This window comes from Bombina bombina, chromosome 1 (assembly GCF_027579735.1).
Source record: "Bombina bombina isolate aBomBom1 chromosome 1, aBomBom1.pri, whole genome shotgun sequence".
NCBI lineage: Eukaryota > Metazoa > Chordata > Amphibia > Anura > Bombinatoridae > Bombina > Bombina bombina.
In genome coordinates this window covers 275,258,587-275,402,765 of record NC_069499.1, presented here as the reverse complement: position 1 = coordinate 275,402,765, position 144,179 = coordinate 275,258,587, and positions in this window count along the sequence as shown.

Sequence of the window (144,179 nt, the reverse complement as noted above, 5' to 3'; positions counted from 1 at the left end):
AATTTTATTCTAACAAAATAAATTAACTCTTATTAAATAAATTATTCCTATTTAAATCTAAATACTTACCTGTAAAATAAACCCTAATATAGCTACAATATAAATTATAAGTATATTGTAGCTATTTTAGGATTAATATTTATTTTACAGGCAACTTTGTATTTATTTTAACCAGGTACAATAGCTATTAAATAGTTAATAACTATTTAATAGTTCCCTAGTTAAAATAATTACAAATTACCTGTAAAATAAATCCTAACCTAAGTTACAATTAAACCTAACACTACACTATCAATAAATAAATTAAATAAACTACCTACAATTATCTACAATTAAACCTAACACTACACTATCAATAAATTAATTAAATACAATACCTACAAATAAATACATTTAAATAAACTAACTAAAGTACAAAAAATAAAAAAGAACTAAGTTACAAAAAATAAAAAAATATTTACAAACATTAGAAAAATATTGCAACAATTTTAAACTAATTACACCTACTCTAAGCCCCCTAATAAAATAACAAAGACCCCCAAAATAAAAAAATGCCCTACCCTATTCTAAATTAAAAAAGTTCAAAGCTCTTTTACCTTACCAGCCCTGAAAAGGGCCATTTGCGGGGCATGCCCCAAATAATTCAGCTCTTTTGCCTGTAAAAAAAAACATACATTACCCACCCCCAACATTACAACCCACCACCCACATACACCTAATCTAACCCAAACCCTTCTTAAATAAACCTAACACTAAGCCCCTGAAGATCTTCCTACCTTATCTTCACCATGCCAGGTTCACCGATCGATCCAGAAGAGCCTCCGATGTCTTGATTCAAGCCCAAGCGGGGGGCTGAAGAGTGACGTCCATCCTCCGGATTGAACTTGAATCTGATTGGCTGATTCCATCAGCCAATCAGAATTTTCCTACCTTAATTCCGATTGGCTGATAGAATCCTATCAGCCAATCGGAATTCGAGGGACGCCATCTTGGATGACATCCCTTAAAGGAACCGTCATTCGTCGGGAAGTCGTCGGTGAAGATGAATGGATCCGCGCTGGAGGTCTTGAAGATCAGCCGGTCGTCATCGGATTGAAGAACATAGAAGATGCGGCTTGGATGAAGATGTTTGCCGGTCCGGATGTCCTCTTCTGCCCACTTGGATCAAGACTTCAGCCGGAGGATGGACGTCACTCTTCAGCCCCCCGCTTGGGCTTGGATCAAGACATCGGAGGCTCTTCTGGATCGATCGGTGAACCTGGCATGGTGAAGATAAGGTAGGAAGATCTTCAGGGGCTTAGTGTTAGGTTTATTTAAGGGGGGGTTTGGGTTAGATTAGGGGTATGTGGGTGGTGGGTTGTAATGTTGGGGGGGTATTGTATGTTTTTTTTACAGGCAAAAGAGCTGAATTATTTGGGACATGCCCCGCAAATGGCCCTTTTCAGGGCTGGTAAGGTAAAAGAGCTTTGAACTTTTTTAATTTAGAATAGGGTAGGGCATTTTTTTATTTTGGGGGTCTTTGTTATTTTATTAGGGGGCTTAGAGTATGTGTAATTAGTTTAAAATTGTTGTAATATTTTTTTCAGACATCACACCCAGTAGCTATCAGAGGTTTAACTATATTAGCCTGGCCTGTACTGGCTAAGTCACCATTATGTTAGGATGCTGTAGCTCTGCGGATCTGGTCTATATATTGTTCACTTAGTTCTCTCTTGCATGAAATGTAAGCGACTTGATTGGTTGATCCACCCTTCTGTTACCTATCTTTAGAACCTAGGGTCTGTGAATCATTGGGCACACTCTTGATACTATAATGAACAACACACGTCTATAGTGGGGCCTGCCCTATTGGTCCTATCACATTCATCTACTGGGGCGGAGCGCACTCACCACTTACATAGCCACCCATTTAGGTCATTTGTATCTGACGTATATATGATTTGTCTGGCGGTTAGTGTCACAGACTTGCACCTTATCTGTGCGTCCTAGAGTATGATCGCGGCTTCTATATACATTGCATTTGTGTTTATTCAGGTGGGTGTACAAGTTTCTGGCCCATCATATAAGGCTCACTTTCTCTGCTACGGTACTAAGTTCATTCTGAATTGCCGGTCTCATATCATTAGCCTGTTTTTTTCCCACTCCTCTAGATGCCTTTGTACTAGCTTAGTTTATGGACACAGGGTCCCTGCCTTGTCCAGCAGCCTGTCTCTCATTATACGCAGAGTATAGCCCAGTTTGTATAACTTTTTGACACGGCTTTAGTTAAATCACTGACACTTCCATAGGAGCTTGCCTCTTACAGCCTATTAGAATCCTTGCTGTTTAGCAATGGGTGCGGATCGCTCCAGGCTGATATGCATGCGCACAGTCCATGATATCACTCTCAGGATACTGCAAGCTGTAAGCGCTACTGCTGTCCGGGGCCTGATATTAGTACACGGTAGGATACTTCTCTGGGAGGTTTGCAGATTAGATTGACCAACACTATTCAGTTACTTACAGTTACTGCTTGTGGGATATTTCTAACTTAGCCTTTTGTGTACATTTATGTTGCGGATCGCTGCATTAGGAAACTAGGTCCTCAGATGTTCATTAGGACTTTAACATAAGGCATGCAATGGTGACCTTACAGTATATGATTTTGATAGTTGATCTATCTATATTTTGTGTGTATAACACATCACAATAAGGTATTTAGACAATATGCTCTGAAAGGCACTTGCATATGTTACATTACTAAATACAACCTCTAAATTTTAGTTGTAGATTTTATTTTTATTTTATGTTCTGTATATTAAATGTTGCAACTATGTATTTAGACTGGATGCTCTGAAATATACTATATGAATTGCAGTTGTGGTTCTGTATTTATCTGCTAATTGATCTTGGTTATATACCTAATTGGGTTCTCTTGATGTGATTGTTGCTTTATTCACATTGGCCTAGATTTACAGTTGGGCGGTAGCCGTCAAAACCAGCTTTAGAGGCTCCTAACGCTGGTTTTTACCGCCCACTGGTATTTGGAGTCAGTCAGGAAAGGGTCTAACGCTCACTTTGCAGCCGCAACTTTTCCATACCACAGATCCCCCTACGCCATTTGCGTATCCTATCTTTTCAATGGGATCTTTCTAACGCCGGTATTTAGAGTCGTGGCTGAAGTGAGCCGCAGAAAAAAGTCAGTAGTTAAGAGCTTTCTGGGCTAACGCCAGTTTATAAAGCTCTTAACTACTGTGCTCTAAAGTACACTAACACCCATAAACTACTTATGTACCCCTAAACCGAGGTCCCCCCACATCGCCGCCACTCTATTAATTTTTTTTAACCCCTAATCTGCCGACCGCACACCGCTGCCACCTACGTTATCCCTATGAACCCCTAATCTGCTGCCCCTAACACCGCCGACCCCTATATTATATTTATTAACCCCTAAACTGCCGCCCCAACGTCGCCGCCACCTACCTACAATTATTAACCCCTAATCTGCCGACCGGAGCTCACCGCTACTATAATAAAGTTATTAACCCCTAATCCGCCTCACTCCCGCCTCAATAACCCTATAATAAATAGTATTAACCCCTAATCTGCCCTCCCTAACATCGCCGACACCTAACTTCAAGTATTAACCCCTAATCTGCCGACCGGAGCTCACCGCTACTATAATACATTTTTTAACCCCTAAAGCTAATTCTAACCCTAACACCCCCCTAAGTTAAATATAATTTTATTCTAACAAAATAAATTAACTCTTATTAAATAAATTATTCCTATTTAAATCTAAATACTTACCTCTAAAATAAACCCTAATATAGCTACAATATAAATTATAAGTATATTGTAGCTATTTTAGGATTAATATTTATTTTACAGGCAACTTTGTATTTATTTTAACCAGGTACAATAGCTATTAAATAGTTAATAACTATTTAATAGTTCCCTAGTTAAAATAATTACAAATTACCTGTAAAATAAATCCTAACCTAAGTTACAATTAAACCTAACACTAAACTATCAATAAATAAATTAAATAAACTACCTACAATTATCTACAATTAAACCTAACACTACACTATCAATAAATTAATTAAATACAATACCTACAAATAAATACATTTAAATAAACTAACTAAAGTACAAAAAATAAAAAAGAACTAAGTTACAAAAAATAAAAAAATATTTACAAACATTAGAAAAATATTACAACAATTTTAAACTAATTACACCTACTCTAAGCCCCCTAATAAAATAACAAAGACCCCCAAAATAAAAAAATGCCCTACCCTATTCTAAATTAAAAAAGTTCAAAGCTCTTTTACCTTACCAGCCCTGAAAAGGGCCATTTGCGGGGCATGCCCCAAATAATTCAGCTCTTTTGCCTGTAAAAAAAAACATACATTACCCACCCCCAACATTACAACCCACCACCCACATACACCTAATCTAACCCAAACCCTTCTTAAATAAACCTAACACTAAGCCCCTGAAGATCTTCCTACCTTATCTTCACCATGCCAGGTTCACCGATCGATCCAGAAGAGCCTCCGATGTCTTGATTCAAGCCCAAGCGGGGGGCTGAAGAGTGACGTCCATCCTCCGGATTGAACTTGAATCTGATTGGCTGATTCCATCAGCCAATCAGAATTTTCCTACCTTAATTCCGATTGGCTGATAGAATCCTATCAGCCAATCGGAATTCGAGGGACGCCATCTTGGATGACATCCCTTAAAGGAACCGTCATTCGTCGGGAAGTCGTCGGTGAAGATGAATGGATCCGCTCTGGAGGTCTTGAAGATCAGCCGGTCGTCATCGGATTGAAGAACATAGAAGATGCGGCTTGGATGAAGATGTTTGCCGGTCCGGATGTCCTCTTCTGCCCGCTTGGATCAAGACTTCAGCCGGAGGATGGACGTCACTCTTCAGCCCCCCGCTTGGGCTTGGATCAAGACATCGGAGGCTCTTCTGGATCGATCGGTGAACCTGGCATGGTGAAGATAAGGTAGGAAGATCTTCAGGGGCTTAGTGTTAGGTTTATTTAAGGGGGGGTTTGGGTTAGATTAGGGGTATGTGGGTGGTGGGTTGTAATGTTGGGGGGGTATTGTATGTTTTTTTTACAGGCAAAAGAGCTGAATTATTTGGGACATGCCCCGCAAATGGCCCTTTTCAGGGCTGGTAAGGTAAAAGAGCTTTGAACTTTTTTAATTTAGAATAGGGTAGGGCATTTTTTTATTTTGGGGGTCTTTGTTATTTTATTAGGGGGCTTAGAGTATGTGTAATTAGTTTAAAATTGTTGTAATATTTTTCTAATGTTTGTAAATATTTTTTTATTTTTTGTAACTTAGTTCTTTTTTATTTTTTGTACTTTAGTTAGTTTATTTAATTGTAGTTATTTGTAGGTATTGTATTTAATTAATTTATTGATAGTGTAGTGTTAGGTTTAATTGTAGATAATTGTAGGTAGTTTATTTAATTTATTTATTGATAGTGTAGTGTTAGGTTTAATTGTAACTTAGGTTAGGATTTATTTTACAGATAATTTTGTAATTATTTTAACTAGGTAGCTATTAAATAGTTATTAACTATTTAATAGCTATTGTACCTGGTTAAAATAATTACAAAGTTGCCTGTAAAATAAATATAAATCCTAAAATAGCTACAATATAATTATAATTTATATTGTAGCTATGTTAGAATTTATTTTACAGGTAAGTATTTAGCTTTAAATAGGATTAATTTATTTAATAAGAGTTAATTTATTTCGTTAGATTTAAATTATATTTAACTTAGGGGGGTGTTAGTGTTAGGGTTAGACTTAGCTTTAGGGGTTAATACATTTAATATAGTAGCGAGCTCCGGTCGGCAGATTAGGGGTTAATTATTGTAGGTAGCTGGCGGCGACGTTGTGGGGGGCAGATTAGGGGTTAATAAATATAATATAGGAGCCAGCGGTGTTAGAGGCAGCAGATTAGGGGTACATAACTATAATGTATGTTGCGGCGGTGTACGGAGCGGCAGATTAGGGGTTAATTATTGTAGGTAGCTGGCGGCGACGTTGTGGGGGGCAGATTAGGGTTTAATAAATATAATATAGGAGTCGGCGGTGTTAGGGGCAGCAGATTAGGGGTACATAACTATAATGTATGTTGCGGCGGTGTACGGAACGGCAGATTAGGGGTTAATTATTGTAGGTAGCTGGCGGCGACGTTGTGGGGGGCAGATTAGGGTTTAATAAATATAATATAGGGGTCGGCGGTGTTAGGGGCAGCAGATTAGGGGTACATAACTATAATGTATGTTGCGGCGGTGTACGGAGCGGCAGATTAGGGGTTAATTATTGTAGGTAGCTGGCGGCGACGTTGTGGGGGGCAGATTAGGGTTTAATAAATATAATATAGGGGTCGGCGGTGTTAGGGGCAGCAGATTAGGGGTACATAACTATAATGTATGTTGCGGCGGTGTACGGAGCGGCAGATTAGGGGTTAATTATTGTAGGTAGCTGGCGGCGACGTTGTGGGGGGAAGATTAGGGGTTAATAAATATAATATAGGAGTCGGCGGTGTTAGGGGCAGCAGATTAGGGGTACATAACTATAATGTATGTTGCGGCGGTGTACGGAGCGGCAGATTAGGGGTTAATTATTGTAGGTAGCTGGCGGCGACATTGTGGGGGGCAGATTAGGGTTTAATAAATATAATATAGGGGTCGGCGGTGTTAGGGGCAGCAGATTAGGGGTACATAACTATAATGTATGTTGCGGCGGTGTACGGAGCGGCAGATTAGGGGTTAATTATTGTAGGTAGCTGGCAGTGACGTTGTGGGGGGCAGATTAGGGGTTAATAAATATAATATAGGGGTCTGCGGTGTTAGGGGCAGCAGATTAGGGGTACATAACTATAATGTATGTTGCAGCGGTGTACGGAGCGGCAGATTAGGGGTTAATAATAATATGCAGGTGTCAGCAATAGCGGGGGTGGCAGATTAGGGGTTAATAAATATAACATAGTGGTCGGCGATGTTAGGGGCAGCAGATTAGGGGTACATAGGAATAACGTAGCTGGCGGCGGTGTACGGAGCAGCAGATTAGGGGTTAAAAATAATATGCAGGGGTCAGCGATAGCGGGGTCGGCAGATTAGGGGTTAATAAGTGTAAGGTTAGGGGTGTTTAGACTCGGGGTACATGTTAGAGTGTTGGGTGCAGACTTAGGAAGTGTTTCCCCATAGGAAACAATGTAGCTGCGTTAGGAGCTGAACGCTGCTTTTTTGCAGGTGTTAGGTTTTTTTTCAGCTCAAACAGCCCCATTCTTTCCTATGGGGGAATCGTGCACAAGCACGTTTTTGAAGCTGGCCGCGTCCGTAAGCACCGCTGGTATCGAGAGTTGCAGTAGCGGTAAATATGCTCTACGCTCCCTTTTTGGAGCTTAACGCAGCCCTTCTGTGAACTCTAAATACCAGCGGTATTTAAAAGGTGCGGGAGAAAAAAAGCATGCGTAGCTAACGCACCCCTTTGGCCGCAGAACTCTAAATCTAGCCGATTGTTTAGTTTGTATTGTATGTTTGTTGCCATGGCAACTGATTTTTGGCGGTTTTTGCACAAAGGGGAGGGGTTTATGTATGTTTAAATGTTTGACTCACTTGTATGTTGTTGGTCTGATGAAGGGGAGCATTCCCCGAAACGTTACCAAATAAATTATGTCCAGAGAGTGCTGTTTCCTGCTTTCTACATTTTACCTACTCTAGCACCCTGGCCCTTGGAGAACTGTTTGTGAGAGTGCACCTGCCTCTTTTTGCTTATATATATATATATATATATATATATACACACTCACTAGCCACTTTATTAGGTACACCTGTTCCATTGCTTGTTAACACAAATTGCTAATCAGCCAATCACATGGCAACAACTCAATGCATTTAAACATCTAGACGTGGTGATGACGACTTGCTAAAGTTCAAATCGAGAATCATAAAGGGGAAGAAAAGGGATTTAAGTGACTTTGAATGTGGCATGGTTGTTGCTGCCAAACGGCTGGTTTTTAAAAATTTAAAAACTGCTGATCTACTGGGATTTTCACGCACAACCATCTCTAGGGTTTACAGAGAATGGTCCAAAAAAGTGAAAATATCCAGTGAACGGCAATTGTGTGGACGGAAAAGCCTTGTTGATATCCGTGGTCAGAGGAGAATGGCCAGAGTGGTTTGAGATGATAGAAAGGCAACAGTAACTCAAATAACCACTCGTTACAACCAAGGCATGCAGAATGCCATCTCTGAATGCACAACACGTCGAACCTTGAAGCAGATAGGCTACAACAGCAGAAGACCACACCAGGTGCCACTCCTGTCAACTAAGAACAGGAAACTGGGGCTTCAATTCGCACAGGCTCAACAAAAATTGGACAATAGAAGATTGGAAAAACGTTGCCTGTTCTGATGAGTCTCGATTTTAGCTGTGACATTTAGATGGTAGGGTCAGAATTTGGAGTAAACAACATGAAAGGATGGATCCATGCTGCCTTGTATCAACGGTTCATTCTAGTGATGGTGGTGTAATGGTGTGGGTAATATTTTCTTGGGCAAACAGCAGCAAGTGAGCTTCTCAGCACTACCTGTAACTGAAAGGTAATCAAGAAAACCCCTGTGAGGCGATATAATACCAAGTAGAATAATCCTGACACAGTTATTCATAAAAACTGGAATATAGAAAAATCCACATATCCGTGTAGATTCAATAGCTCTGATTGGATCACCTCCGTGAGGTTACAAGCACCATAGTGCTTACGGTACTTCAGCTGCATTCCTCCTGTGTATTCCACAGCCACATCCGGGTTAGGGTTCACTGTCTCGGTTGGTGGTATGAGAGCCCAATGGAATAGTCCAACAAATGTAGAGCAAAAAGAAAGAACTCCAGGACAGCTCAATCAATACCACTTTATTAAGTTAAAAGATTTCCCAACGTGGCCAAACAGCATACAGAAAAATTTAAAACAAGGAGATGATAGTACAGCACACATCCCAGCCAAGATCGTGTTTCGGGATTGCCCCGTACTCACACTTAATAAAGTGGTATTGATTGAGCCGCCCTGTGGATATTTTCTTGGGCCCATAGTACCAATTGAGCATAGTTTAAACGCCACGGCCTACCTGAGTATTGTTGCTGACCATGTCCATCCCTTTATGACTACAGTGTACCCATCTTCTGATGGCTACTTCCAGCAGGATAATGCACCATGTCACAAAGCTCAAAACATCTCAAACTAGTTTCTTGAACATGACAATGAGTTCACTGTACTCCAATGGCCTTTACAGTCACCAGATCTCAATCCAATAGAGCACCTTTGGGATGTGGTGGAATGGGAGATTCGCATCATGGATGTGCTGCCGACAAATCTGCAGCTACTGCGTGATGCTATCATGTCAATATGGACCAACATGTCTGAGGAATGTTTCCAACACTTTGTTGAATCTACGCCATGAAAAATTAAGGCAGTTCTGAAGGCAAAAGGGGGTCCAAACCGGTAATAGCAAGGTGTACCTAATAAAGTTGCCAGTAAGTGTATATATAATATATATAGATACATATTTTACCCCCCAAAAAAATCAGATTTAAATAGAAATATGTATTTATGAATAAATAGAGCATATTATATTAGAAATAATGTATCTGCATTTCAATGCTTAACCTCACCTAGGAACAGAATATTACAGTAAAACTTCTGCTAATAGATATGAACAATGTTAATAACCTCAATAACAAAGACATAAAAAAACATTTCTCATAATAAATTATGACTTTCAGTTACCTTAGATAAAGCTAGTAGTAACTACTGAAAAAGGATATCTGGAGCTCAGGCGATATTCTTCAAGGTCATTTCAGATGAGTCTTAGAAATTTCAAGTGAGTCACGCATTAGGAGAGAGACTACTAAGTTGTGGGCCCCAATCTTTTTGTCAGATGATGCATGCTAGGGTAAGGGACACCACTCTTGTACTGAAGGCCTAAGTGAACTCAGGGCTTCAGAGGAAGAGCCAAATTGAGCAGATGTGGCAATCCCGCAGAGACTGCTTAGAACACTAAATTGTGATTGATTGATGAGCTTAGTTGGTTAAACCCAATGATATTTAAGGACTTGGGATCTGAAGCACTAAGTTACAGACAGAAAAGTCCTCCACTTTTGGAGGGTGAATTGGGAGAGGTCCGGACTTAGACTTATCAGCAATGTTTGGACAGTTAATCACCACTCCAAAATGTTTTCTGTATGAATGAAGTAGTGTATCCTCGCTATCACATCCCTAGGCTTATCACTGGGAACATTCCTTGCTCCAGGAATGCAATGTACTCTCTATAAGAAACTCATGTGAGCTGGGAGAAGAAAGGAACAACAGACATAATTCAGTGACAAACCATTCAAGGTAGGTTGTGGTAACTTCCTCTGTCACCCCCTTAATCTCAAATTGTTGCGGCGGGGTCTCTACTTCATATCGGCCAGCTTTTGTTCCAATTCTGATATTTGCTTAGCTAAGTTTTGAGAAAATTTTAACAGGTTTGTATGGTCTAATACCAAATATTCATGTTTCCTTTCTAAAGCTTCAGAGATATCCCTGCATAGCTCAGTTGAAGAACCTTTAATGGCTTTGGTCAGATTATCCCTGCATAGCATTCATATTTTGGGTTAAAGTTTTCTACTATAGTTCCTTTCTTTAATCTCTGTGAAGACTGTTCCATTTGAGGTGGAGAATCTAGGAATGCTAGAACTGGAGAAAATCTTTGGATAATGATAGGGACTCATTGAAGATGGTAGTTCTTTAAAGTGAACAACTACTGTTTTCTTCACAGTTGGTATTGTCTTAGATTTCTTTTTAATAGACTGTGACATAGTAATAAAGCAGGAGCAGTCTAGAAGTTAATTTCAATAAATAGTCATATGCAGACAATAGCAGACATATCAGTTACATAGCAGCTTGGGATGTTCTGAAGATTAATTGCCACACAGGTCCCTAAGTGTGGGAACTGCAGGACTCCAGGACTGCTTAACTGCCCGCACAGTATACAGAAAGCAGAGATTTTTCTCCCTGGCATCAAAAGGAAGATACACACTATAGGTGACAAAAGGGCAGGGAACAGAGGATATTACCTATAAAGGGCATGTAAACAGGGTAGGGGTAACGTCAAGGAGGTATCAGATGAGCAGTCACACCAGCAGATTAAATAAATATAGAGGGTCTTGATACAAAATCAATTCAAGAGCAGGGAGCGATAGGAAACAGCCTAAACTATATTAATTGTGTCACAGTCACTCAGTTTAGGGCCACAATAAAGAGTTAAGGGCCCAGCGTTTGTCTATCACAGCCAATATAAATCATATATAGGGGAGCACCCTTCAAACAACATTAGGCTGATAAGAAAAAAATATTGAGCAGGTGCTTTCGGTACCGGTAGAGAGGACTGAGAGTGCAAAAGGATCAAGATGGCGGTTTCCCACTTCCACACTCACCAACTAGCTGTTGTTATGTTGAGCCAATCACTAGGCACTCCTCTCCACACTGTCAGCTCCCATATCTGTTTGCTTGTATTACCAAGTATTCAAATTCACTTTCTATTTATTGGTGTGTATTTCCCTTTAGGTGTCTTATTTTATTAATTTTATATGTACCTGGCTATTTTGTAGCTGCTGTGTTGCCTATATCATAATTATAACTATAGTGGGGTTTTTTGTATTCATCAAATATTTTTAGACTTTAGAACCATTACTAATTCATACTATTATCATTATTATTGTTATTAATAATAATATTATTATAAGAAATTGTTTTACCCCTTAAACCAAACCTAAAGCAACACACAGTTGAGACCTCATATCACAAGGAGCAGATAATCTTTTAACAAATGATGGATTACATGACCTTTAGATATCATATAGTTTATGTAAAAATGTCAGTTTTTTTATCTAGATAGCTTCTTGATTTAGTTTAAATGGGTTTAGGTGTTAAAACTGTAATTATACATTGCATTATCCCCCCCAACAATTTCTGCCAGAGCCATGCCTGCATGGACAAATGCATGAACATTAATGGCACATTAAAGGGATATAAAACAGTGCTCCTTTAATTAAAAAAATGTGTTGAAGTGAACATGCATACAGAAAGAAAAACGCTCTACCAGGAATTAGCAACAGCTCAGTGGCTTGTTCTATGGTGAGTTAGCACCTAGGAGCAAGCTCTCTTAGCCCAATTGTGCTTTTCCCAGAAGAGAACTTTCCTGAAGTATATCAGTCTAATCCCGCCTAGTAAGGTCAGTCCAGTCCCAAAATACCAGGCAGTCCTCCTTTGAAAAAGGAACATGACAACATCAGACGATTGTTTTGGCCTTCTGTGAGACTTGTTAGTGAGGTGCAGCCATATCCCTTTAAGCACATTGGGCAAGGAGTATACGTCTGGTTGGTTTCCCCCATCACCTCCAGGGAAATTTCCCCAGGGTCATATTACAAATACATACAGAAAGAGAAACGCTCTACCAGGAATGAACAACAGCTCAGTAGCTTGTTCTATGACCCAGTTACCACCTAGGAGCAGCCTCTTTTAGCCCAATTGATACGAGAACTGTCCTGAAGTACATCAGTCTGATAGTCGCATAGTAAGGTCAATCTAGCCCTGAAATACCAGGCATACATTGTTGAATGTATTTTTTTATGTAAAGAAATAGCAGACATATATGGCTTTAGCATTGCTTTTTGGTAATCAGAAGTCCGCTAAATGTGCTGCGCACCACACTTGTATTATGCCCAGCAGTGAAGGGGTTAATTAGGTAGCTTGTAGGGAGCTTGTAGGGTTAATTTTGGCTTTAGTGTAGAGATCAGCCTCCCAAACAGCTCTCTTCCCACCCCCACCCCACAGTTGTCCCCACCATTTTAAGTACTGGCAGAAAGTCTGCCAGTACTAAAATAAAAGGCTTTTTTAAAATTTAAATTCTGCCTTGTAGGATCCCCCCTTAGCCCCCAACCTCCCTGTTCCCTCCAAACAGCTCTCTAACCCTCCCTGCTCTACCTATTTGCCGCCATCCTGGGTACTGGCAGCTGTCTGCCAGTACCCAGTTTGCCATATAATTATCTTTAAAAAAAAACAGCAAAAAAAAACACAATCTTTCTGTAGTGTAGCTAAGAATGTAGTGTAGCTGCCCCCCCCTCAATAACCTACCCCCCCACCCATCCCAGATCCGTTAGATAAAATGTTCCCCCCTCCTCTCTCCCTCCTTCCCTTTACATAGTGTAGTGCTCCCGCCCCCGTGCCCGCCTCCGCTCATGTGCACGCACCTGCGCCTTCTGCCGGTTATCTTTCAGTGATGGCCATCCATCCGCCTCCCTGCAATGGCTCCCACCCACCAACGATCGGCACGCAGAGTGGCTCTCTCTGCATCGGATGGTTATTAAAGGGTATTGTACGATGCCTCAATATCGAGGCATCGCTGCAATACCCTGAAAGTGGCTAGAAGCAATCAGGATTGCTTCCATCGCTTGAAACCCTTAACGACGTACAGGCAACAACCTTTTTTTGTAGGACATACCTGTACGTCGTTGGTCATTAAGGAGTTAAGGCAGTTCTGAAGGCAAAAGGTGGTCCAACGCGGTACTATCAAGTTGTACCTGATAAAGTGGCCAGTGAGTGTATATATATATACACACACACATATATATATATATATATATATATATATATATAATACATATATATATGCATTGGACCCCTTTGCTGTCAAGTAGATGAAAACATGAAAAATATAATTTATGCTATATTCATATTTAATAAAGTGTTTAACTATGTATTTACTGTAAATATTATACATTAAAATGTTCTTCACATAGGGGAATATGTACTAAGTATTTATAAATAGATATTCCTATATATATATATCTGTATATATCTATACCTATATATAATCATATATATATATATATATATCCTATATAATAAAAGGCCAGGTATGTTTGTCAGATGCAGTCATGTGCAGTAGAGACTGCAGAGGACAAACATACCTGGTCTTGAGCAGCAGAGGAGTGCGCACTACAGAAGTTGCCTGGTGGGGGCATGGCTGGGTGTGCCGTGATGGGGGCATGACTGGGCATGCCATGATGGCAGGCGGGTGTGAGGAGGGGGAGTGGCCTCACGGAGCACGCATGAAGGGGAATGGCTGACGGGAGAAGCCGTGGTGGCAGCGGCATGGTCAAGTGAGAGAGAAAAACAGAGGGGAGAGAGGAGGGGGAGAGGAGGGGGAGAGAGAGAGACCAAAAGAGAGGTGGGAGAGACCAAAAGAGAGGAGGTAAAGAGCAAAAAAGAGTGGGAAAGAGAGAAAGCGAGCAAAAGAGAGGGGGGAAGAGAGAGAGAGACAGAGCAAAAGATAGGGGAGAGAGAGCAAAAGAGGGGAGAGAGAGCAAAAGAGGGAGAGAGAGCAAAAGAGGGAGAGAGAGCAAAAGAGAGGGAGGGAGAGAGAGAGCAAAAGAGAGGAGGGAGAGACAGAGCAAAATTGGGGGGAGAGAGAGAGCAAAAGAGGGGGAGAGAGTGAGCAAAAGAGGGGGGAGAGAGTGAGCAAAAGAGGGGGGAGAGAGAGAGCAAAAGAGGGGGAGAGAGAGAGCAAAAGAGGGGGGAGAGAGAGAGAGCAAAAGAGGGGGAGAGAGCAAAAGAGGGGGGAGAGAGAGAGCAAAAGAGAGCGGAGAGAGAGAGAGCAAAAGAGAGGGGGAGAGAGAGCAAAAGAGAGGGGGAGAGAGCAAAAGAGGAGGGAGAGAGAGAGAGAGCAAAAGAGGGGGGAGAGAGCAAAAGAGGGGGGAGAGAGCAAAAGAGGAGGAGAGAGAGCAAAAGATGGGGAGAGAGAGAGCAAAAGATGGGGAGAGAGAGCGCAAAAGAGGGAGAGAGAAAGCACAAAAGAGGGGGAGAGAGAGAGCAAAAGAGGGGGAGAGAGAGTTTAAAAGAGAGGGGGAGAGAGAGAGTGCAAAAGAGGGGCAGAGAGCTCAAAAGAGAGGGGGGAGAGAGCTCAAAAGAGAGCGGGGAGACAGGGAGCGCAAAAGAGGGGGGAGAGAGCGCAAAAGTGAAGGGGGAGAGAGAGCACAAAAGAGAAGGGGAAGAGAGAGCGCAAAAGAGGGAGAGAGAGAGCACACAAAAGAGAGGAGGAGAGAGTGCAAAAGAGGGGGAGAGAGATCAAAAGAGAGGGGGAGAGAGAGCAAAAGAAAGGGGGAAAGAGCAAAAGAGGGGGGAGAGAGAGAGCGCAAAAGAGAGAGAGAGCACACAAAAGAGAGGGGGAGAGAGTGCAAAAGAGAGGGGGGAGAGAGCTCAAAAGAGAGCGGGGAGACAGGGAGCGCAAAAGAGGGGGGAGAGAAAGCGCAAAAGCAAAGGGGGAGAGAGAGCACAAAAGAGAAGGGGGAGAGAGAGCGCAAAATAGGGAGAGAGAGAGCATACAAAAGAGAGGAGGAGAGAGTGCAAAAGAGGGGGAGAGAGCTCAAAAGAGAGGGGGGAGAGAGCTCAAAAGAGAGCGGGGAGACAGGGAGCGCAAAAGAGGGGGGAGAGAGAGCACAAAAGCAAAGGGGGAGAGAGAGCACAAAAGAGAAGGGGGAGAGAGAGCGCAAAAGAGGGAGAGAGAGAGCACTCAAAAGAGAGGGGGAGAGTGTGCAAAAGAGAGGGAGAGACAGCAAAAGAGAGGGAGGGAGAGCAAAAGAGAGGGGGATAGAGAGCAAAAGAGAGGGAGGAGAGAGAGAGCGCAAAAGAGGGGGGAGACAGAGCAAAATAGGGGAGAGAGAGCAAAAGAGGGGGGAGAGAGAGCAAAATAGGGGAGAGAGAGCAAAAGAGGGGGAGAGAGCAAACGAGGGCAGGAGAACAAAAGAGGGGGGAGAGAGCAAAAGAGGGGGGAGATAGAGAGCGAGCAAAAGAGGGTAGAGAGAGAGTAAAAGAGGGGGAGAGAGCAAAAGAGGGGGAGAGAGCGCAAAAGAGGGGGGAGAGAGCTCAAAAGAGAGGGGGGAGAGAGAGAGAGCGCAAAAGAGAGGGGGGAGAGAGAGGGAGCAAGGGTTGGAACCGCGGTACTAAAAAAATCCGGATACCTTGTCAGCAAGTCCTGTGGCTGTTGTGAGTGCAGGATACCAGGACCCTTGTTCCAGCCTAGATTGTCAGTTCAATACCCTGACGCGTTTCCCCCGGTCAGCGGCCGTGCTTCTTCAAGAGGGATTTAAAGTTGAATATGTTGAAATGAGCGCTCTTCCTTTTTGAGTCCGATTCATCCAATCAGAGCTCAGAGGTGTGTGCAGGAGCTCCCATCATATTTCTCAAAACATCAAGCGGACTTTGTCCAATCAGGGCTCAGAGGTGTGAGCCGGAGCTCCTGTAAAATTGCTCCTTACGTGGAATCAGGCAAATATTGATGCCCGTATGTTTCTAAAATAGCAATACTCCAGGGCTATAACACCGTGGATGCCTTATTTATGCGGTCATATTAATAATGTTTCAACAAGATAAAAACAATAAAAAGACTTACATTTCTATACTATGACAATTAATAGAACATGTGGGATAAATTTCATTTCTATGTTTAACAATAAATAATATTCACGATTTAAAAAACCTTTCAAAGAACATTGCTGAGAAAAGAAAAAGTTCATACGAGTTTTTTCAAACATGATTAGAACCTATCATATGTAATATGAACGTTCAAAGTAACTGAGCATATTGCACCTACATGTCTTTTGCTAAAATCGTTTATTTATTTATAAACGAAGTATTGCTAATCTAGTAAGGAATGTTAATGGTTTATGGGAAAATGTGCTATAGAAGAGTTTTTGGTTTTATTATCGATATTTTTGATATTTATTGTTACAGAAATCGATTAAATAATACTGGTAAGTTGAGATACTGGTGACAACAAGCTCCATACCCAGGTGCAATGAGGACCTATATTAACTAGATAATAAAAGCTATTTGATTTAAAATTTAGAAGTTATGTAAAAATATTAAATATATGTATCCTCTAAAAATTTAAAAAAAACATTATCTAAAATTTAAAATTTAAAATGAATTAATGTATGTTCTAGGAAAAGGATCTAAGAATGGATTATTTGATTGGTACTATTTTAAATTATTGAACTACTAAAAATAATTTAGATAAAAGCAGCTACATCGATATCTATATTCATACCAAGTGGTTGGACACTCCAACCACTTGGTATGAATATAGATATCGATGTAGCTGCTTTAATCTAAATTATTTTTAGTAGTTCAATAATTTAAAATAGTACCAATCAAATAATCCATTCTTAGATCCTTTTCCTAGAACATACATTAATTCATTTTAAATTTTAAATTTTAGATAATGTTTTTTTTTTATTTTTAGAGGATACATATATTTAATATTTTTACATAACTTCTAAATTTTAAATCAAATAGCTTTTATTATCTAGTTAATATAGGTCCTCATTGCACCTGGGTATGGAGCTTGTTGTCACCAGTATCTCAACTTACCAGTATTATTTAATCGATTTCTGTAACAATAAATATAAAAAATATCGATAATAAAACCAAAAACTCTTCTATAGCACATTTTCCCATAAAACCATTAACATTCCTTACTAGATTAGCAATACTTCGTTTATAAATAAATAAACGATTTTAACAAAAGACATGTAGGTGCAATATGCTCAGTTACTTTGAACGTTCATATTACATATGATAGGTTCTAATCGTGTTTGAAAAAACTCGTATGAACTTTTTCTTTTCTCAGCAATGTTCATTGAAAGGTTTTTTAAATCGTGAATATTATTTATTGTTAAACATAGAAATGAAATTTATCCCACATGTTCTATTAATTGTCATAGTATAGAAATGTAAGTCTTTTTATTGTTTTTATCTTGTTGAAACATTATTAATATGACCGCATAAATAAGGCATCCACGGTGTTATAGCCTTGGAGTATTGCTATTTTAGAAACATACGGGCATCAATATTTGCCTGATTCCCCGTAAGGAGCAATTTTACAGGAGCTCCGGCTCACACCTCTGAGCCCTGATTGGACAAAGTCCGCTTGATGTTTTGAGAAATATGATAGGAGCTCCTGCACACACCTCTGAGCTCTGATTGGATGAATCGGACTCAAAAAGGAAGAGCGCTCATTTCAACATATTCAACTTTAAATCCCTCTTGAAGAAGCCCGGCCGCTGACCGGGGGAAACGCGTCAGGGTATTGAACTGACAATCTAGGCTGGAACAAGGGTCCTGGTATCCTGCACTCACAACAGCCACAGGACTTGCTGACAAGGTATCCGGATTCACCTGCCAGTCATATCCAGTGCAGCAGCGCTCGGCAATTACAACAAGCCGGCTGTGGGAAGCAACAAGAACTGTACCACCCATGATCCTCCTAATTGCAGTACATTCATTTTAATCTTGTAAGTGCATATATGTTTGTGTAATATACTGTGTCATTAAACGCTTTCACTTGAGTCCTGCCTTTTGCGCCATTTCTTCTCTTTTCATATATACTTGTTCCTATATACAGTATATGTATATCTATATAGGTATAGATATATATTATACCAAAATACTATCATATATATATATATATATATATATATATATATATATGTGTGTGTGTGTGTGTAATTATGAGTAAATAGAACATATTCTGCTATATGAAGAACATTGGAATGTGAAATATTAATATTTTTTTAATATTTTTCATGTCAGGTTAGCACACTTGAGAAAATGTGATCATGTTAGTGTGCGTGTATGGTGTTTTTTCCCCTTTTCTTGCTTTACTTCTATGGGGGAATACATTAAAGAGACACTGAACCCAAATGTCTTCTTTTATGATTCAGATAGAGCATGCAATTTTAAGCAACTTTCTAATTTACTCCTATTATCAAATGTTCTTCATTCTCTTGGTATTTTTATTTGAAAAGCAAGAATGTAAGTTTAGATGCCGACCCATTTTTGAAGAACAATCTGGGTTGTTCTTGCTGATTGGTGGATAAATTCATCCACCAATAAACAAGTGCTGTCCAGGGTTCTGGGCTTTATTACAGGGTGAGGGTTCTCACCGCTCACATACAGACAGTGCTGGTATTACAGGATTTTAAAAACCAGAAGGAGGGTTGAGCAAAATTTAGCTCATTACCGCACTCCAATACCAGCGCTGCTTACGTTAGCGGTGATCTGGTGTAACCTGCTCATGCACGATTTCCCCATAGGAATCAACGGGGAGAGCAGGCTGAAAAAAAGTCTAACACCTGCAAAAAACCAGCGTAAAGCTCCTTAATGCAGCCCCATTGATTCCTATGGGGAAAACACCCTAACATGAACCCTGAGTCTAAACACTTATTAACCCCTAATCTGCCACCCCAGACATCGCCGCAACCTACATTATATTATTAACCCCTAATCTGCCGCTCCGGACCCTGCCGCCACCTACATTATACTTATGAACCCCTAATCTGATGCCCCCAACATCGCCGACACCTACATTATATTTATTAACCCCTAATCTGCCTTCCCCAATGTCGCCACAACCTACCGACACTTCTTAACCCCTAATCTGACACCCCAACATCGCCGCTACTATAATAAACATATTAACCCCTAAACCACCGCACTACCGCATCACAAACATTAGTTAAAGATTATTAACCCCTATATGCCGTCCATAACATCGCTGCCACCTACCTACATTTATTAACCCCTAATCTGCTGCCCCCAACGTCGCCGCCACTATTCTAAATTTATTAACCCCTAAACCTAAATCTAACCCTAACCCTAACAACCCCTAACTTAAATATAATTTAAATAAATCTAAATAAAATTACTATAATTAACTAAATTATTCCTATTTAAAACTAAATACCTATAAAATAAACCCTAAGCTAGCTACAATATAACTAATAATTACATTGTATCTAGTTTAGGGTTTATTTTTATTTTATAGGCAAGTTTTTATTTATTTTAACTAGGTAGAATAGTTACTAAACAGTTATTAACTATTTAATAAACTACCTAGCTAAAATAAAGACAAATTGACCTGTAAAATAAAACCGAACCTAAGTTACAATAATACCTAACACTACACTATAATTAAATTAATTCCCTAAATTAAATACAATTAAATAAAATTAGATAAAGTACAAAAAAACAAACACTAAATTACAGAAAATAATAAACAAATTACAAGATTTTTAAACTAATTACACCTAATCACCCTAACAAAATAAAAAAGCCCCCCCAAAATAAAAAAGCACTATCCTACATTCTATCAGCCAATCGGAATTAAGGTAGGAAAAATCCTATTGGCTCATGCAATCAGCCAATAGGATTGAACTTCAATCCTATTGGCTGATCCAATCAGCCAATAGGATTGAGCTGGCATTCTATTGGCTGTTCCAATTAGCCAAAAGAATGCCAGCTCAATCCTATTGACTGATTGTATCAGCCAATAGGATTTTTTCTACCTTAATTCCGATTGGCTGATAGAATTCTATCAGCCAATCGGAATCTAAGGGACGCCATCTTGGATGACGTCACTTAAAGAAACCTTCATTCTTCAGTCGCCATGGAAAGAAGAGGATGCTCCACGTCGGATGTCTTGAAGATGGACCCGCTCCGCGCCAGATGGATAAATATAGGAGGTGCCGTCTGTATGAAGACTTCTGCCCGTCTGGAGGACCACTTCTGCCGGATTCATTGAGGACTTAGGCCCGGTTGGATGAAGACCTCTCCCGGTAAGTTGATCTTCAAGGGGTTAGTGTTAGGTGTTTTTAAGGGGGTATTGGGTGGGTTTCAGAGTAGGGTTGGTTGTGTGGGTGGTGGGTTTTAATGTTGGGGGGGATTTGTATTTTTTTTTTACAGGTAAAAGAGCTGATTACTTTGGGGTAATGCCCCGCAAAAGGCCCTTTTAAGGGCTATTTGTAATTTAGTGTAGGGTAGGGCTTTTTTATTTTGGGGGGGCTTTTTATTTTGTTAGGGGGATTAGATTAGGTGTAATTATTTTAAAAATCTTGTTTATTATTTTCTGTAATTTAGTGTTTCCTTTTTTGTACTTTAGCTAATTTTATTTAATTGTATTTAATTGTATTTAGTTTAGGGAATTAATCTAATTATAGTGTAGTGTTAGGTGTTAGTGTAACTTTGGTTAGGTTTTATTTTACAGGTAAATTTGTCATTATTTTAGCTAGGTAGTTTATTAAATAGTTAATAACTATTTAGTAACTATTCTAACTAGTTAAAATAAATACAAACTTGCCTGTAAAATAAAAATAAACCCTAAGGCCTAGATTTGGAGTTTGGCGTCAGCCGTGAAAACCAGCGTTAGAGGCTCCTAACGCTGGTTTTAGGCTAACTCTGGTATTTGGAGTCAGTCAGGAAAGGGTCTAACGCTCACTTTTCATCCGCGACTTTTCCATACCGCAGATCCCCTTACGTAAATTGCGTATCCTATCTTTTCAATGGGATTTTTCTAACTCCGGTATTTAGAGTCGTGACTGAACGACGAATGACGGTTCCTTTAAATGACGTCATCCAAGATGGCGTCCCTCGAATTCCGATTGGCTGATAGGATTCTATCAGCCAATCGGAATTAAGGTAGGAATATTCTGATTGGCTGATCAGTGTTAATTTTGACGGCAAATTTCAATTTAGTCTTAGTTTTAGTCTTTTGACTAAAATGCCATTTTAGTTTTAGTCGTATTTTAGTCATCTGAATTGTTTTAGTTTTAGTCGACTGAATCTCCAGTAGATTTTAGTCAACTAAATCTCCAGTAGATTTTAGTCAACCAAAATCTAAGGGGTTTAGTTAAAGTGTAATGCATTATTTAAGCATTTCTCTATCATTTGCAAACTGATTACATACTCCAGGAGTAAACATAACAACTGTTAATATTTATGGTATTAAGGTTTAAACATGCAATACAGACACAGATTTAGCCGTTGTGATATGTAACATCTTTATTAAACTTAAAATTAAATAAAACCAAGTTTCATAAACAAACAGAAGTGCAACTTTAAAATATAAAAAAACAAAACTGTAAACTGTATTGGCTGTATTGAACATATTACCCAATATAAAAACTTTAACAGTTTTCTGTTAATAATTAAAACAAGTATCAAGTAACTTAACACAACAAAAAGTTTCTGCAGCTAGCACAGGCACAGCATAACTTAAACCCATATTCGTGGGTTATGCTTATTTCAATAGGAAGAATCAATTGATTGTTCACAGATTCGAAAAAGTTTTGGCAACAATATTAGCACTGCTCTAGAACTTCCAAACTCATTATATACTCCTGGAGTAAAGGTTTATTAACCTGTTTTTATTTATGGTATTAAGGTTTGAACATGCAATACAGATTTAACAGATTTAACTGTTGTGGTATATAACATGTCTATTTATCTTAAAATTTAATAAAATTAAGTTTCGTAAATTTTACAAAAGAGCAGTAATTGCATATGGATTGATTATAACAACTTGCATAAAATGTTTTTGTCAGCAAATTTTGATTTAGTTTTAGTCATAGTCTTTTGACTAAAATGTCATTTTGATTTAGTTTTAGTCATAGTCTTTTGACTAAAATGTCATTTTAGTTTTAGTCGTATTTTAGTCATCAGAATTTCTTTAGTTTTATAGTCATTTTAGTCTAGTTTTAGTCGACGAAATTAACACTGTGGCTGATGGAATCAGCCAATCAGATTTAGCTTGCATTCTATTGGCTGATCGGAACAGCCAATAGAATGCGAGCTCAATCTGATTGGCTGATTGGATCAGCCAATCGGATTGAACTTGATTCTGATTGGCTGTTTCCATCAGCCAATCAGAATATTCCTACCTTAATTCCGATTGGCTGATAGAATCCTATCAGCCAATCGGAATTCGAGGGACGCCATCTTGGATGACGTCATTTAAAGGAACGGTCATTCGTCGTTCAGTCGTCGGCCAGGATGGATGTTCCGCGTCGGAGGTCTTCAGGATGCTGCCGCTCCGTTCCAGATGGATGTCGATAGAAGGTGCCGCCTGGATGAAGACTTCAATCGGATGGAAGACCTCTTCTGCCCCGCTTGGATGAAGACTTCAATCGGATGGAAGACCTCTTCTGCCCCGCTTGGATGAAGACTTCTACCGGATCATGGACATCTTCAGCCCCCCGCTTGGGCTTGGATCAGGACATCGGAGGAGCTCTTCAGGACTGATCGGTGAACCTGGTATGGTGAAGACAAGGTAGGAAGATCTTCAGGGGCTTAGTGTTAGGTTTATTTAAGGGGGGTTTGGGTTAGATTAGGGGTATGTGGGTGGTGGGTTGTAATGTGGGGGGGGGGTATTGTATGTTTTTTTTACAAGCAAAAGAGCTGAACTTCTTGGGGCATGCCCCGCAAAGGGCCCTGTTCAGGGCTGGTAAGGTAAAAGAGCTTTTAACTTTAGTAATTTAGAATAGGGTAGGGCAGATTTTATTTCGGGGGGCTTTGCTGTTTTATTAGGGGGCTTAGAGTAGGTGTAATTAGTTTAAAATTGTTGTAATATTTTTCTTATGTTTGTAGATATTTTTTTATTTTTTGTAACTTAGTTCTTTTTTATTTTTTGTACTTTAGTTAGTTTATTTCATTGTAGTTATTTGTAGGTATTGTATTTAATTAATGTATTGATAGTGTAGTGTTAGATTTAATTGTAGGTATTGTATTTAATTAATTTAATGATAGTATAGTGTTAGGTTTAATTGTAACTTAGGTTAGGATTTATTTGACAGGTAATTTTGTAATTATTTTAACTAGGTAACTATTAAATAGTTCTTAACTATTTAATAGCTATTGTACCTGGTTAAAATAATTACAAAGTTGCCTGTAAAATAAATATTAATCCTAAAATAGCTACAATGTAATTATAATTTATATTGTAGCTATATTAGGATTTATTTTACAGGTAAGTATTTAGCTTTAAATAGGAATAATTTATTTAATAAGAGTTAATTAATTTCGTTAGATGTAAATTATATTTAATTTAGGGGGGTGTTAGTGTTAGGGTTAGACTTAGCTTTAGGGGTTAATACATTTATTAGAGTAGCGGTGAGCTCCGGTCGGCAGATTAGGGGTTAATAATTGAAGTTATGTGTCGGCGATGTTAGGGAGGGCAGATTAGGGGTTAATACTATTTATTATAGGGTTAGTGAGGCGCATTAGGGGTTAATAACTTTATTATAGTAGCGCTCAGGTCCGCTCGGCAGATTAGGGGTTAATAAGTGTAGGCAGGTGGAGGCGACGTTGTGTGGGGCAGATTAGGGGTTAATAAATATAATATAAGGGTCGGCGATGTTAGGGCAGCAGATTAGGGGTACATAGGGATAATGTAAGTAGCGACGGTGTCCGGAGCGGTAGATTAGGGGTTAATAATAATATGCAGGGGTCAGCGATAGCGGGGGCGGCAGAATAGGGGTTAATAAGTGTAAGCTTAGGGGTGTTTAGACTCGGGGTACATGTTAGAGTGTTAGGTGCAGACATAGGAAGTGTTTACGCATAGCAAACAATGGGGCTGCGTTAGGAGCTGAACGCGGCTTTTTTGCAGGTGTTTTTTTTCAGCTCAAACAGCCCATTGTTTCCTATGGGGGAATCGTGCACGAGCACGTTTTTGAGGCTGGCCGCTTGCGTAAGCAACTCTGGTATCGAGAGTTGAAGCTGCGTTAAATATGCTCTACGCTCCTTTTTTGGAGCCTAACGCAGCCTTTATGTGGACTCTCAATACCAGAGTTATTTTTATGGTGCGGCCAGAAAAAAGCCGGCGTTAGCTACGCGGATCCTTACCGACAAAACTCTAAATCTAGCCGTAAGCTAGGTACAATGTAACTATTAGTTATATTGTAGCTAGCATAGTTTTTATTTTACAGGAAAGTATTTTGTTTTAAATAGGAATAATTTAGTTAATGATAGTAATTTTATTTAGATTTATTTAAATTATATTTAAGTTAGGGGGGGTTAGGGTTAGACTTAGATTTAGGGGTTAATAACTTTAGTATAGTGGTGGCGACGTTGGGGGCGGCAGATTAGGGGTTAATAAATGTAGGTAGGTGTTGGCGATGTTACGGATAGCAGGTTAATAATATTTAACTAATGTTTGCAAGGTGGGAGTGCGGTGGTTTAGGGGTTAATATGTTTATTATAGTGGCGGCGATGTCCGGTTCGGCAGATTAGGGGTTAAAAAATGTATTTTAGTGTTTGCGATGTGGAAGGGCCTCGGTTTAGGGGTTAATAGGTAGTTTATGGGTGTTAGTGTACTTTTTAGCACTTTAGTTAAGAGTTGTATGCTACAGCGTTGTATTGTAAAACTCTTAACTACTGACTTTAATATGCGGTACCAGTCTTGACAGGAGAGGGTGTACTGCTCACTTTTTGGCAGACTCGTAATACCGGCGCTATGCATGTCCCAATGAAAAAAGAGGATACGCAATTTACGTAAGGGGATTTGCAGTATTTCCAAGTCTGACCAAAAAAGTAAGCGGTACACCTGTACCTGCAAGACTCGTAATACCAGCGGACTTTAAAAAGCAGCGTTGGGACCTATTAACGCTGCTTTTTAAGCCTAACGTACAACTCGCAATCCAGCCGAAAGATTGCAAGAGAATGAAGAAAAATTGATAATAGGAGTAAATTAGAAAGTTGCTTAAAATTGCATGCTCTATCTGAATCACGAAAGAAAAAAATTGGTTCAGTATCCCTTTAATGCGGTCTCAATATTCTAACTCTGCTTTTTGCGAGTCAAGGGTTAGCGCTTGTGAGAAGACATTTTATTTTAAACTTGTAATACGCTTGCTTCCCGAAGCTAATTTCTAGCACAGTTAAATAACGCTCCACTTGTAATCTAGCCCTAAAGGTGTATTGCAAAAATGCTTCCAGTCAAATTTCAAAAGCACTGCAGTGCATTTTAAGTTTGACTTTTATGTCTCTTTAATAAGCATTTCTCAGCAAACAAAATATGTTTCAATATCTCTTCAAAACAACTGAATCTCTAGAAATAATAAATGCCTTGGTAGATTATCAAAGTACGCAGTCAAGTAGTTTACGCTAGAGATATTGCTTGAACACTGCTGCTCTGTATGCAAGCAGGGATACATAACAAAGTTAGCCTCTTGCAGAAAACAGCAAACCATTTGTAACTTAAACATGCACACAGACAGACACAGTCAAACACATACACTTTCATACACAAACAAATACACATTGACATAAGCATACGTAAAAAAAAAATACAATCATATTGTAGACATGATTCTAAGTTATTTGAAATGCATTTCAGTACATTTCCTTTGATGCCCCTTTAAGCACTGGTATCAATTTTAAAGAAGTTGGGAGTAAAAAGAAACATCTTTGATAACTGAAGGCACTAAAATACTTATGTTCACAGACATAAAATTGTATTGAGTTAGTTCATATGAAATATTAAAGGAGCCAGTGAATAACAAGTTCAAAATTGTTAACCATGCAAACCATATACCATCAAATTAGAAAAGTGTATTATTATTATTATTATTATTATTATCATATATTTGTATAGCACCACCAAATCTAGCGAAATAAATCAAGTTTTCTATCTCCATCAACTTTATAAGCAATGTTTGTTCATAAGTCATTTAAATCTCAAATAAATATATACAGTATAATATTTACTTTAGCTTCTCATTTGTAGGGGGAAAATCTCAAAACAAATGCATAAAAAAGCACTGAGCAAATATTAGGTTACAGGTATAACACATGAAATACTGCAGTATCATATTCTAAAGGTAGTGACAGCTCAATGCTTTCACCATGATCAAACTGAGAGTTCTTAGGAGGAAATGACACCATCATTTATTTATAAATTGCTACTGAACTATGAGTTGTTCTGTAAAAATATAAACTAGGTAGTTGCAGAAACAATAATGAGAAAAATTAACATTCATTGTCAAAGTTCTGTTGTTTTAATTTGTGTACAAACATTTGATATACATAAAAAAAACATAAAAATACTGAATATGTTTATTAATCTTACCACAACAACCACAATAGGATGTGATTCTAAAAGTTATTTATGCTGAGGAAGCCCGGTTTGAAAGTACAGGTACAAAATCACCTTTGCAAATTGAGTATCCAATTAATCAAATGGTTATATATACAGTATATTTATATATATTTATTATTATTTTTTTCAATGGCTCTTTGAAGATTCTTTCAGTAAATGAAGAGTTAGATAATATTCAAGTTCAAAAGTAGTTTTATTGTTCTTGAAGAAAACAAACAGCATAGATACCATGACATATATTTCACCAACTCTTTATAAACAAATCTCCATAGTAATGCTGAGTATAGTTAAGCTGGTCTTTATTAGGCCCTGACATTCAAAGATTCTCCAGCTTGGAGAGAAATTGTATTTCAGACTTAACAAAGGCTGAACTCACTGAATTTTAAAAAGAAAAAAGGAGGAACTCACCAGGACGGCAAGATCTCTCTCATTTATTTATTGGAAGCAGAGACAAGCCCAGTGCAATATAGCACTGCATGGTACGAGAGTTTTGTTAAACTTACATTTTGTGCTTTGTATTACTACACATTTCAGATTGGGTCCTTTCAGTATTATTGCATTTAAGTTTTGCACTTTCTCTTTTGTAATTTAATACATTAAAATGTTGATCTAGCAGTGATTTTACACATTCTGATTATGCCTTAAAAGTTTCTGTGTTACTTTAATAACTTAGGATCATACTATATAAAATTACATTGCACTTATTATTTTCTTCTTTATAAACTGACAGTTTCAGAAAGTTGGAGGGAGAGGGCAGTTCCCTGGTTATGTCTGAAGCTCTCTCACAAGTCTTGTGAATTTTTTTAAGCATTTTAAACAAGCTGGTCTCACTGATTTGTCACGCCAGCTATATGCAGGTGAAGCTTGCTCAAAATTCACAATACACTTATTTTAACTAACATAAATATAATATATACTAGGGGTGGAGTTTGGCCGCAGCTTCGATGGCTGCTTAAATCCAGAAGCTCCGATATGTCAGGTACTTACAAAGTATAACTCTCACGCTACAGAGACCCAAAAGTTAAAATCTTTAGAGGGAACAACTGTTTAATACACCGGGAGCAAGGTGGCACCGTCACTTGAAAGCTAACAGCTAATCCGGCAGTGTGTTACGCGGAGGACAAGGTAAAGGGATCATCTAACTTTGGCCTGCATGGTAGGACGTTTTACATGCACTGTGAAGTACACCTACAACACCAGTCATATATCCGCTACACTGACCTGTTCTCTGTCTGCGGACCCGGTCTCCGGTAAGCTCCATGTGACTAAGGCAAGATTGAAGGTCGCAAAATGGCGCTGCCCTTTTACACGCAGCAGCATTACTAATAGAGATGCTGTGAGACGCAACGAAATAAGGAAGCAGGCAATAATCTACTGGCTACTTGTCTTAGCAGTGCAAATTATATGAGCCTTGGAGGTAGATATATAACACACAGAAAGTGAACCCCATAATAAAGGGATACTTACTATTGTTTATGTGCAATACCAGGAATGGAATATTATAATATAAAATAAACAATAACAGGGTACATTGTCATTTAAAGAAAACAAAACTGTGGCACAATGACTGCTAAGAAGGGAATTAAACTACATAAACAATTAAAGACACTGGGGAAAGATCACTCGGTGAGTTCCTTTTTTTCAGCTTCAGACCACAAGAGACCCTCACCATCTAAGAACCTCAGAGAAAATCTGTCTCCCAGCTCCATGATGGAGGATGATAATTCACAAGATCAAGAAGCATCTACACATGTCTTTATTATCTTCCTTGGCGTCCAAACAGGACATAGCAGATATTGTCAGGACTTGTATGAGAGAAGAAATGGCAGAAATCAAACAAGACCTGCACACTTTGGGCTTCAGAGTTGAGGCTATGGAAGATCAGTCAGACCTGGTAAGGGAAGAAGTCACTAACATACAAGACCAAGTAACTCTACAAGCCACTATTATAGAGGAGCTGAGTGACAAGCTTGAAGATCTTGAAAATAGGGGGCGGAGAAAGAATCTTAGAATTAGGGGAATCCCTGAATCGGTACTGCCTAAAGATTTTTTTACTTATTTTGCATCCCTGTTTGCTCACCTAAAGGGATCGCAACAACCAGTCGACATGCCCTGGGACAGGGCACATAGAGCCTTAAGGCCCAAACCCCCTGACACAGCGCCACCCAGAGATGTCATTATGAAATTTAAAAACTTCCTAAATAAAGAGGAAATCCTAACACTGTCTAGAAAACACCAACCTGTACGATTCAGGGGGACGGTTTTACAATTCTACGCTGATTTATCACAGAGGACTCTGCAGAGACGCAGAGAATTGGCACCTTTAACCAAACTATTAAGAGACAAGAAAATTCTATACCGATGGGGATTTCCCTTCCAGCTGTATGTGTTGCATGACACGAGAAGACTGACATGAAGGAAAATAGCGGAAGTCCCGGAATTTTGTAAGGCCTTAGACCTGGATGCACCAGATTTCTCACCTGTAGACAACCAGAAATATCCCTCAACAAGACAAGAAAAACGGCCACAAAGGGAGAAGTGGCAGTCAACACCCTTGAGGGTAAACCGGAAATCTGCCTCACAGGGAGCACCACCAGAAAAGAAAAAGGCGAATAACCTGGTCCTAGAAGATGGGACTTGATTAACTGGCAGGAAGACACAAAGACTTAAAGGAACTTTCTAAAGAAAATGGGTAACTAACCATAGATATCACTTGGGCTATTCCCGATTGAGAAAGTTTTGTTTTTCTAGTTCTGAATGACTGTTCACATTAGATATTTTTCTTTTCAAATGTTTTCTTAATGTAACAATACTTTATGTTCTGCATGACTCGTACCCTGATCCCTTAAAGGGCATTATATTGAGTCCTTCTCCCTTATGTCACTCACTGTAAATAATAACTACGGAGGGAAGAGATGTTTTACCCTCACAGTTTATTGGTACGCCAAAGGTCCACTGTAACCAGTGTTCATTAACCCTGACCCCCTCTAGAGTAAGGTCCCATGGTTAAACATGGTTCCTATGCCTATCTCCAGAGATAGGAGAGGCATTCTCTATTTTTTTTGTTTTTGTTTGGTATATATTTGTTAAGTTTCTGTTTGCATTTTTTTGTTAATTTCCTAATAAGTTTGCATTATTTGCAGAATAAATGCCAAGGTATGGTAGGGGCATTGCATAAGGTGGGAAATTGTACATGGTGTGTTTATTGAAATCTATTGTATTATGAACCAATGGATACTCCAAATAGAGTACTTAAATTCATTACACAAAATATGAAGGGTCTTAATTCCCCCTGTTACAAGATCTGTGGCAATGTCCGATTTTTATAAAAGAAAAGGGGATGTTTTATTCCTACAGGAGACGCATTTTAAGCGCTCTCATGAACCGAAATACATGAGCTCCAACTATAATCGGTATTTCCACAGCTCTGGCACTTCAAAAAGATGCAGAGTAAGTATTCTTATACATAAAGCTATATCTTTTCAACACATTCAAACTTACACGGACACAGAAGGTCGCTTTTTGGCGATTTTTGGATTATTGTATGGTAGACCAGTTACATTAATCAATCTCTATGCGCCCAACACCCAACAACTTCCATTCTATAGGATAGTATTTAGACGCATATTGGATATAGCTAAAGGGTTAATTTTTATAGGGGGAGATCTCAATATACCCATTCACCCGGAGGTTGATAGCTCCAACCTGAACCCCAGCACATCTAAGCATACACTTAAACACTTATGGAAAATGATGAGGGAGTACAATTTTTATGACATTTGGAGGTTTGTTAACCCAGATAAAAGAGAGTACACTTTCTTCTCCTCTCCAAACAACACTTATAGTCGACTGGACGATTTACTTACCAACCAGATAGGTCTTGAATACATTAAAAATGCAAAGATTACTCATACAGTATGGTCAGACCATTCAGCAGTCTTCTTCGACATCGCATGGCCAAACACCCCAGTTACCCGATATGTATGGAAATTAGATGATTCCTTATTGAGGGGAGAGGTACAACTCACTAAGACCCAAAAGGTATTACAGGAATATTTTGCCTTTAACACTAAAGGAAACACCAACCCGATTACAGTTTGGGAAGCACACAAGTGCTTCATGAGAGGGGAATTTATAAAACGGAAAGCACAATTTAAAAGATTAGAAAGGCAAAAATTTACAGACCTTACCACAACATTATCAGACCTAGAGTATAAGCATAGATTGAATCCTGATGATCAGGCTGTGAATCAATCACTCCAAAATACTAGAAAAACCCTTCATGATATGTTATTGCGAGAATATACTGACACCTTATCCAAATTTCTACAGAAATTTTATTATGAGGGTAATAGGGCAGGCAAATTGTTGGCAAGGGCCCTCAAAATTAGAAAACTAAAACTTTTATCAATGTCATAAAAACACCTAAAAATATAAAAGTCCACTCCACTAAAGATAACCTTTCACAATTTGAGGAATATTATACGCAATTATATAATCTCAGTCATAAAAGTGATGACCCAAACACGGCTACGAATGTGCAAAATTATTTACAAGCGCTCCCCATCCCCACACTAGAAAAAGAACAAGTAGCAGACCTGGAAACTCCTATCACCTCAGAAGAGATAAAAATAGCAATACGCTATCTTAATTCCGGCAAAAGTCCAGGCCCAGACGGCTTTTCAACTCAATACTATAGAATCCTAGCCCCAATATTGATTCCTCACTTGCTAGAAATCTTTAATAAAGTAAATGTACATAACCCTTTCCCTCAGACTATGTTAGAAGCCCACATAACAGTACTTCCTAAACCAGGGAAACTTTCCGATACACCTCAAAACTTTAGACCCATTTCACTATTGAATGTGGATGTAAAGTTGTTTGCCAAAATCCTAGCCTTACGACTCAATAAATTCCTCCCAAAATTAATACATATGAATCAAGTTGGCTTCACACCCCACAGAGAGGCGAGGGACAATACCACTAAAATCTTGACCCTGCTTGAATATGCACAAACCCGCAATATTCCATCAGTCTTTCTGGCCATGGACGCCGAAAAGGCCTTTGATAAATTAGATTGGGCCTTTTTGAGAAGTACACTGGAGAGATTTGGAATGGGAGAAGGTTTCATAAATAAAATATTTACACTATATAATACACCCACAGCCAAAATCAAATTAAACGATTCCTTATCTAATAAGGTTTGGATAAATAATGGTACTAGACAGGGCTGTCCCTTATCACCCATTTTGTTTGTATTAACAATTGAAATTTTAGCTGCAGCGATCAGGCATAATCCCAATATAAAAGGCATTCAGATTCAAGACACTCATTACAAACAAGCATTATATGCTGATGATGTTATACTAACTCTTACCACTCAGCATTTGTCTCTGGAGACACTACAAATGGAATTAGATAAATATAGTACGTTCTCTGGTTTTAAAGTAAACCCTGCTAAATCAGAGTTATTAGGGGTCCACATTCCCAAACTGGAGTTGCAAGAGATTGCAAATAAATATCATTATAATGTACAAAACTCCTCTATCAAATATTTGGGGGTCCAAATAACACACAATCAAGAACTTTTATTCAAACTAAATTACCAGACCCTGGTAGACGAAATACAGCAAGAATTACGCAGTTGGGAACATAAAAACATGTCTTGGATAGGAAGAATGGAAGCATTTAAAATGACTAGTTTACCAAAGATCTTATATAAATTCCAAACTGTACCTATCCCAGTCCCGCAGTCATATTTGACCACCCTCCAAAATATTGTTAACACATATATCTGGCAAAATAAAAGACCACCGATAGCCAAAAAAATTATATATAGCAATAGAAAAAATGGAGGTTTGGGAGTTTCTAATCTAGTTTATTATAGACAAGCGGCCATCCTCAATCGTATTATTGACTGGTGTAAACATGGAGAGTGTAAAGAAGGGGTCAGATTGGAGCAACAAATAGCTAGTTGCCCTAATGTGGGGGGGATATGCTGGGTCAACAAAATACATAGAAACATGAGCAAAACGCTCCCCATTATGACACATGAAACATTTAAAATATGGGACTATATCTCTAACAAGACCACGGGTATTTCCTCCAATCCCTCCCCATTGACACCGATTCTGCATAACCCGGAGATCACGCTGAGAAGGCAACTTGCCAGCATAGAATGGTCCAATATTAATACACTAATCCCAGTCCATACACTCATAAGCAATGGAAAATTGAAATCAGAAAAGGAGATGGAAGAGCTGATCCCATTATTTTTAAATGATTGGTTTAAATGCCAACAGCTACTACATTTTATTACCTATAACACACAGAAATCTAAATTACTTAGACCCCTTACACTATTTGAAAACATTTGCTACTCACAAATTCCTACCAAAGGAGGTCTGTCGATGTTATATAAAATGCTAATAGAGCATCACTCCAGATCCTTACCTGCTTATTGTAGGACTTGGGAAACCGAATTACAAAGAGAAATCTTGCAAAAAGAATGGGCCATAATCTTTGTTAATATGGGAAAATCTTCTTCCTCGATAAGTATTACTGAAACTAATATGAAACTTCTATATAGATGGTACCTCAATTTGGTGGAATTGTCCATATATCAGACAATATTGGATAGAAATTAAGGGGGAAATAGAGAAATGTTTATCACATAAGATCCCACTGGATCCTCTGTTATTACTTTTTAATTATCCTCCTAAACTGAAATGTAAACTTAGATTAAAATTGTTATGCATAATGACGAATGGAGCCAAACAATTGCTACCATGTTTATGGAAAAGCTTGAGAGTTCCTACGATCACTGAGTGGCGGGACCATATTACACAAATTTTGACGCTAGAAAAATACCATTATACTCAGACTCAACTATTGGAGTTTTATAACAATCTGAAGTTCATATGGGAGGATTATTTGGCGTCAATGTGAGTAATTGACTTATTGTATTATTTACAACTATGATCTGTATTAAGATGAATGACACACCCATGTACTTATCATTTCAAGATATGTTTTTTATTTATTTTATTTTTTTTATTTTTTTTTTATTTTTTTTTTCAAAAAAGCTTTATTTATAGATTGTAAACATACAGGTTATGCAATAAAAATGAGAAGAATAAAATACAATGGAATTATAAATTTTGTTACAGGAATTACACCAAAACATTAGCAACAAGGAAAATGACTTCCTGCTCCAAGAGAAGTAAGGCACAAATCAAGCATTATAGTGGTTACAGACAATGTTGTGTAGGTGATTTGTTGTGCACCTACGGGCTACAGCTAGAAAGCTTAGCTATCAGTGTGTATCCATTGGTTTAGAGATTAGGGAGAAAAGATGAATTAAAGAAGAGGTAGAAAAGATGGGAGGGAGGGGGAAGGGGAAAAAATAATAATAATAATGAAAAAAAAAAAAAAAAGGGGGTAAAAATAAATAAATAGTATGGGGGGGGGAGAGGGGGGAGAGGGAAGGGAAGTGAGGGGATCAGGAGGGAGATGCCATCCACAATGTTATCACTAACATTCACACAAAGCAAACTTATCTGATCAGGGGTCTCCAAAGCTCTTTCATGTATTCGTGAATTTCAATTTTGTCATCTCTCATGTAACGGTATCTCTCTAGTGATAAATATCTGTCAACTCGGTCTACCCAGTCCGAATGTTGTGGAGTGTGAACGGACTTCCAATTCTTGGGGATGAGGGCTTTGGCGCTATTGAGCATGATATATAGAAGGTGTTTCTTGGGCTTTTCTACTAACTTAGGGATACCATGGAACAGCAAGAGGTTCGGGTTTCTATTTAGTGTGATGTTTAGTTTGGTGTCTATTGTGTCAAACACTGAGCTCCAGAAAGGTTGGATGAGGCTACAGGACCACCAGATGTGGAGAAGAGTGCCAGTCTCACCGCACCCCCTCCAGCATTTGCCGTCAGATCTCCTGTAAAAAGTTTTAATTTTGGTGGGGGTGAGGTACCACCGGGACAAAAATTTATAATTTGACTCTAGGACTCCAGCCGAGACTGACGCTTTGCTATGGTTGTGGAATATAGTATGCCAGTCCGTCTCTGCTAGATCTCCGCCCAACTCTTTGTTCCATTGTTTTACAAATGAGGGATCACCATTCCCTTTGTGGGATATTAGTAGGCTGTACATAGTGGAAATTAGGTGTTTGGGGGGGGCTCGGTAGCAGACAAAGTGTTTCCATCAATGTAGGTGTTCTCTTGAGGTTATCTGCTCCTCCACATGTATTTAGGTAATGTTGTATCTGTCTGTGAAAAAACCAGGAGATGTGTAGCCCTGTTTGGTGGATTTCTTCTAGTGACTTAAGTTTCTTATTTGAAATTAATCTGTTGAACATAATTTGGTCTATTTGAGCAGCGGTGCAGTTTGTTTGTTGTGCCTGTGTGAACATGATGTCGGGGTTATGTATGAATGGGGTCAGCGGGGAGGGGATAGTGGAAATATGTGGGTGCGCTACAAGAGTTTTGTCCCATTGTTTGAAAAATTCATCTATGAATGGAAAGTGAGCAATTATATTGGGCCTATTTCTGCTAGTGATCCAGCCTAGAGTCCCCACATTCCGCGCTCCTGTAATAGAGCGCCCAATTTGAACCCACACCTTATCAAGGGGATTGACACACCACTCCACCTGAGTTTGGAGATTGATAGCCTTCCTATAGGAGAGAAGGTCCGGGATACCCAGTCCACCTCTCTCCTTGTTTAGGTATAACGTGTGTCTGGAGATGCGGGGTTTCCCGCCTCTCCAGATGTAGTCTTCTAGATGTCTCTGTAGTTTATGCAGATACTTGGGCGGAAAGGGTGAATTTTTGTGTTTTTTCTCTAGATCCCTGATCTTAACAATCAGCGAAGAATATTGGGCTCTAAGCTGCTTGGTGTGCAGTGCTTTTTGTTTTATTAACTCACCTCGCATTACGCTTTTATGTGCCTCCCATAAAACCTGTTCCGACACCCTACCTGTGTTATTAAGACAAAAGTATTCTAGCAGTCTCGTCTCAATTTGGGATTTAAGTACTTGGTTGTTCAAAAGAAAATCATCAAATCTCCAAATAAAGGGTCTGTCTGGAATAGATGGCCAACTTATTTTGCACAAAACTGGTGAGTGATCAGACCACGTCATGGGTAGAATTTGTGAGTCCGTGACCCCCACCAATGTAGACTGATCTGTAAAAAAGTAGTCGAGTCTAGTGTACACTTTGTGTGGGTGGGAGTAGAAGGTAAAGTCACGTTTGGTAGGGTTTAATGTACGCCAAACGTCATGTACTGCAAGTTCTTCTAACCTGGAGTTACACTGTCTGGCTACCTTTTTAGGAGTAGATGTTGTCATTTTGGACGAGTCTAAGACAGGGTCCAACGGGAGATTAAAGTCACCGCCCAATATTAACGCCCCTTTACGGAGGTCTAGGATCTTATTGGTGAGGATAGTCATGAACTTATTCTGTCCCTGATTCGGGAAGTATGCGTTTACTAGGGTAGTCATCTTATTATGTAGAAGGCCCACCGTGATCAAAAACCTACCATCTGGATCACGCTCTACGTGAGTAGGGGAAAAAGGTGAAGTGTGTTTAAACAAGATTCCCACCCCATTCTTTTTTGTCGGTCCCGAAGCAAAAAGTGTGGTCGGGAACTTTGGGTTTACCCAAGTTGGCTCACTCCCCCTGCGAAAGTGTGTTTCCTGTACAAAGACTACGTCACAATGGATTCTAGTAGCGTCTCTGAGTAGGTGTGATCTTTTTTCAGGTTTATTCAAACTTTTAGTGTTTATAGTCAGCAGCGTCAATGTGTGTGCGCTTTGTGGACACATTGTGGAGTGGGAAGGGAGAGAGAAAAAAAAAAAAAAAACGGGGGGCGAGGTAGAAGGGGAGGGTAAGATGGGTAGTCAAAGAAAGAAGGGGCAATGAGAGGGAAAGAAAGAAAGTTTGATGTAGTCCAGACACCAAAGCCTGTTGCTAGTAGATATCTAGATAGGATAGAGATGGGGTTAATGCACTTAAGGTGCAATCTGATCTAACACCACTATCAGAGAGAAGAAGATAAGTCAAGTGTTAGAGAATGAGGGAAAGGTATCCCTATGCCTGCTATGGTTATTTTTAGTAAAAGATGATTAGTTAGGAAGGATAAAGCATGGTTAGAGAGAGTTGGGGGAGAGAGAGTGTAACAATAAGATCTTCATAATTGTCAAACACAATGACGAGTAAGTCTAGATAAAGAACTTGAATTCAACTTAGAACATACAATTATAACAAGTATAACATAACATGATGAACTTGATTGATGAATGAGTGACTGAATTTGGGTGATTTTGTGGGGTAAATTGGCTAGATTTAGCTATCAATGAAACAACATTAGTACAGCTAGGGTGACGTCAACTGTAAAGGTAATCTATATTGGTGGTTGGTGTTGTGTGGAAATGAATGGGTAAAGGGACATTTTCCAATTAGACTGATTATTGACGGTTAAGCCAGGTTACTCTTAGAGAGAGGGGCCTGGTATAAGATGGCTATCCCTGTCTCAAGGGCTCCGTTTACAGTTACAGTGGATAAAAGATTCTATTGTGAATGGTCATGGCACAAGGAGTGGGCTTCAACCAAGTAGTTTAAGCCAGTGGGGCTTAATGCCATATGGCTTCTCAGGAGAGCAGAAAGTCTGCTCAAACGTGGGTTAAAGCCTTGTTTCTGCGAGGGACTAGGGCTGTGTGAAGTTATGTAGGCAATTCACAAGGTGTAACAGAAAATACAAACATAACACATTGCAGCAGGATAAATCGGTGCATACCGAGGCAATTGCATATGTAATTACGACTAGCACAATTTTGGGATTCATTCTAATCTAAAACTGTATATAAATCAGGTAGGGTAGACCTCCACTATAAGTGCCGTGAATGGGGGAGCTCGAAATCACCCAAATGTATAAGCAGTGAACAACAGTAACAGTGACAAAAAACAAAGATTGGCATAATGAGTGTATAAAAAAAAAAAAAAAAAAAAAAAAAAAACCATATCAATCAAATTCAGAGAGAGATAAAAATTACGGGTATGATACTCATCTGAGGTCAGTCCAGACATCGTTAGGGGAGATCAAAGGGCAGCACAGGGCCGGATGGTAGGAGCCAAATCATTTAACAATACTTGAGTCCTGTGAATTACGGACGTTTGGGTGGGGAAAATCTTCATCAGGAACGGGGATGTCCACTTCTAGTATTTTGCAAAAGTCCTGTAGATCCGTTGGTGATCTGTATATTGCTTGTTTCCCCCTATGTGTGGCAATAACACAAACAGGGAATCCCCATTTATATTGTATTTTGTTCCGCTGGAGAACACTGGTGATAAACTTGAGGTCCCTCCGTTTCTGCAGGGTAATGTGACTTAGGTCAGAAAAGATCTGGATGGGTATACCCGCGTGGGTGACGTCCTTAATGGCACGGGCTCTTTGTGATATAGTGTCCTTATAGTTCAAAAATTTGATGATGATGTCTCTCGGAGGGGCTTTGGGAGAAGGTTTTGGGCGCAAAGCTCGGTGCGCTCGTTCAATTGGGATATCAGGGGAGTTCGGCGTCCCTTTAACAGTGCGGAACAGATCTTGCAAGTAGCCTTCTATGGCTGTGCTGGACACCGATTCCGGGACTCCCCTGATACGTAGGTTGTTCCGTCTCCCTCTATTGTCCAGATCTTCCACCTTGGACAATAAAAATTGCAAGACCCCATCTTGTTCATGGACTCTCTGTATGTTAGTGTTTACTTGGGCCTGTAAGGTATCCTGTTTTTTTTCCAGGTTGTTAACTTGTTGGCTAATCTGTTGAAAGTCCCTTTTCAGATCACTGAACAGAGACCTCATCTCTGTTAACACATTTTTAATGTCAGCCTTAGAAGATATGACATTTAAATCATCCCTAGTCAGGGGTTCCTGAGGTTGTATGTCATGTAAGGAATCTGGTGTAGGGGGTGACAAAGGGTCTGGTGTCACCGTTTCTGCAGCTAAATGGTCAGGGCCCACAGGTGGTAGTTTTAAAAAGCTTGTCATACTGGTGCTTTTAAGGCCTTTGTCTCCTTTAGTATTTTTCCTACTTGCCATAATTATTGTCTTGTAGGGGATACTGAGTGGTGCAGGCAGTTGGATGCAAAGCTGAAGTGATCCTAAGTGCTTTTGTAGTCTGGTGCACACTATGTTTATTATACAGTTAACGTTTCCTCTGCAGGATTAACTCAGGTTCCTGTTCAGTTCCCAGGGGAGCCAAAAGTAATTAGATGAGGAACCCTCCTCACTACAGAGATTCAGAATAAATTTATGAGCCAAGAACTCTGTTATGCTGTGTCACCTGTTTGCTGTTTATAGAGATACTCAAGGGGTAGTGTGATGCTGTAGGCCCAGTGTAAAGCGCTATTAGGAGTGCCCCACGTGGGGAAAGGCAGTTACCTGAATTGATCTTCCTGGGTCTCCGGTCGCGCAGTGACAGCTATGTTCCAAGCCTTCCTGCGGTTGTTCAGTTCTCCGGTCAATGCAGCACTCAGCTTAGAGTTATGAGCCAGAAAAAGTCCCTACCACTCTTCCAGACGGCTGCAGGGAAGTGGGTTTGTGGCGACTGTCGGCGAACAGGGTAATGCTGTAAATTACGTTTACCGCCAGACACTGGTGATGCCGGTGTGTTGTCCCTGTCGCTTACAGTCCGTTGAGGGGTTCCCTTTTCTGGGTAGGATGATGCGGGTATCTGGGGCTGTGAGGTAAACCGCTATCTACAGGCTTACAGGGTCGATTAGGCCGCAACTTCTCGGAGCTTGTTATCTACGGCAGATATCCTCTGTCTGTGAGGGACACTGTACAGGTGTCAATTGTGAACTCTCTCCCCGGTTTTTAGGTAGAATTAAGCCGGTCCCAACATGTTAAATTGTATATAGCAGGCACAGGGCATAGGAGCTAATTTTCAAGCAGCCATGTCTCAGCGTGGCCAGGCTCCGCCCCCGATATGTTTTATTTTTAATTGTAATGCTTTGCCACCTACTGTAATGTAATTCTTTTCAACAATAAAGGAAATATAAAAATATATATATATATAATATATACTAAAATATAGACAAAGGCAAGTTAAATTGTAGTGAAAACATTTCAGTTTAATTTGGAATTGATGCAAACTGAGGCCTAGATTTGGAGTTTGGCGTTAGCCGTGAAAACCAGCGTTAGAGGCTCCTAACGCTGGTTTTAGGCTACCGCCGGTATTTGGAGTCACTCAAAATAGGGTCTAACGCTCACTTTTCAGCCGCGACTTTTCCATACCGCAGATCCCCTTACGTCAATTGCGTATCCTATCTTTTCAATGGGATCTTTCTAACTCCGGTATTTAGAGTCGTGTCTGAAGTGAGCGTTAGACATCTAACGACAAAACTCCAGCCGCAGGAAAAAGTAGTTAAGAGCTTTCTGGGCTAACGCCGGTTTATAAAGCTCTTAACTACTGTACTCTAAAGTACACTAACACCCATAAACTACCTATGTACCCCTAAACCGAGGTCCCCCCACATCGCCGACACTCGAATAAATTTTTTTAACCCCTAATCTGCCGACCGCCACCTACGTTATCCTTATGTACCCCTAATCTGCTGCCCCTAACACCGCCGACCCCTGTATTATATTTATTAACCCCTAACCTGCCCCCCACAACGTCGCCTCCACCTACCTACACTTATTAACCCCTAATCTGCCGACCGCAAAGCGCCGCCACCTATGTTATCCTTATGTACCCCTAATCTGCTGCCCCTAACACCGCCGACCCCTATATTATATTTATTAACCCCTAATCTGCCCCCCACAACGTCGCAGCCAGCTACCTACAATAATTAACCCCTAATCTGCCGACCACAAAGCGCCGCCACCTACGTTATCCTTATGTACCCCTAATCTGCTGCCCCTAACACCGCCGACCCCTATATTATATTTATTAACCCCTAATCTGCCCCCCTCAACGTCGCCTCCACCTGCCTACACTTATTAACCCCTAATCTGCCGACTGGAGCTCACCGCTATTCTAATAAATGTATTAACCCCTAAAGCTAAGTCTAACCCTAACACTAACACCCCCCTAAGTTAAATATAATTTACATCTAACGAAATTAATTATCTCTTATTAAATAAATTATTCCTATTTAAAGCTAAATACTTACCTGTAAAATAAATCCTAATATAGCTACAATATAAATTATAATTATATTATACCTATTTTAGGATTAATATTTATTTGACAGGCAACTTTGTAATTATTTTAACCAGGTACAATAGCTATTAAATAGTTAAGAACTATTTAATAGCTACCTAGTTAAAATAATTACAAAATTACCTGTAAAATAAATCCTAACCTAAGTTACAATTAAACCTAACACTATACTATCATTAAATTAATTAAATACAATACCTACAATTACCTACAATTAAACCTAACACTACACTATCAATAAATAAATTAAATACTATTCCTACAAATAACTACAATGAAATAAACTAACTAAAGTACAAAAAATAAAAAAGAACTAAGTTACAAAAAATAAAAAAATATTTACAAACATAAGAAAAATATTACAACAATTTTAAACTAATTACACCTACTCTAAGCCCCCTAATAAAACAACAAAGACCCCCAAAATAAAAAATGCCCTACCCTATTCTAAATTACTAAAGTTCAAAGCTCTTTTACCTTACCAGCCCTGAACAGGGCCCTTTGCGGGGCATGCCCCAAGAAGTTCAGCTCTTTTGCCTGTAAAAAAAAAACATACAATACCCCCCCCCAACATTACAACCCACCACCAACATACCCCTAATCTAACCCAAACCCCCCTTAAATAAACCTAACACTAATCCCCTGAAGATCTTCCTACCTTATCTTCACCATACCCGGTTCACCGATCCGTCCTGAAGAGCTCCTCCGATGTCCTGATCCAAGCCCAAGCGGGGGGCTGAAGAGGTCCATGATCCGGCTGAAGTCTTCATCCAAGCGGGAGCTGAAGAGGTCCATGATCCGGATGAAGTCTTCATCCAAGCGGGAGCTGAAGAGGTCCATGATCCGGATGAAGTCTTCTATCAACGGCATCTTCAATCTTCTTTCTTCCGGATCCATCTTGCAGACCTCCGACGCGGAACATCCTCTTCTCCCAACGCCTACTAGCCGAATGACGGTTCCTTTAAGGGACGTCATCCAAGATGGCGTCCCTCGAATTCCGATTGGCTGATAGGATTCTATCAGCCAATCGGAATTAAGGTAGGAATATTCTGATTGGCTGATGGAATCAGCCAATCAGAATCAAGTTCAATCCGATTGGCTGATCCAATCAGCCAATCAGATTGAGCTCGCATTCCATCAGCCAATCAGAATATTCCTACCTTAATTCCGATTGGCTGATAGAATCCTATATAATTGAAGTTAGGTGTCGGCGATGTTAGGGAGGGCAGATTAGGGGTTAATACTATTTATTATAGGGTTAGTGAGGCGGATTAGGGGTTAATAACTTTATTATAGTAGCGCTCAGGTCCGGTCGGCAGATTAGGGGTTAATAAGTGTAGGCAGGTAGAAGCGACGTTGTGGGGGGCAGATTAGGGGTTAATAAATATAATATAGGGGTCGGCGATGTTAGGGCAGCAGATTAGGGGTACATAGGGATAATGTAAGTAGCGGCGGTTTACGGAGCGGCAGATTAGGGGTTAATAAGTGTAAGGTTAGGGGTGTTTAGACTCGGGGTACATGTTAGAGTGTTAGGTGCAGACGTAGGAAGTGTTTCCGCATAACAAACAATGGGGCTGCGTTAGGAGCTGAACGCAGCTTTTTTGCAGGTGTTAGGTTTTTTTTCAGCTCAAACAGCCCCATTGTTTCCTATGGGAGAATCGTGCACGAGCACGTTTTTGAGGTTGGCCGCTTGCGTAAGCAACTCTGGTATCGAGAGTTGAAGCTGCGTTAAAAATGCTCTACGCTCCTTTTTTGGAGCCTAACGCAGCCTTTATGTGGACTCTCAATACCAGAGTTATTTTTATGGTGCGGCCAGAAAAAAGCCGGCGTTAGTTTTTCGGGTCGTTACCGACAAAACTCCAAATCTAGCCGTGAGACTTTATATCAGCCCCAGGGTTTCTCCAGTTACCTTCTCTCTCCCATGTGAAATTTTGTATCCCAGAGAGCTTCATTACTTTCTAAAGAAGGCATCTCTCATCTCTTTGGGATTTCCAGGTTGTATTGCACTGGGCTTGTCTCTGTTTCACATACATAAAGAGAGATTTCGTCATGCTGGAGAGTTCCCCCCTTTTTCTTTTAAAAATTCAGTTAGTTCAGCCTTTGTGAAGTCTGAACTACAATTTCTCTCTAAGAATCTTTGAATATCAGGGCATTAGTCTTAATCTCCCAGAATGTACTCTTATAGTAGAAACAAACTATATTCTTTTAACTCAATACTACAAAATAATACATATCATAATCTAAAGTTTAATAACATAGTATTATAATTATATCATCTTTATAATATGCAGTAGCTAAAAATTTAATAGTTGAAGCTCAGAAATATTGATTGACTAATCATAACTAATATTCCAAATTATATGTATGTCAATTAAATGAGTAATAATTGTCATCTGAATAAACATGCATTGTTTTTATCTTTTATTGGATACATAACATCTAGAAAACATAACTACAAAGTATAATATATTTTAAGGAATAAAGCTTATTAATATGTATTTGTAAAGAGACTACATATTCTGCAGAGCTGTTATAATGGGTGCAATTATTAGCTATTGTCATAGGTAAATGATAAGTAAAATATAGGGATTGTGAAGGTTCTTGGTAGGTAATTATTAAACATCTTCAGTTGCTAGGCTGGAGACAGCTTTAGCCTATTCACTGCTATATAGTCTTAGAAGCAATCAGAACAAGGTCAATTCCATTACTTAAGCATGAATTAATTATAAAAAAGTAAAGGAGTTTACTGGCCAGAAGATAAAAAGAACATTCATTGCACTTAAATTGCTAGACTTGAATTTCAAGATGAAACCTTTCTTTTGAGACATTTCTGTTATTAAAGTATATTTAGAAATTACATAATGGTAATATTGACCATTTTGAATAAATAAATTGTAACTAAAAAAAGTTTTCTTTTAAATGTAATTGACTGGCAGCAATGTATGATGTAGTGGTCATTGCTCATACCTGTGTAATAGGTGAAAGGATTACATTGGCATATCAGTAATCTCACAGGTAAATCTCTCAGCCTTAACTGCCCTTTGGTGTCACAGGGACCCCACCCCTCAGTCTCCACCAAAGGGGTTACAGGTATATCCACTAATACCTGTATCCTCTGCAGTAGCTTTACTTGCACTGGATGGGCTCTCTACTGCATCAGTATTCTGTAAGGGAGAAATACTTCAGTAAGCTGGTAAAATCATTGGAGTGGTTTCTGCAGTCAAGGTAAGTGACTCAGACACCACATATAGCCCAAGTACTATCACTGGTACACTATTCTATAGGTACTATATAGTTTGGGGGCTTCCAGCCCTTTAACTTGATACTTTACCTATATGCTTAACACCTAAAATTTAGGAATTTAGGGTCCAGATTTTCCCATATTATTCTCTAGATTCCCCTTAGCAGCTCTCTTACATTTTCCAATTAAAAAATATATTTGGGGGTGGGGGGGGGGGGTCATATAGTTAGGGACCATCTGGGCAACATTTTTTTAGATTTTATTTAAAAAATCTGTGTTTTATGAGGTTTTTCTTCAGGCTGTAGCCTGTACTTCGTTATGGTGGTTAGCCCCACCCCTCCCCTTTGCACCCTTTCTCCTCATCTCCACCACTCTGGAAGCTTCTGTTTCTTTCTCAGAGGCATCCTACAGATTTTTTCTCCACTGCTAGTCTGGAATTTAACCTGTCCTTGACCAGCAGGTTGTGAGTAGCCTCATAAGAGCTGCTAAGTGGGTGGGAAACATTAACATAATTCTTTCATGTGAATACATTTTTGGGGCGTTGTATACCCTACCCCGTCCTAATGCATTTTAAAGTCAATAGTTAAGAGTTTTATGGTACAATGCCATAACATAAAACAAAACTAGTTTGTAACAGCCAATAGAATGCAAGCTCAATCCTATTGGCTGATTGGATCAGCCAATAGGATTAAACTTCAATCCTATTGGCTGATTGCATCAGCCAATAAGATTTTTTTACCTTAATTCCGATTGGCTGATAGAATTCTATCATCCAATCGGAATCTAACGGATACCATCTTGATACCTTCATTCGTCTTTAGTCGTCGGATGAAGAGGATGCTCTGCGTCGGATGTCTTGAAGATGGACCCACTCCGTGCCGGATGGATGAAGATAGAAGATGTCGTCTGGATGTAGACTTCTGCCCGTCTGGAGGATGACTTCGCCCAGCTTGAATGAAGACATCTCCCGGCTTCGCTGAGGACTTCGGCCCGGCTTGGATGAAGACTTCTTCCGGTAAGTCGATCTTCAGGGGGTTATTGTTAGGTTTTTTTAAGGGTGTATTGGGTGGGTTTTATTTTTAGGTTAGGGTTTGGGCCTGCAAAAGAGCTAACTGCCCTTTTAAGGGCAATGCCCATCCAAATGCCCTTTTCAGGGCAATGGGGAGCTTAGGTTTTTTTAGATAATATTTTATTTGGGGGGCTGGTTGTGTGGGTGGTGGGTTTTACTGTTGGGGGGGTTGTTTGTAATTTTTTTTTCAGGTAAAAGAGCTGATTACTTTGGGGCAATGCCCCACAAAAGGCCCTTTTAAGGGCTATTGGTAGTTTAGTTTAGGCTAGGGTTTTTTTTTATTTGGGGGGGGGCTTTTTTTATTTTGATAGGGCTATTAGATTAGGTGTAATTAGCTTAAATATCTGTAATTAGATTTTTATTTTCTGTAATTTAGTTTGTTTTTTGTACTTTAGCTAATTTAATTTAATTGATTTAATTGTGGTTAATTTAGTTAATTTATTTAATTATAGTGTAGTGTTAGGTGTTAGTGTAACTTAGGTTAGGTTTTATTTTACAGGTACTTTTGTATTTATCTTAGCTAGGTAGTTATTAAATAGTTAATAACTATTTAATAACTATTCTACCTAGTTAAAAAAAAATACAAACTTGCCTGTAAAATAAAATTAAACTCTAAGCTAGCTACAATGTAACTATTAGTTATATTGTAGCTAGCTTAGGGTTTATTTTATAGGTAAGTATTTAGTTTTAAATAGGAATAATTTAGTTAATGATAGTAATTATCTTTAGATTTATTTAAATTATATTTAAGTTAGGGGGTGTTAGGGTTAGGGTTAGACTTAGGTTTAGGGGTTAATACATTTAGTATAGTGGCGGCAACATTGGGGCGGCAGATTAGGTTTTAATAAATGTAGGTAAGTGGCGTCGATGTTAGGGACAGCAGAGTAGGGGTTAATAGTATTTAACTAATGTGAGGCGGGAGTGCGGTGGTTTAGGGGTTAATATGTTTATTATAGTGGCAGCGACGTTAGGGGCAGCAGATTAGGGGTTACTAAGTGTAGGTAGGTGGCAGCGACATTGGGGAAGGCAGATTAGGGGTTAATAAATATAATGTATGTGTCGGCGATGTTGGGGGCAGCAGATTAGGGGTTCATAACTATAATGTAGGTGGCAGTGGTGTCTGGAGCGGCAGATTAGGGGTTAATAAGAACAATGCAGGTGTCGGCGATGTTGGGGCGGCAGATTAGGGGTTAATAAGTGTAAGATTAGGGGTGTTTAGACTTGGGGTTCATGTTAGGGTGTTAGGTGTAGACATAAATTTTATCATCAGTGAGGGACTTAGAGTCCCCTTGCCATGCAAGAATTGTCTCTCATTCAGTCGGCAAAGGAAAACCACTGCACTCTATTGGCTATTCACATCTGAGGAGTAAACAACTGGGAACAAAATTACTTAAGCCATTAGTCAGTACATCCAAGAAAATAGTCTTTTCATCAGGACGTGTTCGATCAGCTAGTCCTGAAATGGGGTCTTCTGATATCCAAGCTGAACAGCAAACTTCTGGTTTAGTGCAAAAGTCTACGGTGGTGACTTTAGCATGATGGCTGAAGCAGACAATACATAAAGATTACTTGGTTGCGGGAAAAGCACCTCAACAACGAGTTACTGCACATTCTACTAGATCTAGATCTACTTCTTGAGTCTTTAAGAATGAGGTTTACTTGGAACAGATTTGCAAGGCGGCAACTTGGTCTTCTCTTCATACCATTTCCAAATTTTACTGTTATGATGTTTATGCTTTTTCAGAAGCTGCTTTTGTCAGGAAAGTCCTTCAGGCCACAATGTCCAGCAAAGAGGAAAGGCCCTTTCTTTATACCACCTGTCCTTAACACCTGTCCTGGTTATTGCATCGCACATGCTATGGACACCTATTGACTCTCCTCATCTTACAAAAGATAACAGAATTTATACCTACAGATAAATATCTTTCTTTCAGGATGAGGAGAGTCCATAGGACCCTGCCTATTTTTTGTTGTATCTAAGGGTGACTGTTCTTTTTTGCACCTTTTAACTCTGCTTTCTGTCTTTCCTTCATTTTTTTCTACCTCTCTCCTGTGCTTGGCTATACATTAACTGGAGAGGGAGTGGAGGTGGGAGGGGTTGAAAGCTCTTGTGAGGGTTCTTAACCTCCACCTGATGGTGGGAAGTATATCCCACATGTTATGGGCACCTATGGACTCTACTCATCCCAAAAGAAAGAAATGTATAATTAAATAAAATTTCATTTTTTTTTTAAATTGCATTCTTTATCTTAATCATGAAAATTTAATTCTGATATTAATGCTCCTTCAATGAATGGCTAATTTGTCACTTATGACATCTTTATACATAATAAATTGTGTTATTCATGCTTTATAGTTGATATTAATATATGACAAAATAAATTATATTGCAATGGTAGTTATCACAAAACCTTTGGTAATTTTACTAGGGGCACTGTATAAATCAATGCATGTAACCAAATCTGAAATTTAAATATGTATGCACTATTATTCCTCTGAACAAAACCATCTCAGCAATATTAATATTCCATATTCAATGTAAATGTTTCATACTGTTAAAAAACACAATTATTTAAAGGGACAGAAAACACTTTGAGATAGTAATATAAAATGTGTAGTAAAAAAATTTGCAATACGTTTTCATTATTTATTTTGCCACCCTTTTCTGTAATTTTACTCTGCAAAATAATAGAGGGTTACTAAAAAAAAGACTGTGGCTAGCTATGTCTATTCCACTAACATGTCCTAAATGGCTCCTCCAAATAAGTGAAGTGGTGGATGAAGTTTGTCTAGGGAAAAAAAAATTGCAGTAAACAAGGATGTAATGCATTCTAGTATTTTCATAATCATCCAGTATGTTATTGCAAGACTGCAGAAAAATATTGTAATTATTAGGTGTTTACTGACCTTTAAAAACAGAGAACCAATGCTCTGAGACAAATGTAATCTTAAACATTTCTTTATCCTTTTTATATTATGTAGGGCTTTTTCATCTGTCACCACTAATAAAGTGTACTGATAGACAAACGCTATGGAAATTTGTTTAAAATAAATTGAAAAGTGCTAAATATTTAACAAATTTAGATTTTCAGGGTGGGGGGGGGGGATAGGGAAATGGATGTTGTTTTCCTCTAGGAATCTCCTTATAAAAAATTTGAAGGACCCCATGAAAACCAAGTGGAAAGCATTTTGTAGTCAAATGTAGGCTGAGTTAGAAGAGAGACTTTGAGTGGGGTAGGGTGCATGGGAAGTAAAACAGTGTTGCTTCCCTTTTTATATTCAAGTCTGATGGTAAAATGTATTTTCTGTGACATCCAGGAGCAGCTTAAAGTGGCCCTCATTAATACAGAGCAGAGGGACAAATTGTATCATCACTAGTGGCTTTGTCTGGTGATTGCGGATGGTAGTAGTTGGGTTTGGTTAAATAAGTAAGGTTCATAAGCTGTTGATGATAACATTGTTAAGGGTAGGACCAGAGGGTTGGCAGTTAGTTGAGCTAAGGATGAGTCAAAAGAAAGGTTGCAGACTTTTTTTTTACAGAGTTTCAGGAGGTTGTGGAAAGAAGCTGCATTCATGATGGGGTTTGTCCTGCTGTTGAGTCATCATGTTGTTAGGAACCTTGCTGTGGTCATCACAAGAAGTCTTTAGATGGCATGAGAGGTAAAGATCACTAATTCCAGGTAGCAGGTCAAATAATAATGGTGTCCCAAAAACATAACACTGCAGCTATGAAAGAGGCTGGTCATGAGTTTCAGGTTGTAGAGCAAATGCTTTAACATCCATGTTTATGTTCTGTTGGTTTCATATAATGGCTGAGGTCAAGGAACAGCTAGAAGAACAGGAGTGTTTGAATATCTTATTAAATCAGACAATATATATGACATCCCAATAGTCTTGATTTTTTTTTTTATTTATGTAACTGATCCACTGAAGCCATACATCTTTTGGAACTGGAAGACAAAGAATAGGTATGGACCAAGTTCTTGCAACTAGATCGTTTAAAAACTTGCTTATTATTTCATATAATTGTCCTCATTTAATTATAGCATATAGAGAACATGTGTAGGGGTACTGTTCTTTTTTTGTGCAACTCTTTCACAATTTGGTTCTCAACTACCTGATGGCAACACTTATGTTTATCATTAAGTGATGTTAGGGTTAATTCATTGAGATTTGCAACATAGTATTAATAGCAATGATGCAAGGAAGTAATCATTAGCTGTATGTAGTCTAATTCATATAGGGTTAATAGCAAAGGGGGCTCCATGCAGTATAAATAGAAAGGGAAGGTCTGGCATGCATATGATAAATAGCAATCGGAGTCTGGGCAGGACAAGGTTAATGTCAATGGGGCAGTAGAGAATTAACATCATAGATTAGGTCAAGTGCATTTAGAGTTTTAAAAGCAGAGACTAATATTAGAAAAAAAAATCCTAAATATTTGCTGTACTTCCACTTGAAAACTACAATTGAAATAGGATGCCAAAAAATGGCTTTTGGCCCCATGGATTTTTACTTCTTGTGAGACGCAATAGACAGTGAAAGGATTTCCATTATTTTGGCTGTCTCTGATCAGGGTTTGATTGGGATCTTAGCCCAATATGTAGTTATCCCTATAGAGAGACTGATGTCAGTTGTTTTCTATAATATTCTTTTTTTGTCTGGGATCTGTTTTCTAACTATCCAGGGTATGTCTGCCCTTGAAACAGAACTGCTGGAAGGGAAGCATTTATCAGAGAGACAACGCTTATGTACTTTCTTTTCTATTTTTTTTTTTAAATCTCAATTTTTAGCTGTCTGTAATTTTTGTAGCAGAACACTCATGAGGAGCATATTAAAGGATCAAGAAAGGCAATTTTATTTCTATCATACATCTGGGAAAACCATTATTTTAAGAATATTTTCTAAGAAGGGTTTTACTAAAAGCTTTTATAAATTTGCATGGGATATTGTGCCCAATGTAAAGCATAAAGCATTCTGTTAATTATGATTAATGACTGAGAGTGATAAAAGTCACAACTGTATTGGTGAACAGTGCCAACCTCTCACAAACCAGAAAGGAAAAAAAATACCCATGAGCCCTATTTAAAGGAACACACAAATACAAAAAGTGAATGCTGTAATGTATTAGTATTTTTTCATTAACAAAGTGACTAAGGATGGGCGAATATTTCTCAACATTTGGAAAAGTAAACAAATTTTAACACATTAGTTCGTTTAGAATGTTTGTACTGCGTCCTAACATTCCAATAATGTAATATTATTTCTAATGCTTTCTTTAAATGTAATATTCGAATTATGCAATATTTGATAAAATAGAAACATTCAAATTGATTTATTTGTATTTATTATGTATCAATTTACTAAATTCCCTACCACATGAACTATTAAACTTCTGAATAGTATTTGTTAAATCAAATGTTACATTCAAAATTTGGACATTTGATCTAATTATGAACATTTGAAATTGAAAGTAGCATTCGAAAACTGTAAATAACATTTGATTATAGAATTTTTACGAATATTCGTTCTTATCAGCATTCGATTATGTAAATCGAATTTCTGCAATAACATTTGTTCTAACATTCGAACTCGAATATAAACACATTATAATTAATTGAGAAAACCTTATTTTCCGTTTTAGTGACATGTTCATCTAAGATCAAAAAGAACACTACTGGAAATTGATTTTAATAAGAAGAATGTTACTACAACTTATCTTCTATAACTGGATTTTAATAGTTCTCATACTGTAAATTGGGAAACTGCTAAATAATGAGGATTATTGGCAGAGGATCTAAGCCTCACTGCACACAACAAAATTTGGCTTTCACAAATTTCTATTAATGTAAGAGGATGGCGACACTAAGTTCTAGATACTGTAAATCACAGTTTTTCAAAACATGATTTTTAGGACCACTGTTTTCTGTAAAAACCTGCACAAAAAATAAATAAGCTGGAACAGTAAATGGTCAAATCACAAATACATAATTGCTAACAGAAATCCTATTAAGGCCTAATATTTAGGCAAATGTGCACTGGTATTACAAGTTAAGTGCAATGCGAATGCAACCTCGCATTTGTATTGCCTGTAAGCATTGTGCTCACGAGAACGCATGTCCGTAGGAGCCTCGTTCTGATGTTGTGAGACATGGTAAAGAACCTAGTGCGGCACAGGGGGTAAATCACACAGCGTTGGGCAGCAAATTTAAAATATATATGTATATGAATATATACATATATATTTATGTGTTTATATAAATATAACCTATTCCCCCATAGAACACCCGACTCCTGCGCTAACCTGATCGAATGTTCTCATATGCAAACTCCCAATCGAGTATTAGCATATGCGCTAACCCGAACTCATATTTTCATATGCTCACACCCGACTGCATATTCTAATGTTTGCTAACCTGAAAGCGTAATCTCAAGTACGCTAACCTGACATGAAAATATGAATATTTCACATTCCAGTGTTCTTCACATAGAAAAACATCTTCTATTTATTCAAAAATACAAATGTATACAGGGAGTGCAGAATTATTAGGCAAGTTGCATTTTTGAGGATTAATTTTATTATTGAACAACAACCATGTTCTCAATGAACCCAAAAAACAAATTAATATCAAAGCTGAATAGTTTTGGAAGTAGTTTTTAGTTTGTTTTTAGTTATAGCTATTTTAGGGGGATATCTGTGTGTGCAGGTGACTATTACTGTGCATAATTATTAGGCAACTTAACAAAAAACAAATATATACCCATTTCAATTATTTATTTTTACCAGTGAAACCAATATAACATCTCAACATTCACAAATATACATTTCTGACATTCAAAAACAAAACAAAAACAAATCAGTGACCAATATAGCCACCTTTCTTTGCAAGGACACTCAAAAGCCTGCCATCCATGGATTCTGTCAGTGTTTTGATCTGTTCACTATCAACATTGCATGCAGCAGCAACCACAGCCTCCCAGACACTGTTCAGAGAGGTGTACTGTTTTCCCTCCTTGTAAATCTCACATTTGATGATGGACCACAGGTTCTCAATGGGGTTCAGATCAGGTGAACAAGGAGGCCATGTCATTAGATTTTCTTCTTTTATACCCTTTCTTGCCAGCCACGCTGTGGAGTACTTGGACGCGTGTGATGGAGCATTGTCCTGCATGAAAATCATGTTTTTCTTGAAGGATGCAGACTTCTTCCTGTACCACTGCTTGAAGAAGGTGTCTTCCAGAAACTGGCAGTAGGACTGGGAGTTGAGCTTGACTCCATCCTCAACCCGAAAAGGCCCCACAAGCTCATCTTTGATGATACCAGCCCAAACCAGTACTCCACCTCCACCTTGCTGGCGTCTGAATCGGACTGGAGCTCTCTGCCCTTTACCAATCCAGCCACGGGCCCATCCATCTGGCCCATCAAGACTCACTCTCATTTCATCAGTCCATAAAACCTTAGAAAAATCAGTCTTGAGATATTTCTTGGCCCAGTCTTGACGTTTCAGCTTGTGTGTCTTGTTCAGTGGTGGTCGTCTTTCAGCCTTTCTTACCTTGGCCATGTCTCTGAGTATTGCACACCTTGTGCTTTTGGGCACTCCAGTGATGTTGCAGCTCTGAAATATGGCCAAACTGGTGGCAAGTGGCATCTTGGCAGCTGCACGCTTGACTTTTCTCAGTTCATGGGCAGTTATTTTGCGCCTTGGTTTTTCCACACGCTTCTTGGGACCCTGTTGACTATTTTGAATGAAACGCTTGATTGTTCGATGATCACGCTTCAGAAGCTTTGCAATTTTAAGAGTGCTGCATCCCTCTGCAAGATATCTCACTATTTTTGACTTTTCTGAGCCTGTCAAGTCCTTCTTTTGACCCATTTTGCCAAAGGAAAGGAAGTTGCCTAATAATTATGCACACCTGATATAGGGTGTTGATGTCATTAGACCACACCCCTTCTCATTACAGAGATGCACATCACCTAATATGCTTAATTGGTAGTAGGCTTTCGAGCCTATACAGCTTGGAGTAAGACAACATGCATAAAGAGGATGATGTGGTCAAAATACTCATTTGCCTAATAATTCTGCACTCCCTGTATGTATATATATATATATATATATATATATATATATATATATATATATATATATATTTGCAGTACAGTCCCTATAGACCGCTATGTAAAGGCACTTTTCAGTGCCGTTTTTTTTTCTGACACCCCATATCCCCTCACTTTAACCCCTTAAAACTGCTTCATTCAGTTTGTTTTACAAAAAATAAAAGAACTGTACACTTTATTAGGGGGGAAATTGGGGGACTTTTTTTTTATTAATCTGAAGTCTGACCTCTGGTTAACAGCACTTAGCGCAAAGTGCTACCGTGAGCTAGCGGTAGCATTAACTAGCCACTTGTAATGGCTGGTTATTTAACGTGCGCTGGTAAAGTGCCAAACTTGCCCTTTTAAGGGTGCACATTAAAATAGCGCTCCACTTGTAATCTAGCCCTTAATAAGAAAAAAATACTGTAATTTACACTACTGAAGGAATGTACAATAGCAATATAGGTTTATTGAATCTAGACTATATATTCATATATACATCTAATATGGTGTCTGTGGCAATTTCAGAGTATGCAATATAATAGAATTATTCTAAATTACCTTAGAACACCCACAAATATGTTGAAAATGCTGGTTGTGCGCTTAATTAAAACCCTATGTATGTTGAATTTATTTGGTGTGTCCATTTTGTTGTTGAAATATAGTGCAAAATTCGGGGAGGGGAACTATGATTGCCTAGGTCCATGCACGATATGGGTGACTCTTCCTCTATCTGCTTGGACCCAATCTGAACTTTTACAAATACAAAAATGGTGTAATCATTTACATTGTGATCACTCAGAATGGGAAAAAACACACATGGGAGACAAAAAAAAGCTAGCTTCCAGTAATGCATTGCTCCTCCTTTTAAGAGAAATCAAGTCCCTTTTAAATCAGATTTAAACAGGACTTGATTTCTCTTAAAAGGATTTTACTAACACTCTGCGCAGAGTAAGGATATAAGAAATCGTCACGGAACTACTTCCCATAGTAGCGTATACAGACAGTGACATCACCAACCCGGAAAACCAACTAAACAGAGCTTCATAGACACCTGTGCCCAGCTAAACGCCCGGAAAGTTCCCAGACTGAATCAAGGTAGGCACACAGAGGTGTAGCAGTCTGTTTTAGTGTGGTACTCCTTTGAGGATAATACAACCTGCTATAAAGCCTTTTATAAAGCAATTTATAAAACTGGACTCTCTTATCCAACTATTTGGCTACAATCTATTAGGATAAATTTGTCCACGTAATTTGTTTATAACATTTGTATCTGTTTGCTATACCTACTATATAGCAAAGGATATGAATATTAAGGACTTTACATATACCGTTAAGTAAAGGATTTTTTCATTATCTAAGCACTACAAATTGCTGAGTTCTTAATGTGCAAGAAATTCGCAAAAAAAAAAAGGTGGATACTGATATCTATGTGCCTGACCGGTCATATATAAGATATTTTTTTACATTGAGTTGTATATTTTTAATATATTTATGCGTGTCATATACCTTTTTATTATTTTAGAATTTTGCATAGCAATAAATACTAACTTCTTTTTTTTATACTCCTTAATTTGTGTTCATTTTCGATATCACCAACTATTCAGGTGGATTTAATATAGACACTAGTCTGATCTAGTATTCATTAACCCCTTAGCTGTCTACCACACATATACATATCCTTTTTTACATATTCTTTGTAACTATCTTATCTGTTTTTTTGGGAGCAGATTAGTATATGTGCAGGGGTTTACTTGCGCACCATTTTACATTCCTATCTCCCCTATGTGAAGAACATTGCAATGTGAAATATTTACGGTAAATATTTAGGGCCAGATTACGAGTGCAGAGCAAACGTTGTGTGCAAGCAATATCGGGTTTTCATGATTGTTTGCACGCAGGTTAAATTGCACTCGTATTACTAGTTAAAAGTAAACTTGACTGCGTGAGCGCAATCGAAATTTACGCTAGAATGATGACCGCAATCTCAGAGCTGTCGTTAACTGTTTCACGAAAATAATAAAACACATCAAAAATACATTACAAAGTGCAGTTACGCTTATAATAACACGATCTAATTACAATTATTTAAAAAACATATTGCACAAAAAAGTTATAAGGGCTCAAAGATATGAGATTTCAAGGGGGGGAAAGGCAAGCAAAGGACTTTAACATTGGGATATATACATATACATCTCTATGTGTATATATGTGTACATATGTATTAATGTATTTATATGTGTATATATGTAGTTACAGACATGTACACATATATAGACACATATATAAGTGCATTAGAGCCCTTTTCAATTAAAGGGACAGTCTACACCAGAATTTTTATTGTTTTAAAAGATAGATAATCCCTTTATTACCCATTTCCCAGTTTTGCATAACCAACACTGTTATAATAATATACTTTTAACCTCTGTGATTATCTTGTATCTAAGCCTCTGCAAACTGCCCTTTTTTCAGTTCTTTTGACAGACTTGCAGTCTAGCCAATCAGTGCCTGCTCCCAGATAACTTAACGTGCACGAGCACAGTGTTATCTATATGAAATACGTGAACTAACACCCTCTAGTTGTGAAAAACTGTTGAAATGCAATCTGAAAAGAGGTGAGCTTCAAGGTCTAAGAAATTAGCATATGAACCTCCTAGGTTATGCTTTCAACTAAGAATACCAAGAGAACAAAGCAAATTTGGTGATAAAAGTTAATTGGAAAATTGTTTAAAATTACATGCTCTATCTGAATCATGAAAGTTTATTTTGGCCTAGACTGTCCCTTTAAGTAGATGAAAACATTTTTGCAATATTTATATTTAATAAAGTGTTATACTTTGTATTTACTGTAAAGATTTCACATTCCAATGTTCTGCACATAAGAATATGTTCTAAGTATTTTTAAAGAGATATTCCTTTATATACACTATATATATATCTATACCTATATATACTCATATATATATATATATATATATATATATACATAGTATATATATATATATATATATATATATAGGTATATATATATATATATATATATATATATTTATATATAGTGTACCAGAATACCATCATATAAATAGAACTGTCTATGATTAAGGCTCCATAGGAGCTGAAACGCGTCAGACGCCCACCCCAGCCCCCCCTCACGGCCTTGTTCATAGCCATTTCTATCAGCCCAGTTACACTGAGCTTTTTTACTTTTAATAAAAACTCACTTTGCTTTGAGCCTTCGTCTGGACCTTTCTTCTTTGACTATATATATATATATATATATATATATATACATTTGTATTTTTTTATAAATAGAAGATGTTTTTCTATGTGAAGAACACTGGAATGTGAAATATTCATATTTTCATGTCAGGTTAGCGTACTTGAGATTACGCTTTCAGGTTAGCAAACATTAGAATATGCAGTCGGGTGTGAGCATATGAAAATATGAGTTCGGGTTAGCGCATAGGCTAATACTCGATTGGGAGTTTGCATATGAGAACATTCGATCAGGTTAGCGCAGGAGTCGGGTGTTCTATGGGGGAATAGGTTATCTTTTGTGAGACAGTCAAATTGCACTAGAAGTAAGCTGTTTGCTCTCATTGGGTTAGCACGTGTTTTACTTTCAACTCATAATTCCAGCGCAACCCGATGACGCCCAAAAATTTACTTGTGTAGCAATTAGTGTTCTAGCAGAAACTCTAAATATTGCTCCACTTGTAATCTCGTCCTTATTTGCATAAATATGATTTTACATGTTTTTAGCTACGCAAAAGGCTCCAATCAGGGGCATATTTTGGCTCAGGCAAACAAGGCACTTGCCTAGGGCGGCAGATTGGGAGGTGGCAGCACTTTTTTGTGGCTATATGTGTGTGCATGTGTATGTGTAAGACTCTGAGTGTATTTGTCTGTAACCGTGTGTGTATATGTGTCTGTGACTGTGTGTCTGTGACTGTGTGTGCGTTTGTGACTGTGTGTGTATGTGTGTATGCTAACTTGAGCTTGAGTTGAAATGAAACATGACCGCACAAGCACAATTACATTTAACACGTCGGTTAGCACAACTGAAGACATAGGCCCCTATTTAAGAAAGGTCTTGCAGACCTGATCCGACACTGCGGATCAGGTCCGCAAGACCTCGCTGAATGCGGAGAGCAATACGCTCTCAGTATTCAGCATTGCAGCAGCAGCTCAAAAGAGCTGCTGGTGCACCGCCGCCTGCAGACTCGCTGCCAATCGGCCACCAGCAGGGGGGTTGATTTCTGGCGATTCCTGTCCGCCTGCTCAGAGCAGGCGGACAGGGCTATGGAGCAGCGGTCTTTAGACACGGGGTCACAAGCTCCCTACAGAGCTTGTTAAATGGGCCCCATAGTGTAAAGGATAAGGGATAAAAAAAAGTTCAACATAAATATATATAATATAATGTTACACTCATATAAACACTATCTGATAAAACTTATATAAATATTAATTAAAAAAAAGGTTAGAAGGGTTCAAAGGTATTTGGTATATGGCCATGTATTTGACTACTAAGGGCTATTATAAATATATATATATATATATATATATATATATATATAAAACAAATAAAGAAATAAACAGTAGATTATAGCTAGCACAAACTTATTTCCAGCTAATTACTCCACATACTGTGTCATAATGAAAAGAGACACACCCAGATTGCGTTCAAAGAAAAAATATTTTTATAAAGCATAAATCAGATACATTTGACAGTCGACTTGTTATATAAAAGCAGGAACAAGGACTAAGTGCAAAAAAATTGGGGTATCCCAAAGCCTCATTTAGCATATCAACCATGTATTAACTATAAATTAGAATGCAAATATATATGGCATATACAGGGTATAACAATAACCTCATGTGCGGACTATAAAGACATATATACTGAATGTCCCAAATCTATAATGCGATCAATCGACCATTTATTATACAGTCCTTTTGATGTTAAATCAAGAGCTCATTTTAAGAGATCTATGTCCCAGTGAGAAAAGATAACCAGTTAGGGAGTCATAGATATACCAGTTTGTCTCACCAATTTCCGAAAGTCCTCCTCAGGTTCTTTCCTCCGGCTACTTTAACAGACTTTGTTTATTCACGCCACCGGATCCTCGTGCTGCAGTCGGCTGTAAATGCCGTCAACCTTGTTTGTTGGGTACTGCACACTGATCCTCCGCTGTAATGCAGTCGGCTCTCCACGCAGTCCACCAAATGTCTTGGATACTGCTGGTGGTTCAGATTTATGTGACCGGGTAGGACTCTATTTAGCGGTTATTGTATCCCATAAAATTTGCAACAAAGTTTCAGAGTTCCAGCGTCAAGGTGCTACTCCCCACATTGAGCTTCCAGTGGGTGTAGCTGTTACATTACGCAACGTACGTTTCACCTGCTATTGGATTCAGGCTTTCTCAAGCGTCATAATTGCCTAAGGCTAAGGTAAGGCTTAAGCTGAATGTAAGTGGATATTTAACATGAATTCTTTACAGCCAATGGGACTTAATGAAGAGATTAATTATGCACCATTCCTCACAGACTAAGGAAATAAAGGGTATAGATAAAATAAATTTCTTGCATGCTGACATATATTAGTAATTTCTATCTAACTTCTTAATTAGTAAAAGTTAAGGTAAGATAAGAGATTTAACATTAGTCATAAAAAATATAGATTTTCTATAGTGTTTTGTGATCATAATTCCCACTCCTTGTGATACATTTTACAATTGGGTTAGATTGCTGAATATGGATACATCTGACAGTCTATGTTTACCTATTTCACCATTGGCTAGTACACCGTTCATTGTGAAAAAAAGGCATTACCTTAGCCTTAGGCAATTATGATGCTTGAGAAAGCCTGAAACCAATAGCAGGTGAAACGTACGTTGCGTCATGTAACAGCTACACCCACTGGAAGCTCAATGTGGGGAGTAGCACCTTGACGCTGGAACTCTGAAACTTTGTTGCAAATTGTATGGGATACAATAACCACTAAATAGAGTCCTACCTGGTCACATAACGGCGTGGAGAGCCGACTGCATTACAGCGGAGGATCAGTGTGCAGTACCCAACAAACAAGGTTGACAGCCGACTGCAGCACAAGGATCCGGTGGCGTGAATAAACAAAGCCTGGTAAAGTAGCCGGAGGAAAGAACCTGAGGAGGACTTTCGGAAATTGGTGAGACAAACTGGTATATCTATGACTCCCTAACTGGTTATCTTTTCTCACTGGGACACGGATCTCTTAAAATGAGCTCTTGATTTAACATCAAAAGGACTGTATAATAAATGGTCGATTGATCGCATTATAGATTTGGGACATTCAGTATATATGTCTTTATAGTCCGCACATGAGGTTATTGTTATACCCTGTATATGCCATATATATATATTTGCATTCTAATTTATAGTTAATGCATGGTTGATATGCTAAATGAGGCTTTGGGGTACCCCAATTTTTTGCACTTAGTCCTTGTTCCTGCTTTTATATAACAAGTCGACTGTCAAATGTATCTGATTTATGCTTTATAAAAATATTTTTTCTTTGAACGCAATCTGGATGTGTCTCTTTTCATTATGACACAGTATGTGGAGTAATTAGCTGGAAATAAGTTTGTGCTGGCTATAATCTACTGTTTATTTCTTTGTTTTATTCAAATTTTCTAGATTACCGTGCACTAATTGGGTCACCACATGATTCATAAAGGGGCCTAATTATTACTTAGTAGCAGATACACTATAACCTAAGCTGGCAAAAATTTAAATAAATATATATATATATATATATATAAAAGTGCAAAAAAAAATTCTGGCACTGAGGATTGTTTGCCCGTTTAGTGATAAAATAAACATGCACTGTAAGCAATTTGCAGTCTGCTCCGGAAAAAAGGAAGCCCACAATTGGAATACTTTATGCGTTTCGAAGTTTAAAAAGGTTTAGTACTTTTTCGCCAGAGGTGTGTGGGTAAAGGCAAAGGTAAAGGCTTTTATTTTCAAATATCCAAGAGTGAGCGTTCTTTTTTCAGCCTGTGACATCATCTGATATGTGATGAACAGGTTATGTGACGTGTGCAAGCGCCGTAGATTTCTAAATGAAACCAAATATCCATATATGCAACATCAACTAGTAACAAAGGATAAAAGTGTATCAATACCCTATAATATTGAAATCCAGGGATACTTCTTAGATACATACATGGCACCCTACATCCACATGTCTTATTACGTTACATTTGACTAGCCCTAAAAATCATCCAATAGACCTAATGTGGAGAGCATATTTATATACTGCCATTACATTTTGAACATCCTAAATCTAAAATTAAATTTCATATCCTTAGGTGAGTTACATGTTTAGCTATAGCATTATCCTTTCAATCAAAAATATCCTTCGATCCTTGCAACAATTATCTATATATTACTACCAACCAAGGAAAAACTGGTGTAATGAAATGAAAAAATGAGAGAATAAACAAGATAAAACATATTTATATATGGATACTTACTAAAAAAAAATACCTCTATTCGTGTGTATGTATTGTAACAAGAATGATCACTGGATTATATAATAAAATGGGAAAGGAAACAAACCGTATGTTATGTATATATATGTATATATATATATATATATATATATATATATGTATATATATATATATTAATATTAATTCCTCCTATCCAGCTATTTCTATACACATAGGAGTCATTATTTATTCTACCTCTATCCTTAGTTATATTCAACCTAGTTTTACATATGTATATTTTGTTCACTGGTAATTGACTTGTTCTAAAAAGCGCCTAGTTATTATTAGAAGCAAAAGACATACATTAAAGACATACAAGTCCATTGTCAGAGCCCATTATAAGAAGGCTGCCAAATCAACTTCTTCATTGAGACCCTCTGGATACATAGTTCTCATATAATGTATCCAGTAGGTCTCTCTCTGTCGTAATTTTAGAAAATGGTCTCCACCATTTTTAGGTTTTAAAATACATTCTAGAACTGTGCCCCTCAAACAGGTGGGATCTTTGTTATGGATTTTTTTTAAATGTTTAGACACACTATGTCCCTCAAAACCTCCTTCTATGTTTCTTATGTGCTCTAGTAGACGTTTTTTGTATGGTCTTTTTGTATGTCCAATGTACGTAGCTTACAGTTATATTCTAATTAGTAGACCACATAAGTTGACTTGCAATTCGCAAGTTTATTAATGACACATTTTTTTGTTTGGGAGGACACATGAAGTTACTTATTTTGTGGATTTTTTTGGGGTTGTATGCATGTTTACACCCCTCACAGTTTGCTCTGTTGCATTTATAGAAACCTTTATTAGTTTCTCCTAAACAGTTCTTTTAAATCTTTTTTGACCTGAATTTAGTTGGAGCTAAAAAAATGTATGTTACCTTTGGGTTTAATCCTAAAATATCAGTCAGGTATTTATCCTGTTTTAACATAGGCCAGTATTTCCTTATGATTCTTTTTATTTTTATTTTTTCTGGAGCTGCTTCATTGTATGTTGTAATCATACCCAAGCTGCTCCCATTTTGATTTCTATTTTTATTTTGCTTTTTATTATTATTAATGTTTTTATTATCTTCCTTTTTTCCATCAGTAACTCATCTCTTTCCATGTTTCTAACCCTTTGTGATGATTGATTTAATAATGTAGTTGGATATTTATTTTTGTCAAATTTGTTCTTTTCTATCTAAGTCCTTAATTTTTGAGCAATTACATCTCAATCTTTGAAACTGATCGTAAGGGATATTTCTTATCCATGACGGATAATGTCCACTGTCTGCTCTTAAATATCCATTACAGTCAGTCTATTTCCGATGTAATTTGGTCAAGATCCCATTATTTTCATTGAAAAGTACCAAATCCAGAAATTCAATCTCGTTTCCCGTAATTTTATTTGTGAAACGTGGGTTCATATTGTTGGTATTGATGTATTCCAGAAATTCATTTATTTATGAAATATCTCAATTCAATATCATAATTATGTCATCTATGTACCTACCCCACCATGCTATGTTTTGACTAAAGCGGTTATTATCCTAGATGTAATATTTCTCCAGAACTCCCTATATACATTTGCATAGCTGGGGCCATAGTTGTCCCCATTGCCGTCCCACTCATTTGCAGATAATATTGTTGTTGGAACTCAAAATAATTTCTTTCTAGAACAAATTGTTTACTTTCTATGATAGATTTTTGGTGGGTCTCTGTTAGAGATGTATTTTTAAGAAATTCTGTTATTGCTGTAATTTCCATGTTATGCGGAATGCTCGTATAGAGAGAAGAAACGTCTAATGTTACCCATTTATAGGAATCTTTCCACTTGATTTCCCTTATTTTATTAATAGTATCTGTAGAATCTTGCAGATAGGGTTTTAAAGTTTGAACATTGGTTTCAGAAAATGATCTGCATATTCAGAAATTCTAGCTGTGAGAGAATCAATACCAGATGCTATTGGTCGACCTGGCAGTTTTTTGGGGTCTTTGTGGACCTTTGAAAGATGGTAAATTGTGGCCAATTTAGAGTAGGAGTTCGAAAGATATTTAAAATCTTCTACATTCAGTATTTGTTGGTCTCTTGCTGTATCTAGAAGAGACATGTATTCCCTTAGGAATATTTGGGTAGGATGTCCCTGAAGTTTCTTATAGGTATCACTATAATTTAGGAGTCTGTTTGCCTCCTCTAGATAATCACTTCTGTCTTGTATTACTAATCCTCCCCCTTTTGTCCACTTTCCTCATCACAATACTATTGTTATCCTTTAATGATGTTAGAATATCTTTTTCCAATTTCTTTAAGTTACATTTTTTTGATTTTGTATTTATCACATAATAAGGTTAATTCTTTTTGAACCAAATCATAAAAGGTGGGAATATAATGTCCCTTCGATTGAGTAGGGAAAAAGATAGACTTTAGTTTTCGGTCTGAATGATCATTTATATCATTGACATTCTCAGAATTAGAGTAACTTTCTGATCTTAACACCTCCAGAACTAACAGGGTTTCCAGGTCCTCATCAGAAAGATTTTTAATATATTCCTTACTTATTAGTTTTTTCTAATTTTACAAAATGTCTATGTAAAGTCAGTTTCCTGACAAATTTGTTAAGATCAATATACAGATCAAATGGGTTTGGGCCTCTACCTGGTGCAAAGCTTAACCCCTTGGATAAAACTTCTAATTCTTTATTAGACAGGCTAATTTTAGAGAGCTTAAAGATTTTCACTAGTTCTCTTGTTTCCCCCTTTTGAATACTCTTGGTTGCTCTATGTACTCTTCTAACCAGTCTTCCTCCTCTTTTCCCCATCTATTTATTTTCCTTTGTTGTTGTGCTTTCTACAGCCCATTGTGGTTTTAGATTTACCTCCCAATTGTTTCCTTCTAAGTTTGTGGATTGAGGTATCTTTATTGTATTTTGTGAAGACTTTCTTTGAGGATTTTGCTGTGCTCCTCTTTCTAAACAATTCATGTTAAAACATCTCCCTATGTGTTTCCCTTGACTATTGATATTAACATCCCATTTTTTATTTCTATACTCATTATAGGAATATTTCATTCTGTTTTGGAGACCTGTATTTCTATACCTATTTTATACATTGCATACCTGTGGTGAGGTATATTCTCCTTGGTTTTCCCTTCTTTAAAATATGGTCTATTTTGAAAGCCTTTATCACGTGTAGAAAAATGAGGAAAATTACTTTCATTTTTATTCTCAAAAGAATGTGTTCCTCTATTTTGTCTATTTCTTTGGGTGGGACATGACCTATTTTTGTTATAACCATTGATACATTGTTTGTTGTATCTAGAGTTGGCATAGTACTCATTTTTTCTATTTGATTCTTCCCATATACTTTCTTCCCTGTAATTTTTAACATTACTAGTATTTTCATTTCTATTGTTAATACCCCCATTTCCAATGTTTTCATTCTCATTATTTTAATTTTGGATATTTAGAAGGTCCCTGGGAAATGTATTTTTCTTTTTAATTTCAATTACCTTGTCATACCTATTTATTTTTTCTTTATTACTCTCATCCATTTCTTTGTATAGTACATCTCCTTTATAGACTTCTAATGTTTTACTTAATTCCATAATCTCATTTGTTATTTGTTCGACCTTCAATGTTCTATATTTGATAATTATATTCATAAGAGTGTTGGCACTTTCTTCTAGGGCGGTCTCCCACTCCGTCAAATATTCAACATCTTCCTGATCAAAAATAGATGTTTTATACAATTGTAGTCCCTTCGGTACTATCTTATATTTCAGATACCGCTCTAGATTAGTGCCATCATGCCAATGCCCCAGTTATTTTTTTACTAAGTCTTTCAAGTTTTTCAAAAATTTCTTTAGGATCTACACTTTGGTCTATTTCTAGTCTACTCTCATCATCAAGACTGATGGAAAGATTTTTACGCTTGGTGAGAGGATTAAAATGATCTTCAAATACTAGATTAATGTCTTCCATATAGAAAAACTAAACTAATATATCACCAAATATATCAAATGTGTCACTAACCACATGTTCTCCTTCTATAAGATATAACCCTAAGCTGCTCGTATATGGGTACAAATAAGTAAACACTATAGAAAGAAGTATACTAGCACTAAATAATTATCCCACAGGACAGGGGTGTGGAGAGAGTAAGTGTGTTGTATTCAGTGGATGAGAGAATATGTCAGAGAATACTTATTATTTTCAGAAATGGCAACTTACACATTCAGATAAGAAAATAGAGAGACACACTCAACTGAGACAGAACAAAAGCTAGAAAAACTTCCATGCTTGTCCACAATGCCAGTGCCACTCAGGGTGCAGTCTCTTTTAGCACATTATGCCTTTCACAGAGAAAAAATATCCTGTAGCATATCAGTCTGACCCTGCCCAATGACAGTCCAGCACCGAAATACCAGGCAATTCTTCTGTGAACAAGAGAAAACAACAAACCCCAGACTTACGTTTCAGGCCTCTCTTGGCCTCAACAGTGAGGTGCATTTGCATCCCTCAAGGGCATATGTGCAAGGAGTCCACGTCTGGTTTCCCCTTTTTACTCATATGGAGACCTAAGAGTAATTTGCATAAAATCAAGAAAATAGAGAGATGCACTCAACTGAGACAGAACAAAAGCTAGATAAACTTCCATGCTTGTCCACAAGGCCAGTGCCACTCAGGGTGCAGTCTCTTTTAGCACATTATGCCTTTCACAGAGAAAAAATATCCTGTAGCATATCAGTCTGACCCTACTCAATGGCAGTCCAGCACCAAAATACCAGGCAATTCTTCTCTGAACAAGAGAAAACAACAAACCCCAGACATACATTTCCGGCCTCTCTTGGGTCTCATCAGTGAGGTGCAGCTGCAACCCTTTAGGGCATATGTGCAAGGAGTCCACATCTGGTATCCTCTTTTTACTCATAGGGAGACCTAAGAGTAATTTGCATAAAAACAAGAAAATAGAGAGACGCACTCAACTGAGACAGAACAAAAGCTAGAAAAGCTTCCATGCTTGTCCACAAGGCCAGTGCCACTCAGGGTGCAGTCTCTTTTAGCACATTATGCCTTTCACAGAGAAAAAATATCCTGTAGCATATCAGTCTGACCCTACTCAATGGCAGTCCAGCACCAAAATACCAGGCAATTCTTCTCTGAACAAGAAAAAACAACAAACCCCAGACGTGCATTTTGGCCTCTCTTGGGCCTCATCAGTGACGTGCAGTTGCATCCCTCAAGGGCATATGTGCAAGGAGTCCACTTCTGGTTTCCACTTTTTACTCATAGGGAGACCTAAGAGTAATTTGCATAAAAACAAGAAAATAGAGAGATGAACACAACTTACACATTCAGACCTCAATCCATAATGAGGTAAGCTGTATAACATATCATGCACATTCCCACAAGGGACACTTAGAAAGAAACAGCGGTATGGACTGATTTCACCCGTCTTCAGTATTATCCGGCATTCATATGTAGAGCCGTATTCCGGAAAAAAGATGCTGCTAATATCACTCCTCCTCGATATCGTGGCCAGGTTCAGTTGAATGGCTGTTGTCCTTATAGTGTGGTCACTGGTATGGTTAGCGACTGTGTATGTTTTCCCAGCGGTCCAATGGATCCAGGGCCCTCAGCTGGCCTAGCTGAGGTAAGCTATACAAACAACGCTACACGTGTTTCGCCGCCAGGGATACTCTGTGCGGCTTCTTCAAGGCGTACCTTTCCTGTCTGTGTGTTCTCCCTCACGAGAATTTATGCTCAGTTTGGAAGTTCCGTTCTTGGCACTTCCTGTGAGTCATATTTGCCTATTCAGGTATTGTCTTGCTGCAGGTACATGTTAGACATATATGTTAGAATTAACTTGTTTATCATTTGTTAGTGGCTAACTGGTGGCATATTTATAAACTATTTACATAAATATACATAAATAGGAAATTCTGGTAGGAGAGACGCTTAATATATTGGTCCCATATTGACACTAAGAAAGTGTCTATTCTTTATATATCACATATATGGAATCATGTCATGTTGCAATGATAATTATAGTAATGTATATATAGTGTCACAATATATAGTATCGCATTACATTTTGTGTCAATATATCCATTTGACTAATGTATTATCTAATCTATAATATTGTAGAGATCTTGGATATTAATTAATATACTACATATACATATTTACTATATTGCTGGTAATAATCAATAGAAACTATCAAACTACAAAGAGGGGGCAAAGTTTATTTCTTCATTCATCCCATTTGGTTTCAAAGTGTTCATATTATAGATCCATTTGCATTCTGTCTGGAGTAGTTTTTTTATCAAGATCACCACCCCTACCATGTAAGTTTATCAGTTCTAGACCCATTACCTTAATACCTTTAGGGGAGCTATTGTGATGCATAAAGAAATATCGTGCTATGCTTCTGTCTTTAAGATTCTGATTTTTGATATCTCTCTTATGTTCCAGTATTCTTTCTTTTAGCTCTGTATAGGTTTTTCCTACATAGAATTGTGGGAATGTGCATGATATGGCATATACCACCCCTTCACTTTTACAGTTTATGTACAGTTTATACAAATTTTACTTTAAGTCTATTGAAATTTGTCTTGGAAAGAAATTTCTTTACATTTGACCAAAAATGTTATCGTTAAATATTAGGCACAGCAATTGGGGCCAGTTGTGCCCCCACATATGCTTGCCTATATCTTGGCAAATGGTAGGTTAATTACATAAGTAATACTTCATCAGAATATGATGACAAAATTAGCCTCTGGGCACGCTACATAGATGACATCCTGGTGGTGTGGCACGGTACTGAAGTAGAATTACAGAAATTTCTTCAACTACTAAATAATAACAATTTACAAACTTAAAGTTTACATACACATCAAACAGGGACTCTATCAATTTCCTAGATCTACAGATTATGATCAGAGATGGAGTAATTGTGACAGAAATGTATCGAAAAAATACCTCAGCAAATACTATTCTACTGGCAGACAGCCACCATATAGAGTCAGTGCGAAAGGGCATTCCATATGGTCAATATCTGAGATGCAAAAGTAATTGCTTCACATCAGAGACCTTTGAAACCCATGCCAAAAAACTGACAAACAGACTCCTAGATAGGGGGTATTCACACAACAATCTAAAATACAGTTACCATAGAGCTAAAGAAAAAACAAGGGATAGCATACTCTATACAAAAAAACGAGAAATCTCAGGCAGACTGCATAGTAAGATTTATATCCACATACCACAATAAGTGGAATGATATCAGATCAATACTTTCTAAACACTGGGATGTACTGATGGTAGACCCAGTCCTAAAAACAATAGTTGGCGAAACCCCACTTATGAACCCTAGAAGATCTCCAAACCTCCAGGACAAATTAGTACATAGCCACTTTAAAAATACCATAAAAAAAGAGAACTGGCTTCAAAAATATAAAACTAAAGACGGCAACTATGTATGTGGAAAATGTAGTGTATGTAAATATATACAAAAAGGCACCCACATAACAGATGCTGAGGGGAGAAGACATAAGATAAAGGGCCACATAAACTGTAAAAGTGAAGGGGTGGTATATGCCATATCATGCACATGCACACAATTCTATGTAGGAAAAACCTATAGAGAGATAAAAGAAATGATACTGGAACATAAGAGAGATATCAAAAATCAGAATCTTAAAGACAGCAGCGCAGTAGGACATTTCTTTATGCATCACAATAGCTCCCCTAAAGGTATTAAGGTAATGGGTCTAGAACTGATAAACTTAAATGGTAGGGGTGATGATCTTGATAAAAAAAACTACTCCAGACAGAATGCAAATGGATCTATAATATGAACACTCTGAAACCAAAGGGGATGAATGAAGAAATAAACTTTGCCCCCTTTTTGTAGTTCGATAGTTTCTATTGATTATTACCAGCAATATAGTAATTATGTATATGTAGTATATTAATTCATATCCAAGATCTCTACAATATTATAGATTAGATAATACATTAGTCAAATGGATATATTGACACAAAGATGTAATGCGATACTATATATTGTGACACTATATATACATTACTATAATTATCATTGCAACATGACTTGATTCCATATATGTGATAAATAAAGAATAGACACTTTCTTAGTGTCAATATGGGACCGATATATTAAGCCTCTTTCCTACCAGAATTTCCTATTTATGTATATTTATGTAAAAAGTTTATAAATATGCCGCCAGTTAGCCACTAACAAATGATGAACGAGTTAATTGTAACATATATGTCTAACATGTACCTGCAGCAAGACAATACCTGAATAGGCAAATATGACTCACAGGAAGAGCCAAGAACGGAACTTCCAAACTGAGCATAAATTCCCGGGCTGGAGAACATACAGACAGGAAAGGTACGCCTTGAAGAAGCCGCACGGAGTATCCCTGGCGGCGAAACACCTGTAGAGTTGTTTGTATAGCTTACCTCAGCTAGGCCAGCTGAGGGCCCTGGATCCATTGGACCTCTGGGAGAAACATACACAGTCTCTAACCATACCAGTGACCGCACTATAAGGACAACAGCCATTCAACTGAACCTGGCCACGATATCGAGGAGGAGTGATATTAGCAGCATCTTTCCAGAATACGGCTCTATATATGAATGCCGAATAATACTGAAGATGGGTGAGATCAGTCCATACCGCTGTTTCTGTTTAAGGTTCCCTTGGAGCGAGGGTTTACCCCTCAGAAGGTTGTACCCCACAGCGAGTATACCCAGTAATTTCTGGAAGCATTTACTAACACTCACAATACTAACAGACTGTATCCTCACTATCTGCTTGACTGCTATATAATTATACTGCTGAACGACTAATTCGCTCCTCTGCTTGGCATAATTTATATGAACTGCTGCTATTCACTATCATTGTCTGGTCACTGCTTGGAGACTGTCTGCATTTTGGGACTGCTTTATCTTTGAGAATTGTACTAGCTCTATTTCTGGAACATAGACTCTTTGCTTTGATACCAATGACACCTTTATTGTGGACTTTGCATATTTTCCCCATTCCATTTTTCCTAATGGTCATTGGTAGCTAGGTTTTTCTTGCGATAGTCAGGTTTTATCTCTTTTTTTGCTACCATTTTACTCGTTCTTATACTGTTCATTATATTAGTATGTTTAAGTATTAAAATGTATAGTTTTGTATTATGGCATCACTAGTGTCCTCTGCATATTTATAGGAGAGGGGCTTACTTCTCCTTTGCTTACAGGTTTGACACCCAGCTTTTATGACATTACTATAATTTATTATTTGTTTATGATTTGTGCTGGCATAGGGCATACTTTTTTTCTGGCTTCCTCTCTGTCCCCTCTTTCAGTTTCTGACGTAATTGTAAAACTAATTTTTATGCCCCCGTGCACCCACTTATATACCCATTTACATATCAGAGGTTAATCACTTTAATATTAAATTGGACTGAGCTGGCACTTCGCTTTTTCTTTTATATATATATATATATATATATATATATATATGTTTGTACTTATTAATATGTGTTTTACTGTATATTTAATGTACATATTTAACATTCCAATGTTCTTCACTTACAGGATAATGTTCTTTTTATTCTTAAATGCATATATACCTATACCTGCATATATATTCCTATAGATATAAGGTATATATATGTATTTTGCATTAAAGGTATCAGATATATATATATATATATATATATATATATATATATTTCATAATAAAAAGTACAAAGAATACTAAGTTCTCATGCGTGCTAACCTGACCAATTTGAAATAAAAATTGAAAAACGCGAAGCGCAAAACTCATATTTTACATTCCTGTTCTTCACATAGAAATTAATGTACTTTTTATTATAAAATATATATTTATATATGATATATATATATATGATATTGTTAATGTAAAATACATATTTATATCTATATATCTATAGGAATATATGCAGATATAGGTATATGTATTATATATATATATAAACATATGTATTTAAGAATAAAAAGGACATTATCTTGTAAGCGAAGAACATTGGAATGTTAAATATGTACATTAAATATACAGTAAAACACATAAATATATACATATATAGACATATATAAGGGCATTGGAGCCCTTTGCAGTTAAAAGGACAGCTAACCCCAACATTTTCTCTCATTATTTAGATAGAGCATACAATTTTAAACAATTTTCCATTTTTTTTTTTTTTATTTTTTTTTTTTTTTTTATAAACTTTCTTTATTTCGGCTTTTCAGAACAAATCAATACATCGATAAATATGACAATTGATCCAAGATACATATTGCAGAGTTCACTATTATGAGGGTACCATACTCGATTCAAAGTCCAATCAGTTCTGCCAGTAATGTTAGAGAAATTATGTGATTCAATAAAGTTCGTTCTTTCCAGCCATTTTATAATAAACATAAACAAATTATACTAAGATAGACTGACCCCTAAAGGAACCTCTCAAGGGGATCAGTAAACAATTAACATTCAACAATGAACAGTGAGCATGCTGTAGCTTGGCATTTCAATCTCGGTACTCATCTGTACGATTCTGGTTCTACCTGGTACATCCTGTTTTGTGACATAGTTCATATGTGATAGCGTGAGTATATACGTTCCATCCCTCACAACACTGTCAGTCAAAAGTCCACTGTCCTGTGAGCTGTTTTTCTAAGATGTAAATAGTGTCTCTAAATGGATAGATAATTTGTTTCTGTGTCTCTCTGGCTAGTGTGTGTATAAAGGGTTCCCACTTTTCAATAAATTTCGCTGTTCTTTTATTTGGGTCTTCCAATGTGTCCCACTTTTCCTTAGTGAGCTGTGTGAGGATGAGGTTTTTCAACTCATTAAGTTTCGGGATTTTGCCAGAGGGCCAATGTTTCAGAATAAGTTTCTTAGCCAAAATAATCACATTAATATTAAAAGGTCTGTCTGCTATCGGAGTATTATCTAGTTGCAGGAACAAGATTTGTTCCTCTCTCAGAGGGGTGTCAGTTGAAGTGAGAACCTTAATCCAATAAGCTATCTGAGCTCAGTACTTCCCAATATGTGGACAGTTGAGTATAAAGTGGAGTATGCTAGGATCCATGAACTGACACTTCGGACATATATTAGGTATTGTTGTGTTCCATTTCTTAAGGACTTTCGGGATCATGTAAGCCTGATGGAGCATCTTTGTATGGGCTTCCCTGAGATCTGTGGCCAAAGTGGCCTTTCTAATGTGTTGAAAGCTATCAATGATCACCTGGTGTGTCACCTCAATGTCCAGAGCGTCAGACCACCTCAAAACTATGTTATCTATAGTGTGCTTTTCAATGTCGTGTAGTAGTGTTCTATAAAGCAATGAGATGGAATGCTTGCCATTTTTAAAGACCGATATAGTAGCCTCCAACCCTGAGTGTCCCACCAGGGACGGTGAGTTTCTAATTATCTGGTTAACATAATGCTTGGTTTGCAGATATGCATAGTGGTGTATAGTCGGTATTTCAAACTCTCTCTGCAACTCCTGAAAAGTCTTGACCTCACTTGTTCCCATTTTAAACAATTGACTAACCGTCTTTAGGCCCCTCTCGTGCCATATCAAAAAGGGCTTGGTAGAGTAGCCTGCTTTAAAATTAGGATTTCCCCTCAAGGGAAGATGTTTAGAATATGTATTGTCTATTTTCAACCATTTACATACTTTTTGCCATGCTCTCAGTGGTTCAATAAGGGGTAGATGTGAACCCATCGCCTTCTCAGCTTGTGTTCTAGTTAGGTGTGGTAACATTTCCAACGACATGGGGGCAATCAGCGCCTGCTCTAGCTGTGAGTGTGCAAAACAGCCCTCCCCCGTCAGCCAGTCCAACACTATTTTCCCAGATGTGACCCAATTATACAGCTTGATATTAGGTAGGCCAAAACCTCCCATTCCTCTTGTAGCTGTAAGTTTTTGTAGGCTGACCCTATGTTTTTTGTTGTTCCAGACAAAGGCCAGAATCGCTTTATTGAGGGTATTGAGGTCAGATTTTCTAAGCGTGAGAGGCAGCATCTGCATTGTATACAATATCCTGGGAAAGATGGACATCTTTATCAAGCTGATCCTACCCGACAGGGACAAAGGCAGGCCCCCCCAAGCTTTTAGTTGAGATACTATGGATCCTATCAATTGTCTATAGTTGAGGTCATACCATTTATGTGGATTAGCACTTAGCTGAATTCCCAAATATTTGAAGCTACTCCTTACTATCTTAAATTGAAAATCTGGCAGCCTCACTCCTCCTTCAGGATGCAGCCACAGAAGTTCTGATTTGCAGTTATTTATCTGATACCCTGAAATTTCCCCAAACATTTTAATTATGGAGATCAGGGGTGGTAGATTGGTAGGCGGGTTGGGAATAGCTAAAATCATGTCATCTGCGTACAGAGACAGATGAATCGTCTCCTTCCCTATCTTAAGGCCCTGTAGTGTATCCCTAATTTTCACTGCCAGCAGTTCCAATGCCAGGTCGAACAAGAGTGGGGAAAGGGGGCATCCCTGCCTGGTCCCCCTTCCTAGTTTGAAGGATTCGGAGAGTCCTCCATTAATAATCAATGCTGCCCTAGGGTCCGAATAAAGCCGCCGGACCATTTGCAGAAATTCCCCTCGGATCCCAAATTTCTCTAAAGAATAGAATAAGTGTCCCCATAAGACTTTATCAAAAGCCTTCTCCGTGTCCACGGCCAGAAGGCACGCTTCCGGGAGCGGAGAAGGTATGTCCGATTTGTTATAGTTAACCCAGTAGTGGGAGAGAATTAACTGAAGCTTTCTAATATTCGAGACAGAGGAACGGCCCTTAACAAATCCCGTCTGATCTTTATGTAGGAGGGATTGCAAAATTTTCATTAACCTATTTGCTAGGATTTTAGTTAGGATTTTATAATCGCTATTTAGGAGCGAGATGGGTCTGTACGACTCCCTCAGAGTTGGGTCTTTTCCTGGTTTGGCTATCAGCGTAACATTAGCTTCTACAAATCTATTTGAGATATCAATTTGTCCAGCCAGTAGGCCGTTATATAGTGTTTCTAGGTCCTCCACAACACTGGGGAGCAAGATCTTATAAAATTCGCCTGGCAGTCCATCAGGACCTGGCGTTTTCCCTTGTGGGGAACCCTTGATAACACAGGTTATTTCCTGTTTGGTTATGGGTAAATTCAAGGCATCCGACTCTGAGTCAGATAGGCGAGGCAGTTGCAGATGTGACCAAAATTGTTCTCTAAGCTCAGTGTCAATGTCTGCGGGACAGTAAAGGTTTTGGTAATACTCCCTAAAGGCCTGCGCTATCCTATCATTGTCTTTCTCCATGGAGTCCCCCACTTTTATGCTAGTTATTAAGTTGTTCGGCCTTATAATCTTTGTCAGTGCTGCCAGATATTTGCCCGTCTTGTTACCATGCCCGTAGAAGAGGCCTGAAGCCCTATTTAATGTTCTCAAGGAGCTATCTAACAGATATGTGTCCCTTTGTTGTTTAACCGCATAGTAGTGTTCTCTGTTTTGTGTGGTGGGGTATCTTAAGTATTTATTGTATGCATTTTTAAGTTGTCGGAGGAGGAGCTCTGCTCTTGCTTTATATTGTTTTTTCAGTTTTATCGTATAGGTTGTGATTGCTCCTCTCAAGACCGCTTTAGCGGCCTCCCAGAATAGCATCGGTTTGCCTCTATGGGCAAAGTTGGCCTCGCTATAGTACTGCCACTCCTTGTTAAGGAAGGTGTGAAAGTTAACATCATTATATAGGTATGCTGGGAATCTCCATGTGTTTCCCCTCCGTCCTGGTGCCCCCAGGCTTATTCGCAACTGAATGGGTGTGTGGTCTGAGAGGGTTATATCTAGTATTTTTGCGTTTTCCACTTTCGGGGTCAGTGACGTGGAGAGTAAGAAATAGTCTATGCGGGACAGGGTGTGTTTTGCGGTGGAAATGCAAGTGTAATTTTTCCCTTCTGGGTTCCTATCTCTCCAAATATCTCTGAGTCCCAGTGTGGTTTGAAATTTAGTCATGATGCGGGTCTCTATTTTAGCATTCCTGTTGATTCCAGGGGTGGTACCCCTCCAGGCCGGGTCTCTAAATCTATCTACGGGCGTGTGTGGAGCAATGTTAAAATCCCCTCCTATCACCAATGGGAGGTGAATAAATGGTAATAGTTTATTGTGCAACCTGGTCCAAAATTCATGCTTCTGGTTGGGTGGCCCATATACTCCACATAGCACCAGAGCGAGCTCCTGTATTTTGAGATGTAGGATAATGTAACGCCCTTCCGTGTCTATTGTCTTGTTAATTATGTTGTATGGGAGTCCTTTTTTAAAGAGGACCGCTATTCCCCTCGCTCTGCGTGATTCGTATGGGGTGTACACTACTTCTGCCACCCAGCCCTGTTTCAGTTTCTGGTGTTCTACTTGAGTTAGATGAGTTTCCTCCAATATAGCTATGTCAGTTTTAAGGGATCTAAGGTGTTTTAGAATGGCTTTGCGTTTGATGGGAGACGTAATGCCTCCCACATTCCACGCAATGATATTTAGTTGTTCCATGACTCTGCACAGCTTTTATAAGGAAGTATCTTACCGTGTTTACGTGTCTTATGCCGTCTCATGGTGTCATAAGCAGTCTCAGTCAAGCCTGTCATATGGCAAAGTAACACACTGCTGTCTGCAAGATTGAGTATTTGGTTAGGGTCAACATCATAATACACACATAAGAAATTATCAGTTTTAAGCTCCCCACCCCTGCTCAGGTTTGAGTAATCGTTACACAAGATTATCCGCACAACATGCTCAACAGGTGAAATATAACATACATAATTACTGTGTACAACATAATGAAACAACAAAATAAACATAGCTAATAATATCAACATTTAAATCTCTTTTATAAGTTCCTATGAGTAGGGACTATTTAACCTTTATCTCCCTCACCTATGATATGATTGTTTAAGCGAATCTTATAGACAATTATGACAAGATTCTTTACCTTCAAATTAATTTACTGTATGTAGCTCCTCTTGATTCTGTATTTAAAATGTGCATCGAGGGCTCTCATCATGACTCTAAGGGCGATTAGGTCCCATCCCCCAGAACAACAACAATTTCAATTTCACCCCCTAAGTGGTGTCCCGAGAATGGATCTCAGACTCTCATTATGTCAGTCTGGGACATTTCTTCCTGCAGCAGTGTCTTTTTCTTCTTCCTCTAGGAACTTTTGCAGCTGTCTAGTGGAGTCAAAGAGTTTATGTCCCGTTGGTGTGTGGATCCTTAACTTTGCAGGGTACAGTAGTGAAACTTGTCTTCCTTTTTCTATGAGTGTTTTACAGTATGGTGCAAATTCTCGTCTTCTCCTGGTTACCTCGATTGAATAATCTTGAAAAATCAGTAACCTTCTCCCTTCAAACTGTATCGGGCCGTTTTGTCTATATGCTCTGAGGATGGTCACCTTATGTTGGAAGTTTAGATACTTGACCATTACTTGTCTCGGGAATTTTGACTGATCTCTGTTCCCTCCTGGGGTCCCTACCCTATGTGCTCTCTCTACACAAAAGGGCGTCAAGGAGTTTGGTATTTTCAGGATCTCTGGCAGTGTTTTTTCAGCAAAGGTGATAAGGGTGGTGCTGGCCACAGTTTCTGGCAGCCCCACTATACGGAGGTTATTTCTTCGTGATCTATTTTCTAGATCATCTAGTTTCTCTGATAGTATTGTATTTTGCTTTTGTAGTGCTGTTATAGTTGTGGCTTGGGACCTTTGCAGATCTTCTACCCCTGACACCCGATGTTCCGCTCTGGTGATTCTGTTGGCCATCTGTTTCAGGTCGGCCGCCATGGCGTCTAGGCCAGTTTGCAATTGCTCCATTTTGGGGAGAAATAAGGCCGAGAGCTGTGCGACTATAGGGTGTGGGTCTGGATTCATGGCGTCGCATTCAATCTCCCCTCCTCCTGCCGCCACCTGCATCTCAGCCTGATGTTTGGCTTTCCTGTCTGTTTGTTTATTTCTTGCCGCCATTGTGCTCGTAGCTTTCTGAAAGCTGCTGTAATATTTCTGCATACAGTGATTTTTATAAGAATAAAGGCTACCGAACCTGAGCCAAACCGCAAGGTCTAAGTGTAGTTCCTAGTATGTCTGGGTGTTGTGCCCTTGACCCAGAATCAGATCCCTCTTTTATCCCCAGTTTGTGTTGGAAGTATACGCCACTTTTTATTTGCCTTTCCTTATAGGGGGTGCTTGCAGCTTTAATTATGAGTATGTAATGTCCTGGTAATGATATAAAAGCACCCACCTAGCTTCTCAATGTTACATTAGTGTGGCCTTCTACCCTCACATCCGGGGCCTTGTAGCTGTTTAAGTCCGGAGAGGGAGATGTCCGGTCATTTATACTTCGGTCATTTAATGTCCCTTTTCTGCATCCCCGTATTGTGTGCTATAGGCATATTTGAAAAGCCTATTGACTGTGTTGCAAGTGCTGGGTGCCATATCATCTGTAATTGTCTCTTTTTTTCAGTGCTTTATGTGGCCTGAGACAGAAATACCTCGTGGTCGCGGTAAGCGAGATGATTTACAGCCTTGTATCTCTATGCTATTCTCCTTTCAACTCCGATTGTCAAAGCACTCAGTTCAGTGTGTCTGTGCCATTAATCAACTTACAAAGTCAGTTACTCTTCGTCCACGTGAGTGGATCGTACTGCGCCTATCGCGCTACTAAATACTTTACCCTCCGGTGGTGGAGCAGATCTCTCGCTCCCTCCTTTTATTTACCGGGCTAGCTTCTCTCCCTACAGCCCAAGGTAGTTGTCTGGTCGGGTTTAGGTAACAGATTTTACTGTTATTACAGGAGCGGTCGCGGAGCTCCTTCTTCATGCGACCGTTCCTATGGCCCGCCCACCGGAAGTCCAACAATTTTCCATTTTACATTTTATTATTTTGTTATCATTTACTGAAGGAACAGCATTGCACTACTGGCAGCTAACTGAACACATCTAGTTAGCCAATCACAAGAGACAAAAGTGTGCAGGCACCAATCAGCAGCTAGCTCCCACTAGTGTAGGATATGTGAATTTAAAGGTGTCTTAAAATGACATGCTCTATCTGAATCATGCAAGTTTAATTTTGACTTTCCTATCCCTTAAAGTAGCTGAAAACATCTAAAATAATTTTTATGCAATATTCATTTTTAATAAAGTGTTTAACTATGTATTTAATGTAAATATTTCTTATGTTCTTCACGTAAGGGAATATGTTCTTTGTATTTTTAATAGATATTCCTTTATAGATCTGTGTATATCTATACCTATATATAATTATCTCTCTCTCTCTCCAAGGTTGGAGTAGTGACGTCACAAAAGGGGCGGAGCCTTGTTCCTTACCGGACTAACAGAGCATTCATTGGACATTGTGATACTCACAGTCTTTTGTTTGTAGTAGTCTATGATTGGGACAGCCTCATTATATGCCTTGTGACTTGTTTTTAATACATTTGTTATACTTAACCACTTCTGATTCATCCTTTGGAGCTGGAAGATCCTTCTTTGCCTTGCCTCCTATTAGGAGCTTCCTGTGCCTATATAACTAGAGCTATTTATTAGGGCATAAAAAAACAAACACATTCAACTGAGCCTATATCAGGGATCCCTGAATAAATGGTACCGGTATAAATGTTGTAACGTATAATACATCATAGCCATGTAATGTGGCACAGCATAATCAGCAATCTGTTAAAGTTCCATCTGGAATAGTGAGCAATGTATTCACAACATGTTGTAATTCATATGAGTGTAAGTAAGCCTCTCTTCTTAGTGACAGGGAATTCACAGTGTAAATCACTGCAGCATGTAACAGACCAGCGGTCCTCCTAGAGACCAAGCTCACCGGACCATCAGATCTTACGCAGGGACTCACCAGCTCTGACTTGGTATATGTTAATATCCAGGTCTTCTTACCCCTTATGCCATAACCAGCTTTTTTTCAAACCACACTCCAATTTGTGATGTCACTGGCTGGGTGTTGCTGCTAGTTTTTTCCAAGACTGGTGTCCCATAATCAGTAAAAGCATGATGCAAATTTGTGCTGTATGAATATTGGTACAAATACAGTTCAAGTAGAAAGTGTTCCTTCAATCAGAGGAGAGGAATGGGCTCAGTGAACAGAAAATGTACACACTATTTAGTTGCTCATAGTGTGTCTATCCAGCTTACAGGGTTAGATATGATCAAAGTAAATTTGTTGCTGACTTCAGAATATTGCTTAACATACAGTAATAAATTTGCACAATTTGAATTTCTGTTTCATAGTATGATTTTACTGACCCCTAATGTGATATGGAGAAAAGACTTCAAATTGTGTGTCACAATGTCTTATTGTAATTTGACAGCAAATAATAAAAACATGAGTGAGATTTTTGTCTCTTTTACTGTTTAGCAGCTTGTTGTAGCTGTCCGCTACTTAATTGCTGACAGAAGTCTGATTTTGTGCCTTATATTCAAAACCTAGCCACTTAGGCAAGATATTCTAAGAAGTCTCGTCAGTACGGTGAGGCCCTTAAAAAAATATTCAGAAACACAAATTTTATCTTGAGAAATGTTTATGTTCGTATGTAGTGTTCTTTATGAGACTCCTACATTACAATACAAGGTCTAAAAAATTTCCAAAGATTTTGTGTGATTTCTCTCCATGCTGGTGAGGTTTTGAATATCAGGTCCTTTGAATGAGCCCCAATTGCATGTAACACTCTCAAATAAAGCTTTCAGGAGTTCTGCCCTATGCTATTCTAGTGCAATCGTGAAGTCAAAGATTTCAGCATTAAAGGGCAATTATTCTGGAAAAATAACATGCTCTAATTAATTAGACCATGTCATTTTAGCACCAGCAACCTTACAATTGTATGTGTTTAACCCCTGCAACACAGTTAAACAGTTTGTTAAAGTACTGCTGAGAGCCATAGGGAACTGCTGGTCCTGAGCAAACCAACAGTGGCTGTCATACAGCTGAGTTATGAGACTACGACTGCTGATTTGGTCACTCGCCTTTGCCACACAGAACCAGCAGTGCTCCCGAGTAGTACATTAGCTATGTGTTTATTCCCTTTGTGGGGGTAGAATACACAGAGGTGCAGGGTTACTAGCGCTAAAATGACATGCTCTAATAAATCATTATTTAAAGTCCCTTTAAATAATGTGTTACTATAGCCTCTTTGACAGCCAAGAGGTTAAAGAAAATGCTTTGGAGTTAAACAAATTCTATTCTATGTTACATTCTATGCTTTAAAACTATTTAATATTTAAAAAGCTTTTTTATATAGCGTATTACATGCAGATGAAATAGAAGATGTTAAATTTAGTATGTGTATAACCTACATTTAATTCCAAAGCCTATGAAGTAGATCAAGTGATTTGCAGAATATGAAAAAATAAACTTCTGCACTTTCAATTATCACCCTTGTGCTTGCGTTCATTTCAATTTCGTGACTTTTCCAAAACATTAAGTAGACCCCTATAAGATCTTGGTATTGATTGTTGCAGATTCTCATTAATTCTAAGTCTAAAGATCAATTCTCTTATCACTGTCACCACATTAATTTTATTGCTGACATCAAAGCACTTTCTAATTTTAAATCAGCAAAGGAATTTCTAATAGGAAAATATGGTTTACTATATATGGATAATGTCAAATAGATGATTATTATACATACATGTATAATGATATATATAGTGGAACAAAATAGATCTTAAAGGGACACTGTACTCAAAAATTTTCTTTCGTGATTCACATAGAGCATGCATTTTTAAGCAACTTTCTAATTTACTCCTATTATCAATTTTTCTTCATTCTCTTGGTATGTTTATTTGAAAAGCAAGAATGTAAGTTTAGATGCCGGCCCATTTTTGGTGAACAACCTGGGTTGTCCTTGCTGATTGGTCAGCACCAATAAACAAGTGCTGTCCATGGTCCTGAATCAAACATTTGCTGGCTCCTTAGCTGAGATGCCTTCTTTTTCAAATAAAGATAGCAAGAGAGCAAATTAAAATTGATAATAGAAGTAAATTAGAAAGTTGCTTAAAATTGCATGCTCTATCTGAATCATGAAAGAAAAAATGTGGGTTCAGTGTCCCTTTAATTTAAAATCAAAATTGTTTACATAAGCCAATATCTTCTACTGTAAAATAATGTATATTATTTTAAAGCTGTTATCTGAAAATCAAGTATTTTTCTAGTGTTCTTTTTTTTTCCAATAAATTGTTGGAAACATAGGAATAGTAACTTCGTTTGTGATTTCAGTGTCTAAAAGGAAAATATCATCAAACTAATTTAGGCATCGACAAAATAAATGAGCTTTTCTTTTGTTGAATACGGCTTCTGTGATTGTTATAGATTATAGCATTCAGACTTAATAGCATTGCAACCCTGTGGTAGGCACCCAACTAAAGCCATTTCACGCCTTCAAAAGGCTGTTAAAAACATGTGCAGATGTCTGGAAAATGAATCCTATCGCATATCCATAAGCTGTACCTGCAGGGCATGAAGTTGTGATGCGGAGCAGATATTTTAGATCAATATGCAGCACTTAAAGTATTAGATCTGCACACTGCTCTCTCCTTCCTGCTTGGGTTAAAGAGGACACCCATCTTTTATTTTCATCGATTAAATCAAAATAAATCGAAATATGCACACTGTGGTTTTCGATTACAAGGACCAGATTTTTTCAAAGTAAACAATATATTTCTTTTTTTTTTTTTGTTATGTGAATTTTGTAACATTGTCAAGGTTAATGTTGAGAGAATGATCTTGCATACACAGTTTCATGTTTCTAAATGATGTCTATGTTCCGCACAAGCACAATGGATGGATGACATTGGATTTGTTGGGGGGGGGGTTTGGTTGTTTTTTTTTCAAAGGTATATTAGATTTTTTTTGTACTGTCCATTATGTAAAACTGGAGACGTTATGATGAGATTGCAGATTCTGTCCAAGTAAGTCGTGAAATCTGACCCCTACTCTAAAAATATTCAATTATCAAATTAGAAGGGGATATTTTATAGTCTTATATTTTGTCTTTTTTTTTTTTGTCTTTTTTTTTCTGGATGTTTTCTCATTGGTACCAGAAAAAAAAATAGCATAGAGTATTCACATCCTATTGTCCCAGCACAATAACTTATTGAACTGGGGGAAGGGTTTAACCTAACTGATAAGTTATACAGGATTTTTACAAAAATTCTATTATTTTATAAAGATTGTCTGACTTGGGGGCTTAATAAAATATCCAATTAAAATTAAAGGATTTAGATTTTTATTTCTAATGAGAGTTTAAACCTAGGCAAAAAAATATGCATTACTGAAACAGAGAATAGAACAAGATTCGCCTCTGCAGTAAACCCCAATGCAAGTTAAAAGACAATTTGCATTAATATCTCCTAGAATTCTGTGTAAGAAAGTCCCCCAGCTGAAAAATATATCAAACTAACTGCATCATATTTGCCAAAACAGAATAACCAATTCTGTCCAATGGGAGCGATATTCTTTTATTGAGCTGGATATAATCTAAAGGGAGAGACTTTAGAGAATGCCACAATATACTAGATAAAGAAATCATCACAAATCACCTAAGAGCACAGCAGACTCATTACATGGTCCACACTAATCAACTTGAACTCACAATATTTACCATTAATCCCAGATGTAAGCTAGGCAATTACATTCCACTATCTAAATGCTTTAAAAAATTCTGTTACCCTGCATTTGCAAAAGCTGCTTCAACCCTAATACTGATCTTTAATGTAAGAGAAACAATGAATGATATATACAGACAGAAGCAAAATATAGACAAAAATATTGATATAGGAGATGAGGGTCAAGATTCTGTGGTAGCTTTATAAATATATACAGTTTGTGTGTGTGTGTGGTCATTGCAAATGGTACTAAGAAAAAAGTAAGATCATTGCTTGTTAAATTGTGGAGTGGAATGGGTGGGATTGAATGCAGAAGATTTCTGGAATGAATTGTAAAGGTTAGTGGTGAAATTTTGATTTTTTTGTTTCAGGTTTTAATAGGGTTAAATTATTTTTGTCAATATAAGATTGAGTCAGGAAAGGGATAGAATTTCACTGAGTGGGTAAAGTGCAGGTAGCTATTTTTAAAACAATGGAAAAAACATAACTAGCTAGTTTGTAAAGAGGTTGATGAGTTAATATTTTGAAACTGAGCTGAGTTGCTTGGTTATGGTAGATTTCATTATTGTGCAAGGATATACGAAGCAAGTGAGGTACTGAGTGACCAAGATGAAAGAGGAAGAATATAAAGTTTGTAAAGCTCCAGCTGTGCCCGTCAAACAAAAGGAAAAGAGGACAGTGATAAGCAGCAAACTCACAATGCTCTTGACAAACAAATACACAAAGAAATAAAAAGTATCTGCAGATTGTGGTAGTTCTTGGGAAATCTGGAGGGTGCTGCATGTACATTAACAATTGCCCACTATACACAATGATGGAATCTGTAGATTGTGGGGGTTCTTGGGTAATCTGGAGGATGCTAAATGCACATTAACAATTGTCCATTATACAGAATGATGAATCTGCAGATTGTGGTTATTAACTTTACTAGCCAACGTGTACCTTTGGCCTCCTAACACTCAGTTAAAAAGATGGGACAAAGAAGCAGAAGCTCAAGAATTATATAAATTGGATTTTAAACAGTTTAAATAATTCAATTGTACAGTGTACAGTATGTGTGTCACTATAAATTTAATTAAATAAATATGTAAACGGAGTGGCAGTAAAATCATAAAAAGGAAAAAGGTAACTTTTTTAGCAATCACACCTTACTCATATACCTTCATAGACTCTTCATTGTGCCAAATATTAACATTCAAGTTTTTTTCATTAAGATCAACTACATGTTGGCTAAATCCAAAGTAATCCACAAACTAACCATAAATGGAGTACAGGGACACCGTACACTATATTTTTCTTTGCATAAATGTTTTTCTTATTTTTTTTAATTAACATTGTGCTGATTTTCAGGCTCCTAACCAAGCCCCAAAGTATCAGATGTAGACCCAAGTCTACAGACTCCTGCTTGCTTCTGTTTGTGTAATGGGTCTATTCATATGCAGGGGAAGGGGGGTCTGCTCTTCTTGCTTTCTCAGCTCCTTTCAGTTGATGTCCCAGCCTAGCCTCATCAACAGAGCTAAACTAGGAGCTTCTAAGTAAATTTTTAAAATGTTTTATACTGGAATTTTAGATCAGTATCTGTCCATATTCTTCTTTATAATAGTGTATATTACATGCAGTTATATGAAACTCAAGTTCAAAGTAATAGTATATATTTTAAAGAGATATTAAAGTGTCAGTAAATCCGAGTAAGCATTTACCATCACTAAAAATCAAAAGGAGTCGAAGTGATCATATATGTAAAAAAGAGTGCTAAACTAACCCTGAATGTGCTGCCGCACATCGCTTAGCGCGGCTCAGGCAGCCCACAGCACATTGCTCTTCTACCAATGAGGTGACGCTTGCACCTCTAAACCAATAGCCGTTCGTGCATTCTGAACACTGTCAGTTGAAACGCACAGCTATTTATTTAGAGGTGCAAATGTCACCTCATTGAAGGACAGAGATGTGCCATGGGCAGCTGGAGCCGCTGAGTTTAGCGATGTGCAATGGCACAATCAGGGTGAGTTTAGCACCCTTTTTTACATATATGATAACTTAAAGGGACAGTTCACCCAAAAATGTTCTCCCCTTTAAATTATTCCTATGATCCTTGTAACCAAATTAATACACTCTAGCAGGTTAAAAGTAGCTCCTTTACTCCTATTTCAGCATTTGAAATAGCTGATTTAGCCTGTGGTATCGCCACCTATAATGAACAAATTAATACTGGAGTATAGGCTATTGAATAGCCTAAGTATACACAGCCAGCTGAAGAGATTACACTCTCAGTGGGATGCAGGATAGTTAAGTAATAAAATTATAATTTTCCATTGTTCTCTCTATGTATTGAGCTTTGGTGTTCCAGCCAAATAAAAGATAAGAAAGCAAGTCTGTTTACACAAACTTAGAACATAATGAGATCTAATATCACCTTAAAGTTCTACTCATTGTAATAGGCTGTGGTTTCAAAGCACAAAATCAGCTACATATACACAAATAAGCATGAAAATGCAATTTCTCAAATATTTTATACTCTGCAGTTGGTATAACAAGTCATTTAAAATACATTAATGGAAAAACAATTTTACAGTGTACTGTCCCTTTAACCTCCACTTGATTTTTAGTGATGATAAATACTAGGGTTTGTTATACGCTTGGATTTGCCATCCCTTTGATATGCAGATGTTCCATCATAATAATGATTTAATAATAATGCTGCTTGTCATATATCATATTAATATCAATTAATGTAAATATTGTAAAAAATAAATAAAAGTAAACATTAAAAGTAATATTATATTTATTGATCAAACATGCCCAGTATGCGGCGCATCATGCCTATATGCAATTGGCATTTAGATGCTTTAGCAGTGGTGAGGAGGGAATCGAATTGTAATAGGTTTCTTTTGAACTCATGATTGCGTAATCCTGTTTTAAAGATTGGTTATGAAGATGCCTGAACTAATAGTGTGACTTAGAATCAAACATTAACACTCCTTCCGGCTGAGGGGAGGAGCAAGCAAGGTGTTGCACGCTGTGCTCCTTGTTTGTGCTCTAACCAACAATCCTCACCTCCAAGCGTCCCTTGACCGAGAATGCTGCTGGTCTGGGCATAGGATCACCTGGTCCCTGGAGGGGAAGTCTATCGCAGGCATCTATTGGCTTCGTGGCTGAAGCAACTTGTTACAAAGTCTCCTAAGAACTTCCCTGATAAAATGTAACAAGTTCTCTTGGAAGCGCTACAATTAACAGCTCAAGTAACATCAGGAGGTACAGGTGTCCCTTACAGACAGCTAAAGGTTGCAGAAAGCTGGCCTTTTTTCTTTGTACTCTCGCTGCTGCTTCTTATGTTATAAACTGATCGATTCAAAGTCATAGCAGTGTGATGAACTGTAGCCTCTTGTTTAAATACGATCTCTCTAAGAAGGCAGGCAAAACATGGACACTCTATTACCCAATTCATAAAAACGCATGGGATATGGCTCTACACTGCTGTTCAAGCAACTGACCGCTCCCTGGTGAGCACTGAGGTTAAATTGATAAAGAGCATACCTGTCTCATAGCGGGCGGTAGGAATTCTGAATGCTCCCTGGTGAGCAAAGGGCTGAGGCATATCCCTGCTGGCTCACAGTTCCTTGACCCCCGGAGGTGACGGCGCTTGCAGAGCTCCCGTGAATATCTCATTCTACAGGACAAGGCTGAGGCTGAGTGTCGAGCTCGTAGTGGGGTCTTGAATAGAGGAGAAGACCTGGTACGGAGGTACTCGCAGCCCGGCAGGCAAAGGCTGATTCAGAGGGCGGAACTCCAGGTACGGGAAGTCCGCTGCACGTGGGACACGCACAGAAGCACGCTGAAGGGTGTCAGCGGAGCATACGGCAACGCTGTTGCTTGTCGTGGAGCGGTATCAGAAGATTCTTTCCGAAACTAGGCTGCCTGAGCTGGGAGTTCAGTGTTGTTCAGCCGGTTGCAGGAGGAAAGGGACTTCCAAAGCGGGACTCTATATCAGATGGGGATAACAGAGGGAGTCGAGGCGCTGAAGACGACGCCGAGATAAAGTATAGTATTGGTGTCTCTCCCTCTTCCATTTTTTATAACCCCTATCTGAATAAGCAAAGACTCAGAGTGTTTTTTTCTACAAACATTCTTATATGTGGACAATTCATTTGTTGATATAGTATATTTAAAAACTCTATACCTAGGGAGTTAAGTTGTTATAGCAGTATTCTATAAGCTATAGGCTGAGGGCAATATTTTCTCCCGTTTATTTTCTGTTTTGTTTATTGTTATCTGGCAGTTTTGAGGATAATGGCTGCCTTGTGGATATTTGTTGGCATTAGTACATATATCCACTGAGCAGACTTATTGGTTGCTGCTATTCCGTATTTTTTAAGCCCTGAATTCAATTCTAAAGATCAAATTCATTCTAATATATATGCATGCTCGAATTATCCTGTATATAAGACTAAGAGAGTTATAGGGCTGATATAGTTAGATTTTCATCTGTATTGGTTGAGATAATATATCTGCAAGAACTCTTATGGTTTTTAAAATAATTCAAGGGGAATTTGTATCTGCTCTTTAATTCAGAATTGATTTAAATGCACATTTAGAATTCTTTTTTCTACAATATTTATTAACGTGAACAGGCTTCTGAGGTACTAAGTATATAAAGTATTGGACTACACCCTCTATATAGGCCGCTCCTATTTTTATTCACTTTTTCTCCTTTTTTTCTCAATCTTTTTCTCTCCTTGATTTTCTTCTTCTTCCTTCTCACTACATGCTGAGCTTTGTGGGGCTCAATTCACATAATCACTATCACGCTGCATTGCTACTTTTTCCCTCTTCTTTCTTCTTTCTTCCTTACTTGGCTTTTTTCTATTTTTAATTTTTTTTATTTTTCTTTGAGATTTTTGTCAACATTTTTGTCCCGCTTCTGAGGGGACCATATCTAGCTTCACCTAATACACCTATTTAATATACACAATAATTGAGGTGACCACAGTAAGCACTAGTGGCCATATAGCAGGGCTTATAAAATTTCAAATATATGGATACATTTATACTATCAGCCAAGAATTCTCCCTCTAACATGCCTGTTAAGCAGAGAGAAAAAAGAATGGCGAAACAGATACTAGAAACATCTCAATCACAACCTGAGATGTAGTTTGACATGCAGGAACTTTTAAGTCAGATTACTAAGACAATCACTCCACAATTAAATGACATGAAAATGGAAATTAAGCAAGACATAAACAGTCTCACATCTGAAGTTAGGCAATTCTCTACAAGACTCCAGGAGGTAGAAACTAGAATTTCATATATTGAAGACAAAATTAATATAATGGAACCTACTAATCTTGAATATAATAAGAGACTTGACAAACTACAAAGTAGGGTGGAGGATCTGGAAGACCGATCCAGGCGTAATAACCTGAGAATTATCGGTCTTCCAGATGATAATAATTATACGGATCTGATGCATTTCGTCACAGTCACTCTCCCCCAGAGTCTTGGAATCAATACTGATACACCAATCCACATAGAAAGGGTACACAGAACAGGTGTAGCTCATCAGGCGAGAAAAGATAATAATACTTCTACCAGACCTATAATTGTCAAGTTCTTAAATTTTCAAGACAAGGTACATTTCCTTAGGCAATACAGGGAAGTCTACCCTCTCATGATAGAGCAATCTAAAGTTTTAATTTTCCAGGATTTCTCTAGCAAGACGGTGGCAAAACGTAAAGAGATGTCGCCCTACTGTTCTAAGTTATTAAAAGCAGATTATAATGTGAGGATGATATATCTGGCTAAGCTAATAATAATAATGGATGGTGCACAGGTGGTACTCAATACCATCAGTGAGGCACAGGCTTTTTGCAAGGAGCAGGGCATACAATGAACAAAGAATCATAAATCTGGTGTTAAAGATATTTTAAATTAGTGTATATGGATTCCAAGAGAATGAATAGATGTGTGTGCAGGATGGATGGATGTAAGTATAGGGGTTTTTTTTTGTTTGTTTGTTTGTTTGTTCCCCTCTATTCCCTTTTACTCCCTTTGTCCCTCTCCTCTGTCCTCCCCCGAGCCGTGGTTTTTAGACCTCTTAGGATTAGTGTTATCATTGTAAAGAGTTTTGTATGAAAACGCTAAATCTCCTGTCCTGGAATGTTGGCGGGATAACCTCGCCAAGAAAAAGAAAAGCTATTATCAAGCAATTAGGCTTACATAAACCTGACCTGGTAATGCTCCAGGAAATTCACTTAAAAGATACAGAAATAATGAAACTAAAAACGAAGTGAGTGGGAGAGGTCATTGCTATCCCAGGGGAAAATAGGAAGAAAGGACTAGCAATCCTGATTAGTAAACGGTTGGATTATGAGATCACAGGTTTAGAAGAGGACAGGGGAGGGAGATTCCAAATTCTTAAATTAAAAATTAATCTTATCCCCTATATAATTTGCAATGTCTATGGGCCTAATGTAGTAGATGGTCACTTTTGGAATGGACTTACTGAGAAGTTATTAGAGTATATCGGACAAAATTTAATAATAGCCGGAGATTTAAATCTTACCCCCTCTCCTAATCTAGATAGAGCTGGAAGGAAGGATATATATAAAAGGGATAGAAAAACACGGATATTGCAGAAATTGTGTTCCCAATTGGGGGTAAAAGATATTTGGAGGGTCCAGCATCCTGATACTAGGGGATATACTTGTATGTCCTCAAGTCACCAGTGTCTCTCTAGAATAGATTTATTTCTGATCTCAGAGGCCTTAATGGGGCTGGAGTGTAAGACTGATATTAAAGATATTCTCTTGTCAGATCATGCAATCATTTCACTTGAATTTGGCTCCAATGCATTTAAAAAAGGAGGTAATAATAGAATATTTTTTCCTAATTATTTAGTCTCAGATAGCCAGTTCCAGAATTTTTTAAAGCATAAATGGATAGAATATCATCATTTTAATAGAGGCTACATAGATAAAACAGAAACATATTGGGAAGCAGCTAAAGCTGTACTCAGAGGACATATTAAAGCATATTTATGTAGACTCAAAAAAAAAAACTAAGCAAAAAGAAATACAACTTTCCAACACAGTTAGAAACAAGTATAATGCCTATATTTCTTTTAGATCTAAGGGAAACTGGAATAGATATAGTAATGCTAAAACCCAATGGGATATTTTTTTAAAACAAAAAGCAATGCAAGAAGGGTTAAAGCAAAAAGCTCTATATAGAGGGTTTACAGGAAGAGCGGCTAAATATCTGGCTAGAATCTCTAAACCAAAAGACAGCAACTTAATTGTTGCTATTAGACAGAATGGGAATAGATATATCCAGACAGAAGAAATCCAAAAAGCTTTTTATAACCACTTCCAGGGGATTTATAAAGCAGAATCATGTCATGACCTGGACAGGGATGCGCTCTGGTCCAAACTTATCCTACCTAGGATCTCAAAAGAAGATCTCAAAAATTTAAATGCAGCCATTACAGAACAAGAAATAAATTTGGCTATCCAACAAGCTAGACTTAATAAGGCCGCCAGACCAGACTGTCTCCCTGTTGAGTTCTACAGAATCTTACAGGAGGAGGTGACTCCAACATTATGTAGATTATTTAATAAATATTATAGTTCAGAAATAGGATGCTCTAAATATTTTACTGCTTCCAATATTGTGCTTATCCTTAAGAAAAAAAAGGATCCAGAATTGATAGATTCGTATAGACCTATTTCGCTTCTTAATTCTGATTATAAATTTTTAACATCAATTATAGCTAATAGATTACAGCCAATTCTCCAAGGCATTATACATGAGAACCAGGTCGGTTTTATGCAAGGGAGAAGTCCAATTAAGAATCTAAGGAAAACTATGATTATCTTGGATTACTTTTGGAATAAGTCACAAGGGAAATGTAGGAAAGGGTCTGATGCTGCTATAATAGCTTTGGACGCAGAGAAAGCGTTCAACTACATAAGTTGGAGTCACCTATTCACGAAAATAGGGAAGTTTGGGTTTAGAGGATATTTTAGTAATTTTATCCAATCAATATATAGTAATCCAGTCTCTGCCTTAGTTATAAATAATGTAGCTACAGACCCATTTCCGCTGCATAGAGGAACAAGGCAGGGATGCCCATTATCCCCTCTACTTTTTAACATCTCACTTGAACCATTGGCTATCATGCTACGGGATCAATTAGAGGGTATCAATATAGGGGAACATAAATTCATTCTTTCATTATATGCAGATGACTTACTAGTGTTTTTGAATAATTTAGAAGTTAATTTGCTGAAATTTACATCTATCATGCAACATTTTAGTTCAGTATCCGGTTATAAAATTAATTTCACTAAATCCGAATTATTATGGATATCAGAACCAGTTAAAAACAGTATCAGACATCCTTTTAAAGAAACTAAATACTTAAATTATCTAGGCATAGCCCTAAGCAATAACCCACTTGAATGGTATGATATAAATATAACAAGTTGTCTGAAGATAATACAAAATCAATTAGAAAGCTGGATTAACCTCCCAATATCATTGATACCACGTATTATGTTAATCAAAACAATAGTATTTCCTAAATTGTTGTATCTCATACAAAATATTCCTCTTAGGCTTAAAAATAAGGATGTATTGAAATTCAATCAAATAGCTTCTAAATTTATATGGAAAGGGGCAAAACCACGGATTGCCCTGGTAAGATTAATGAATGATAAAATGGCAGGAGGTTTGGCATTTCCCAATATTCAATATTATAACTGGGTTTCTCTACTTAAGTACGCTATTGACTGGATTTCTGAGAAACAATATTTTACCTTTTATCAGTGTGAGTCAAGTATTATTACTCCATTTAATTTGAAGGCTCTGCTGCATTGTCCAATTAAAAAGTTGCCCACCAATGTCGATAATCTGTTGACATTTAAGAATGTAGTTTGGGCATGGCAAAAATACTGCTCTGAAATTCAGGTTAATCCATATGCAACCGAATTCCTACCAATTCAAGGAAATCCTGAGTTTCAACCAGGATATGACTCTCAAGTGTTTCAGAGGTGGGGGGAAAGGGACTAAACTATGTCAAACAGTTGCTGTTATCAGATGGTACAATTGACTCATTTGGCTCTATTTGTTCTAAGTATGACATACAAAGCAAAGATTTTTTCGCTTACTTACAGATCCGACATTATGTAGCAAATCTCCAAAAAGAATTTAAACCAAATTGGTCGATGGGCCCCTTAGCAATTGGGATAAAAATATTTCAAGCGGGTAAATTCTCCATCTCTACTTTCTATAAAATTCTGAATTCTAATAATAAAGCAAGACAAATCACGTACATGCGGTTAATGTGGCTACATTTTTTTCCAGATTTAGATGCATTGGATATACAGGGAAGCCTTCAAATAATTTATGATTCTTGGGTTCCTACAGCTTGGCGCGAGTCACATCTAAAAATTTTATATAATGTATATATTACTCCTGGTAAAATATCTATTTGGTCTAAGAACGTCCATTTATGTACAAGATGCAGCAAAGAGAATGCAGATATTTTGCATTGTTTATGGTTATGCCCTAAGATATTTCAATTTTGGTTTAAAATATCCTTCTGGATCAAACAGACAGTTAATCCTACATTCACCATAACCTCTCGAGACATTTTCTTTCTAGTTAGATATTCAACGAGATGTAAGGATTATAAATTGTTAAATACCATACTGATATTAGCTCGAAATCTCATTTTCAGGAACTGGAAAGCGACACATGCGCCCAAATTTAGAGAATTTAAGAAAGCAGTAATCATGCAAATAATCTTAGAACAATATAATATCTCAGTTACAAATAGTGATAAGATACAGGCATTTTTCTCTAAATGGGAGGGAGTAATTAAATCACTCCCGAATAAAACCCAAATTCAAATAGTTAAGCCAATAAGCAATTCTACTTTCATCCTTCAAAACATCTTAGCAGGTCATTACCCCGGATGGTGGTCGGCCCGCATCGAAGAAGTAGTGACATCGGTGGAGGCGGAGGAGGAGGGGTAGGGGGGTGAAGGGATGGGGGTGTATGTGTTTTTTTTTTTTTTTTTGGTTTGTTTATTCTTATTCACTCATTTTGTATGCTTGATGTGGAGGTGGTCTCTATAGAATGATGAATGAAATGTCCCTAAGTCCTGGATATATCTCAGCTTAGAATGTCCGATAATTCGGACGATGGGCTAGGTCAGGGGGAGAATTCTTGAGCTGATAGTTAAAGGGGAAAATGTTTCTCTTCATCTCGATTAAGTATTGTTTTATTACATTGAGAGTATTATTTTGTTCATATTTATGCTTGTAAGTCAATTGAGACATGGTCTGGTTTTCTCCTTTTTTCTTGTACATATATGACCCATACAAGGTCCTGGCATGCTTCCATGATGTAACCTATAATCATATAGGTATTTACTTTGTTTTCTCTCAAATTATCAGAAGAGATGATATATTTATTACAAAATGCTGTAAGAAATTTTTTTGTTGAATTGGTTTGTGCATGTGAAATCAATAAAAATAATATTTAAAAAAGAATCAAACATTAACAGAAAGAGATTGCTCCACACCATTTCTAGCTGTTGGGGTCCTGATCTCACTTTTCCTGCAGATCCAAAAATGCCACAGCTGATAGATTGTGATCGACCCCTAGTGACTGTAGCTAACCTTGTCTACTCCATTAACAAGTCCTGTTTGACACTTTCAAATGAGGCAAGTGATGAGTGATGTTTGGTTTTTGAAAAAGATTTGCAGTAAACAAGATCTAATTGCATTCAAAACATTTTCAAACTCACCCACCATGTTATTTTATTGTAAGACTGCCACCTTGTAAATACAAGGGGCGTAATCCGATATAGATCGTAGTTTGCGGCGCAAGCGAGGGAACCCGTGTCGCCCGCAGTTTCAGCTCGCAACTCGAGCTATCCCATATATGGCGCCGTCAGATGCTAACGTGCCGTAAGTCTGACAAACCAGCGATGTCCAGAAATCTGCGCAAGTACAAATTTCTGGCGTCGCCAGTGACTTGCGGCACGTTAGAAACTGCCGGCGCCTACAAAACCTGACTAAAGTATAAATCACCCGCACTGTCTAACACGCCTCCCTAACATAGCCCGACAAGTCTAACACGCCTCCCTAACATAGCCCGACACGTCTAACCCTCTATCCGCTATCCCCCCTCTCTATCCTAACAATAAAATATGTATTAACCCCTAAACCGCCGCTCCCAAACCCCGCCGCAACCTAATAAAGTTATTAACCCCTAAACCGCCGCCAGCTATATTAAATCTATAACCCCCTAAAGTGAGCCCCTAACACCGCCGCCATCTACCTTACCTACCCCCTAAAGTGAGCCCCTACCCCGCCGCTATCTATTTTAAATTATTAACCCCTAATCTAATCCCCCTACCCCGCCGCCATCTATATTAAATTATTTAACCCCTAAAATACTAAACTATCCCTACCACTAAACATAAGTCTAACCCTACAAATAGCCCTGAAAAGGGCTTTTTGCGTGGCATTGCCCCAAAGTAACAGCTCTTTTGCCAGCCCTTAAAAGGGCTTTTGGCGGGGCTTTGTCACAAAGTAAACTGCTCTTTTGTCTACAATCTACATCCCCCTACACCGCGGCCACCTATAATAAATGTATTAACCCCTAATCTAATCCCCCTACACCGCCGCCAGCTATATTAACTATATTAACCCTAATTATATTAGGGTTAATATAGTTAATATAGTTATTATATTATATATATTAACTATATTGACCCTAATTATATTAGGGTTCATATAGTTAATATCATTATTATAATTATATATTAAGTATAATAACCCTATCGAACTCTAACATCCTAACTAACGGCTAGATTTGGAGTTTTGTCGGTAACGACCCGAAAAACTAACGCCGGCTTTTTTCTGGCCGCACCATAAAAATAACTCTGGTATTGAGAGTCCACATAAAGGCTGCGTTAGGCTCCAAAAAAGGAGCGTAGAGCATTTTTAACGCAGCTTCAACTCTCGATACCAGAGTTGCTTACGTAAGCGGCCAGCCTCAAAAACGTGCTCGTGCACGATTCTCCCATAGGAAACAATGGGTCTGTTTGAGCTGAAAAAAAACCTAACACCTGCAAAAAAGCCGCGTTCAGCTCCTAACGCAGCCCCATTGTTTGCTATGCGGAAACACTTCCTACGTCTGCACTTAACAACTAACATTTACCCCGAGTCTAAACACCCCTAACCTTACACTTATTAACCCCTAATCTGCCGCCCCCGCTATCGCTGACCCCTGCATATTATTATTAACCCCTAATCTGCCGCTCCGTAAACCGCCGCTACTTACATTATCCCTATGTACCCCTAATCTGCTGCCCTAATATCGCAGTCCCCTATATTATATTTATTAACCCCTAATCTGCCCCCCACAACGTCGCCTCCACCTGCCTACACTTATTAACCCCTAATCTGCCGACCGGACCGCACCGCTACTATAATAAAGTTATTAACCCCTAATCCGCCTCACTAACCCTATAATAAATAGTATTAACCCCTAATCTGCCCTTCCTAACATCGCCAACACCTAACTTCAATTATTAACCCCTAATCTGCCGACTGGAGCTCACCGCTATTCTAATAAATGTATTAACCCCTAAAGCTAAGTCTAACCCTAACACTAACACCCCCTAAATTAAATATAATTTACATCTAACAAAATTAATTAACTCTTATTAAATAAATTATTCCTATTTAAAGATAAATACTTACCTGTAAAATAAATCCTAATATAGCTACAATATAAATTATAATTATATTATAGCTATTTTAGGATTTATATTTATTTTACAGGTAACTTTGTATTTATTTTAACCAGGTACAATAGCTATTAAATAGTTAATAACTATTTAAAAGCTACCTAGTTAAAATAATTACAAAATTACCTGTAAAATAAATCCTAACCTAAGTTACAATTAAACCTAACACTACACTATCAATAAATTAATTAAATAAACTACCTACAATTACCTACAATTAACCTAACACTACACTATCAATAAATTAATTAAATACAATTCCTACAAATAAATACAATTAAATAAACTAGCTAAAGTACAAAAAATAAAAAAGAACTAAGTTACAAAAAATAAAAAAATATTTACAAACATAATAAAAATATTACAACAATTTTAAACTAATTACACCTACTCTAAGCCCCCTAATAAAATAACAAAGCCCCCCAAAATAAAAAAAATGCCCTACCCTATTCTAAATTACTAAAGTTCAAAGCTCTTTTACCTTACCAGCCCTGAACAGGGCCCTTTGCGGGGCATGCCCCAAAGAATTCAGCTCTTTTGCCTGTAAAAAAAAACATACAATACCCCCCCCCAACATTACAACCCACCACCCACATACCCCTAATCTAACCCAAACCCCCCTTAAATAAACCTAACACTAAGCCCCTGAAGATCTTCCTACCTTATCTTCACCCTGCCAGGTTCACCGATCCGTCCTGAAGAGCTCCTCCGATGTCCTGATCCAAGCCCAAGCGGGGGGCTGAAGAGGTCCATGATCCGGCTGAAGTCTTCATCCAAGCGGGAGCTGAAGAGGTCCATGATCCGGATGAAGTCTTCATCCAAGCGGGAGCTGAAGAGGTCCATGATCCGGATGAAGTCTTCTATCAACGGCATCTTCAATCTTCTTTCTTCCGGATCCATCTTTCAGACCTCCGACGCGGAACATCCTCTTCTCCCGACGCCTACTAGCCGAATGACGGTTCCTTTAAGGGACGTCATCCAAGATGGCGTCCCTCGAATTCCGATTGGCTGATAGGATTGAACTTGATTCTGATTGGCTGATTCCATCATCCAATCAGAATATTCCTACCTTAATTCCGATTGGCTGATAGAATCCTATCAGCCAATCGGAATTCGAGGGACGCCATTTTGGATGACGTCCCTTAAAGGAACCGTCATTCGGCTAGTAGGCGTCGGGAGAAGAGGATGTTCCGCGTCGGAGGTCTGCAAGATGGATCCGGAAGAAAGAAGATTGAAGATGCCGTTGATAGAAGACTTCATCCGGATCATGGACCTCTTCAGCTTCCGCTTGGATGAAGACTTCATCCGGATCATTTACCTCTTCAGCTCCCGCTTGGATGAAGACTTCAGCCGGATCATGGACCTCTTCAGCCCCCCGCTTGGGCTTGGATCAGGACATCGGAGGAGCTCTTCAGGACGGATCGGTGAACCTGGCAGGGTGAAGATAAGGTAGGAAGATCTTCAGGGGCTTAGTGTTAGGTTTATTTAAGGGGGGTTTGGGTTAGATTAGGGGTATGTGGGTGGTGGGTTGTAATGTTGGGGGGGGTATTGTATGTGTTTTTTTACAGGCAAAAGAGCTGAATTCTTTGGGGCATGCCCCGCAAAGGGCCCTGTTCAGGGCTAGTAAGGTAAAAGAGCTTTGAACTTTAGTAATTTAGAATAGGGTAGGGCATTTTTTTATTTTGGGGGGCTTTGTTATTTTATTAGGGGGCTTAGAGTAGGTGTAATTAGTTTAAAATTGTTGTAATATTTTTATTATGTTTGTAAATATTTTTTTATTTTTTGTAACTTAGTTCTTTTTTATTTTTTGTACTTTAGCTAGTTTATTTAATTGTATTTATTTGTAGGAATTGTATTTAATTAATTTATTGATAGTGTAGTGTCAGGTTAATTGTAGGTAATTGTAGGTAGTTTATTTAATTAATTTATTGATAGTTTAGTGTTAGGTTTAATTGTAACTTAGGTTAGGATTTATTTTACAGGTAATTTTGTAATTATTTTAACTAGGTAGCTATTAAATAGTTATTAACTATTTAATAGCTATTGTACCTGGTTAAAATAAATACAAAGTTACCTGTAAAATAAATATAAATCCTAAAATAGCTACAATGTAATTATTTGTTATATTGTAGCTATATTAGGGTTTATTTTACAGGTAAGTATTTATCTTTAAATAGGAATAATTTATTTAATAAGAGTTAATTAATTTCGTTAGATGTAAATTATATTTAACTTAGGGGGGTGTTAGTGTTAGGGTTGGACTTAACTTTAGGGGTTAATACATTTATTAGAATAGCGGTGAGCTCCAGTCGGCAGATTAGGGGTTAATAAGTGTAGGCAGGTGGAGGCGACGTTGTGGGGGGCAGATTAGGGGTTAATAAATGTAATATAGGGGTCGGCGGTGTTAGGGGCAGCAGAATAGGGGTACATAAGGATAACGTAGGTGGCGGTGCTTTGTGGTCGGCAGATTAGGGGTTAATAAGTGTAGGTAGGTGGAGGCGACGTTGTGGGGGGCAGGTTAGGGGTTAATAAATATAATACAGGGGTCGGCGGTGTTAGGGGCAGCAGATTAGGGGTACATAAGTATAACGTAGGTGGCGGTCGGCAGATTAGGGGTTAAAAAATTTAATCGAGTTGCGGCGATGTGGGGGGACCTCGGTTTAGGGGTACATAGGTAGTTTATGGGTGTTAGTGTACTTTAGAGCACAGTAGTTAAGAGCTTTATAAACCGGCGTTAGCCCAGAAAGCTCTTAACTACTGATTTTTTTCCTGCGGCTGGAGTTTTGTCGTTAGATGTCTAATGCTCACTTCAGACACGACTCTAAATACCGGAGTTAGAAAGATCCCATTGAAAAGATAGGATACGAAATTTACGTAAGGGGATCTGCGGTATGGAAAAGTTGCGGCTGAAAAGTGAGCGTTAGACCCTATTTTGAGTGACTCCAAATACCGGCGGTAGCCTAAAACCAGCGTTAGGAGCCTCTAACACTGGTTTTCACGGCTAACGCCAAACTCCAAATCTAGGCCTAAACCCTTATTAAAATAAATCTAATATTAATATTATTAATTAAAATATTCCTATTTAAATCTAAATACTTACCTATAAAATAAACCCTAAGATAGCTACAATATAATTAATAATTACATTATAGCTATGTTAGGGTTTATATTTATTTTACAGGTAAATTGTTAATTATTTTAACTAGGTATAATAGCTATTAAATAGTTATGAACTATTTAATAGCTACCTAGTTAAAATAATTACCCAATTAACTGTAAAATAAATCCTAACCTAAGTTACAAATACACCTACACTATCAATAAATTAAATAAACTACAAATATCTATCTAAAAATACAATTAAATAAACTAAACTAAATTACAAAAAAAAACAAACACTAAATTACAAAAAATAAAAAAAAGATTACAAGATTTTTAAGCTAATTACACCTATTCTAAGCCCCCTAATAAAATAATAAAGCCCCCCAAAATAAAAAAATTCCCTACCCTATTCTAAATTAAAAAAAGTTCAAAGCTCTTTTACCTTACCTTAAAAGGGTCGGAGGTCTGCAAGATGGATCCGGAAGAAAGAAGATTGAAGATGCCGTTGATAGAAGACTTCATCCGGATCATGGACCTCTTCAGCTTCCGCTTGGATGAAGACTTCATCCGGATCATTTACCTCTTCAGCTCCCGCTTGGATGAAGACTTCAGCCGGATCATGGACCTCTTCAGCCCCCCGCTTGGGCTTGGATCAGGACATCGGAGGAGCTCTTCAGGACGGATCGATGAACCTGGCAGGGTGAAGATAAGGTAGGAAGATCTTCAGGGGCTTAGTGTTAGGTTTATTTAAGGGGGGTTTGGGTTAGATTAGGGGTATGTGGGTGGTGGGTTGTAATGTTGGGGGGGGTATTGTATGTGTTTTTTTACAGGCAAAAGAGCTGAATTCTTTGGGGCATGCCCCGCAAAGGGCCCTGTTCAGGGCTAGTAAGGTAAAAGAGCTTTGAACTTTAGTAATTTAGAATAGGGTAGGGCATTTTTTTATTTTGGGGGGCTTTGTTATTTTATTAGGGGGCTTAGAGTAGGTGTAATTAGTTTAAAATTGTTGTAATATTTTTATTATGTTTGTAAATATTTTTTTATTTTTTGTAACTTAGTTCTTTTTTATTTTTTGTACTTTAGCTAGTTTATTTAATTGTATTTATTTGTAGGAATTGTATTTAATTAATTTATTGATAGTGTAGTGTCAGGTTAATTGTAGGTAATTGTAGGTAGTTTATTTAATTAATTTATTGATAGTTTAGTGTTAGGTTTAATTGTAACTTAGGTTAGGATTTATTTTACAGGTAATTTTGTAATTATTTTAACTAGGTAGCTATTAAATAGTTATTAACTATTTAATAGCTATTGTACCTGGTTAAAATAAATACAAAGTTACCTGTAAAATAAATATAAATCCTAAAATAGCTACAATGTAATTATTTGTTATATTGTAGCTATATTAGGGTTTATTTTACAGGTAAGTATTTATCTTTAAATAGGAATAATTTATTTAATAAGAGTTAATTAATTTCGTTAGATGTAAATTATATTTAACTTAGGGGGGTGTTAGTGTTAGGGTTAGACTTAACTTTAGGGGTTAATACATTTATTAGAATAGCGGTGAGCTCCAGTCGGCAGATTAGGGGTTAATAAGTGTAGGCAGGTGGAGGCGACGTTGTGGGGGGCAGATTAGGGGTTAATAAATGTAATATAGGGGTCGGCGGTGTTAGGGGCAGCAGAATAGGGGTACATAAGGATAACGTAGGTGGCGGTGCTTTGTGGTCGGCAGATTAGGGGTTAATAAGTGTAGGTAGGTGGAGGCGACGTTGTGGGGGGCAGGTTAGGGGTTAATAAATATAATACAGGGGTCGGCGGTGTTAGGGGCAGCAGATTAGGGGTACATAAGTATAACGTAGGTGGCGGTCGGCAGATTAGGGGTTAAAAAATTTAATCGAGTTGCGGCGATGTGGGGGGACCTCGGTTTAGGGGTACATAGGTAGTTTATGGGTGTTAGTGTACTTTAGAGCACAGTAGTTAAGAGCTTTATAAACCGGCGTTAGCCCAGAAAGCTCTTAACTACTGATTTTTTTCCTGCGGCTGGAGTTTTGTCGTTAGATGTCTAACGCTCACTTCAGACACGACTCTAAATACCGGAGTTAGAAAGATCCCATTGAAAAGATAGGATACGCAATTTACGTAAGGGGATCTGCGGTATGGAAAAGTTGCGGCTGAAAAGTGAGCGTTAGACCCTATTTTGAGTGACTCCAAATACCGGCGGTAGCCTAAAACCAGCGTTAGGAGCCTCTAACACTGGTTTTCACGGCTAACGCCAAACTCCAAATCTAGGCCTAAACCCTTATTAAAATAAATCTAATATTAATATTATTAATTAAAATATTCCTATTTAAATCTAAATACTTACCTATAAAATAAACCCTAAGATAGCTACAATATAATTAATAATTACATTATAGCTATGTTAGGGTTTATATTTATTTTACAGGTAAATTGTTAATTATTTTAACTAGGTATAATAGCTATTAAATAGTTATGAACTATTTAATAGCTACCTAGTTAAAATAATTACCCAATTAACTGTAAAATAAATCCTAACCTAAGTTACAAATACACCTACACTATCAATAAATTAAATAAACTACAAATATCTATCTAAAAATACAATTAAATAAACTAAACTAAATTACAAAAAAAAAACAAACACTAAATTACAAAAAATAAAAAAAAGATTACAAGATTTTTAAGCTAATTACACCTATTCTAAGCCCCCTAATAAAATAATAAAGCCCCCCAAAATAAAAAAATTCCCTACCCTATTCTAAATTAAAAAAAGTTCAAAGCTCTTTTACCTTACCTTAAAAGGGTCGGAGGTCTGCAAGATGGATCCGGAAGAAAGAAGATTGAAGATGCCGTTGATAGAAGACTTCATCCGGATCATGGACCTCTTCAGCTTCCGCTTGGATGAAGACTTCATCCGGATCATTTACCTCTTCAGCTCCCGCTTGGATGAAGACTTCAGCCGGATCATGGACCTCTTCAGCCCCCCGCTTGGGCTTGGATCAGGACATCGGAGGAGCTCTTCAGGACGGATCGGTGAACCTGGCAGGGTGAAGATAAGGTAGGAAGATCTTCAGGGGCTTAGTGTTAGGTTTATTTAAGGGGGGTTTGGGTTAGATTAGGGGTATGTGGGTGGTGGGTTGTAATGTTGGGGGGGGTATTGTATGTGTTTTTTTACAGGCAAAAGAGCTGAATTCTTTGGGGCATGCCCCGCAAAGGGCCCTGTTCAGGGCTAGTAAGGTAAAAGAGCTTTGAACTTTAGTAATTTAGAATAGGGTAGGGCATTTTTTTATTTTGGGGGGCTTTGTTATTTTATTAGGGGGCTTAGAGTAGGTGTAATTAGTTTAAAATTGTTGTAATATTTTTATTATGTTTGTAAATATTTTTTTATTTTTTGTAACTTAGTTCTTTTTTATTTTTTGTACTTTAGCTAGTTTATTTAATTGTATTTATTTGTAGGAATTGTATTTAATTAATTTATTGATAGTGTAGTGTCAGGTTAATTGTAGGTAATTGTAGGTAGTTTATTTAATTAATTTATTGATAGTTTAGTGTTAGGTTTAATTGTAACTTAGGTTAGGATTTATTTTACAGGTAATTTTGTAATTATTTTAACTAGGTAGCTATTAAATAGTTATTAACTATTTAATAGCTATTGTACCTGGTTAAAATAAATACAAAGTTACCTGTAAAATAAATATAAATCCTAAAATAGCTACAATGTAATTATTTGTTATATTGTAGCTATATTAGGGTTTATTTTACAGGTAAGTATTTATCTTTAAATAGGAATAATTTATTTAATAAGAGTTAATTAATTTCGTTAGATGTAAATTATATTTAACTTAGGGGGGTGTTAGTGTTAGGGTTAGACTTAACTTTAGGGGTTAATACATTTATTAGAATAGCGGTGAGCTCCAGTCGGCAGATTAGGGGTTAATAAGTGTAGGCAGGTGGAGGCGACGTTGTGGGGGGCAGATTAGGGGTTAATAAATGTAATATAGGGGTCGGCGGTGTTAGGGGCAGCAGAATAGGGGTACATAAGGATAACGTAGGTGGCGGTGCTTTGTGGTCGGCAGATTAGGGGTTAATAAGTGTAGGTAGGTGGAGGCGACGTTGTGGGGGGCAGGTTAGGGGTTAATAAATATAATACAGGGGTCGGCGGTGTTAGGGGCAGCAGATTAGGGGTACATAAGTATAACGTAGGTGGCGGTCGGCAGATTAGGGGTTAAAAAATTTAATCGAGTTGCGGCGATGTGGGGGGACCTCGGTTTAGGGGTACATAGGTAGTTTATGGGTGTTAGTGTACTTTAGAGCACAGTAGTTAAGAGCTTTATAAACCGGCGTTAGCCCAGAAAGCTCTTAACTACTGATTTTTTTCCTGCGGCTGGAGTTTTGTCGTTAGATGTCTAACGCTCACTTCAGACACGACTCTAAATACCGGAGTTAGAAAGATCCCATTGAAAAGATAGGATACGCAATTTACGTAAGGGGATCTGCGGTATGGAAAAGTTGCGGCTGAAAAGTGAGCGTTAGACCCTATTTTGAGTGACTCCAAATACCGGCGGTAGCCTAAAACCAGCGTTAGGAGCCTCTAACACTGGTTTTCACGGCTAACGCCAAACTCCAAATCTAGGCCTAAACCCTTATTAAAATAAATCTAATATTAATATTATTAATTAAAATATTCCTATTTAAATCTAAATACTTACCTATAAAATAAACCCTAAGATAGCTACAATATAATTAATAATTACATTATAGCTATGTTAGGGTTTATATTTATTTTACAGGTAAATTGTTAATTATTTTAACTAGGTATAATAGCTATTAAATAGTTATGAACTATTTAATAGCTACCTAGTTAAAATAATTACCCAATTAACTGTAAAATAAATCCTAACCTAAGTTACAAATACACCTACACTATCAATAAATTAAATAAACTACAAATATCTATCTAAAAATACAATTAAATAAACTAAACTAAATTACAAAAAAAAACAAACACTAAATTACAAAAAATAAAAAAAAGATTACAAGATTTTTAAGCTAATTACACCTATTCTAAGCCCCCTAATAAAATAATAAAGCCCCCCAAAATAAAAAAATTCCCTACCCTATTCTAAATTAAAAAAAGTTCAAAGCTCTTTTACCTTACCTTAAAAGGGCCTTTTGTGGGGGCATGCCCCAAAGAAAACTGCTCTTTTGCCTGCAAAAATAAAACACAATACCACCCCCCAACATTACAACCCACCACCCACATACCCCTAATCTAACCCAAACCCCCCTTAAATAAACCTAACACTACCCCCCTGAAGATCTCCCTACCTTGTATTCACCCAGCCGGGCCGAACCGATCCAGGCGATGTGTTCCAGCAAGCGGCAGAGAGTCTTCTTCCATCCGGGCGATGCCTTGAAGCAAGCGGCAGAGAGTCTTCTTCCATCGGCGACGTCTTCAAGCAAATCGGCATCTTCAATCTTCTTACTTCGCTCCTCCGCCGCGGAGCATCCTTCCGGCACGACGACTTCCCGACGAATGAGGTTCCTTTAAATGACGTCATCCAAGATGGCGTCTGCCGAATTCCGATTGGCTGATGGAAGAAGACTCTCTGCCGCTTGCTTCAAGACATCGCCCGGATGGAAGAAGAGTCTCTGCCGCTTGCTGGAACACATCGCCTGGATTGGTTCGGCCCGGCTGGGTGAATACAAGGTAGGGAGATCTTCAGGGGGTAGTGTTAGGTTTATTTAAGGGGGATTGGGTTAGATTAGGGGTATGTGGGTGGTGGGTTGTAATGTTGGGGGGTGGTATTGTGTTTTATTTTTGCAGGCAAAAGAGCAGTTTTCTTTGGGGCATGCCCCCACAAAAGGCCCTTTTAAGGGCTGGTAAGGTAAAAGAGCTTTGAACTTTTTTTAATTTAGAATAGGGTAGGGAATTTTTTTATTTTGGGGGGCTTTATTATTTTATTAGGGGGCTTAGAATAGGTGTAATTAGCTTAAAAATCTTGTAATCTTTTTTTTATTTTTTGTAATTTAGTGTTTGTTTTTTTTTGTAATTTAGTTTAGTTTATTTAATTGTATTTTTAGATAGATATTTGTAGTTTATTTAATTTATTGATAGTGTAAGTGTATTTGTAACTTAGGTTAGGATTTATTTTACAGGTAATTGGGTAATTATTTTAACTAGGTAGCTATTAAATAGTTCATAACTATTTAATAGCTATTATACCTAGTTAAAATAATTAACTATTTACCTGTAAAATAAATATAAACCCTAACATAGCTATAATATAATTATTAATTACATTGTAGCTATCTTAGGGTTTATTTTATAGGTAAGTATTTAGATTTAAATAGGAATATTTTAGTTTATAATATGAATTAGATTTATTTAATAAGAATTTAGTTAGGGGTGTTAGGGTTAGATAGAGTTAATATAATTAATATAAATACTATAGTAACTATATTAACTATATTAACCCTAATATAATTAGGGTTAATATAGTTAATATATATAATGTAATAACTATATTAACTATAATATACTTAGGGTTAATATAGATAATATAGCTGGCGGCGGGGTAGGTAGATTAAATTAGGGGTTAATATTTTTAATATAGATGGCGGCGGTGTAAGGGGTTTACATTAGGGGATAGATCAGTTAGATGGTGGCGGTTTTAGGGGCTCACAGTAGGGGGTTAGTTTATGTAGATGGCGACGGTTTAGGGGTTAAATACTTTATTATGGATTACGGCGGGGGATCGCGGTTGACAGGGAGATAGACATTGCGCATGCGTTAGGTGTTAGGTTTATTTTAGCAGATCGCGGTTGACAGGGAGATAGACATTGCGCATGCGTTAGGTGTTAGGTTTATTTTAGCAGCCAGTTTAGGGAGTTACGGGGCTCCAATAGTCAGCGTAAGGCTTCTTACGGCTGCTTTTTGTGGCGAGGTGAAAATGGAGTAAGATTTCTCCATTTTCGCCACGTAAGTCCTTACGCTGTATATTGGATACCAAACTGCGCGGGTTTGGTATACCTGCCTATGGCCCAAAAAACTACGGGCGACGGCAGAAATATACGTGCGTAACTTCTAGGTTACGCCGTATATAGGATACCAAACCCGCGCAAATATTGGCGTTGCCGACTTTTGCGGGTGACGATTTTTATCGGATCGACCCCCACGGTGTTTTCTGCCCTTTTAAACCATTATCTTAAGAAAGTATTGTTAAATTTTATGAAAACAATTCAATGGAATGTTACTATTTGACAAAATATTTCAAAGGGTTAATAAACAGTTGTTTTAACTTAAAGGGACAGTATACACCAAAATTGTTATTGTTTAAAAAGATAGAAAACACCTTTACTACCCATGTCCCAGCTTTGCACAACAAACATTGTTATATCAATATATTTTATAACATTTGAACCTCCAAATACCTGCTGGTTTCTAAGCCACTTCAGGCAGCCTCTTATAACATTCTTTTTATTAGCTTTTCACAACAAGAGACTTCTTATTCTTGTGTGCCATATAGATACCATTTGCTCTCTCTAGTGAAGTTGTGAAGTTGTGCAGGACACAGCACTAATTGGCTAAAATGTCAATAGATAATAAATAAATAATGTGATAAGGGGGATGTCTACAGAGGCTTAGATACAAGGTAATCACAGAGGTTAAAAGTATATTAATATAACCATGTTTTTCTGTGCAAAACTGGGGAATGGGTGATAAAGGGATTATCTATCTTTTAAAACAATAACAATGTTGGAGTAGACTGTCCCTTTAATAATAGTCTAACAGGAAGTTATATTTTTAACAAAATGGGCAAAGGTGAAAACAATTAATGGGTCATTACCCTTTTTGTGATATGAGTTTTTAATATAAAATATTTAATTATGCCCTGTGAAAAAAAAAAAAAAAAAAAACTGCAATACACATTATTTATTTAGCCCTTTTTTCCTCTGATTGGATTCTGAAAAGTGTGGGCTTTCCAATTCCAGTTAAAACTAGTGCAAGTCCAGACTCCAGACAACACTGCTATAGCCAACACAGTGATTGGTTGCAGACTCCAGTGTATCACTTATAACTATTCCTAATTGGAGCAGCAGAGAAGATTAGATAAAGGAAACTTAGGTCACAAAATGGTGGTCCCTATATCTTTATGAAGTCAACAACTTTGTACTTATTTTTTAATATTTTAACAATAAATATATATACTGTATATTTTTAATGAATTTGCATATTATTCTCAGGCTATTTTTTTCTTTGAATACATCATTCTATCTAGCATTTATTTCTTGTTTAAAGATCACGCTACACATGGTAAATAGATCAGATGATGGGAAGAAAACAATGTTACATATAGGGTCATTTCATGTAATAAAAGGTTAGATTTTCACTTTCAGTAACACTATTTATTTCTGTTCCCACAATTCATTGTGACAGCAGCACCTTAAGCAAAATGCCTGTAATCGAATTCTAAAAGGTGGCTGCAGTGCTACTGACACATATTACAGAAGAAAAAAAAGCAATTTAGGTCTCCTCCTCTTTCTAATATACTCAGAACAGAAAAACACAAAAACAATGAAAGTTTAATCTTTTTAGGAGTGAATTAGGGACACAATACTCCCTTAAATCCCAAACCGTCTAGCAAAAAATTACATTTTGAAACCTGAAAGAAACAATGTGTGTAAAAGCTCACAGCACATAAAGAGACAATCAGCCACGTAAGTAAGGACTTACACTGCAAGGGAGTGAGCTCTCAGGGACACTTGTGATACCCCTTTGAGCTCATATTGCAATGAAGGGACATAAGTGTGCTCATGTCACACAGTATATCTGAAGAGAAAAGCAACTAAAATCAACGGGGGAAACTTCCAATTGCTTAAATAACCATTTACAATGCATCTGAAGGTGCTTGTAGAGAGTTGTAAATAAGATATGCACGCAAAGCAGTGCATACAACATGTCCTACAACAACTAATGCATCTGGGGACAGGTCAGAGATATGAAAAGGTCTGTGTGTTATTTCTGCAGTGTACAAGAAAATAGAATAGTGGGTACCTGTATTTCACAAGTTTTTCACATATATTTGTGTCTCCACATGATTTTAAATAGTGCTGAACCCCCTTTGCTGGGTTAAAAATATAGTTTGCAGCATGCAGTAGAACAATAATAAAATTCTCTAGCACACTAGAAATTTTTACTTTTGCACTATTATGTCCCTTTAATTAAATATTCTTCCCATATCAGGAGATTGTTGTGGGTTGGGAGGTCTATCCACTGTCCCTCCTGTAGCTTCTGTCATCAGGGCAAATTCACAGTTTCCGGGGACTATTTAGGCCCTGGCATTACACACCCTAACGTTGCCCAACCCTGCACATGACACTCAACCACACCCCTTCTTTAACAGCTACTCTGATAAAAACACCTCAAAAAAGTGTCCCTCACCTCCCTGTCCTCCAGGAAATGTTAGTAGGTACAGTTAGGTCCACAAATAATTGGACACTGACATAATTTAAATTCTGGTGCTGTAAGCCACCACATTGTGTTTGAAATGAAACAACCAATATGCCATTGGAGTGCAAATTTTCATCTTTAATTCATGGGGTTGAACAATAATATTATATAAAACTTTTAGGAATTCAAACCATTTTCATACACAGTTCCCTTATTTCAGGGGCTTAAATGTAATTGGACCAATTAACACAATCATAAATACATTTTTCATTTTTAATACTTTGTCGAGAATCCTTTGCAGGCAATGACTGCTTGAAGTCTGGAATGCATGGATATCACCAAATGCTGAGTTTACTACTTTGTGATGCTTTGCTAGGCCTTTACTGCAGCTGTCTTCAGTTGTTTTTTGTTTGTGGGTCTTTCTGCCTTAAAGGGACAGTTCACCCAAAAATTTTCTCCCCTTTAAATTGTTCTCAATGATTCATTTTACCTGCTGGAGTTTTTTAAATTGTTTACAAGTAGCTACTTTACCCATATTTTGGCATTTGAAATAGCTGATTTAGCCTGTGGTTTCCCAACCTATACTGAAAGTTTCTATACTGGAGTATATTCTATTAAATAGCCTAAGTAAACACAGCCAGCAGAAGAGATTAAACTCTCAGTGGGGGGCATAATAGTTAAGTAATAAAATGATAATTTTCCATTGTTCTCTCTATGTATTGAGCTTTGGTGTGCCAGACAAATATAAGATAAGGAAGCAAGTCTATGTACATAAAAGTGATAACATAATGAGATCTGATATTACCTGAAGCTCAACCCATTGTAATAGGCTGTGGTTTAAAATCACACAACCAGCTACTTCATATACACGAATAAACCTTAAAATGCAATTTCTCATACATTTTATTCTCTGCAGCTGGTATAACAAGTCATTGAAAATACATTCATATAAAAACAATTTTACAGTGTACTGTGCCTTTAAAGGGACACTGAACCCACATTTTTTCTTTAATGATTCAGATAGAGCATGACATTTTAAGCAACTTTCTAATTTACTTCTATTATCAATTTTTTTTTTGTTCGCTTGCTATCTTTATTTTAAAAGCAGGAATGTAAATCTTGGCAGCAAGCCAATTTTAGGTTCAGCACCACAGATAGCGCTTGCTTATTTGATGCTTTAATTTACCCTCCAATAAGCAAGCATAACCCAGGTTCTCAACCAAAAATGGGCCGGCTCCTATGCATCATATTCCTGCTTTTTAAATAAAGATAGCAAGAGAACGAAGAAAATTTGAGAATAGGAGTAAATTAGAAAGTTGCTTAAAATTGCATGCTCTATCTGAATCATGAAAGAAAAATGTTGGGTTTAGTGTCCCTTTAAGTTTTGTCTTCAGGAAGTGAAATGCATGCTTGATCAGGTTGAGATCAGGTGATTGACTTGGCCATTGCAAAATATTCCACTTCATTGCATTAAAAAACTCCTGGGTTGCTTTTGCAGAATGTTTTGGGTCATTGTCCATCTATAAAGTTCAGTGAAGTTGGCTGAATCTGAGCAGACAATATATCCCAATACACTTCAGAATTAATCTAGCTGTTTCTGTCTTCTGTCACATCATCAATAAACACTAGTGACCAGTGCCATTGGAAGCCATGCATGCCCATGCCATCACACTGCCTCCACCATGTTTTACAGATAGTATGGTATGCTTCCGATCATGAGCTGTTTCAAGCCTTCTCCATACTTTTTTCTTAAACAGCCAAAATAACAAAACTTGTGTCAATGTCCAATTATTTACAAGCCTAACTGTATGTGCTGGCATGCACACATATGTCAGGCAGGGTGCTTGCACGATTTGAAATACTAATCTGCTTATTATTATCTATTTAGACCCCATGTGTCATCAATTTAGACCAGTGCCTTATAAACATTAATGCATCTAAAAGGTGATAATGTTCACTAAATGAATAAACATGCTGTTACTTTGTATCATTGCACATATTAGCTAATGCTTTTTGTGTTCATATATGAACTTGGGTTACAGTGACAGAGCTCATAATGCAATTAGTGTGTACCAGTTAAAATCTCGTAACCACAATGCAATTAAGCTAAACACGGCTTGTGTACACTCATTTTTTACAATTATCATGCGCTTTCAGTGAGCGTAATGTAATCAGCCTGCATGTATGTGTAATTGTAGTTGCCAGAAAAAGAAAGCTTTTCAGTTCTTATAAAAACATGTGTCACTCTTATTCTCCATTCTCAGGGGCCTTTTTCAAACTGTAAATGAATTCAGATCATGAATGGAACTGTAATTCAGTTTAGCTCATAGCAATCACTAGGAAAAAAAGTCAACAAGTATGTTTGAGTTACATTTGCAGAAATCATAAATGAATTGTTATCAAATGCAAAGATGGTCTTATGTACATTCACATTTTACACAAAGACGCGAATTGAAAGACAAATCATCAAAGATCAAATACAGCAGCAGGGGCTTTATTTTTTGATAATAATAAATAATATACGGCTAGATTTAGAGTTTTGTCGGTAACGACCCGAAAAACTAACGCTGGCTTTTTTCTGGCCGCACCATAAAAATAACTCTGGTATTGAGAGTCCACATAAAGGCTGCGTTAGGCTCCAAAAAAGGAGCGTAGAGCATATTTAACGCAGCTTCAACTCTCGATACCAGAGTTGCTTACGGACGCGGCCAGCCTCAAAAACGTGCTCATGCACTATTGCCCCATAGGAAACAATGGGGCTGTTTGAGCTGGAAAAAAACCTAACACCTGCAAAAAAGCAGCGTTCAGCTCCTAACGCAACCCCATTGTTTGCTATGCGGAAACACTTCCTACGTCGGCACCTAACACTCTAACATGTACCCCGAGTCTAAACACCCCTAACCTTACACTTATTAACCCCTAATCTGCCTCCCCCGCTATCGCTGACCCCTGCATATTATTATTAACCCCTAATCTGCCGCTCCGTAAACCGCTGCTACTTACATTATCCCTATGTACCCCTAATCTGCTGCCCTAACATCGCCGACCCCTATATTATATTTATTAACCCCTAATCTGCCCCCACAACGTCGCCTCCACCTGCCTACACTTATTAACCCCTAATCTGCCGAGCGGACCTGAGCGCTACTATAATACAGTTATTAACCCCTAATCCGCCTCACTAACCCTATAATAAATAGTATTAACCCCTAATCTGCCCTCCCTAACATCGCCCACACCTAACTTCAATTATTAACCCCTAATCTGCCGACTGGAGCTCACCGCTATTCTAATAAATGTATTAACCCCTAAAGCTAAGTCTAACCCTAACACTAACACCCCCCTAAGTTAAATATAATTTACATCTAACGAAATTAATTATCTCTTATTAAATAAATTATTCCTATTTAAAGCTAAATACTTACCTGTAAAATAAATCCTAATATAGCTACACTATAAATTATAATTATATTATAGCAATTTTAGGATTAATATTTATTTTACAGGTAACTTTGTAATTATTTTAACCAGGTACAATAGCTATTAAATAGTTAAGAACTATTTAATAGTTACCTAGTTAAAATAATAACAAAATTACCTGTAAAATAAATCCTAACCTAAGTTACAATTAAACCTAACACTACACTATCATTAAATTAATTAAATAAAATATCTACAATTACCTACAATTAAACCTAACACTACACTATCAATAAATTAATTAAATACAATATCTACAAATAACTACAATGAAATAAACTAACTAAAGTACAAAAAATAAAAAAGAACTAAGTTACAAAAAATAAAAAATATTTACAAACATAAGGAAAATCTTACAACAATTTTAAACTAATTACACCTACTCTAAGCCCCCTAATAAAATAACAAAGCTTCCCAAAATAAAAAATGCCCTACCCTATTCTAAATTACTAAAGTTCAAAGCTCTTTTACCTTACCAGCCCTGAACAGGGCCCTTTGCGGGGCATGCCCCAAGAAGTTCAGCTCTTTTGCCTGTAAAAAAAAACATACAATACCCCCCCAACATTACAACCCACCACCCGCATACCCCTAATCTAACCCAAACCCCCCTTAAATAAACCTAACACTAAGCCCCTGAAGATCATCCTACCTTGTCTTCACCTCTCCGGGTATCACACCGATCCGTCCTGGCTCCGATATCTTCATCCAACCCAAGCGGGGACTAGACATCCACTGAAGAATTCCAGAAGAGGGTCCAAAGTCTTCATCCTATCCGGGAAGAAGAGTAGATCCAGACCGGCAACCATCTTCTTCCAAGCGGCATCTTCTATCTTCATCCGATGAGGACCGGCTCCATCCTGAAGACCTCCACCGCGGACCCATCTTCATCCGGCGACGTCCAACTGAAGAATGACGGTTCCTTTAAGGGACGTCATCCAAGATGGCGTCCCTCGAATTCCGATTGGCTGATAGGATTCTATCAGCCAATCGGAATTAAGGTAGGAATATTCTGATTGGCTGATGGAATCAGCCAATCAGAATCAAGTTCAATCCGATTGGCTGATCCAATCAGCCAATCAGATTGAGCTTGCATTCTATTGGCTGTTCCGATCAGCCAATAGAATGCGAGCTCAATCTGATTGGCTGATTTGGCTGATCCAATCAGCCAATCAGATTGAGCTCGCATTCTATTGGCTGATCGGAACATAGGATGAAGACTTTGGAGCCTCTTCTTGACCTCTTCAGCCGCCGGAAGATGGATCGCCAGCCCCCGCTTGGGTTGGATGAAGATTTTGGAGCCAGGACGGATCGGTGAACCTGGTATGGTGAAGACAAGGTAGGATGATCTTCAGGGGCTTAGTGTTAGGTTTATTTAAGGGGGTTTGGGTTAGATTTGGTGTATGTGGGTGGTGGGTTGTAATGTTGGGGGGGGTATTGTATGTTTTTTTTTACAGGCAAAAGAGCTGAACTTCCTGGGGCATGCCCCGCAAAGGGCCCTGTTCAGGGCTGGTAAGGTAAAAGAGCTTTGAACTTTAGTAATTTAGAATAGGGTAGGGCATTTTTTTATTTTGGGGGGCTTTGTTATTTTATTAGGGGGCTTAGAGTAGGTGTAATTAGTTTTAAATTGTTGTAATATTTTTCTTATGTTTGTAAATATTTTTTTATTTTTTGTAACTTAGTTCTTTTTTATTTTTGTACTTTAGTTAGTTTATTTCATTGTAGTTATTTGTAGGTATTGTATTTAATTTATTTATTGATAGTGTAGTGTTAGGTTTAATTGTAGGTAATTGTAGGTATTTTATTTAATTTATTTAATGATAGTGTAGTGTTAGGTTTAATTGTAACTTAGGTTAGGATTTATTTTACAGGTAAATTTGTAATTATTTTAACTATTTTAGCTATTAAATAGTTCTTAACTATTTAATAGCTATTGTACCTGGTTAAAATAAATACAAAGTTACCTGTAAAATAAATATTAATCCTAAAATAGCTATAATATAATTATAATTTATGTTGTAGCTATATTAGGATTTATTTTACAGGTAAGTATTTAGCTTTAAATAGGAATCATTTATTTAATAAGAGTTAATTAATTTCGTTAGATAAAAATTATATTTAATTTAGGGGGGTGTTAGTGTTAGGGTTAGACTTAGCTTTAGGGGTTAATACATTTATTAGAATAGCGGCGAGATTCGGTCGGCAGATTAGGGGTTAATAATTGAAGTTAGGTGTCGGCAATGTTAGGGAGGGCAGGTTAGGGGTTAATAAATATAGGGGTCGGCGGTGTTAGGGGCAGCAGATTAGGGGTACATAGCTATAATGTAGCTGGCGGCTCTTTGCGGTCGGCAGATTAGGGGTTAATTATTGTAGGTAGGTGGCGGCGACGTTGTGGGGGGCAGGTTAGGGGTTAATAAATATAATATAGGGGTCGGCGATGTTAGGGCAGCAGATTAGGGGTACATAGGGATAATGTAGCTGGCGGTCGGCAGATTAGGGGTTAAAAAATGTAATCGAGTTGCGGCGATGTGGGGGGACCTCGGTTTAGGGGTACATAGGTAGTTTATGGGTGTTAGTGTACTTTAGAGCACAGTAGTTAAGAGCTTTATGAACCGGCGTTAGCCCAGAAAGCTCTTAACTACTGACTTTTTTCTGCGGCTGGAGTTTTGTCGTTAGAATTCTAACGCTCACTTCAGACACGACTCTAAATACCGGAGTTAGAAAAATCCCATTGAAAAGATAGGATACGCAATTTACGTAAGGGGATCTGCGGTATGGAAAAGTCGCGGCTGAAAAGTGAGCGTTAGACCCTTTTTTGAGTGACTCCAAATACCGGAGGTAGCCTAAAACCAGCGTTAGGAGCCTCTAACGCTGGTTTTCACGGCTACCGCCAAACTCCAAATCTAGGCCATAGTAAGGTGGTTAGGTCAGAACATTATTTTTTTACAGCTAAGAATAGAAATTTGTATAACTAGAATATACATTGATGTAGTTGTGATAGATATTTATATGTTTATGAAGACGATCAGTATTGTTAGCTATTCTTAAAAATGTTTTAGTTTTTTTTTTTCTAGAGCTCACTGAAATAAGATAAAAAACACTTGTGCTAAATCTGTTTTTACATGTCATTATGGCCTTTACATTCACTTTCCATGAATCCCTCTTAGTGTCATGCTTTATAATTATTTCGTTTTATTTTATGCACCAGTCAGTATCAAACGGTAAAGCTATTTCAAATTGCATTATTTGACTGACTTTTTTTTACCCAAGATTTGAATTATTAAGAAAATGATGTGCTCTGGGAATCTGACAATCTCATTTCAATTAACTTGTCAAACCAATGTTTTCATAAACCCATTATTTTGGCATTACAGAGACATTAAAAAAAAAAAAATGTTTCATGAATATGAAAGACCAATGTAGTATATGGAAGTCAACATGAAACATTCATCATTCAGAGATAGTGTATAATGTTACAAAAATCTACTTCTGTTGTCTCATGCACATATATTATTTTGGTCACCTTGGCTGAAAATGTGGTTCCTTCCCATGAGGGCAAACTGAGGTATTTTTTTTAGGAGCGTGCACATGTATTGAGTACCATGTGGTAGCAGCGTATATAGCAAAATAGTAATACAAGCATCTTGTAAAAAAGGACATAGCAGGAAGTGCTGATATACCGCAGGGAACATCCACAGCTCTGCCTTCACTTACTAATACTCACAGACTTGTTTGGATGTATCATGTCCAAAAAAAAAAAAAGAACTTTCAGTTGATGTATCTTGTCCAAATATAGATGCCCTCAGTTTGTGTTTAAATAGTTATTAACTATTTAATAACTTCCTAGTTAAAATAAGTATAAATATACCTGTAAAATAAATCCTAACCTAAATTATAATTACACGTAACACTACACTATCATTGAATTAATTACCTAAACTAACTACAATTAAATACAATTAAATTAAATAAACTAAAGTACAAAAGAAACCAAACACTAAATTACAGAAAATAAAAAATAATTACAAGAATATATATATATATAAATAAATAAACTAATTATACCTAATCTAATCCCCCTAATAAAATAAAAAAGCTGCCCAAAATAATAAAAATCCCTACCCTACACTAAATTACAAATAGCCCTTAAAAGGGCTTTTTGCGGGGCATTGCCCCAAAGTAATCAGCTCTTTTACCTGTAAAAAAAAAATACAATACCCCCCCAACATTAAAACCCATCCCCCCTTAATAAAATCTAACACTAACCCCTTGAAGATCACCCTACCTTGAGCCATCTTCACCCAGCCAGGCACAAGTGGTCCTCCAAAGGGGTAGAAATCTTCATCCGATCGGGGCAGAAGAGGACCTCCAGATGGGCAGAAGTCTTCATCCAGGCGGCATCTTCTATCTTCATCCATCCGGAGCGGGTCCATCTTGAAGCCAGCCGAGCATCCTCTTCTTACGACGACTCCCGATGAATGAAGGTTCCTTTAAATGACTTCATCCAAGATGGTGTCCCTTGAATTCCGATTGGCTAATAGGATTCTATCAGCCAATCGGAATTAAGGTAGGAAAAATCCTATTGGCTGATTGGATCAGCCAATAGGATTGAACTTCAATCCTATTGGCTGATTCAATCAGCCAATAGGATTGAGCTTGCATTCTATTGGCTGTTCCAATCAGCCAATAGAATGCAAGCTCAATCCTATTGGCTGATTGGATCAGCCAATAGGATTGAAGTTCAATCCTATAGGCCAATAGGATTTTTCCTACCTTAATTCCGATTGGCTGATAGAATCCTATCAGCCAATCGGAATTCAAGGGACACCATCTTGGATGACATAATTTAAAGGATTCTTCATTCGTTGGGAGTCGTCGGAAGAAGAGGATGCTCTGCGTCGGCTGGCTTCAAGATGGACCTGCTCCGCTCCGGATGGATGAAGATAGAAGATGCCGCCTGGATGAAGCATTCTGCCCATCTGGAGGTCCTCTTCTGCCCAGATTGGATGAAGACTTCTGCCCCTCTGGAGGACCACTTGTGCCTGGCTGGGTGAAGACGTCTCACGGTAGGGTGATCTTCAAGGAGTTAGTGTTAGGGTTTTATTAAGGGGGATTGGGTGGGTTTTAGAGTAGGGTTGTGTGTGTGGGTGGTGGGTTTTAATGTTGGGGGGTATTTTATTTTATTTTTACAGGTAAAAGAGCTGATTACTTTTGGGCAATGCCCTGCAAAAAGCCCTTTTAAGGGCTATTTGTAATTTAGCATAGGGTAGGGAATTTTATTATTTTGGGGGGCTTTTTTATTTTATTATGGGGATTAGATTAGGTGTAATTAGTTTAAAAAAAATTGTAATTATTGACACTATCCCCACAGATGTTAAAATACTTCCAATCTATAGAGTCCTCCAGCGGGTTTTCGGATAGGGCCTTAGAGGCCCATATAACACTCCTACCAAATAAATCCACTTCTCTACCTGCAAACTATCGTCCCATTTCATTATTAAACACGGACATTAAGATATTTGCGAAAATTCTATCACATAGACTGAACAAAATTCTCCCCCACATAATACATTCTGACCAAGTTGGTTTTGTTCCGGGCCGCGAAGCCAAAGACAATACAGTAAGAGCACTACACCTTATCCATTATATCACCAAAAAAAATATACCATCCCTATTCTTATCTACTGATGCCGAAAAGGCTTTCGATCGCATAGCATGGGACTTCTTAAAAGCCATGTTATCACAGATAGGCCTAGGCCCCCAAATAATAACCCGTATTTTCTCACTTTATTCTCAACCGAGCGCTCGCATACTGATAAATGGATCCTTATCCGACCCCTTTATTATAACAAATGGAACGCGTCAGGGATGCCCCCTTTCACCTCTTTTGTTTACCTTTGTAATAGAAACGTTAGCAACTAGTATTAGGAATAACCCACAAATACACGGTATTAACATTGGCTCACAACAATATAAAGTCTCTCTTTTCGCGGATGATATGCTCTTCTCCATCACAGCTCCCAAAGAATCAATCCCACAAATAAATCAAGAATTAGAGATTTTTCACACACTGTCAAATTTCACCATTAATAAGGCCAAATCTGAGATTCTAAGTATAAATATGAACAAACACGACATACACAATATAAAACAGCTCACATCATTCTCATGGTGTAATACTTCACTTAAATATCTAGGGGTCAAACTAGCGCCAACCTACGACGATATGTTCACTATGAACTACATTCCTCTTAAAAGGACAAGTATAAATGACCTCTCCTCATGGAGATCTAAACAGATATCTTGGTTGGGACGTATAGAGGTTATTAAAATGAACATTTTCCCGAGAATACTTTACTACTTACAAACACTACCCATCCCATTACCCACAACTTATTTACCTTCCATACAAAAAGCTTTTAATGATTACATTTGGAACAAAAAGCCGCCTAGAATAAATAAAAACACAATGTATTCACCCAGATCTCAGGGGGGAATGGGAGTTCCGAATCTTGAGTTGTATAGACAGGCAATTGTTTTACAGAGGGTTGTGGACTGGAATATTCACTACCAACACAAACGCTGGATTCCCTTAGAACACCTAATTCACCAAAAACCTCATCTAGGTAGACTGTGTTGGGACATCTCCAACAAGCCCCAGCTCAAAACTGATATTAACCCGATAACGAGTGAAACATTTAAGATATGGGACAAAGTCATTAACACATCCTTATTTATCTCCTCCAAACCATCCCCACTGACGTCCCTTCTGGAGAATGGGGAATTTATATTGTACCCACCTACTACCATGATAGACCCAGTAAACCAAACCACAGACATAGCAGTACGGACCATGATCGCAAACGAATCAATTTGCACGCAGTCAGATCTGATTGCAGATGGGCATGAATGTTTCTCCAATTGGTTCACATACCGACGAGCTAAAAACTATATACTTAAACACAAAGACTACAATAATCTGTCTAGACCGTTGACAAACTTCCTTATGCATACAAACGCCACCACTCAGACATACACTATCCATGGTTTACAAACTATTATCCCAGAAACCCCCGGGGTATATACCACTATTTTTGGAAAAGTGGGAAACAGACCTAGGTATTATAATATCACCCCAAACGAGCCACGCCATCCTACAAGCCACTAGAAAATCATCTATCTCATCCTCTATCCTAGAAATTAATTTCAAACTCTTACATAGATGGTACTTTACTCCAAAGAAGCTACACAGATTATTTCGCTCCCATCCAAACACATGTTGGAGATGCGGACACGTAGATAGTAATGATGCACATATGTGGTGGTGGTTTAATGATATTCAAAACTTCTGGCGACACGTAATTAAAGAAATAGAATCCATTCTGGAGATTGTTCTCCCTCTGGACCCCTTGATATGGCTTCTAAATAAACCCCCAAACATTAAACATAAACCTTATTTAAGGTTATTCACGATAATGACAAACGGAGCGAAACTACTAATAGCCAAAAATTGGAAAAGTAATAAAGGCCCTTCATTGGGTATGTGGGTTGACAAAGTTACAGACCTTTTAGACCTTGAAGAATATTATTACCTCAAGAATGCCAAAATGGATACTTACGCAGAAATATCCCAAATCTGGGAAACTTACATACATACAAAGTAAACCTATAGATATACCTCCAACTGGTTGCGGGCGGGACGGGACTCGCCCACCACTATCTCTCCCTTTTACTTTTTTTGAAAACCCTTTATTCCTTTTTTCTTTCCCCTTTAAACTAATGTGATAAATTCATATGACCAGAATTCTTAGCTCGTACATGTAAATATATGAAAATATAAGACAACTATTGAACATGTATACTGGAGGAGCTGCGTCTCCCATTTATTGTATGTTACTTCATTATTTTCAATAAAGTTGTTGGAAAAAAAAAAAAAAATTGTAATTATTTTTTTATTTTCTGTAATTTAGTGTTTTTTTTTTTTTGTACTTTAGTTTATTTAATTTAATTGTAATTAATTGTAGTTAGTTTAGGTAATTAATTTAATGATAGTGTAGTGTTAGGTGTAATAACTTAATAACTATTAAATAATAACTTAATTAATTAATAACTATTTAATAACTATTGTACCTAGTTAAAATAAATACAAAGTTGCCTGTAAAATAAAAATAAACCCTAAGATAGATACACATGTAACTATTAGTTAGGGTTTATTTTATAGGTAAGTATTTAGTTTTAAATAGGATTAATTTATTTAATTGTAGTAATTTTATTTAGTTTTATTTAAATTATATTTAAGTTAGGGGGTGTTAGACTTAGGTTTAGACTTAGGTTTAGGGGTTAATAAATTTAATATAGTAGCGGCGACGATGGGGGCGGCAGATTAGGGGTTAATAAATGTAGGTAGGTTGCAGCGACATTGGGGGGCAGATAAGGGGTTAATAAATAGTATGTAGGTGTCGGCGATGTTGGGGGCAGCAGATTAGGGGTTCATAGGGATAATGTAGGTGGCGGCGGTGTCCGGAGCGGCAGATTAGGGGTTAAAAATATAATGCAGGTGTCGGCGATGTTGGGGCGGCAGATTATGGGTTAATAAGTTAAGATTAGGGTGTTAGGTGTAGACATAAATTTTATTTCCCCATAGGAATCAATGGGGCTGCGTTAGAAGCTGAACACTGCTTTTACAGGTGTTAGGTTTTTTTTCAGCTGAATCTGCCCCATTGTTTCCTATGGGGAAATCGTGCATGAGCACGTTTAGCCAGCTCACCGCTACCGTAAGCAACGCTGGTATTGAGGTGAGATGTGGAGCTAAATTTTGCTCTACGCTCACCTTTTTGCGGATAACGCCGGGTTTAAAAAAAAAAAATGCTTGTTAGCAACGCCCCCCTATTACCACAAAACTCGTAATCTCGGTGTAAGAGAGCTGGCGGGGCATTTATTGCATCAGTTATTATTTAAGTTGTGTCATACAAGCCACTGCTGACTCTCAGAGAAAGTTTGGTGTTTGAATGCTGGTGCACGGGGCACTCACAGCAGATGTGTGTATGCTGCTAAAAAATCAATAATCATTTTTGCTAATGGAAGGATACTGCAAAAATGCTTCTATTTCCAATCGAAATGATCCCCTCCACATTTCAGTTTTTACCTTTATATCCCTTTAAGGGGTTAAACAGGGCTTCTAGCTACTGCATACTTCTGTCATCTTATACTTTTTTCATGTGCACTCAGATAATCATATACTCTCTTTTAGATCTGGTATGATATGTATTACCCTTGACATGATTTGCAAAATTTGTAAAATTTTAAATTTGTTATATTTTTAGGATTTGTGTTACCAACTCTGTATCATAATTTAAAATGTATTATTTTTATTTAGCACATATTCGCATTTCTGCTGCTAAAGAGTTTATGTTTGTGCTATACACAGTGGGCATTCGGTTACTGTTGACTTATCTTCGGCGTTACTTTCTATTTTAGTGTTTGACCTATCAGGTTATGTGCAAACCTTTTTAAACATTGTATCATGTGTAGCACCTTAGGCTATGACTACGGCTTGGTGCCAAAACATGTAAGCCATTACAGGTGCTACGCTCTTCGTATCTATGGAATTTTGGATGCTTCCTTGTTTTTAATATATTTTTTGCTAATAAAAGTGACTTTTAACTTTGCAAGCGGTACCACCATTTATTTTTCCTTGGATTATTGTACCAGTTTGGGCTTCGCTTTTCCAATAATGAATTCCAGGCACCGGGCAGTTTTACCCTCACTCCCCCTTCGTCCATATCATGTTTGACGTCATCATCCTAGTGCCGTATGTGGTCCGACCTATTGGATAGAGGCTACGACCGGGTGGATGCAAGAAATGCACGCTGAGTAAGTTTCTCAGCCCGTATGGTATATGAGCAGATCCCGGGCGGTGTGAGCAGTAGAGAGAGATGCTGCAACCTCAAGGAGACATACTGCTGAACACAGGTATAGATATCGTTATTAGATACTGCCGGAGAAAGGCAGGCACTACTCTCTAGGGGAGACAGAGGCTCTATGTAAGTCCCATTGACCGGTGGGGTAATATGAATTTACCTGGCAAATTTTATAACAAGGGATACTACTGTTGTTGATTATTTAAGTTGTGTCATACAAGCCACTGCTGACTCTCTGAGAAAGTTTGGTGTTTGAATGCTGGTGCATGCGGCACTCACAGCAGATGTGTGTATGCTGCTAAAAAATCAATAATCATTTTTGCTAATGAAAGCATACTGCAAAAATGCTTCTATTTCAAATTGAAATGAGCCCCTCCACATTTCAATGTTTACCTTTCTATCCCTTTAAGCGGTTAAACAGTGCTTCTAGCTACTGCATACTACTGCCATATTTACTAGTATAGTTTACAACCGAATTGCTGAAACCACTGCACTTTAAAGCTCCCTCTACATACAGAGCAGATGCTACATAGTGCTCAAGATAAAGTATATGCATGATCCTGAGCCTTCTTCAGTTGTATCTCATAAAAGGGCCCATATTTAGACCAAGGAAAATTGATCTGTGGGATAAAATGAAGACTTTTACTGTTCCATTGACAGACAGTCACACACTTTAAAAGCATGTTAATAGATGAACACTATGATTTGTTTCATATTTCTTTTGTCACTCCAGTTCATCCTAATTGTGTTGAATGGGGTTGAGTTCAGGGCTCTGTGCAGGCCACTAGAGCTCCTCCACATCAAACTCAGCAAACACTGTCTGCTTGTACCTTTCTTTGTGCACAGGGGCACAGTCATGCTGCCACACAGTTGGAAGCACCCAAATATCTTTGTATCCTGCAGCATTAGGATGATCTTTTAGTGAAGCAATGGGTGTGTCTGAAACCTGAACTCAATAATTAGTAGTTGTGTCCACATACATTTGTCTTTATAGTGTACCTAATAACAAAGGAGTAAAGCAGCTAAAACCATATATTGTTATTTTTAAGTTATATTATAAGCCCATAGTAGCTAACCCAAACTTTAAAAACCTCCAGGTGGCTACTGCACTTGCAGCAATAAAATGTCTCACCTATAATAAGTGAGATTAGACCTGATAGAGTGTGGTGAAGATAGGGTCTGATAATAGATGACACGTGGTAGAATATATCATATGTGTGCCCAATCACCAAGAATCTTCTTTTACATTTAATGACTGAGCACCTGTACGCTTTATATATTGTACTTGTATAATTTAAATGCTACTGATCACCCATTATCTATTTTTGTGCATTAACGGCTAGATTACAAGTTTATTGCAAAAATATTAGCTCTATTGTACACTAACATCTTTTATGTTAATTCAATAAACCTTTTATTTTTGCGCTCATATTACAATTGTAACTAATATATTAGCACTTGATTGAAAGTCTAGGCGTGCTTACATCTGGAGGTCGGTATGCTTCATAAAATAGACACATTTTTTCAACAATTATAAAAAAAGAAAATTATACAAGGATTTTTTTGTATCAGATGACATTGAACAAACAATTCAATCAGCCATGTAAAATTCTAGCCATTAAATATATTTACAAAGAGTAGCTAAAGTGTAATTTATTATACCAAAAGTGAAATAAGAGATGTATTTATATTGGCTGTTTTAATAACATGGGGAAAAACTATTCAGAAAATGGTTTGTCCAAGTTCGTAAAAGTCTCAACCTTGGCCTACGATAAACAGATAGATGATTTAAAAAACAATGGCCAGATGGGGAGACGAATCAGATAAAAATGATCCAACTCTCTAATTTATCCTTGAAAAGTAAATGTCCTAAAGAGAAATAAGCTGGCAACCAATGTTTTTTTTTTTTTTTGCAAATCTCACAATTCAGTGTAGTTTCTCCTTTAATGATAATGTAGCAGAACTATACCTGTTTTAAATAGAGGATGATAAAACTGATTAGATGGCTGAATAAAAACAAGTTAACTGTTTTTGAGACAAGCCAGATTTTTTTAAGTTGCTTTAAGAAATACAAAAAAATGTAAGACTTTTTTAATTACAGTAAAAATATTAATGTCCTATTTGAAATCATGTTGAATTATTGTGCCAAGGAGTTTGTACGATGTAACTCTGTCTACTATGCACTTTTTAATTTTCAGAGAAGAAGGTGATGGAGAACTTATTTTTCTAAAATCAATTAGCATTTATTTGGTTTCGTGAACATTTAATTCAAAATTGTTTGCTTCACTCCATGTTGCCACCCTGTTTATTTCAATATTATAGCTCAATTCATCTTCGTTTGAGATAAGCCCAAATCAGAGTAGTGTCGTCTGCAAATTTCCTTAACTTCATAGATTCATTTGCAGAAGTGCAATCATTACTATATAAGGAACAGAGCAAGGGAGAAGGAACACAACCCTGTGGGACACTATTTGTGAGAAAGACAGGGTCAGAAATCAGTCCATTCACTTTAACAAATTGTTTCCTATTAGTTAAAAAGCTATAAAGCCATTGGCATTATAGAAAGGGACACATTAGGTTGTTTTAATTTAACAAAAAGTAAATCAGGAACAATAAAATTAAAAGCAGAACTGAAATCCAAAAATAAAACTCGAAAATAGGTGCGAGGATTATCAAAATGATGTAAAATATAATAAAAAAGATTAATTTCATCATCCACAAATCTACCAGATTTGAATGCAAACTGTAGTGGATCTTGAAGGGTGTCAGTGTAGGCATATAGATGGCACAGCATAATGCATTCAACGGACCTGTAATCATTCATGCTCTAAATCTATTGTTTCTTCAGAACTGGAATAATTATTGAAGATTTAGAACAGACAGGTACTACACATTGTATTAAGGACTGGTTAAAAAGATCAGTAAAATTTGGTGCAAGTTAGTCATCACAATGTTTCAATGTAGCAGGAGAAATATTGCAAGGGTGTTTTCTTAGGCTTCTGTCTTTTAAAAATGGAGCCAAAATATTGACTCTCTTCAGATTTTAAATCAGCGATAATTACAGATGGACTCTGCTTGTCAAATCTAGAGTAGAAATTGTTTAATTGGTTAGGTAATAAAGCATATGTTATAATTATTTTGGTTTATAATTTGTAATAGACTGGAATTCTTTCAAGGTCGCAGTACTGTCATTTGCAGCAAAAAGTTGTTCAAAATTACCTTTATATTGTTTTTAGCAGTCTGGTTAAATGTTTCCAAAAGTATAAACGTATTTAGTTTGTAGAATATCCTTATTCTTAACCCAGGCATTTTATTAAATCCCCCAGTGTTTGTCCTTGCCACCTCAAATGGAAGTTTATTCCATGAATTGACCATCCTTTTTGCGAACAAGTGATTCCGCAAATTACTCCTGAACCTACTGCCCTTAAGCTTGAGGTCATGACTAGGGATGGTCGAATGTGCTGAAAGTGTAATTCGTTTGGTAGAACGAATAGTCCTGTGGACATTTGTTTTGGACAATCGAATGTCGATACGAATGAAAATCCATTAAAATTCAGTAATCAAATGTTATTTCCTGTTTTCGAATGTTTATAATTGGATCGAATATCCACATTCGAAATTTTGAATGTAACATTTGATTTAACAATACTATTCAGAATTTCAATAGTTCATATGGTAGGGAATTAAGTAAATGAATACATAATAGATACAAATATATCAATTTGAATGTTTCTATTTTGAATTTTGCATAATTCCAATATTATATTTAAAGAGAGCATTAGAAATACTATTACAAATATATAGATTTCAATGTTTTAAGTTCGAATATTGCATAATTCCAATCGAAATTATTAGAAAAATTAAAATCAAATATTATATTTAAAAAAAGCAATATAAATACTATTACATTAAAACAAATGTTAGAATCTTGTACAAACATTCAAATTCCAAATGAACGAACAAATGTGTTAAAATTAATTTAATTTTTTTGAATGTTGCAAAACATTCGTCCAATCCCTAATCATGACCCCCTGTTTTTAATTTTTTCTTTTTGTGAAAAACATTTACAGCCTAATTTTAACTAAACTCTATAATGCACTTGAAATATACTCCTTTTTCCATTCTCTCTTCCAACCTATACATATTTAGATCATTGAGCCTTTTCTTGTAAATTAAATTTTTTAGACCATGTACCATTTTAGTAGTTCTCATTTGGACAGATTCAAGTTTGTCTATATCCTTCTGGAGATATGGCCTCAAGAACAACACACAATACTCAAGATGAGGTCTAACTAGTGATCTATAAAGTGTCATAAGAACCTTACAAATTCTGCTGCAAATACAACCAAGTATTGTACTCCCTGCAATACATTGTTTACCAAGTTTTAAATGATCTGAAATGATAATTCTGTTCTGTTTCTCTTTAGTAGCAGCCAGTTAAGTGTCACTAATTATGCAATTAATCTATGTTTTTTCCTGAATGCATAATTTTGCACTTTGCAAACTCTAATACAATTTTTGTATCATCTGCAGACATACTTTCCCCTGTAACCCTTTGCCAAAACCCCTGATAAATGTATTAACAACACTAGTATCTGCCCCCTCTGCTTAACCCCTTAACAACCAGCGACATACCCTACATGTCACTGGTCTTTCGATAGAGATTGCATTTTTTAATAGTGAGGTCTCAACATCAGCGGTGAAACCAGCTATTTCCGGTGGTCAGCAATTCCGCTGCTGGCGGCAGGACCCACCAAGAAAACCCTTAATGACCAGAGACATACAGGGTACATTGTGGTCTTTAAGGGGTTAATGCACTCCATAAGACATTCTTTTGTCTATCTTTAAGATAGCATTCTACCTAATTCCCAGTTTATAAATGTGTTTGTTGTGGGGTACAGTTTCAAACATTTTACTGGAATCTAGACTATATTAGCTGCTCTACCCTGATCTAACACTTTAGTTACATAATCGAAGAAGTCAATTAGATTAGTCTGACATGAACTTGCTGAAGTGAAATCATTCTGATTTTGGTTCTCTAAATGTTTTGACTTTATAATTGTTTCCATTAATTGTCCTACTACTGAAGTTAAACTGACTGGCCTGTAGTTACCAGAGTCTTCCCTACTGCCCTTAATATAGAGAGGTACTACACTAGCTATGTGCTGATTATTTGGAACAACTCCTATTAAATACACACACATACATGTAGACCTATGATACTAGATTGTGTGCTATTCTTAGTGCAGGGTCACACTAAGAATAAGGCACCCTTTGCTATCACTTGTGCTCCACTTGTAACCTAGCTGTAAAGGTCTAATATATCTGTAGTATCTTGTTAGATGTGTACCATGGGATAATATGAGGGAGGAGTGTTTAACTTTAAACTACAAGCTGTATCTGTTTGTAACGCTGTATAGTTCTCTTTATTTATGGGAAGAAACCTTTGATAATTGTTATATACTCATATCTCCATACTGCAGGTCTACACTTTTTTTAAAGGGATAACGTACTCAATGTTTATTTTCTTATTTAAATGAAAGAGCAGCATTTAAAGGAACATGAATTTACTTCTATTATCAAATTTGCTTCATTCTCTTAGTATCCTTTGTTGAAGAAGCAGAAATACAGTACTGAGAATTAACAAAACATACATGTGCAGTCACCTATCAGCAGCTAGTTACCAGCAGAGCATTGCTGATCCTGAGTCTACCTTGGTATGCTTTTAAAAATGGATACCAAGAGAACAAAGCAATTTAGATAAAATAGGCAAAATTGAAAGTAATTTAAAATTGCATGCTCTATCTGAAGTTTAATTTAGATTTTTCTGTCCCTTTAAGCATATTTACATTTAACGTAAAACTAATGCAGCTGTATTTGTTGTGTACTTAAACATTAACTGAGCCTATGAGCATTAGCAGTAAATACTTATTATAATGAGTCTTAGCAGAATGTGCACACCTGATAGAGCTTATTCATTTGAAATTAAATTTAAACATCTTTTTACCTCACTTTTTTCAGACAAAAAAACTTAATGCTTAAATACTGCTCTTTCATAAAAATGATAAGAAAAATAAATAAATACATTGTCCCTTTAAGGTAGCATATTTGACAAAGATATTATGCAAATATTATTCATTAAATACAGTTTCCAAATCACAATTACTGCAAGACTCTTATGAAACAATAAGATGCTGAATGACATTCAGAATAAATAAATGAACTAATACATTTTATGTAATATAATCTGAAGTAAAAAAAACATGTTTCTGTATAAAAATCACACAGTATTAACTTACTGAAACAGAGACTATCAAATGTTCCTTTTTCCGTTCAGTCAACTTATATTGAAAAAAATAGTAAGTTATTTAAGAGTTAACGCTCTAATGGACTCCATTGAGTGATACAGCCTCCTGATTTTTATCTTAGTATACAGTATTTCACATTCTCAGCAATGTCTCAGAGGTCTAGTCAATAGTGTCATAGCCTTTGGATGCAGAGCTCAATTTTGCCAGCATACTAAATTGCATCATGAAGGGCAGGTCATATCACAAACAGGCTGATGCATTAGGAAAATTCAATACGGGACTGATCATACCCTGTGATTATTTCAGAAAGGTCAAACCCCTCTCAAAATGTTGGGAATTATTCATTAGGCTCCTAGTGAGCTATTTGCTTGGGGGCTTCTCCCAGAAGAGCGCCACCTAGCTGGCTGCAATGCACTTTCAGTGTGAGCACTGTGGTTGGTATTAAAACAGACTCATGACTCCCCTCTGATTGGGAAATCATGCTGTACAGAACTAGCTTGCTCTGAATTTAGCTGTATTTCTTAGAGTGCCATTTCAATCAATTAAAAAAACACAATGTAAGTGATGTTAAATTTACTTTGAAATGTTAGCTTCCAAAACATGCCTGGTAAATCTCTAAATGTATCATATTGATTTCTCTTGATTAAAGCTGGCCCTTGGGGGAAATTATGTCAAATATGTCTAGAGTCTTTTTTCAGCTTTGTTACACACAGAGAACAGTCCTAAGTCGTAATTTAACCCTTTATGGTTGAAGAGAATGGAAAAGGGCTTAGAAAATTATAAACTGAGTATAAAACACATAGGGCCAGATTACGAGTGGAGCGCTATTTAGCGCTTTTGCTAAAGCACTAATTGCGCTAGAAGTAAACTTTTTGCGTGCGCCATGTTGCACTTGTATTAGGAGTTGAAAGTAAAAAGTTATCGCTCGCACGCTAAGCCAACACACGCAACAAGCCGAACTTAGAATATCGCACGTGCCATAACCTATTCCCCCATAGAAGTCAATGGATCAAAAAAGGGGGGGGGAACTAACACCCTACTTGTGTGCAAAACCGATTGCATATTCTCATGTGCGCTAACACGACATGAAAATATGAATATTACAAATTCCAATGTTCTGCACATAACAGAATATGTTGTATTTATGCATAAATAAATATTTCTATATATATATCTGATGGTATTTTAGTACAATATATTTATTTATAAATACTTCGAAAATATTCTGCTATGTGCAGAACATTGGAATGTGAAATATTTACAGTAAATACACTTTATTAAATATGAATATTGAATACATATGATTTTACATGTTTTCATCTATTTGACTGTGAAGGATGCACTTATCTATATAGTATGTAAATAGGGGGCACCCTTGGTGAACCATTTACAATACACTCAAACTGAAATATATGCTATAACAGGAATGCAGAGTGTGTCAATGTAGTTTAGCAAAATGACATTAATATAAATAGCAGTAACAGTGGTGTATCTTTGAGCTAAATACTAAATACCAAGTATAGAACAATGATAGCCAGAGATGATGTGTCCTTATCTGGAAACCTTTATAGATGACAATAATAACCTGTAAAAGATGATACTGTAATGTTCAATATTTCTCAATGGCTATAACAATATAAAGTCTCGTTAGAGATGATGATGTCAACAGTAGTGGTATTTGGTACAGGTCAAGGCAGTTATCTGTAGAGGATCAAGGCCACGATCCAGGATCAATGATCTGTAGACCATATAAAAAGACAGAAGTGCCACATGACCCAATATTGTTTGATACAATGAGGATACAAAAATGTGATGGATACACTAACATTAGATGTGGTACCCCTAGTGGTGCAGAAGGGACAATCTGGGATCAATAGCAGTCACCCAGAAGACTGACCTCCGGTAGATGTTCACTAATCTATAGATAATAAATACAGAACACAAGGGTGCCTATATGGCCTAGTATTGTTTAGACAAGCGAGGTATAATATGGTAAAAATACACTCTCTTTTAGTAGAGCACCTCCCTTGGTGCAATAGAGGCAAGCTGTGATCAATATAGTCACCCAGTAGACAAATATCCGGCAATCAGGAACTCCCAGCAATCCAGAGATGTGGTGTAGGTGCAAAGAATGGGGAATATACGGCCGCAAGTGGTAAGTATAATAAACTTACGCCTAGATTACAAGTTTTGCGTTAGAGTCTGTGTGGTGCTAACGAGCAGTTTGTGCTCACTGCTCACTTACAGACAGCGCTGGTATTACAGGTTTTTACAAATCCGGCGTTAACCGCAAAAAAGTTAGCGAAGAGCAAAATTTTGCTCCACATCTCACCTCAATACCAGCGCTGCTTACGTTAGCGGTGAGCTGGTAAAACGTGCTCATGCACGATTTCCCCATAGGAAACAATGAGGGAGAGCCGGCTGAAAAAAAGTCTAACACCTGCAAAAAACCAGCGTAAAGCTCCTAACGCAGCCCCATTGATTCCTATGGGGAAATACATTTATGTCTACACCTAACACCCTAACATGAACCCAGAGTCTAAACACCTCTAATCTGCTGCCCCCAACATCACCGACACCTACATTATATTTATTAACCCATAATCTGCCACCCCCAATGTCGCTGCAACCTAACTACACTTATTAACCCCTAATCTGCCGCCCCCAACGTCGCCACCACTATAATAAACATTTTAACCCCTAAACCTAAGTCTAACCCTAACCCCCCTAACTTAAATATAATTTAAATAAATCTAAATAATTTACTATCATTAACTAAATAATTCCCATTTAAAACTAAATATTTACTTATAAAATAAACCCTAAACTAGCTACAATATAACTAATAGTTACATTGTAGCTAGCTTAGGGTTTATTTTTATTTTACAGGCAACCTTGTATTTATTTTAACTAGGTAGAATAGTTATTAAATAGTTATTAACTATTTAATAACTACCTAGTTAAAATAAAGACAAAATTACCTGTAAAATAAAACCTAACCTAAGTTACAATTACACCTAACACTACACTACAATTAAATTAATTACCTAAATTAAATAAATTAATTACAATTAAATAAAATTATCTAAAGTTCAAAAAAACCCACTAAATTACTAAAAATAATAAAGAAATTACAAGATTTTTAAACTAATTACACCTAATCTAATCCCCCTAACAAAATAAAAAATGCCCCCCAAAATAAAAAAGCCCTACCCTACACTAAATTACAAATAGCCCTTAAAATGGCCTTTTGCGGGGCATAGCCCCAAAGTAATCAGCTCTTTTATCTGAAAAAAAAATTACAATTCCCCCCCACAACATTAAAACCCACCACCCACACAACCAACCCTACTCTAAAACCCACCCAATCCCCCCTTAAAAAAACCTAACACTAACCCCTTGAAGATCACCTTACCGGAAGACGTCTTCACCCAACCGGGAAGAAGTGGTCCTCCAGACGGGCAGAAGTCTTCATCCAACCAGGCAGAAGTAGTCCTCCAGACGGGCAGAAGTCTTCATCCAGACTGCATCTTCTATCTTCATCCATCCGGCGCGGAGCGGGTCCATTTTCAAGATATCCGACGCAGAGCATCCTCTTCTTCACGGTTTCTTGCTGAATGAAGGTTCCTTTAAATGACGTCATCCAAGATGTCGTCCCTTCAATTCCGATTGGCTGATAGAATTCTATCAGCCAATCAGAATTAAGGTAGAAAAAATCCTATTGGCTGATGCAATCATCCAATAGGATTGAACTGGCATTCTATTGGCTGATTGGAACAGCCAATAGAATGCCAGCTCAATCCTATTGGCTGATTGCATCAGCCAATAGGATTGAAGTTCAATCCTATTGGCTGATTGCATCAGCCAATAGGATTTTGTCTACCTTAATTCCGATTGGCGATAGAATTCTATCAGCCAATCAGAATTGAAGGGACGCCATCTTGGATGACGTCATTTAAAGGAACCTCCATTCAGTCGTCGGCCATGGAAAGAAGAGGATGCTCCGCATCAGATGTCCTGAAGATGGACCCGCTCCGCGCCGGATGGATGAAGATAGAAGATGCCGTCTGGATGAAGACTTCTGCCCGTCTGGAGGACCACTTCTGCCCGGTTGGATGAAGACTACTCCCGGCTTTGTTGAGGACTTTGGCCCAGTTGGGTGAAGACGTCTCGCGGTAAGGTGATCTTCAGGGGGTTAGTGTTAGTTTTTTTTAGGGGGTATTGGGTGGGTTTTAGAGTAGGGTTGGTTGTGTGGGTGGTGGGTTTTAATGTTGGGGGGGAATTGTAATTTTTTTTCAGGTAAAAGAGCTGATTACTTTGGGGCAATGCTCCGCAAAAGGCCCTTTTAAGGGCTATTTGTAATTTAGTGTAGGGTAGGGCTTTTTTTAATTTTGGGTGGGCTTTTTTATTTTGTTAGGGGGATTAGATTAGGTGTAATTAGTTTAAAAATCTTGTAATTTCTTTATTATTTTCTGTAATTTAGTGTTTGTTTATTTTTGTACTTTAGATAATTTTAATTGTAATTAATTGTATTTAATTTAGGTAATTAAATTAATTGTAGTGTAGTGATAGTTGTAATTATAACTTAGGTTAGGTTTTATTTTACAGGTAAATTTGTCTTTATTTTAACTAGGTAGTTATTAAATAGTTAATAACTATTTAATAACTATTGTACCTAGTTAAAATAAATACAAAGTTGCCTGTAAAATAAAAATAAACCCTAAGATAGCTACAATCTAACTATTAGTTATATTGCAGCTAGCTTAGGGTTTATTTTATAGGTAAGTATTTAGTTTTAAATAGGAATAATTTAGTTAATTGTAGTAATTTTATTTAGATTTATTTAAATTATATTTAAGTTAAGGGGTGTTAGGGTTAGGGTTAGACTTAGGTTTAGGGTTTAATAAATGTAGGTAGGTGGCGGCGATGTTAGGGCCAGCAGATTAGGGGTTAATAATATTTAAATAGTGTTTGTGATGCGGGAGTGTCGCGGTTTAGGGGTTAATATATTTATTATAGTAGCGGCGATGTCCGGTTCAGCAGATTAGGGGTTAAAATATTTATTTTAGTGTTTGCGATGTGGGGGGCCTCGGTTTAGGGGTTAATAGGTAGTTTATGGGTGTTACTGTACTTTTTAGCACTTTAGTTAAGAGTTTTATGCTACAGCGTTGTAGTGTAAAACTCTTAACTACTGACTTTTAAATGCGGTACCAGTCTTGACAGGAGAGGGTGTACAGCTCACTTTTGGTCAGACTCGTAATACCGGCGCTATGCAAGTCCCATTGAAAATATAGGATACGCCATTGACGTAAGTGGATTTGCGGTATTTCCGAGTCTGGCCAAAAAAAGTGAGCTGTACACCTGTACCTGCAAGACTAATAGCAGCGGGCGTTAAAAAGCAGTGTTAGGACCTCTTAACGCTGTTTTTTAAGGCTAACGCACAACTCGTTATCTAGACCTTACTTTATTAAAAAATATAAAAATAAAAGCAACGCATTTCTCAGCCAACCAGTGGCTGTTTCATCAAGATTAGATTAAGCCTGATGTGTTGTTAATGGTAACTGAAGTCATCTGGGAGCTTAAGATTTAATGGTTTACATTAAATGTATTATTATAGGAGTTGCTATGTTTCAGTTTTGAGACTTTTATAGGCTATATGGACAACATATGGGTTTCTCTTTATAGGGGAATTTAGATGAATTGTTATACTGCAATAAATAGTTTTATTCTATTTGGAAAACTTTATAATATGTGGTACTTTTAATGCGATCATTTTTAAGATTTGTTATGTTTTGCAGAGTGAAATATGCAGCAGTTATTGGGGTTTGTTGAATATGACAAATATTTGATTGCCTTATTGTGGTATTTTAAGGATTTGGCATTGTAGTGAGAAAACATGGATGAGGTGACTGAGGTTACAGACCAGAATATTTGCCCTTAATTGTGGGTATCCATTATTGTGCTAAAGAGGGTGAGGGAATATAAGTGTGATAAAGGTTGATTGTGTTTTTTCCTCTTATGGAAAATGCCTTGGGTACCTGCTATTTAAGCACAGAATTAAAAGAAAAACAGTAAAATATTAATATTGAAAGGTCCTTTCACAGTAAATAATGTTTGAGTGTGCATATGTGACTATGGGGCCGATTTAATATTGTGCGAGCGGACATGATCCAATATTGCGGATCATGTCCGCTGCACATCGATTAATCCTGACAGCATACTCTCTCTGCATTTATCATTGCACCAGCAGTTCTGGTGAACTGCTGGTGCAATGTCGCCCTCTGCAGATTCGTCAATCAACCCAATCGTATTCAATCGTGTTGATTTCCGACGATGTCTGTCCGCCGCCTCAGTGCAGGCGGACAGGTTATGGAGCAGCGGTCATTTATAAGAAGTGATTGTATGTGTTTGAGTATGTATAGGGATATGTGCACATAGCTGTGTATAATATAAACATACAATGTACAAAATTAAGTTTAATCTTTTATCAGAAAGAAGTAAAATATCAGGAGTTTACAGATCTGAATATGTTGTATTATCTTATATCCATTAAAAAAACAAACAAACAGCAAGCAGGTCACATCAGGTCAGGGGTTGTGTTACAATTATCATTACATTAACTTAAATGACAGTCTTTCTAAAAGCTTTGTACTCTGTCATTCTCAGAATGGCTTCTGTATGCTAAATAATTGTTTGCCTTTAGTTTTTTGAATGCCTGGCTACAGTTTTGGCAAAAGCGAATTTAGTTATCCTCCCTCTTAGTAAGAAATAGTTTATTTTAGCATCTGTTTCTCGTATATGCAGTAACAAAATTAAAAAAAAAATATATGAAAAGGAGGCTTTCGTTGAAAAATGTATTTATGTAATTATTTGATATCTCCTGTGCATAAACATAATGCAAATGCTGAATATTAAAGCTTAAATTTATTTTGTATATACCTCTGTATATATGATTGTCTTTAATTTAGTGTGTATGTTTTAGCCAATCAGGTGCTAAAGTGACTGCAAGTTGTGAACTAACTTGCACACAAATGGTTAAAGGGACATGATTATACAGGGAGTGCAGAATTATTAGGCAAGTTGTATTTTTGAGGATTAATTTTATTATTGAACAACAACCATGTTCTCAATGAACCCAAAAAACTCATTAATATCAAAGCTGAATAGTTTTGGAAGTAGTTTTTAGTTTGTTTTTAGTTATAGCTATTTTAGGGGGATATCTGTGTGTGCAGGTGACTATTACTGTGCATAATTATTAGGCAACTTAACAAAAAACAAATATATACCCATTTCAATTATTTATTTTTACCAGTGAAACCAATATAACATCTCAACATTCACAAATATACATTTCTGACATTCAAAAACAAAACAAAAACAAATCAGTGACCAATATAGCCACCTTTCTTTGCAAGGACACTCAAAAGCCTGCCATCCATGGATTCTGTCAGTGTTTTGATCTGTTCACCATCAACATTGCGTGCAGCAGCAACCACAGCCTCCCAGACACTGTTCAGAGAGGTGTACTGTTTTCCCTCCTTGTAAATCTCACATTTGATGATGGACCACAGGTTCTCAATGGGGTTCAGATCAGGTGAGAAAGGAGGCCATGTCATTAGATTTTCTTCTTTTATACCCTTTCTTGCCAGCCACGCTGTGGAGTACTTGGATGCGTGTGATGGAGCATTGTCCTGCATGAAAATCATGTTTTTCTTGAAGGATGCAGACTTCTTCCTGTACCACTGCTTGAAGAAGGTGTCTTCCAGAAACTGGCAGTAGGACTGGAAGTTGAGCTTGACTCCATCCTCAACCTGAAAGGCCCCACAAGCTCATCTTTGATGATACCAGCCCAAACCAGTACTCCACCTCCACCTTGCTGGCGTCTGAGTCGGACTGGAGCTCTCTGCCCTTTACCAATCCAGCCACGGGCCTATCCATCTGGCCCATCAAGACTCACTCTCATTTCATCAGTCCATAAAACCTTAGAAAAATCAGTCTTGAGATATTTCTTGGCCCAGTCGACGTTTCAGCTTGTGTGTCTTGTTCAGTGGTGGTCGTCTTTCAGCCTTTCTTACCTTGGCCATGTCTCTGAGTATTGCACACCTTGTGCTTTTGGGCACTCCAGTGATGTTGCAGCTCTAAAATATGGCCAAACTGGTGGCAAGTGGCATCTTGGCAGCTGCACGCTTGACTTTTCTCAGTTCATGGGCAGTTATTTTGCGCCTTGGTTTTTCCACACGCTTCTTGCGACCCTGTTGACTATTTTGAATGAAACGCTTGATTGTTCGATGATCACGCTTCAGAAGCTTTGCAATTTTAAGAGTGCTGCATCCCTCTGCAAGATATCTCACTATTTTTGACTTTTCTGAGCCTGTCAAGTCCTTCTTTTGACCCATTTTGCCAAAGGAAAGGAAGTTGCCTAATAATTATGCACACCTGATATAGGGTGTTGATGTCATTAGACCACACCCCTTCTCATTACAGAGATGCACATCACCTAATATGCTTAATTGGTAGTAGGCTTTCGAGCCTATACAGATTGGAGTAAGACAACATGCATAAAGAGGATGATGTGGTCAAAATACTCATTTGCCTAATAATTCTGCACTCCCTGTACACTAGATTTTTCTTTGCATAAATGTTTTGTAGATGATCCATTTATATAGCCCATACAGCTTTTTTTTTTTAAATGTATAGTTTTGCTTATTTTTAAATAACATTGCTCTGATTTTCAGACTCCTAACCAAGCCCCAAAGTTTTAGGATAATACGGATGTATACCTACTCCAGCTTGCTCCTGTTTGTGTAAAGGGTTTTTCATATGCAGAGGAAGGGGAAGGGGGGAGTGTACGCTATTTCCCACTTGCTGTGGGTGTTTCAGCTAACCTTTTTAACAGAGCTAAACTGAGAGCTTATAGGTAAGTTATTAAAGGAATATTCTAGTCAAAATTAAACTTTCATAATTCAGATAAAGCATGCAATTTTAAGCAACTTTCTAATTTGCTCCTATTATCAACTTTTCTTCATTCTTTTGTTATCTTTATTTGAAAAGGCAAGAATGTAAGCATAGGAGTCGGCCCATTTTTGATTCAGCACCTGGGAAGCACTTTCTGATTGGTATCTAAATGTAGCCATTCAATCAGCAAGCGGTACCCAGGTGCTGAACCAAAAATGGGCTGGTTTCTAAGCTTACATTCAAATAAAGATAGCAAGAGAACGAAGAAAAAATGATAATAGGAGTAAATTAGAAAGTTGCTTAAAATTGCATGTTCTATCTGAATCATAAAAGTTTAATTTTGACTAGACTATTCCTTTAAAAGGTTTTATACTGGATTTTTAAATCAGTATCTGTGCATATTATTCTTTATAGTAGTGTCTATTACATGCAGTTATATGAAAATTAGTTTATACTATTTCCATGTTTTTTTAAAAAACACACAAAAAACACAGTGAGTCTTTTAAATTCTGTTTTTAATTTTCTGATTTAGATATAAAGATTATTTTTGTAGTCTATCTATTCTATCTATCATCTATCCCAGTCAATCAATTTATCTGGCTACAATTTATCTGGCTGCAAATATGACTATATAATGTATTCAATATGTAACTGATAATCAATGCAAAGCACACTTAAAGGGATACTGAACCCAAATTTTTTCTTTCATGATTCATATAGAGCATGCAATTTTTATTTTTTATTTTTTTTTCATTATCAAGGTGAATATTTTCTCACAAAATCCCATCTCTGCCATCTAGTGGAGACTCCACAGGATGCAACAAACTTTTGCTCCTATAAGGGAACTTACCAATATGCCTATTTTTTCTTGCTGGAAGAGATGAAGAATATGAGAAATAAACACAATGGGGCATATGTATCAAGCCTCGTATGGAGCTTGATGGCCCCTGTTTCTGGCGAGTCTTCAGGCTCGCCAGAAACAGCAGTTATGAATCAGCGGTCACAAAGACCGCTGCTCCATAACCTGTCCGCCTGCTCTGAGCAGGCGGGCAGACATTGCCGGAAATCAACCTGATCGAGTGCGATTGGGTTGATTGACACCCCCTGCTGGCGGCCCATTGGCTGAGAGTCTGTAGGGGGTGGCGTTGCACCAGCAGCTCTTGTGAGCAAGGCTGAATACGGCAAGTGTACTGCTCGCCGTATTCAGCGAGGTCTGGTGGACCTGATCCGCAGTGTCGGATCAGGTCCACCAGACCTTGATAAATATGCCCCATTGTACAAAAAATTATAATATTTACAAAAACAGAAAAACAGAAAAAAGTATTTACACAAAACCATCCATCCATACTATACATGACTATAGAGATGTTAAAGTAGCTGAACACTGGGGAAAAAGGGCTTAAAGAGACATAAAACCCAACATTTTTCTTTCATGATTCTGATAGAACATACAATTTTATTTTTATTTTTTTATTCAACATAATAACTTCCAACATTTTGTTTACGCCATGCAAGACGCGATTTAAACATTTAACAGGAAATAATCTACAATCAATCTTGACTGTCTTAATGATATAAATTAGACATGTCTTAAAAAAAAAAGAAAATAATATTAGGTTGGATTAAGCCCTAGTTCTTCTAGTTCATTACTTTCAAGTTCTTTAGCTGATTTTTAATTCTATCTATAAACCCCACCCAACCCCCACAAAACAACCCGACAAGGAAGAAAAGAAGAGAAGAGAAGAAAAAAAAAACAAAAAAAAAACCCCAAGAGAATTCCTCTTCTCACCCAGTTCACTCCCCTTGTCCACCCAGGGGACTATATTTAACAGGACCTCGCGGAGTGTACGCCTGAACAGCCTAATGGGTCAGTACTCTCTACTAAAGTTATTACCAGGTAGAGCATGCAATTTTAAGCAACTTTCTAATTTACTCCTATTATCATTTGTTTGTTCTCTTTCTATCTTTATTTAAAAAGCAGGAATGTAAATCTTAGGAGCTGGCACATTTTTGGTTCAGCACCCTGGATAGCGCTTGCTTATTGGTGCCCGGGGGCCCTGGTTGGTCTCAGTCCACCCCTGTTTAGAGATGTATATGTATGTATCTCAATGTTAAAGCCATTTTCCTGCCTTTTTCTTTCTCATATCTCATATCTTTGAGCCCTTAGAACTTTTTTAGGAAAAAATGTTTTGAATATTTTTTATTAGATGGTGTTATTATGAGTGTAACTGTACTTTGTAATGTACTTTTGTCTCTTTTGTGAGACTTAACTTTCAACTTGTAATACCTGCGTGCAAACGAACGTGAAAACCTGATATCGCTTGTGCGCAAACGTTTGAGCTCCACACGTAATGTGGCCCTAATTGTTAAAAAAAAAAAAATAGAACAATTACACAATATTCTGTAAAGTATATGTTTAACTGTGTGCTTATCATTTGTAGCTGTTTAGGAAGTATTGTTTATTTTTCCTTTACTATTTCATTTTCTTTGATTTATCTTTAAATTTAACAAATGTTCTTTTTTTAATGTTCAGTATGTTCAGTAACCATTAGAATTTTCATATGTCTTATCCATAATGTTATTACAGGGTTAACATGAAGTATTTTAATTGACCAGTTGTTATTTTCTTCTCTTTAAGTTGCTGTGGTTATATAGGTTATATTTTTCATGTCGATGGCTACAGTCAGTTTGACTGAAACAGATTTCAGAAACATCAGACTTCTTTCTTAAAGGGACATTGTACACTAGATTTTTCTTTGCATAAATGATGTCCCATTTATATAGTCCATCTGGGAGAGTTTTTGTAACAATGTATAGTTTTGCTTATTTTTTTAAGAACATTGTGCTGCATTCCTAACCATGCTCCACAGTGTCAGATGTTTACGGCCGTTTACAGACTCCTGCAGGTTCCTGTTTATGTTATCTATCTTTTCATATGCAGGGGAGGGGGAGGTTGGAAGTGTCTTTCCTTTTGTTTCCCCAGCCCCTTTCACTGGGTGTCCCAGACAAACCTCATCAACGGTGCTTCTAAGTATTTTTTTAAGGGTTTTATACTGGATTTTTAGATCAGTGTCTGTGCATATTCTTCTTTATAGTAGTGTCAATTACATGCAGTTATATGAAAATTGGTGTATACTGTCCCTTTAACACTACCACAGAATTATTGAAATAAATTCAAATTAAAGGAACACTAAACCCATAATTCAGATAGAGCATGCAATTTTAAGCAACTTTTTAATTTACTCCTATTATCAATTTTTCTTGGATCTCTTGCTATCTTTATTTAAAAAGCAGGAATGTGATGCATAGGAGCCGGCCCATTTTTGGTTGAGAACCTGGGTTATGCTTGCTTATTCGTGGGTAAATGTAAGCCTCCAATAAGCAAGCACTATTCATGGTGCTGAACCTAAAATGGGCTTGCTGCTAAGATTTACATTCCTGCTTTTAAAATAAAGATAGAAAGAGAACAAAGAAAAATTGATAATAGGAGTAAATTAGAAAGTTGCTTAAAATGTTGTGCTCTATCTGAATCATGAAAGAAAAAAATTTGGGTTCAGTGTCCCTTTAAGGGAATTAGCTTTGAAATTGAATTGTTACATGTATTAATTTCTTTTTGTAAGTTAAAATAAAACAAAGATGTTTTTTTGAAGATAGAGCAAGTTGAGAAAGAGTAAGTGGGTTTAGTCCCACAAGCAAGTCTTGAGGGAAATGTCTCATTAACAGACCACCACTTCTTCCATGTTACATTAGCAACATACATGCAAACATGTCATCCATGTTTAAAACACATACTTCCTAAATAGAAGTTCATGCACAACTAATAGGGTTATTGCATGTTTGCTGTTGTTGCATAAATAGGGGCCAATTTATCAAAGGTCTTGCGGACCTAATCCAATAGTGCAGATCAGGTCCGCAAGACCTCGCTGAATGCGAAGAGCAATACGCTCTCCGTATTCAGCATTGCATCAGCAGCTCACAAGAGCTGCTGGTGAAACGCCACCCCCTGCTGACTCGCGGCCAATTGGCCGCCAGCAGAGAGGTGTCAATCAACCCGATCATATTAGATCGGGTTGAATTCCGGTGATTCCTGTCTGCCTGCTCAGAGCAGGCGCAAAGGGTTATGGAGCAGCAGTCTTTGTGACCGCTGCTCCATAACTTGTGTTTCTGGAGAGTCTGAAGTCTCGCCAGAAACAAGGACCCACAAGCTCCGTTCAGAGCTTGATAAATGGGCCCCATAATCATATGTTGCATAAATATCACCTATGCTTGTTTTGTGGGTAATAATTTGATTGTTTCAGCATTGTTTTACTAGTGATATCTCTCATTATTGCATTTCTATGACGATGACATTTCCCAGATCATTTACAGGGCTATACAATAAACATTTCATTTTCATTGTCTGAATGCTTGTGGTCTCTAACGGCTAGATTTAGAGTTTTGTCGGTAACGACCTGCGTAGCTAACGCTGGCTTTTTTCTGGCCGCACCTTTAAAATAACTCTGGTATTGAGAGTCCACAGAAAGGCTGCGTTAGGCTCCAAAAAAGGAGCGTAGAGCATTTTTAACGCAGCTTCAACTCTCGATACCAGAGTTGCTTACGGACGCGGCCAGCCTCAAAAACGTGTTCGTGCACGATTCCCCCATAGGAAACAATGGGGCTGTTTGAGCTGAAAAAAACCTAACACCTGCAAAAAAGCCACGTTCAGCTCCTAACGCAGCCCCATTGTTTGCTATGGGGAAACACTTCCTACGTCTGCACCTAACACTCTAACATGTACCCCGAGTCTAAACACCCCTAACCTTACACTTATTAACCCCTAATCTGCCTCCCCCGCTATCGCGGACCCCTGCATATTATTATTAACCCCTAATCTGCCGCTCCGTAAACCGCAGCTACTTACATTATCCCTATGTACCCCTAATCTGCTGCCCCTAACACCGCCGACCCCTATATTATATTTATTAACCCCTAATCTGCCCCCCACAACGTCGCCTCCACCTGCCTACACTTATTAACCCCTAATCTGCCGACCGGACCGCTATTATAATAAAGTTATTAACCCCTAATCCGCCTCACTAACCCTATAATAAATAGTATTAACCCCTAATCTGCCCTCGCTAACATCGCCGACACCTAACTTCAAACATTAACCCCTAATCTGCCGACTGGAGCTCACCGCTATTCTAATAAATGTATTAACCCCTAAAGCTAAGTCTAACCCTAACACTAACACTCCCCTAAGTTAAATATAATTTAAATCTAACAAAATTAATTAACTCTTATTAAATAAATTATTCCTATTTAAAGCTAAATACTTACCTGTAAAATAAATCCTAATATAGCTACAATATAAATTATATTTATATTATAGCTATTTTAGGATTTATATTTATTTTACAGGTAACTTTGTATTTATTTTAACCAGGTACAATAGCTATTAAATAGTTAAGAACTATTTAATAGCTAAAATAGTTAAAATAATTACAAATTACCTGTAAAATAAATCCTAACCTAAGTTACAATTAAACCTAACACTAGACTATCAATAAATTAATTAAATAAAATACCTACAATTACCTACAATTAAACCTAACACTACACTATCAATAAATTATTTAAATACAATATCTACAAATAAATAGAATTAAATAAACTAACTAAAGTACAAAAAAAAAGAACTAAGTTACAAAAAATAAAAAAATATTTACAAACATTAGAAAAATATTACAACAATTTTAAACTAATTACACCTACTCTAAGCCCCCTAATAAAATAACAAAGCCCCCCAAAATAAAAAAATTCCCTACCCTATTCTAAATTACAAAAGTTCAAAGCTCTTTTACCTTACCAGCCCTGAACAGGGCCCTTTGCGGGGCATGCCCCAAAGAATTCAGCTCTTTTGCCTGTAAAAAAAAACATACAATACCCCCCCCAGCATTACAACCCACCACCCACATACCCCTAATCTAACCCAAACCCCCCTTAAATAAACCTAACACTAAGCCCCTGAAGATTTTCCTACCTTATCTTCACCCTGCCAGGTTCACCGATCCGTCCTCGGAAGTCTTGATCCAAGCCTCGGAAGTGTTGATCCAAGCCCAAGCGGGGGGCTGAAGAGCGACGTCCACCCTCGGGCTGAAGTCTGGATCCAAGCGACGACTGAAGAAATCCATCCTCGGGCTGAAGTCGGAAGTCCATCATCTGGATGAAGTCTTCTATCAAGCCGCATCTTCAATCTTCTTTCTTCTGGAGCGGAGCGGAAACATCTTCTTCCAAGCCGACACGGAACATCCTCTTCAACCGACGACTAGACGACGAATGACGGTTCCTTTAAATGACGTCATCCAAGATGGCGTCCCTCGAATTCCAATTGGCTGATAGGATTCTATCAGCCAATCGGAATTAAGGTAGGAATATTCTGATTGGCTGATGGAATCAGCCAATCAGAATCAAGTTAAATCCGATTGGCTGAACCAATCAGCCAATCGGATTGAACTTGATTCTGATTGGCTGATTCCATCAGCCAATCAGAATATTCCTACCTTAATTCTGATTGGCTGATAGAATCCTATCAGCCAATCGGAATTCGAGGGACGCCATCTTGGATGACGTCCCTTAAAGGAACCGTCATTCGTCGGGAAATCGTCGTCGGAAGAAGATGGGTCCGCGGTGGAGGTCTTCAAGATGGAGCCGGTCCTCATCGGATGAAGATAGAAGATGCCGCTTGGAAGAAGATGGTTGCCGGTCCGGATCTACTCTTCTTCCAGGATAGGATGAAGACTTTGGACCCTCTTCTGGACTTCTTCAGCCGTCGGATGATGGATGTCTAGCCCCATCTTGGGTTGGATGAAGATATCGGAGCCAGGACGGATCGGTGTGATACCCGGTGAGGTGAAGACAAGGTAGGAAGATCTTCAGGGGCTTAGTGTTAGGTTTATTTAAGGGGGGTTTGGGTTAGATTAGGGGTGGTGGATTGTAATGTTGGGGGGGGTATTGTATGTTTTTTTTTACAGGCAAAAGAGCTGAATTTCTTGGGACATGCCCCGCAAAGGGCCCTGTTCAGGGCTGGTAAGGTAAAAGAGCTTTGAACTTTTGTAATTTAGAATAGGGTAGGGCATTTTTTTATTTTGGGGGGCTTTGTTATTTTATTAGGGGGCTTAGAGTAGGTGTAATTAGTTTAAAATTGTTGTAATATTTTTCTAATGTTTGTAAATATTTTTTTATTTTTTGTAACTT